We start from the raw sequence: 126,743 nt of genomic DNA, 5'->3' as shown, positions 1-126,743 counted from the left end.
ACTGCTGGTATGATGTTCTTTTAGTGACATGCTGTGTTAGTTTTACACCAGATGTAACGGGATGCACATCTTCCAAAGAGTTCAACGTTTGTCTCATCAGTCAACAGAATATTAGCTTAAAAGTCTTGGGGATAATCAAGATATTTTTTGGCAAATGTGAGACAAGCATTTGTGTTCTTTTTGGTCGGCAGTTGCTTTTCCCTTGGAACTCTCCCATGGATGCTAATTTTACCCAGTCTCTTTCTTATTGTTGAATTATGAACACTGACTTTAACTGAGGCAAGTGAGGCCTGCAGTTCTTCAGATGTTGTTCTGGGTTCTTTTATGACCTACTGGATGAGTTGTCGTTGTGCTCTTGGAGTAATTTTGGTAGGCTGAGCACTCCTGGGAGGGTTACCACTGTTCCAAGTTTTCTTCATTTGTGGATATTGGCTCTCACCATGGTTCACTGGAATCTCAAAGCCATAGAAATGGCTTTGTAATCCTTTCCAGACTGATACATTTCAATTACTTTCTTTCACATCTGCTCTTGAATTTATTTAGGTTGTGCCATGATGTGTTGCTTTTTTAGATCTTCTAGCATACTTCGCTTTGTCAGACAGCTTCTGTTTAAGTGACCTCTTGATTCAACAAGTCTGGCAGTAATCAGGCCTAGTTGTGGCAAGTGAAATTTAACTCCGCTTTCCAAAAAATGTGGTTAATCACAGTTTATTCATTATTTAGCAAGTGGGGTGGGGAATTACTTTTTCATATAGTGCCAGGCAGGTTTAGACAGAATGCTGAGAACTCACTACTTCAAATTTTACCTCCAGATTACAGCTGTGATTCTTCAACAAGAGTCAATCTAGTGAGTGTGTAGGCAAGGCCTAAATTGCTTACTGTGTATTGGAAGGAAATACTCAAATGGAAAATGAAAGTGCAGCGCTAAGATGAATGGTAACAATATTATAACGTCTTATGCAAGAATGACTAAAAGGTGTAGAGTCCGATATGGTATAATAGATGAACAGTCCAAAATGATAAATTGTGACTTGAATCAATACGAGCACTGCTCCAGCATCCCGATGTGAAAGTATGGAAAGATTGCCCACTCACCGGAAGCGCAATCTTAATGCGCATATGCGCATATAGAGATCCCAACTAGCCGGAGGTCCTATTCAGGTACTGCCTGGTAATAGAATGATCCTCAGGTGGTCCCTCAGTTTGGGTGGTAGGCGACAGGAATACTGGTCTGGTCTTAGCGCTTGCTTCCTAGGCCTGGAGAGGTCATCTGGAATACTGGGCTGAGGTGTAGGAGCTCAGTGCAAAGCAATAAAGATAAATGTGCTCATAGTGTAGTATTCCAAAGGATTTATTAAATATAGATTAGTAATGTATCAAACGTAAGCATACATGAATAAAATAGACGCACAAGGGGACTGTGAGTAGTAGTAGCATGAATAGCTGAATACACTGACCAGTGTGAACCATTAGGTGGCCGCCGGACCTCCTGATCCGGCGGCGTGACGTCAAGGCGTGCAAGGGCTCCTCCTAGTCGCGTTTCGTGTAAAGACACGTCTGCTGTAGGGGTGATGCCATGCCTGCTGGACGTCACTCTGTTCTATATATAGGGAAAATGCACGCGCAATCTTGACGAAGTTCGGCTAACTGCGCATGCTCGGGCGCCATATTCTTGTAGATTTCGGATATGGCAGACACGCATAGAACCGCACATGCGTGAATGTTCCGGTCACCATTTTATTGGTGACACGGGGTTTCGCACCCGAATGCGCATGCGCGAGTGGCGTGGTTGCGATCTTCCTGGTGATTGAATCACAGGCAGGGAGGTGCTTTTCCAGACACTATGATTGTATGTAGGATAAAAGTGCTGGGATAAAAAATATTTTGAATAAACTATCAAACTGACAGAAGTGAAAGTTAAAATATGTTTGTTAATAACGTGAGAACACTTAAAAACACTTAAAAACGTTGCTCATTACCGTGCATGCGCGGGTATTGTGATCGCCATTTTACTGGTGGTCAAACCAAAGCAAAAAATGATATGGTACAAAAAATTGAACTCTGATATTGTGTACATAAGAAATATACACAAATTGTACTACGGATATGTCTAATTGTTAAATGGCATAAGAATTATATAACAAGAAGGGGTATAATGTATCCCCACCAGATGTGTCCAAGTGGCGAAGGTGTATGAATGATATAATCTAACATATTCTCAGTCAACGATAAATCGTTAATTTAACCTGTGTATGTTAAAAATACATTATGAACATAAATTGATATCCAATAAAATTGTAATAAGGTATAATGATAACACATAGAATATAAAATTTAGGATATATGAAGGTATAAAAAATGCAAATATATAAAAATATAATATAAGATGGATATACATAAAATGGACTGATAAGACCTTATGTCAGCACTGACTATACGTATACATATTCATATTCTAATATACATAATAACAAACAGTCGGGTAAGGAGAAAAGAGAGAATATTAAATCTCAACTGTTATCAATGAAACAATTTATATCTACTTTCACGTTGTGGCCTAAAGGGGTCAAAGTCTTCATCTCAAAGATCCACTTGGTTTCTAAGCGTGAGACCTGCCTACATCTATTGGAGCCGCGCCAATGGTGCTGTGCAATATCAATCCCTATAAATTTAAGGGATGATGGATCTCTTTGGTGAAATTCCCTGTAATGTTTACACAGTGAGTGTTCACAGAAACCTCTTTTGATATTATATACATGGTCACGGAATCAGTCACGGAGTCTCCTGGTGGTCCGGCCGACATATTGTTTCCGGCACGGGCACTCCAGAAGATACACCGCATATCGGGAGTTGCAAGAAATGAAAGTAGATATATTGTAAGACTTTCCAGTTGTGGTTGAGGTAAATGACTCAATTTTCTTTTTTGCCATCCTGCTATGTTGACAAATTTGACATTTTTTGCAGGGGAAGAACCCTTTGAGATTAGTGAATAGACTGGGGCAAGGAGGAGGATCTGTAATGTTGGGGGCAATGGTGTTACGCAGTGATTGGACTTTTCTAAAGACAATTTCTGGGTTTGCCGGTAGGGCCTGAGAAAGGATAGGATCTGCCCTAAGTACGTCCCAATTTTTCTTGATTATTTGACGTATGGTTTTATGTTGGATAGAAAAAGGAGTAATGAACGGACAGAACATGCTCTTTTTCTGTGTTGGTGGTCCGGAGATCATGTTATTCCTGTTCATATTAGCCACCCTATCCATCTCCATATCTAACGTGTCAGCTGCATATCCCTTATCAATGAATATTTGTCTTAGGATAGTTGCCTTATCATAGTAGGTTTCAATTTCTGTACAATTACGCCTCACCCTCATGAACTGACTTTTTGTAATACTGGCCAGCCATCTTGGGTGGTGGCAGCTCTCGGTGGGGATATAGCCATTTCTATCTGATTGCTTGAAAAAGGCTTCCGTAGTGCAATATCCACCTTTGTTAATTATTGTGACATCTAGGAAGTTAACTTTATCAGTACTATATTCATAGGTGAACTGATATTTAAATTGTTGTTGTTGAGTGTTCCGAAGAAGTTAATAAGAGCTACTTCCTCCCCTTGCCACAATATGAGGACGTTATCTATATACCTCTTGTAGAAAAGAAGCTCGGGCCAATCTCTGGAATAGATGACGTCCTCCTCTCACCTGGCCATGAAGAGGTTGGCCAGGCTGAGAGCAAACTTGGCCCCCATCGCGACGCCTCTGGTTTGTACATAGAAAGTGTTGTTGAACCAGAAGTAGTTATTTCTCATCGCGAAATTCAATGGGTCCAGAATAAATGTTTTGTGAGTTGTGGAAATGTTGTCAGCTGAATCAAGATAATAATTTGCCGCTGTCATACCATTGTTATGATTAATATTACTATACAACGAGGTGACATCTGCGGTGACCAGGAAAGTAGTGAGTTCAGGGTTCCAATTAAGTGCTCTTACCTCATCAAGCACCTGTTTGGTGTCTTTGATGTACAATGGGGTAGATAGAACTAGGGGCTGTAAGAAATAATCTATGTATTCCCCAACTTTAGAGCAGAGGGAACCGTTACCACTGATAATTGGTCTACCAGGGGGGTGTGTGGGATCTTTATATACTTTTGGGAGGTAGTAGAAAACCGGAAGCCTAGGGGCCTTAGGACAGAGATATTCTCTCTCTTTATTATTAATTACATTGAGGTCATGTCCCTGTTTAATCAGGTTCTTTAAGGAGCGTTTGAATGTAACCACTGGGTTTTTGGATAGTATGGTATATGTATCTTTATCTCCAAGGATTTTTTGGGCTTCAGTTATATAGTCGGTCTTATTCAAAACAACTACCCCTCCTCCCTTATCCGCAGGTCTTATTTCCAAATCTTTATTGTTAAGTAAGGATTTGAGGCCTATATCTAGGTCTTTGGAATTGTATGGACGCTTGGGAGGAAATACTTGCACTCAGTATATAGGGCAGTAAGGTCATTTATATAACTCTTATACAATTTGTTTACAGCAAAACAGACAAACTGATATCAATAGTACTCTCAGACTTTCAGCATTTACAGTATATATTACCAGAGGACAGCTTCTGTTATCAAACATAGCGTCCCTTCTGGTCTTAGGAAACAATTGTTCCTGTGGTCTACACTGGCTCCACTTCTCTGCATCATTTACTGGAGTGTGCATAGTGAAGAAGAAGTCTTCCTTGAGCAATCCCTCCTTGCCAGGAGTCTGATCCTGAGCTACTGTTCCTCACAAGCAGGTTCCTCTCCCTGCCATTCACTCACCAGAAGCTCACAAAAATCACATAGAGCCTCTTTTTAAAATGTTTTCAAACACAAGATGGCTGCCGAAAGTCACCAGGAGTTGCAGCATCCAATCAGATGGCTGCTCCTATTCCATTGAGTCCATGAGGGAACAATTTCCCCAAACAAACTGCATTCCATTTGCATGATGGCACAGCACTACCTACTGGATGGAAGAAAATCTGCACCTTCCTACAAGTGCACACTAGGAGCCAAAAGAGAAGCAGTATTTTAGGTTACCTCACTGGCTAAAGTTGGAGATTTCAGGAATTTCCAGGGGGACGTAATGTTGATCTTGCACTTAAATAACAAGGTCCTCTTATTTAATGGTAACCCTCTCCAATAAATTGCAAAAAGAATTAAAAATCTGTGGTACAAAAAATGTAGATAATATAATTACCTTTCTCCCAGATTGCTCTTGTGGTGTCTTACGTGAGGGTGATATCATCATCCTTCAGGGGAAATCCAAGAAAGTGTTAAGCAGCCCTAATCTCTGAAGAAGGCAATCCTGCACTGTGCTTCAGTGGCTTCTCACGAGATTTCAAATAAAAAACATTCCCTGGGATCCCCCCCTTTATCAGATGGACTGTGAAAGCCCATAGGAAAAGTAAATATATTTTCGAAATTTACTTCCATGAGTGTTTTTGTAATTTTCATGTGGTGCCTTAGCAATGGTGGGTGGCCACACTAAATAAGGAGACATTGCCTGTAGTGCAAGGTTCACTTTAATGGGTTCCTCAAGCACTGTAATGTAGCTGCAAGCAGTTAAATTGCCTGCTTTTCAGCTCAGCTGTGTAGAATTGACTCCCTAGGGAGCTGCTGAGATGTTGGGTCCTTCTGCTGTCACCCTGAACCCAAACTCACCGACACACCAGAAGTGTACAGTGGGCTTGATGTAGAAAGAATGCATAAAAGAAAAATCTTTCTTATGGCAGTATGGTAATACCAAACAACTTCATAACAATCTCAAGAAATAGACACAGTATATAAATTACAACTGTGGGCTAACCGTGATTTTAAATGCGACTGGCCAGTATAGCCTAAGCTCAGTCTGGTGAAAGTGTGTCCCAAGGACTGTTGTTGAAGTGCTCCTGGGAGGGGAAGGTGCTCAAAAAAACAGGGCTGTCTCCTCGTGTGACAGCAAAGTCTTTAAATAACAGGTAGAAAAGTGAAAAGAAACACAGGTGACCAAAAGGCCACTCAGCACTACAGTATCTCAGTATCTCCCAGGCCAGACGAGAGGTTACCCCCCACATGAGGCTCCCCTGTCAAGTCAGTGCCACTTGGATTCGTAGGCTTCTCCTACTTGGGAGCTCTCAATCCCCTCTACAGCACAGCACAACAGATTTGTACAATCTCCAAACCAAATTAGGCGATATAAGACATGAAGTATAGACAATCAGGCAAGTTGTTCTGAAACAAACATGGAAAATAATTTAAAATTATTTTCTGTAGTAGGCAGTGGAATAGGTTGGTATGTTTTGTTTGTAAAAACAAAATTCAGTATATAACTCTTGTTAAAGTAAATAACTTTTAGAAAGTAGGAGGCTTAGGGAATTAAAGTCTGCAGGCCTCAAAAAAATTATTTGAGTAGGTGCTGACCATGAAGGGAGTAATGTCTATTAATGCTGCAAATGATCAGAGCTTCAACTTCAGTTACTGGAACATGTTCTGATTAACTTCCAAGCAATAGTGAGTGCTTGTGTTCCTATATCTCCATTGCACATCATACATTATAATATTGGTAAAGATACCAATTTTCCAGATGCACTTAGTGTAGCCGTGACTCAAATTTATTTTTTGTTTACAAACTATTTCATTATTTTTTTATGAAATAGGCTGCAAAGACAACATTACAGCTTCAAGTAAAATATAAAACAGAAACAAGGCACATCTGTAATATACATTCCAAAAAGGTAGAATCATGTAAGGCAGTGGTTCTCAACCTTTCTAACGCCGCGACCCCTTAATACAGTTCCTCATGTTGTGGTGACCCCCAACCATAAAATTATTTTCGTTGCTACTTCAGAACTGTAATTTTGCAGTGGGAGGAATAGTGCCCCATCATTGGTATCAGTGGGAGGACTAGCGCCCCATCGTTGGTATCAGTGGGAGGACTAGCGCCCCATCACTGATGTCAGTGGGAGGAATAGCGTCCCATCGTTGGTATCAGTGGGAGGAATAGTGCCCCATCGTTGGTGTCAGTGGGAGGAATAGTGCCCCATCGTTGGTGTCAGTGGGAGGAATAGTGCCCCATCATTGGTGTCAGTGGGAGGAATAGTGCCCCATCATTGGTGTCAGTGGGGGGAATAGTGCCCCATCATTGGTGTCAGTGGGAGGAATAGTGTCCCATCATTGGTGTCAGTGGGAGGAATAGTGCCCCATCATTGGTGTCAATGGGAGGAATAGTGTCCCATCATTGGTGTCAGTGGGAGGAATAGTGTCCCATCATTGGTGTCAGTGGGAGGAATAGTGCCCATCATTGGTGTCAGTGGGAGGAATAGTGCCCCATCATTGGTGTCAGTGGGAGGAATAGTGCCCCATCATTGGTGTCAGTGGGAGGAATAGTGCCCCATCGTTGGTATCAGTGGGAGGAATAGTGCCCCATCGTTGGTGTCAGTGGGAGGAATAGTGCCCCATCGTTGGTATCAGTGGGAGGAATAGTGCCTCATCGTTGGTATCAGTGGGAGGAATAGTGCCCATCGTTGGTGTCAGTGGGGGGAGGAATAGTGCCCCATCGTTGGTGTCAGTGGGGGGAGGAATAGTGCCCCATCGTTGGTGTCAGTGGGGGGAGGAATAGTGCCCCATCGTTGGTGTCAGTGGAGGGAGGAATAGTGCCCCATCGTTGGTGTCAGTGGGGGGAGGAATAGTGCCCCATCGTTGGTGTCAGTGGGGGGAGGAATAGTGCCCCATCGTTGGTGTCAGTGGGGGGAGGAATAGTGCCCCATCGTTGGTGTCAGTGGGGGGAGGAATAGTGCCCCATCGTTGGTGTCAGTGGGGGGAGGAATAGTGCCCCATCGTTGGTGTCAGTGGGGGGAGGAATAGTGCCCCATCGTTGGTGTCAGTGGGGGGAGGAATAGTGCCCCATCGTTGGTGTCAGTGGGGGGAGGAATAGTGCCCCATCGTTGGTGTCAGTGGGGGGAGGAATAGTGCCCCATCGTTGGTGTCAGTGGGGGGAGGAATAGTGCCCCATCGTTGGTGTCAGTGGGGGGAGGAATAGTGCCCCATCGTTGGTGTCAGTGGGGGGAGGAATAGTGCCCCATCGTTGGTGTCAGTGGGGGGAGGAATAGTGCCCCATCGTTGGTGTCAGTGGGGGGAGGAATAGTGCCCCATCGTTGGTGTCAGTGGGGGGAGGAATAGTGCCCCATCGTTGGTGTCAGTGGGGGGAGGAATAGTGCCCCATCGTTGGTGTCAGTGGGGGGAGGAATAGTGCCCCATCGTTGGTGTCAGTGGGGGGAGGAATAGTGCCCCATCGTTGGTATTAGTGACACAAATGATGGGGCACTATTCCTCCCACTGACACCAATGATACTTACCTTGCTGATCCCTGCTCCAGCCTGGGCTCGCTCTCTCCCTCTCCCATCTACAGCCTGCAGAAGCAAAATTTTCACTTACCTGTCAGCTGTCTTCCTTCTCTGGCCTCTCTCCTCTTCTCTCGGTCCAGCAGCTCCCTCGATCTTCTTCGATCTGCGCGCTCTGCCGCTCGGCTCCTCCTCTCCAAGCTCCACCTCCTCGCCGGTGATTGGCCGCCTGTGTGCCTCTCCTGAGCTACAGTTCCGGTGGCCAATCAGCGGCGAGGAGGCGGAGCTGTTGAGTGATCCCGGAGGTGTGGCCAGGTTACAGGGGCAGCATATCATCCCGCCCACAGATCGCGAGACCGAGCAGCGGTGTCTTGGTTCCTAAGACCATCGGAAATATGTTTTCCGATGGTCTTAGGCGACCCCTGGGAAATGGTCGTTCGACCCCCAAAGGGGTCGCGACCCCCGCTGATGTAAGGCATAAAAATTAAGTGTATGAGCAAGATTAGAGATGAGCGAATCGAACTTGGCGAAGTGGAATTCGTTTCGAATATTAGGAAAAATTTGATTCGCGTCGAATCCGAAAATTATCAAACTTCGGATGCACGAATCGAATTTTTCCCGATCGGCCGATTTAAATCCCTTCTACAGCCGGCAAAAAGTGTCCCTGCAGAGAGCTCCGCTATTTCTGACAGTTCCCTGACAGTTCCTTCACATTTACAGCGGTTGAAACATTGTATCTATTTGTTTCCATTTAGGATACAGATGTTTTTATTCGGAAACAAATAGATACAATGTTTCAACCGCTGTAAATGTGAAGGAACTGTCAGAGAAATGTCAGAAATAGCAGAGCTCTCTGCAGATACACTTTTTGCTGTAATGGAATTCTTCTTATTTTCATCCTACTTCTTCTTCTTCTTCTTCTTCTTCTTCATCCTCATCCTCATCCTCTTCTTCTTCTTCTTCTTCTTCTTCTTCTTCCTCACCATCATCCTCTTCTTCTTCTTCATCCTCATCCTCTTCTTCATCCTCATCTTCTTCTTCTTCTTCCTCATCTTCTTATTCTTCTTCTTCTTCTTCATCCTCATCCTCATCCTCATCCTCTTCTTCTTCTTCTTCCTCACCATCATCCTCTTCTTCTTCTTCATCCTCATCCTCTTCTTCATCCTCATCTTCTTCTTCTTCTTCCTCATCTTCTTCTTCTTCTTCTTCTTCTTCTTCTTCTTCTTCATCATCATCATCCTCTTCTTCTTCATCATCATCATCTTCTTCTTCTTCTTCATCATCTTCTTCTTCTTCTTCATCATCATCTTCTTCTTCTTCATCATCTTCTTCTTCTTCATCATCTTCTTCTTCTTCTTCATCATCTTCTTCTTCTTCTTCTTCATCATCTTCTTCTTCTTCTTCTTCATCATCTTCTTCTTCTTCTTCTTCATCATCATCTTCTTCTTCTTCTTCTTCTTCTTCTTCTTCTTCTTCATCATCTTCTTCTTCTTCTTCTTCTTCTTCTTCATCATCTTCTTCTTCTTCTTCTTCATCATCATATTCTTCTTCTTCTTCTTCATCATCTTCTTCTTCTTCTTCTTCTTCATCTTCTTCTTCTTCTTCATCTTCATCATCTTCTTCTTCATCTTCTTCTTCTTCTTTTTTTTCTTCTTCTTCTTCTTCATCATCATCATCATCTTCTTCTTCTTCTTCTTCATCATCTTCTTCTTCATCTTCTTCTTCTTCTTCATCTTCTTCTTCATCATCATCTTCTTCTTCATCTTCATCATCTTCTTCTTCTTCATCATCTTCTTCTTCTTCTTCATCATCTTCTTCTTCATCATCTTCTTCTTCTTCATCTTCTTCATCTTCTTCTTCTTCTTCTTCATCTTCTTCTACTTCTTCATCTTCATCTTCATCTTCATCGTGCCCCGTGACTGCCCAAATGAGTGAAGTGTGCGGTGATTCTAAGATCGACGGCACTCATCTGCATGTCATACTGACTGACAGTATTATTTCTCTTCCCCAGCAGACTCCAAGGGCATTTAAATTAAAGGTACAGTGTTCTGCACTAATATAAAGGCTCTCTGAAGCCTAGAAACCCTTTTAATAAGTTAAATTCGCATCGAATCGAATTTATTCCGCAAATTCGGTGAATCAGCCGAATCGAATTTTTGAATAATTCGCTCATCTCTAAGCAAGATAGATAAGAGGGTAGGCAGAGCAATAATGGCACCAACAGAAAAACATGATCAATTGTGCTAAAGCGCTGAGCAAACTGTTGGTGCTATATAAATCCTGTATAATAATAATAATAATTGAATCATAAATATTCATTATTCAGATAGTAAATGTCTACGAGTTTTCCAAACCTCCCACTTTCTATCGAATAATTGCATCCTATCCAGTAACATATAATGAATTCTCTCCATGAGCAACACTGCATCGACTCTCCGCAAAACCGAGGGCAATGGCACAGTGGGCGACCTCCAATGCAGGGCAATGGCCCACAGGACAGAAACACAGACGGTATGGATTAGCCTCATAGCCCCCGTCTGTATTCCCAAGATGCGGGCTCCCAGCCGTGACTCAAATTTAAACAGGAAGGTCTCTCTCCTCCCATCGTACTTATTGAAGTGGTGAAAATCCTGATACATCTAGAGATGAGGCACTTACTCGTGCTTGGTGATGAGTGATATAGAATGCTGGGTGGGTGAAGTACAAGTAACAAACATTAGGTATAGTCTGCAGTTCAAATGATCTTTAAAGGGGTGGTGTAGAGGAGTGGAAGAAAGGAAGTAAAGGCACTTGAGTCTGCCTTCTACACAGTGGAAGGCTTAGGCTGATCATAGATGGATAGAATTTCGAACCAAAATTCTTAGAAAAAGGCTTGGGAAAATTTGTACAAAAATTCTCTGAACATTTGAATGTCATTTGAAAGACTTTGTTTTTAACATTTGATTTTGGAATGAATGGACTTTACCAAAAGAAAACCAGATCCACTGTTATAAATTAATTATTTTGAAAAAAATTATCCATCCTGTTCCTTTGAATTTTCTCATCACTGTGGTCAAAAATGAATGTTGATTTAACCCACTAATGATTAGAAAGGCAAACAAACTATCTTAGAACATTCTTTTTTTAAGAATTTTTGTTTGAGACTCTACCCATCTATGGCCAGCAAAAGGTCACTTCAAAGAAGCATCAGAAGAATCAAACTGTATGATGTAAGATATCATTTTTATGAACATATTGGTTTTTCACAGATCGTATGAAGATGAGTTGGGAAGTGAACTGCATCATCATGCATCAATAAACTGGATGGCAAAAGATGAAAGCGGTGACTTAAACAACATGGAGCCGCTTTTGTCATTGACAGTCGATTCAGTAAGCTCTCATAATCAAAGTGAACTATCCAACTTTTCTGGTAAGTGAACAGAGCGGAAGTTTAATGTGGATTGTACACAACCTTATATCTAAAGGCTTAGGAATAATAGTAAACCATTGGTAAACCCCATTAACTTGAGCAGGACCATCATAACTTTTATTTGCATTCATGCAGTGTTATTTTCAACTTAATTTTTAAATATTCCCAATGGGAATAATCATCATTAAAATTAAAAAACATGACATTAGAAGTACATGCACCTGCATATATATTATACTGAAAAAATAAGTGGATCTTACCTTAACGGAGCTTTAACCCAGCTATTGGCCACTCAGGCACCAATAGCTACATTGTAGGAAAACAAGAGGGTTGTCACATGTTCTCTTATACCAGAAGTACCCAGTATTTCTCAGGGCTCTAGTAGCAGATCTGGGGAATAGGGAAGTGAAGGAAAGGTAAAAAAAAAGTGCCTCTTAGGTAATAATTTCCCAATATATATGTGTGCGTCTGCTGGCCTACCTTCAAATTCTAAAACTTTTTTTACTGGCTTAAAATCAACAAATATATAAATCAATTAAAACTACAGGGCTGATCAGGTACCTGGCAGATTCTTAGTATTCATCTAGAATATGTAGGATGTGTACAGGTATATACACATATACAGTTGTGTTCAAAATAATAGCAGTGTGTTGAAAAAAGTGAATAAAGCTCAAAATCCTTCTAATAGCTTTTATTTCCATACACACAAATGCATTGGGAACACTACAAATTCTATTCCAAATCAAAACATGACGAAAAATATATTAAATTTGTGTTGTTCCTCTAACAAAAATTGAAGAAAAGTAAATATTAGACTGTTCAAAAAAATAGCAGTGTTTGTATTCTTCTTTACAAACTCAAACATTCACTATATAAACTGGAAAATGTTTGAAGATTTTGCTTTCCTTTGAATCAATTAATATTTAGTTGTATAAACACTGTTTCTGAGAGCTGCTGTACATCTGTGTTGCATGGAGTCAACCAACTTCTGGCACCTGTGAACAGGTATTCCAGCCCAGGATGATTGGACTACATTCCACAGTTCTTCTCTATTTCTAGGTTTTGCCTCAGAAACTGCATTTTTGATGTCACCCCACAAGTTTTCTATTGGATTAAGATCCGGGGATTGGGCTGGCCACTCCATAACGTCAATCTTATTGGTCTGGAACCAAGATGTTGCACGTTTACTGGTGTGTTTGGGGTCGTTGTCTTGTTGGAACACCCATTTCAAGGGTATTTCCTCTTCAGCATAAGGCAGCATGACCTCTTCAAGTATTCTGATGTATTCAAACTGATCCATGATCCCTGGTATGCGATAAATAGGCCCAACACCGTAGTATGAGAAACATCCCCATATCATGATGCTTGCACAACCATGCTTCACTGTCTTCACAGTGTACTGTGGCTTGAATTCAGTGTTTGGCGGTCGTCTGACAAACTGTGATTGGACACAGCTGATCACATGACAGAGCCGACATCATCAGCTCTTTACTCTGATTAAGGATCTGCTGTGTCCCAGAGACACAGTGCACCACCAATCACTGCGTCAGGGGGCCCGGGGGTGCACATGTGCAGTTAGAGTGGGAGGACATCATATGACGTCCTCCCAGAACAAGAGAACCGCCACCCGCCCGTCATTTCCTTATATGGCAGGCAGGAGGCAGTTAAACAGCATTTTTTTGTAAATGTCAGTTTTGCTTAGTAGGTTGAATACATTTTACAAATGAGCCACTTCACAGGCAGGTTAAATGTTTTACTTGAACCATTATTATATCTAGTGTAGTGGTACCCCCACAGGAGCCATTACTTAGATAGGTCCCTGAGGTATTTTCCTGTAGTTTTGCCCCGCAGCCAGGCACACAAACACAGTCACCATTTGGCTCAGTAAATAGTCCAGGGGTTTTCTTTTTGGTGTTTTGATTTTTAGGGGTAACTTGGATAGGGATTAGTGATGATTGGGATACTCCAAAAAGAACTATGTACAATATAAAGACGCTAACTTTCTTCAACAGCAATTTAAGCACAGTCCCTGTAGGGGCCAGTAATGGACTTAGTTTAGTTGAAGCAGGCAAAGGCACAAACTTCTTTCTTTGAGCAATTTAGAGTCTCTAACACAGAACGAGATGGACTAAGTTCTTCAGGACACCAGCTGGTATCCTTTTTTCCTGCACTCTCAGCTGACTCTCAAACACCAGGGGTTGCAGCAGCCCACAGTCTCTCAGATCTCTCATACAGTCTGTACTCACAAATGTCTTCAGAAGAATGAATGCCTCCCTCCATTATCCTCCAGACACCTCTACCAGTGATCCCAGACCAGATCCATGAAGAAACAGTCCCTCAGTCAGCTTCCAGGGCTCTTAGCTAGCCTAGCTGAGGCCTCATGAACAGCAAGCACATGGCAGAACTGCCCAGAGGGCAGCAGACCCTTTCGGCTGGAATCTTCCTCTCCAAGATAGGGAGATGATAGATCTCAGATTATTTATACCCATTTCCCAGCAGCCACCTGTGCAGGGTCCACAAACATTGGCTGGGACTGTATAAATATTCATGCTGCCCATTTACATTATTCACACCTATGTTCCAGAACATAAAGCTCTGGACATGCAGTGAGAGTAATTAAATCTGCAGCCGATGAGACACAGAGCAAACCCTAAACAATCTTAGGCAGCTACACTGAGTACAGTGTGCTGGAATTAAACTTGCCTAACCCAAATAACCCAGAATTGCAGCCATATGGAGTACAGTGAGACACACTAAATTTACCTAACAACAAAATGCACCCTTAACTGAATACAATGAGCCAGCACCAAATCTATCTACTCCTAGCAGCTATCTAGAAGGGTGCTACACTAGTAAAATGTAACTTTTTAAACACATCTTTTTTTTTTTTTGCTTTGGCACATTTCCCAGGGCAGTGCCCAGTCCCCCATACAATTTGTTTGACAATCCTTTCCCTCCTTACCTACAAAAAATAGACATTACTGATTTCTAAGATTCAACTCTTGTTGACTTCAAATGGGATTTGGAGTTGGCGCCTGAAAAAAACAAATTTTTGGCCAGCCGTCCCAAGCAGAACCCAGGTAGGTTCGGCTCATCACCAGTTATAAACTCTGTATTGTACATATTATAATTAACAACATTCACTCACTTAAGCACAGTTTACAGATTCCAACAGTTTGACAGTCGAGATAACTGTAGGATTGCTTCAGTACTACTCAGCTTGATAATATGAGAAGCTACAGTGAATGCTGTTGTTTTATAGGTGTATTCCTCAAGCAGCAAATATGGTATGCCGGCTGGATCTTTTGTCATGGTTATAGAGTGTGTTTCCTGGGGAAAAAAGAGACTGAATCGAGTCTCTTTTACAACTGCTCACTAGTGATGGGCCGATCACCTCCCCCCCCCCCCCCCTCCCGTTCAGCTCAAACATTCCAACATACTGAAAGTGCGACCGTGAACTTCGAACAGAGAGGATAATTCACTTACTGCATCTGAGTATGTGGTATAATACCACACGGCTACTAAACACATTCTTTATTGTTTCAGCTTTCAGCTGGGTTCCCTGCTGACAGCTGAATGTAAAAGGAATTGCTGGCATCGTGTAGCAAGTAAAATATAAATGTGTGGGGGTCCCCCCTATCCATATCAAGCCCTTTGGGTCTGGTATGGGTTTTAAGGGGCCCCCCACGGCATTTTTTTTACATTTTGGATTGGGGGGTCCCCCCTATCCATATAAAGCCCTTAGGGTCTGGTATGGATTTTGAGGGGAACCCCCAAGCCAAAGTATAATTAAAAAAATGGCATGGCCCCCCCAACAATCCATACCAGACCCTTATCTGAGCATGCAGCCTGACAGGTGAGGTCAGAAAGGGGGGGGGGAGCACCCCCCGATCTATACCATTCCACATGCCCTCAACATAGGGGGGTGCTTTGAGGCAGACCCCTCCCCCCAAAGCACCCTGTCCCCATGTTGATGGGGACAAGGGCCTCTTTCCCACAACCATGGCTGGGGGTTGTGAAGGTCTGCGAGCAGGGGGCTTATCAGAATCTGGAAGCCCCCTTTAACAGAGCCCGGCCCCTCCCCTATGTGAATGAGTATGGGGTACATGGCAGCATTACCTATTCACAAAAAAGTGTAGTGTAAAAATAAAGTGTAAAAACAAAAATTTTAAAAAATGTCCCTGCAGTACATCCAATGTCAATCACGATATCCGCCACCACCGCCTACCCAAAAAAAGAAGAAAAAAAAACGTTCCGCTCTCGACGATGGCTCCCACCGTCTGACAGCTGCGCCGCGATGACAGCTCTTAAATTGTGTGACGATGTCACAAGGGGGTGGGGTCATCCCCACCCCCTTGTTGACCTCATGATGCGCTGTGATTGGCCAAAACATTGCACCTGAATGCTTTGACCAATCACAATACACTGTCAGGACGCAGTGCATTGTGGGGCGCGGCATGCGATCCGCCCACCGAACACCCTTGCCGTTCATGTGTTCGCCAAACACATGAACGACTGATGTTCAAGTCGAACTAATGTACGTCTCAAACATACAGTCCATCCTTACTACTCACATCATACATGGATTTTCTATTTTTCCTCATTAAATACTTTAGGAAAGATTACAGGCCATAATCAGTTTAGAACGCGGTTCACATGCATACCAGGATCCCTACATAATTGTTGAGGCACTTACTTCATAAAGTATGTCAATTGTACACTACTTTTGCTTTCTGAAAAAATATATAGGGATTCTTGTATCTATTCAAATCTCGCTTGAATCCCAAGTTGATATCTCTCTGCTCTCTGTTCCTAATTTCTTCTACAGGTTCTTAGTCTTTTGATGGAAGAAGGTCAACTAGTGGCTGTTCCAGAGATAGGTCAAATGATGAATCATTGATTTTAGCAGTGATCTACCATTAAATGCAATGCTTTGAAAGACCTGCAGTAATTTATCCCACTTGATTGTTACCACATATGTGACCTTCATGAAATGAGGATTCATATCAAATCTGTCTGTTACTTATGCAGGAAAAAAGTTACAGGTTTTAGATGCCCCCCTTCCAAACAACACATACTTATCTTTAATTCTCCCCCCCCCCCCCCCGGGGAGCTAAGAAAAAAACAGTACTTGCAGATATGGAGGGATGAGTACGTAACTCCATGTGCTGGACCAATCTTTAAAAAACTGTTTATCATAATGAGAAATGTGAATTCAATGGTATACATCTGTATTATTAGTTATCTATTATTCCATTAGTCATATAAATGTAGAATACTTTGGTACAGCTCATTAATATAACTAGGGTAAACTTGTTTTCAGGTAATGAAGACGAAAGGTGAATATCCACTGGAAATTGCACAATACGGATTATGAAGAAACAAAACAGGTTAAGTCCCAAGACATCACGGAGCAGATTTCAATTTCACCAAAATATATTTTTAAAAGTTTTTTTACAGCAGCGCTGGACAGATTACAGTACCCAGGTGTCAAATGTTCCAATGACCTTTTTGAGCCTTTTGCCTTCTGACTCCTAAACTAGGTTGACCATACCATGAGTTCTGCATTTATCTGTCTACCCCAGCTTTAAAAATCTATGACTTAAAGAAAACAAAATGTTCTGATACAAACATTTTTTAGGGTGCTGTATAAATGTGTTTTTGTTTTTCAAACCTATTTTATTTCCATATTTTTGTGCTTACAAGTTTTAGAAGTGAAGGTAAAATGCTGTCGGCAGTCTCGTTCCCACCACTGCTGTCAGTGGAAACACACAGTGCTCCGGTATGAAATGTTAACTTTTGAGAATGGATCTTATCATGTAATGTGATTTACATGTGCTATAACGTACATAGAGAGTATTAACAGGTTCAAGTGCCATCAATGTGAAGAGACCCTGATACAAAAGTCTATTAAATAGGCTACAAGTTTACATGCATCTGAAAAAGTCTGTATTGGTGAATAGCTGTGACAATTATTTGCATATAGATAACTGGCAAAATGATAATTTTCTATACTCAGCCCTAAGCAATACAGGTTCAGTACAGCTGATATGGCTGAGATTTCAGAAACAGGTGTTGTCTGCTTTTATATCTGATGACTGTACAAGAATCCTAAAATATAAGTCCTAGTACTATAATATCAGATATAAAAATACAAGCACATGCTGATTTTCATAGATAACACTAGATATAATTCCAAACAACAGTACTGTAAAACCATTACCAGGTTATACATACAATGTAATCATTTGCACCACAATATTTCAGATGGAGGTGGAGTGTGCTTTTGTATGCTATTTGCTTTTATATCTTTATATCAATAAGATTGCATTTTTATGATGCATTTGAAAGGTATTACAGGTTCTTTTTTTTTTTGGTATCTGCCCTTAGAGTGTGTTCTTTCACAGCCTAGCTGTTTGCTGAGATGCATGTCCTCCACATGTACAACCATGTGGGGAGGGGGGGGGACCGAACTGCCTGGCTTTAACTCATTCGTGCCTACTGAATTAATATGGGTGCGGGATCCTATAATGAGTGAATATACTGATGCACGCTTGGGAGGCCCCCAGCTTTGCTTAACTAGCATCATCAGTAGCCAGTTCCATACCTTCCTTGGCTCTTATGTCAATAGACCCTTTCCATAAGAGGTTGCCATTCTAAGAATAAAAAAAGGAAATGTCCAAACAATGACAGTCTTTTAACACGTTACAGAACATATATAGTGTACATACATCCAATTATTCACGTGCTTTAATTGCAAAGAACTGAAGAACAGCATAGATGGGAGCAGAGTCAAGGAGCAGCCCATACATTAAGAGTATGCCAGAGCTGTAGATTCCAAAGGAATGTGAGTAGTTCCATGATTCCTGTATCTCTCTTTGTTGCTTCACCCCTAAAGAGAAGCTAGAGCCTCAAAGATTACACTTTTGCATGCTTTGGTCCTTACACTGCTTTCCATGGCCTTGAGCAGAGTTCTATCAGACTATATACACAGAGACCTCTTACCCAAGATGTCCTACACTGGTAGGGGTAGGGCTGGTATATCCTATCTATGGTAAACCCTATTTACTACACTGGGGACCTTCAGCAGCTACTTAGGCATTTGTACTGCCTACTCTTTACAGGGTTCCCAACTCTAACAATGACATCATGTCGTGGCTAATTTGGGAAACTACACTGGATACCTCTGTGCCCCTACCCTACAAGTAAAACTTTAACCAAAATAGTTTATGTTATCCTACCTTTTCTTTCTGAACTCTATCATCACAAACCCAGGCTACTGTAAACGTTTCTTTGGCAGGAGGCTAAATGTGTACAGTGGTTGAATTCTCTAGCAGTTTATTATTTATTATTATTACATCGAGTTTATATAGAGCCAAAGGGTTTACTCGGCGCTGTACAATAGAGGGGGGGACAATACAAGAAACAGAACAGCAACAACAACAGTACACGAGAGGTTACAGGGCCCTACTCTTTTGAGCTTACAATCTAGGAGGGAGGGGATATGGTACAGGAGGAAGTGGCTGTGGGGGATGGAGTGGTAGGAGGAATGAAGGAGAACAGCTGTTAGGTGAGGGAGCGGTAGGCTTCCCTGAAGAGATGGGTTTTCAGGGAGCGCCTGAAGGTAAGGAGGGAAGGTGATAATCTGATGGATTGGGGTAGTGAGTTCCAGAGGATGGGGGAGGACCTGGAGAAGTCTTGCAGTCGTGCGTGAAAGGAGGAGACCAGAGAGCAAGATAGAAGGCGGTCCTGTGAGGAGCGAAGGGTACGGGTAGGGTGGTACTTGGGAATCACGTTGGTGAGGTAGTTAGGGGCAGTGTTGTGAATGGCTTTGTAGGTCAGGGTTAGTAGTTTATGCTCTGTTTTTCCAGTGAATATCTGAGTGCAGTTCAGAGGTCATGATTTATTACTCCTGGAAATAAAGCCATCCATTCAAACAAGAGTGCAGATTCCTTCCAAGCTGTTCCCATGATCACTGGTCACCAAAACTTCACATCTAATCTATTGATCTAATTGAAGTCAAACCTGTAGGTTTAGTCATAGCAAGCACAAGCATTCTAACAGATTTTAATTACCTTTAAAACTGTCAGGCAGGAGCTGGGAAACGGACAGGCAGGCCTAATAACAATCTAACGCACAGGCTGCCGACAACCACCACCCACAGACCGAAGTCCCTTAGGGCGAGGAGTCTAAGTCCCAGGCTGCCCTTCACCAGGGCCCCTGATGGTGGGGATGGACTTGACACAGCCAGGAACCAGGTCGCGGCCCCCGGGCACCCCAGCTGCGGTAATGGCCGCCGCCAATGGCGTGTAGCTAGTGGTAAAGACAATAGAGTGGTCAGGCAGGCCGGGTCAACAACAACGAGACAAAACAGTACAGGACAGCAGACGAGAATCACAGGCCACGAGCCGGGTTCAGCAACGGAGGGTCAGATCAAAGGAGAACACAAAGAATGGTCAGGTCACAAGCCGAGTCAGATTCCAGGAGAGTCACGAGAGTCAGAACAGAGTAACAGCAACACAAAGACACAAGTGCAAAGAGCATGTGCGGAACACAGGCTTATATGTCATCAGCCACACCCCTCTGGGGGATGGACCTCAGAGACCTGAAGGCATAAAAGATTCCCACCATGCTCTGCAGAAATCCAAGATGGATGCCAGCACATGGAGTAACATAACCTCTGGTAAAAAGGTAGGACCTTGACAAAAACATACATTTATACACATACACATTGATGTGTACCTGTGTACCTGGAAGCTATACATTTATGAAGGGCATTCAGAAAACTAACAAGTGCCTAAAACAAATTTTTGGCTTAATTAAATTTTTGCTAATTCATTACCTAACAAAATAGAACATCAATGTATGTTATGAAAAAAAATGTACATAACACTATTTTCCAATGTGCAGACCTTTTAGCTTGTAATGATAGAAAGTGTAGCTAAACTAAGTACAAACTCTTATATTATGCAGCTTACCAGTCTTTAGAATTAGTGCATGCATTAATTTTCTTTTCTTTCAGGCTTTTTTTCCTTTATTTTCACCTGGTGATCCTAACACAATCCCTATCCTTGGGTGACAACAGTTGCTCAATATACTGTATGAAGGAGCAGCATTGTCACCCTCAGAAAGGACTACAGAAACCTCCCCTTCTCCTCTTATAACATAGCAAAGAAGGGTTGTGTAGTTCTCAGAGATAATTGGGAACAATGTACCTGATAAGCCTGCAGAATAGACAGAAAACACACAAAGTTATCATTCGATATGATTCCCGGCAAAAGCAAGAGGTATTTTTTGCACTTATCCAACAGATATAACAAAACACTTTCAATAGTATATTTACCAGACTGAAGAGAACAAAAAAAGGTCATTGTTAATGTTTACAGGTCATTTATTAAATGTTTTCCAATAAAAGAAACAGTTGGAAGCTCAAATTAATTCAGCCAATAAGTTCAATAGGAAATAATGATATCACTGTAGTAGAAGTGCTTAAAATACAGTAGCTCGTGCCACCTTAGCTCCATACTTCCACTTAGTTTTTTCGCCTCTTCCTCTCTCCCAAACTAACCTCCCCATTATCCTGAACTCTTTTATTTATTCTTTCTCACCTAATACCTTGGAGGCTACAATAATTACACAATGCCATTGCATGTTCAGTGCCATGATATACTCTCAGGATTGTCCAAATTCCTCATACTTTAATTAATGAGTTTTCTGATTTATAACATTGACTGCAAATGTCTGATTGCAAATTTCTAATATACATTATTTCTAATATATATCAAGTTGTACAAACTGCTGCAGACACTCCATATTATGTGTTATACTTTCAGTAAACAAATGACTGAATCTGAAATATTGATCAATGCAACAAAAAGGCACTTTACATTGTATGTATATGCATTTAAGGTACATTTTGCCTGTAGCCATATTCGAGGATTTCGGTTTGTCACCCCAGTTTGTTCAATCCATTGCTAAAACATGGTCAACACTTTAATTTTGGTTTATTTGTTATTGCCAAAGATGCAGACCTTGTGCTGGCACACAAAAAAAAAAATCTATTTTTGTACTTGGACAAAACAACTATCACGAAGAAATATGGTATGATGGAACGTTTTGTACGACTGCTGATAGCACATCCACGTACGATCTATAAATCATGAAAAAAACATTTTTTTTTTAATAGATGAATGAGTTGATCTCATGGAACAGATGTTACTCTTACACATATCACTAAATATAAAAAATTGGCAAATGTTCAGTTTTAAAATATTGTATGTGCCAAGGTCGTTGTTGTGAAAAAGCACAATGTGATGTTTGAAATAAAGCCGGAAAAGAATGATGATTCCTGTTTATTTAAAATTTTTATTGGTTATGAGAGGTGGGTGCAAAGTGAACAAGATGTATCACCATGTCTCAAGTAAATACCTGTATGCAAGCCACTGTTTTGCCCAGCATATGGTTTAAAATAAACTCTCCTACAGCAATCACGACAAGTGACTTTTTGGATGCAACTGAATCAGTTAGTAAAGTCAAATTCTATTGCAACATGCCAGTTACTCTAGTAGTAGAGATGAGCGAATTATTCAAAAATTTGATTCGGCTGATTCGGCGAATTCGCGGAATAAATTCGATTCGAGTCGAATATATTCGCTGCGAATTTAACTTATAAAAAGGGTGTTTCTAGGCTTCAGAGAGCCTTTATATTAGTGCAGAACACTGTACCTTTAATTTAAATGCCCTTGGAGTCTGCTGGGGAAGAGAAATAATACTGTCAGTCAGGATGACATGCAGATGAGTGCCGTCGATCTTAGAATCACCGCACACTTCACTCATTTGGGCAGTCACGGGGCCAAAACCAGAGTGTGGAGCCACAGTGTGGCGGTGGAGGCAACAGCAATGGGAGGCCATACAGCACCCTATGAAAAAATGGAACCCACCAGCAGTGTGAGGAGACCTGAAAGTGGCACATGGCAGAGTGTGGCGATGGAGACAGCAGCAATGGGAGGCCGTACAGGGACCCATGACACACTCTGGACCTGGCAGCAGCATGAGGAGGCGGTACAGGGGCCCATGACAGATTACGGGCCTGGCAGCAGCATGAGGAGTCGGTACGGGGGCCCATGGCAGATTACGGGCCTGGCAGCAGCAATGGGAGGCCCGTAATCTGCCAGCACCCTATGACAAAATGGAACCCACCAGCAGTGTGAGGAGACCTGAAAGTGGCACATGGCAGAGTGTGGCGATGGAGACAACAGCAATGGGAGGCCGTACAGGGACCCATGACACACTCTGGACCTGGCAGCAGCATGAGGAGGCGGTACAGGGGCCCATGACAGATTACGGGCCTGGCAGCAGCATGAGGAGTCTGTACGGGGGCCCATGGCAGATTACGGGCCTGGCAGCAGCAATGGGAGGCCCGTAATCTGCCAGCACCCTATGACAAAATGGAACCCACCAGCAGTGTGAGGAGACCTGAAAGTGGCACATGGCAGAGTGTGGTGATGGAGACAGCAGCAATGGGAGGCCGTACAGGGACCCATGACACACTCTGGACCTGACAGCAGCAAGAGGAGGCGGTACAGGGGCCCATGGCAGAGTGGCGAAGCGTAAGCAGCTTAAATTGAAGGCCATACAGAGGCCTATGTTAAAAATAATAACATGTTTGGGGCATGATTCATGGCGGATTTAGTCAGCTAGTTGGGGCCAAAGGTCAAGTTTCGTTGCCCAGTAGTCAAGGGGATTGTCTACCTCGGTTGGCAGGGTGCTGTCCAAGTAGGCCCAAGCCTGTTGTTTGAGGTCCTGCTCCAGGTCCACCTGATGCTGCTGCTGCTGCGGCTGGTTAGTAGTTTCCTCACTGCGCTGGTGAAGAAAGCTACTCATCATCGACTGCAGACTGAGGCAGCCGCTGCTGGTGGAGCTGCCACTGCTCCTACCACCCCACCCCTCCCCTGCTGCCATGGCAGTGGAACGCGAGCGCACAGGGCCCACAGTGTCTGAGGATGGACGTTGGCGCAGAAAGGCAGAGGCCAACTGACTACATAGGTGGTTTTTATTGTACGTTATTTTGGCCTCCCTCTCAGCAGGTGTGAAAAAGGCCACCATTTTTGAACGGTAGCGAGGGTCCAACAAGGTGGACAGCCAAAAGTCATCCCTCTGTCTGATGGTTATTATTCGGCTGTCGCTACGCAAGCAACCAAGCATGCTATGGGCCATTTGTGCCAAGGAATGCGAGGGACTCCCTGCCTCCATCTCCACAGCATACTGCCACGGTGCGTCTGGGTCCTCTGTCTCCTCCTCCTCTACCAGATGCTCCTGCTCCTCCACTCCCGTCCGCTGAGTGGAAAAACCACCCATTTCACTCAATAATTCCTGAGCACCAATGTCCTCCTCTACCTCCTCCTCTTCTTCATGTCCTGCCCCCACAGGGGTTATGTGGCGTTGAGATCTGTGCGCCACGTCTACCGCACCCTGACCAGCCATTGTTAACAGCATATGTTCCAGGACGTGCAACAGAGGAATGACGTCGTTCATCCCATTGTCCTGCCGACTCACGAATAGCGTGGCCTCCTCAAAGGGCCTGAGCAAGCGGCAGGTGTCACGCATGAGCTGCCAATGGCTGACATCTAAGTTACACAGGGGAGTACCTTTATCCGCTTGTAACATCAGGAAATCGGTGATGGCCTTTCGCTGTTCGTAAAGGCGGTCTAACATATGTAGGGTTGAATTCCACCTTGTTGCAACGTCGCAGATCAGGCGATGCTGTGGAATTCCGTTCTGCTGCTGCAGCTCAAGGAGGGTGTGCTTTGCGGTGTAGGAATGGCTGAAATGCATGCAAAGTTTACGTGACATTTTAAGGATGTCTTGCAGTGGGATGGTGGATTTTAGGAACCGCTTGACAACCAGATTGAACACGTGAGCCATGCATGGCGCATGGCACAACCTTCCTTGACGCAGAGCAGACACCATGTTCTTTCCGTTGTCGGTCAACATGGTTCCGATTTTCAGTTTGCGCGGAGACAGCCATCTGTCGATTTCTCTGTTCATTACACTCAGAAGTTCCTCCCCTGTGTGACTACGTTCGCCAAGGCATACCAGGTGCAGCACAGCGTGACACCGTTGCGCCCTGCACATGTGATATGCCGGTCGGGTAATGGGACTTGGCACGGGGGTGGCGGCTGAGGACACGGCGGAAGAAGAAGTGGTAGAGGCGGACATCTTTGCTGGACCAAGGACGTGCAAACGTGGAGGCAAAAGCGGCGTGACCTGTTCAAGTTGCTGGTGCGGCTGTGCCGGCACCACGTTCACCCAGTGGGCCGTAAATGACATGTACTGTCCCTGACCGTAGTTACAGCTCCACACGTCGGCGCTGCCGTGCACTTTGGCAGAGACCGACGTGCTCAAAGACTGGCCCACCATCTCTTCTACATGTGAATGCAGGGCTGGCACTGCCTTTTTGGCGAAGAAATGCCGGCTTGGCACTCTCCACCGCGGCTCGGCACAAGCCATCATTTCTCGGAAAGGTGCTGAGTCCACCACTTGGAAAGGGAGGGACTGCAGCACCAGCAACTTGGACAGGAGGACGTTCAGCTTTTGCACCGTCGGGTGCGTGCTCGCAAACTGTTGTCTCTTGGAAACGGATTCCAAGAAAGACTGCTGACGGAATCCGTGAAGAGGAGTAGCAGGAGAAGGAGCATCTGAACGAGCGGAAGATGCCAACGAGCGACAACTCCCCTCAGCAGAGGTGTTGGAGCCTTGACTGGCTGATAGAGGGCGATTGACGTCGGGTGACGGAGCAAGTAACGGAGCGGGTGATGGAGCGGGGGCTGGGGCAGGCAGAACCGCCGTATCTTTATCACGGTTTTCCCAGGCCACCGAATGGCGACGCTGCATATGCTGACGCAACGCTGTAGTCCCAACATGGGCCCCCTGGCCACGCTTGACTTTCTGGCCACATAGTCGACATAAGGCTACGTTTACTTCCTCGGGCGGCTTGACGAAAAATTGCCACACCGCCGAGTAGGAAACTTTGCCCCCGCTACTCCTCACTGGCTGACTGCTACTTCCTCTGTGCACACCGGCACCACTGCTGGCCGTGGTGGTAGGCTGCAGTGGAGCTGGTGCTCTACTCCGTGGCCATTTGCCTCCACTGACACTGCTGCGACCCTGCTGCCTCCTGGGCAACCCACCGACTGTTTTGCTCGCTGCCAAGCTGGCACCCTCTTCTCCTGATGATGCGGAAGCAATAGCCTGATGACGACGAGGCTGCCAAGTGCGATCAGCCTCATCATCATCAATTAGGGTCTCCGCCTCACTACTAGCCCCCTCGGCTGCGTGTGGGTCAGGAGACAGACCTGTCTCTAGACCGGCTACCGAGCCACTCTCCTCGCCAGTACTTCTTCGCCTAGCTGCTAAAGAGGCGGATGTCTCCCCCCGTTCCTGACCGCCCTCTGTTAGCTCTTCCTCACTGTACAGTGGGGCTGAGCCCACAGCATGCGATACTTCGCTTGGTGAGGGAACACCAAAGGACAGGGGCAGGTAGAGGACACGTGATTTCAGTGGGCTTGCTCCCGGGTCATGCCAACTAACGGTTGTGTCTGACGTACCCACCGACCGTTGGCTGTAGGTGTCAGAGGTGACCTGGGAAGAGGAAGACGACCGAGCCAACCAATCGATGACGGCAGGGTTGTCGGTGGAGACAAGACCGCTGGATGACACCGGGAGCACTGGCCTCTGGCTGCGACTAGTGCTGCCTCGACCCCTTCCTCTGCTGCCACGTCTGCTCGCTCCTGAAACATTGCCTCCTCTGCCACTCCTCTGCGTGTTGTCTGACATACTCTTTAATTCAACGATTCTGTGTCCCTGAGTAACGATTCTGTGTCCCTGAGTAACAATTCTGTGTCCCTCAGTAACGATTCTGTGTCCCTCAGTAACGATTCTGTGTCCCTCAGTAACGATTCTGTGTCCCTCAGTAACGATTCTGTGTCCCTGAGTAACGATTCTGTGTCCCTGAGTAACGATTCTGTGTCCCTCAGTAACGATTCTGTGTCCCTCAGTAACAATTCTGTGTCCCTGAGTAACAATTCTGTGTCCCTGAGTAACAATTCTGTGTCTGTCCCTGAGTAACAATTCTGTCTCCCTGAGTAACAATTCTGTGTCCCTGAGTAACAATTCTGTGTCCCTGAGTAACAATACTGTGTCCCTCAGTAACGATTCTGTGTCCCTGAGTAACAATTCTGTGTCCCTGAGTAACAATTCTGTGTCCCTGAGTAACGATTCTGTGTCCCTCAGTAACGATTCTGTGTCCCTGAGTAACAATTCTGTGTCCCTGAGTAACAATTCTGTGTCCCTCAGTAACAATTCTGTGTCTGTCCCTGAGTAACAATTCTGTGTCCCTGAGTAATAATTCTGTGTCCCCGAGTAACAATTCTGTGTCCCCGAGTAACAATTCTGTGTCCCCGAGTAACAATTCTGTGTCCCCGAGTAACGATTCTGTGTCCCTGAGTAACGATTCTGTGTCCCTTAGTAACGATTCTGTGTCCCTCAGTAACGATTCTGTGTCCCTGAGTAACGATTCTGTGTCCCTGAGTAACGATTCTGTGTCCCTGAGTAACGATTCTGTGTCCCTGAGTAACGATTCTGTGTCCCTCAGTAACGATTCTGTGTCCCTCAGTAACAATTCTGTGTCCCTGAGTAACGATTCTGTGTCCCTGAGTAACAATTCTGTGTCTGTCCCTGAGTAACAATTCTGTGTCCCTGAGTAACAATTCTGTGTCCCTTAGTAACGATTCTGTGTCCCTGAGTAACAATTCTGTGTCCCTGAGTAACAATTCTGTGTCTGTCCCTGAGTAACAATTCTGTGTCCATGAGTAACAATTCTGTGTCCCTGGGTAACGATTCTGTGTCCTTCAGTAACAATTCTGTGTCCCTGAGTAACAATTCTGTGTCTGTCCCTGAGTAACGATTGTGTCCCTGAGTAACAATTCTGTGTCCCTGAGTAACGATTCTGTGTCCCTGAGTAACGATTCTGTGTCCCTAAGTAACGATTCTGTGTCCCTAAGTAACGATTCTGTGTCCCTAAGTAACGATTCTGTGGCCCTAACTCTGTCCCTAATACACAGAGAGGTCTGTCTCTCTTGAATGACCGGAGGCTAATGGAGAATTCTAAGATGGCCGCAATTTATAGCTCCACCATTACACAGTGCTGGCTGGCTGGCTGCTGATTGGCTAATGCGATCACATGTCATGAATGAATGCATTATGGGTCAGCGCGCCTTGTCTGCGCGCCTTCCCAGAGATCCCCGCTCCGTCGCCACACATGTCGCCGCCATTTTTGAGAAAATTCGATTCGTGCATCCGAAGTTTGCTAATTTTCGGATTCGGCGCGAATCGAATTTTTCCTGAACTTCGAAACGAATTCCACTTCGCCATGTTCGATTCGCTCATCTCTATCTAGTAGACGTCTAAACTTGTCCCCTGGCTGGACACTTACCACAGTCATTACATCATTGTATGTTTAACAATATGGATAATGCAGGAATGCATGGAAAATATCCCACTTCTGAAGACTTAAAGGAAGGTAAGAAGCTTCAAACCACCAGTGTCCACTTAAAGCAATACTCCAAGCAAAATGTGTAAAGATAAAAAAGTCCATTTAAATATAAAATAACAAAACCCAGCTTTTGCTGCATTATTAAACTAACTTCCCTTGAGCTAAGGTCAACTTTAACCCTCTCCAGTTTTTGAATGGACAGTGAAACCAGAAGCACGTCTCTTTTTCACTCAAACACACATTACAGCAATTTACATAGATTTGAAAAAAATCCTGGCCCCTTTTTGATGTGTTTTGAGAGAAAGGGGTACTTTCTTTTTAGGTCGTCTCCTACTATTGATAAGAAAAAAATATGTACCATATTTTCTGGCGTATAAGACGATCGGGCGTATAAGACGACCCCCTACGTTTCCTGTTAAAATATAGGGTTTGGGCTATACTCGCCGTATAAAACTACCCCATGTCACTGCCCCCCCCCCAAATGTCACTGTCCTCCCCATGTCAGGCCCCCCCATGTCACTGTCCTCTCCATGTCAGTGGCCTCCCCTCATGTCACTGTCCTCCCCCATGTCACTGTCCTCCCCCACATGTCACTGTCCTCCCCATAGCAGCCCCCCCCCACTGTCCTCACCCCACATGTCACTGTCCTCCCATGTCACAGCCCCCCGTGTCACCGACCCCACCACATGTCACTTTCCTCCCCATGTCAGGCCCTCCCCCCACTGTCCTCCCCCCACGTCACTGTCCTCCCCATGTCAGCCCCCCCACTGTCCTCCCCCCACATGTCACCGTCCTCCCCATGTCATTTCCCCCCCCCACGTCACTGTCCTCCCATGTCAGTCCCCCCCCTCATGTCACTGGCTCCCCACATGGCACTGTCCTCCGCATGTCATGCCCCCCCATATGTCACTGCCCCCCTCACATGTTATGGCCACCCATGTCACTGACCCCCCCCACGTTACTGTCCTCCCCATGTCACAACCCCCCATGTCACTGTACTCTCTATGTCACTGTCCTCCCCATGTCACAATCCCCCCCATGTAACTGTCCTCTCTCCGATCGATGATGCTCCCCAATACGCATCTTTGATCCATCTTGCTGGAGCATCGGCGGCGGCTAGTGATCCGCGGGATCAGCGGTGTGTTTAAGTGTGATCAGCGGTGCAGCAGAAAAGGGGTTAACTGTGTCAGCTTGATGATGTTGTTGATCGGCGATCGGCTTCTTATGCCTAAAACTGTGACATGCGCAGTTGCTTCAAGCGGGACAGATCTTCACGGGAGACAGATCTTGCCGCTGCACCGGCTCGGAAGTACCGGTAAGTTTAGCCAATCAAAGTGCTCTGTTACGGGGGCGCTCAGGGTTGGTCGTGGGGGAATGGTCGGCATCTCCAGATCCTCATGCTGTAGAGGGGCAGATGGAAGGTCCTGATGGTGCAGCTGATGAGACATCGGTCATCTCATCTTCCAGCTCGGCGTCGTCCGTCTCTTCCAGTTCAGCGTCCTCGTCTTCCACCTCCGATACCGGCTTATAAGACGACACCCGGCGTATAAGACGACCCCCGACTTTTGAGAAGATTTTCATGGGTTAAAAAGTCATCTTATATGCCGGAAAATACGGTACATTTTGACTTACCTGTAAATTCCTCATCTTGGAGTAAAATACTGGACACAGGAATGGTATTATAGACCATGGGTTATACTGTATATTGTTACCTTCATGTAATTGAACGCTGGCAAAAATTTTTGCAAAGGTTGACCCTAGAGCATTCCCATATAACCTTGCCCACTGCAGATTTTAGCAAGCATAATGAGTGATCCAGGAGGGACTGACCTGTCATGTACTGTACAGATAAGAAAATTGCAGGTAAGTCAAGATTCCTATTATCTTAACCATACAGTACTTGTAAGCTACAAGGAGCAGGGTCCTCCTAACCCTCTTGTATTGAACTGTATTGTTGCTGTATTGTCTCCCGTTATATTGTAAAGCAAACTGTTGGCGCTATATAAATCCTGTATAATAATAATACAGTACAGACACAGCATCTGAGAACTGCCAACTGGCGCACAAGAAAAAACAGGGCTTTAAGAAACCCAAACAATACTCAGATAATAGGTTGAAGCACCTTTAGGCCTAAGCTTGCATCAGCTAGGGCCTGATTATCCACCTGAGAGAACATGGGAAACCTGTGAACAGAGGACAAGGTGGTGGCCTTAAAAATCTAGGATACAGAAGCTTGATGCTGAAAAGACCAGGAGACACCGAAAGTTTTGGTGGACTGAGCTCCGATGGGAAAGGGAAGAATATTTTCCTTAAAGTGATATTAAAAGGCAAGTTATAAAATTACTAAAAAGTTATGCTTTCCTTCTCTGTGCAGTGGTTTTGCGCAGAGCAGCCCCGATCTTCCTCTTCTCAGGTCCCCCGTCAGCATTCCTGGCCCCATAGCAAACAGCTAGATATAGAGGTACCCAAGAAAGCTTGCTTCTGAGCTGCTGCTCTGCGTGTCCATTCACACACAGAACCGTGGTTTGGCCCCACCCTCTGTCTCTCCTCATTGGCTGTGATTGATAGCAGCAGGAGCCAATGGACTCATTTGAAAAGATAATGTAGCCAGTGGCATCCCGAGGCAGGTGCGGGGGGTGCGGTCTGCACTGGGTGACACCGGACCTGTTCCACAAAAAGGTAAGTTGTAAAGCATGCCGACGATCGTCGGCTTTCTTTACAACTTACCTTTTCTTGGAGTGGGTCTAGTGTCACCCCATATAGGTTGCATGCGGACGATCCTGCAGGATGACACCGGTGTATCGGCAAGATGTGTCTCCCATGTAGATATGTCCCCCTGAAGCAACTGCGCATGTCCTGGTTTCAGGCGCGATCAATCGATGATAGAACTACTGCTATCATTGATTGATCGTGCCTGAAACCGGGACATGCGCAGTTGTCCTGGACCCGCTCCAAGACAAGGTAAGTTGTAAAGAAAGCAGACGATCCCCACAGGATGGATCGGATCTACAGATTGAGCTTAATGGATCGGAGTCTGATGCATTATGCTCAATCTGCAGATCCGATCCATTGCGGGGATCGTCGGAGGGGGTGTCACCAAGTGTTACCGCACCGGGTGACACCAACCCTAGGGACGCCTCTGAATGTAGCTTACCGGTAAACCCTGACCACATCCAGCCAATGTAGGGCAATCTTCTTGTAATGTTTTGGGCAGGGACAGAGAGAAGGGAGGGCAATATCCTCACTGAGGTAAAAGGAGACCACCTTAGGCAAAAAAAAAAGGAAGGTTTTAGTCTCATAACCACTTTGTCCAAAACAAGAGAAGTATCTTTACAAGAGATAGCTACTAACTCAGAAACACATCTACAGTAACAGATGTGATGGTGACCAAGGAGAAAAACTTACAGGTGAAGTCTTCCAAGGGAATGTCTCTAATCAGTTTAAAGGGGGGCCTCTGAAGAGCAAAGAACAGCAGGTTGAGATCCCGAGGTGACATACTGTAGGAGGTCAAATTGGGAGAATGATATGAGCAACGCCCTGTCGTGATAAGGGATTGCAAGGCAAAAGATATCTGCAAGAGGATGGATAAGGTAGAAACATGTCCCTTGAGAATACCAAGGGCCACAAAATGGTCAAGACCAGACTGAAGAAAAGACAGAATATGAGTGACCGAGTATTTCCAAGGGTTAAGCCTTCTATCATTGCACCATCCAAAAAGACCTTCAATGTGTGATGATAAATCTTGCGGAAGTTGGATTTCTTTGATCTGGGCAAAGTAGGAATTATTGGGCGAAAAATGTATTCGATCTGGAGAGAACCCAGAGTATAAAGTAAGAATTATTAAGTTAATATGCGGTTAAAGCCACTGACTTAGAAGCAGGACAAATACGAGGCCTGTTTGGAAGATTAAATTTGAGTATGTCTGTGTACCACGTTCGTCTGGGCCTATTTGATGCGATGAGAATCACCGGAACGCTTTCCTCCTCTATCATGCACAGCAGTCGAAGAAGTGTCTTCATCAGAGAGAAAGCATAAGCTAGTTGGAATTGAGTCCAAAGAAATCACCAGAGCATCTACTGCAATGGCTAGGGGATCCATGGCTTTGACTACAATTTTGTTCAGGTTGTTGTTGATCCAGGAGGCCAACACATCCACATCTGGTTTTCCTCACCTTTGATAGACGTTTTTAAAGATCTGTAGTGGTGCAGAGAACACTCCCCCAGGTCTAGGCATTAATGTTTTAGAAAATCCACCTGATTCATTCCTGAACTCCTGGAATGTGAACTACTGAGATAGAATGTAAGATTCTGCCCAAGCGAGTATTAGACTTATTTTGCTTTAGAGCTGCTAGGCTTCTGTTTCCTCCTTAAGAATTTACATCTGCCACTGTAGCATTGACAGATTGTACTTTGACTGAGAGATACAATGTTGTAGGGTCAGTCTGAATGCTCTCAGTTGCAGAATGTTGCTAGGTAGTTGTGATTCCTGTGACCATTTGCACAGAGAGTAGAGAGTGTTGAGACTTGTTGAATGACATTTTCAAGAGCATCAACACAAAATAATAGGCCTGAAGGCATCAGCTGTAGTTGTTCTAAGAGAGCAGTGTCTTCAAAAACAGGTTCTTTGTCTCTGTTAATGCGTCTTGTCCAGTCAGCAATAGTCTGGTAAATAGACATGGCAGCAGTTGCCGGCTGCAGGGCCATAACTGTAAGAGCAAATAATGGATGAGCTCAGCTATAAGAAAAGATTAGCGGAACTGAATTTATTCTCTCTTGAGAAGAGATTAAGGGGGGGATATGATCAACAAGTATAAATGCATAAGTTATTCATTTTAAGGTCATTACAGAGGACAAGGGGGTACTCTAAGCCTGGAGGAAAATACGGAAAGGCTTCTTCACAGTAACAGCAGTGAACATGTGCAATAGACTCCCTCAAGAGCTTATTCTGGCCAACTCAGTAGATTAGATTGTTTTAAAAAAGGCCTGGATTCTTTCCTAAACGTACATCATATTGCTGGATACTAGTATTGATAGGTAAAGTTGATCCAGGGAATATCTGGTTGCCTCTTGGGGAATCAGGAAGGAATTTTTTCCCCCACTGGAGCAAATTGGATCAAGCTTTCTGTTTTTTTTTTTCCTTCCTCTGGATTAACTGTGGGCATAGTATGGTGTATATAGGATTGTGTGTATATATATATTTTTTCCTTTTAATGATTTAACTAGATGGACGTGTGCCTTTTTTTTTTTCAATCGGACTAACGATGTAACTACAGGTGAAACCTGAAAAATTAGAATATCGTGCAAAAGTTCATTTATTTCAGTGCAGCAACTTAAAAGGTGAAACTAATATATGAGATAGACTCATTACATGCAAAGCAAGATAGTTCAAGCCGTGATTTGTCATAATTGTGATGATTATGGCTTACAGCTCAAGAAAATCCCAAATCCACAATCTCAGAAAATTAGAATATTACATGCAATCAATAAAACAAGGATTGTACATAGAACAATATCGGACCTCTGAAAAGTATAAGCATGCATATATAATATATGAACCTCCTGCGCTACTAAGCCTAAACTAAGCAAATCTGAATAAGCTGCCAACATCCAATCATATACCTGATGATAGATGGAAATATAATAAAAGAAATGATGTGGCGCTACTGTGAAAAATACCCTAAACGTGCAAAAAAAATCTCATGAACACATAGATAAATCCATAAATATAACATATAAACTAACTAAAGCATAAAAAATCACCAGGTGATAATAAAGTGCATGTGATAAATGCCAAATCAATATGAGTGACCAAATAACCATGCATCGACTGCTATGTCAAAAATATGCCTAAACACAGTGTGTGTACTGAATGCACCAAACTAAAAAAACCCACCAATCTGGATCAAATGTCCAATGTACAGGTGATCGTGAATTGTCCAATTAAACCAAATAGGACAACAATGGGTTCTACCTATCAAACGGATAGTGAAACAGCACATAAAGTGTCAAAAACAAATATATAATCACATAACACTTATACAAATCCCCTGTACTGCATATACAGTATAAAAAAGATGATAATAAAATGAATCAAACAAATATTCCAATATGTGAAAAGTGAAAAAACAAACACACATGCCGTGCAAATATATACACAATATAATGATGAAACACACTAATATCAAACAGATATATCAGTATGCATATAGTGCAAATAATATATCACAGGCCGTGCACATAAAATAAATCACTCTAATATAAACACGTGTAATCACACAAAAAAATGTCCAAGCTGGGTGTAATCCATCATATATATGAAATGTAAATTCCCGTGAACTTGAGTAATATGTGTGCAAAGTGACAAGAGGGCATCCACTGATGGTAAAAATGCGCGCTCACCTCCCAGTGTCGACCCACACAGGGTCACAACGCTTTTAGGATCACCAGTTATGGATCCTTCATGTAAAGAACTCTTCCATAACTGCGTCACTTTCTCCTTGGTGGCATCCCTCTTTCAAACAGGTATGTATAATGGCAGACCTCCTTCCCCGTGGTACCGTAAGTATGGCCAGTAATTCGTATAAAATATAAGCAGAAGCTCCACTAGTATAATACTGTTTTATTATCGTTGTGACCCTGTGTGGGTTGATGCGGGGAGGTGAGCACGCATTTTTACCATCAGTGGATGCCCTCTTGTCACTTTCCACACATATCACATATCACTCTCTATGGGGTTCAGGTTAGGCGAGTTTGCTGGCCAATCAAGCACAGTAATTCCACGGTCATTGAACCAGGTTTTGGTGCTTTTGGCAGTGTGGGCAGGTGCCACGTCCTGCTGGAAAACGAAGTCAGCATCCCCGTAAAGCTTGTCTGCGGAAGGAAGCATGAAGTGCTCCAAAATCTCCTGGTAGATGGCTGCGTTGACCCTGGACTTAATGAAGCAAAACCAGCAGATGACATGGCTCCTCAAATCAACACAGACTGTGGAAACTTCACACGGGACTTCAAGCATCTTGCAGTGTGTGCCTCTCCATTCTTCCTCCATACTCTGGGTCCTTGGTTTCCAAATGAGATGCAAAAGTTGCTCTCATCAGAAAAGAGGTCTTTGGACCACTGAGCAACAGACCAGGTCTGTTTTTCTTTAGCTCAGGTAAGACGCTTCTGGCGTTGTTTGTTCAGAAGCGGCTTGAAAAGAGGAATACGACATTTGAAGCCCATGTCCAGGATCCGTCTGTGTGTGGTGGCTCTTGATGCACTGACTCCAGCCTCAGTCCACTCCTTGTGAAAGTCCCCAACACTTTTGAATGGCCTTTTCCTGACAATCCTCTCCAGGCTGCAGTCATCCCTGCTGCTTGTGCACCTTTTTCTTCCACACTTCCCTTCTACATTACTTTCTATTAATGTGCTTTGATACATCACTTTGGGAACATCCAACTTCTTTTGCAATTACCTTTTGAGGCTTTCCCTCCTAATGGAGGGTGTCAATGATGGTTTTCTGCACAACTGTCAGGTCAGCAGTCTTTCCCATGATTGTGATTCCTACTGAACCAGACTGAGAGACCATCTAAAGGCTCAGGAACCCTTTGCAGGTGTTATGGCTTAATTAGCTGATTAGAGTGGGACACTTTGAGCCTAGAATATTGCACCTTTTCACAATATTCTAATTTTCTGAGATTGTGGATTTGGGGTTTTCATGAGCTGTAAGCCATAATCATCACAATTATGACAAATCACAGCTTGAACTATCTTTCTTTGCATGTAATGAGTCTATCTCATATATTTGTTTCACCTTTTAAGTTGCATTACCGAAATAAATTAACTTTTTCACGATATTCTAATTTTTCGAGTTTCACCTGTATATGTAACCTTTTACATTATACCCTTGTAGCCCAGCACTAGATCTTGACTCCACTTTAAGTATAATTCCAATGGGTTACAATGATTACACTGAAAAAAGTGATGATTCCACCAATTCTGGCACCAATAAGGCCACAAGTGCAATGGAGGTGGAACTGTCCAGTGACACCAGCGCCTCTCCGCCCATAAGTGCTGAGTGATAACATAACTGTAATCAGTCATGATTCAGTAGTTCTATCTAATGAGTGTTTTCCAGAGTAAATTTCCTCCTAGTGTCACTATCACCAGTTTAGGCCTCTGCAGCTGATTTTACAATACAATATTATGCTCGGTAAAACAACAAATGGTGTGTGATAAAAGAGTGCCAACCAACACGAATTTATAATAAGTGCAACTGCCCCTTTAAGTTTAAACTATACAAAAAATTTTATATAATTATTCTAAAGATAGCACAGACTCCTCATGTATTACTTTCGTAAAATTTTATCAAATACCAAAAGACAAACACATGAACACAGCAGGCGCATATGTACAGCCTTAAAAGGCTTGTCCCATCTCAGAGCCATCTGGTAGGAAAGCTAACACGTTTCAGAAGTCAAGCTCCCTTCCTCAGAGCTGAACCTGACAGGTATCCTGTTTACTCATAAATAACCAAGAGACACGCTGGCCCTCCCCCCCTCCCAAAGCAAGGGTCTGTGTGTGGGAACCGAGCAGGTACACCTCTATGAGTCAGGGATTCAGGACACCATGGCATGCATAGAACATGAAAGATAAAAAAACAAGATAAATATATGTGACCATATATGATATGATAAAATAAAATGATCATATCATATATGGTCACATATTTTGTTTTTTATCCTTCATGTTCTATGCATGCCATGGTATCCTGCATCCCAGTCTTTTGGTATTTGATTAAATTTTAGAAAAGTAATGCACGAGGAGTCTGCGCCCTCTTGTATGTGATTTTACAGTTCTCAATTTCCCGATTCGTGGAGGGCTGCACCCGAGAAAGCATTACATACTGTTTGAAGTAACCGGAACTGGAGTGTTTTTTAGAATATATTCTAAAGATAGGCGCTACTCCTTTAAAAGTTAATGAACAAACAAAAAAAGCAAACAATATCGTGAGTAAAAGTCCACTTTAAGGACTACTCCCCATTAAGGATTGGCACCTTTGGGGGGTGGGGGGAGTGGGTACCCGAATTTGACAAGTACCCGCTCCCAAGTCTGGTCCAATCGCCTAGGCCAGTGGTGGGCAACCTTTTTTTTCAACTGAGCCAAATCTCGCCAAAACCATGATTGAAATTTATTTTGAGAGCCACATTTTTAAAACTGAAAATACATCTCCCATATAGTAATTCATCCCCCATAGTAATTCATCCCCCATATAGTAATTCACCCCCCATAGTGTAATTCATCCCCCATAGTAATTCATCCCCCATATAGTAATTCATCCCCCATCGTAATTCATCCCCCATAGTAATTCATCCCCCATATAGTAATTCATCCTCCATATAGTAATTCATCCCCCATAGTAATTCATCCCCCATATAGTAATTCATCCCCCATAGTAATTCATCCCCCATATAGTAATTCATCCCCCATAGTAATTCATCCCCCATATAGTAATTCATCCCCCATAGCAATTCATCCCCCGTATAGTATTTCATCCCTCGTATAGTATTTCATCCCCCGTATAGTATTTCATCCCTCGTATAGTATTTCATCCCTCATATAGTATTTCATCCCCCATATAGTAATTCATCCCTCATATAGTATTTCATCCCTCATATAGTATTTCATCCCCCCATATAGTATTTCATCCCCCCATATAGTATTTCATCCCTCATATAGTAATTCATCCCTCATATAGTATTTCATCCCTCATATAGTATTTCATCCCCCTATATAGTATTTCATCCCTCATATAGTATTTCATCCCTCATATAGTATTTCATCCCTCATATAGTAATTCATCCCTCATATAGTATTTCATCCCTCATATAGTATTTCATCCCTCATATAGTAATTCATCCCTCATATAGTATTTCATCCCTCATATAGTATTTCATCCCCCCATATAGTAATTCATCCCTCATATAGTAATTCATCCCTCATATAGTAATTCATCCCCCATATAGTAATTCATCCCTCATATAGTAATTCATCCCTCATATAGTATTTCATCCCCCCATATAGTATTTCATCCCCCCATATAGTATTTCATCCCCCATATAGTAATTCATCCCTCATAAAGTAATTCATCCCTCATATAGTATTTCATCCCCCCATATAGTATTTCATCCCTCATATAGTAATTCATCCCTCATATAGTATTTCATCCCTCATATAGTATTTCATCCCCCCATATAGTAATTCATCCCCCCATATAGTAATTCATCCCTCATAAAGTAATTCATCCCTCATATAGTATTTCATCCCCCTATATAGTATTTCATCCCTCATATAGTAATTCATCCCTCATATAGTATTTCATCCCTCATATAGTAATTCATCCCTCATATAGTATTTCATCCCTCATATAGTAATTCATCCCTCATATAGTATTTCATCCCTCATATAGTATTTCATCCCCCCATATAGTAATTCATCCCTCATATAGTATTTCATCCCTCATATAGTAATTCATCCCCCATATAGTAATTCATCCCCCATATAGTAATTCATCCCTCATATAGTATTTCATCCCCCCATATAGTATTTCATCCCCCCATATAGTATTTCATCCCCCCATATAGTATTTCATCCCCCATATAGTAATTCATCCCTCATAAAGTAATTCATCCCTCATATAGTATTTCATCCCCCCATATAGTATTTCATCCCTCATATAGTAATTCATCCCTCATATAGTAATTCATCCCTCATATAGTATTTCATCCCTCATATAGTATTTCATCCCCCCATATAGTAATTCATCCCTCATAAAGTAATTCATCCCTCATATAGTATTTCATCCCCCCATATAGTATTTCATCCCTCATATAGTAATTCATCCCTCATATAGTATTTCATCCCTCATATAGTATTTCATCCCCCCATATAGTAATTCATCCCTCATAAAGTAATTCATCCCTCATATAGTATTTCATCCCCCACAGTACTATCCCCCCCCCCCTTCTAGTAAGCCAAGTCCCCCGTGTCAATTCACTTACCTTTTGCGTTCCTCTCGCTGTCTTCCCGCGCCGTTCGGGTCTTCAGGGCGGACTGTGAGAGGAGCCTAGCTCCCCTCCCCTCACGTTCGGCACGCTGCCCCGCCTACACACATCCTGACAGCCACATCCGCGGGCCGGATTAAAAGGTCCGCGCGGACTTTTGGGGCTGCCAACCGAGAGGAGGCAGGGGAGCGGCCGACCGAGAGGAGGGAGGGGAGCAGGCGCCCGGCACACAGAAGAGCCGCATTAGAGTGGGTAAAGAGCCGCATGTGGCTCGCGAGCCGCGGCTTGCCGACCACTGGCCTAGGCGATCAGAAACAGAAGGTGTCCTCCCTCCCTGTAGTCTTTTAGGACACGTGACAGGTCCCAGAAGACTACAGGACCATTCATGAAGCGCAGAGGGTACCCGGCTGTGAAGCCGCAAACTATCACAGCCGGGTGCCCACACTGACGTTACTGGCCTCCTGGAATCCAGGATGGCCGGTGAAATTGGCTGTGGGGGGACACACCACGGGACCGAGGGACAGGTAAGTGGCTGTTTTTTAAAAGCCAGGTTTTTGTAGCTGCTGACTTTTATTTTTTGACAGGTGAGTGGAACTCCACTTTAAACATACAATATGAAAAGTATACACAATAATAAACAAATAATGTCCATATATAATGTGTATATATTTTCCCAAAAACCGTGCCTTTAAAGTAACAGTGGAAAAAAATTACTCTTCTTCGATCCAAAGTGATCTGTCCTTCGGATGGTTGGGCTTTTGTCCAATGGAATCACACCATGGGGTATTTAAAGACTTCAGCAAAATAGTGGTGGCGAAGCTTCCTGAAGATGCACGTTTTATAAAATACACTAAGGCTTAGCTGCTGTCACTGCTGTTCGTGGAACTCACGCCGGCTTTGTGGATGCAAGCAGTGGAGCTTGGATATTGTCTCTTAGTAAGCCATTTGTGTTGGTGCCTTTCAGGTATTATTACATGTGAGTTCATACAATTTTTATCCTGTAATTTTCTTATTTAATAAATATACTACACTATGAATTTATTTTATTGGGCTTGTGGCTTCTGTCATTCATGAGAGAGAATCTGTATTGTAGTTTATGGTGATACTGGATCCAACTACTCTCCACATCCAGTTTGGCAGGTCTTTATGACCACAAATGTCTGGTGAGTGAGCCTTTTTTTCTACATATGGTGGATCACTTTGTCTGGATTGAAGAATAGTTATTTTTCCCCACTGTTACTTAACCAGTTCTGCACCACCCACTAGCAGAAATACTGCTGCAGGGCAGCACTGGTGTGCAAAATCATGTATATGCCGGCTGTCAATCACTGGGTCGCGGCCGGTGATCGCCGAGTATCTCCGACAGGTGAGAGACCTGTACGTAAACATTACAGATCTCTCCCCTATCAGTTTCTGCACACTGCCACCCCCCTCTGTCATTCCCTCCACTGGCTTCCGATTACCCAACATATAAAATTCAAACTACTAACATTGACATACAAAGCCATTCATAACGCTGCCCCAAACTACCTCACCGACCTGATACCCAAATACCACCCAACCCATGCTCTTCGCTCCTCACAAGACCTCCTACTTTCTAGCTCCCTGGTCTCCTCCTCCCACGCCCAACTGCAGGACTTCCCCCCCCCCCCCATCCTCTGGAACTCACTACCCCAATCCATCAGACTGTCACCCACCCTAAAAAATTAGAATATATATATATAAAAAAACGCCATTTATAGATGCTATAACTTTCACATAAACTAATTACTTTACACGTATTGGGATTTTTTTTTTTAATTTTTTTTAGCAAAGACATGTAAAAGAATACATTTTGACCTAAATTTATGATGAAATTTGATGTTTTACTGTTTAAAAGTAAAAAGACAAAATATTGTTTTTTTTTCACTCCAAATTGTCGGTTTTTTCATTTATAGCACAAAAAATAAAAAATGCACAGGCGATCAAATAACACCAAAAGAAAGCTATTTGTGGGGGGGGGGGGGTCTGTAATTTGATGCCTTTTGGAGATTTTTCCATCTTTCCTTGGCTTCTTTATGCACATTAATACAAATTTTTAGCTGGGGTGCCCAAACTTTCGATCCCCACTGTATATCATTTTATTATTATTTTTTTTTTTTTTTTCTCTTGATTGTCATTTGAAATTGTGAATATTGTAATTATTTATACACAGGAGCGCGGCACAATTTATATATTTAATATTGCTCCAGGTACCTCCTTGTTTACTAGATTGAAGTAAAGTCCCTGTGAAGCAGCACAAATGCCCAAAAAATGTAATTGAATGGCTCTTCCCAATTTGGATACACTGACTCCTAGATTCATGCTTATATAAATGGAAGGCACACTAACGTGTTTGAGTTACCGTATTTGCCGGCGTATAAGACGACTTTTTGACCCTTGAAAATCTTCTCAAAAGTCGGGGGTCGTCTTATACGCCGGTACACATGTTTAGGGGGGCTGCGGCATTAAGTACAGGGGTTTGCAGGGGCTGATGTCTCTTACCTGGATCCAGTCCCACGACGATCCGGTCCAGGAAGCGTGGCGTCTCCTTCAGTTCGGCCACTGGATGTTCGTGCGGCTGCTCGGCTCCGCCTCCTCACCGGTGATTGGCCGCCAGAACTGTAGCTCAGGAAAGGCACACAGGCGGCCAATCACCGGCGAGGGGGCGGAGCCGAGCGGCCCCGCAAAAATTGAGTGCCGGAGCAGCAGGTAAGTGTTCTGTGTAGAGGTGCTGCTGCAACCACATATGCTGGCTGCAGCAGCACCATACGAGAACAGGGTCAGCAAGTCTCAGTGGGAGGAATAGTGCCCCATCATTGGTGTCACTGATACCAATGATGGGGCACTATTCCTCCCACTGACACCAACGATGGGGCACTATTCCTCCCCCCCACTGACACCAATGATGGGGCACTATTCCACCCCCCACTGACACCAATGATGGGGCACTATTCCACCCCTCACTGACACCAATGATGGGACACCATTCCTCCCACTGACATCAATGATGGGGCACTATTCCTCCCACTGACACCAATGATGGGGCACTATTCCTGCCACTGATACCAATGATGGGGCACTATTCCTCCCACTGATACCAATGATGGGGCACTATTCCTCCCACTGATACCAATGATGGGGCACTATTCCTCCCACTGATACCAATGATGGGGCACTATTCCTCCCACTGACACCAATGATGGGGCAGTATTCCTCCCACTGATACCAATGATGGGGCACTATTCCTCCCACTGATACCAATGATGGGGCACCATTCCTGCCACTGATACCAATGATGGGGCACCTATTCCCCCCACTGATACCAATGATGGGGCACTATTCCTCCCACTGATACCAATGATGGGGCACTATTCCTCCCACTGACACCAATGATGGGGCAGTATTCCTCCCACTGATACCAATGATGGGGCACTATTCCTCCCACTGATACCAATGATGGGGCACCATTCCTGCCACTGATACCAATGATGGGGCACCTATTCCCCCCACTGATACCAATGATGGGGCACTATTCCTCTCACTGATACCAATGATGGGGCACTATTCCTGCCACTGATACCAATGATGGGGCACTATTCCTCCCACTGATACCAATGATGGGGCACTATTCCTCCCACTGATACCAATGATGGGGCACTATTCCTCCCACTGATACCAATGATGGGGCACTATTCCTCCCACTGATACCAATGATGGAGCACTATTCCTCCACTGATACTAATGATAGGGCACTATTCCTGCCACTAATACCAATGATGGGGCACTATTCCTCCCACTGACATCAATGATGGGGCACTATTCCTCCCACTGGTGTGCATTGGAAGAGGGGTAGTCTTATACGGCGAGTATAGCCCAAACACTACATTTTAGCAGGAAAAGTAGGTGGGTCGTCTTATACGCCCAGTCGTCTTATACGCCGGCAAATACGGTATTGTTTAATGGCTTGGGCAGCAGGGTTTATTGAAAACTTCTGTAACATACTAAAATTTTCATAACTCAGAAAAGTACAAAGCACAGAACTATCTTCTCTGCGCCTTCCCCCTTTGTTTGCAACATACAGTTCCAAAGACATGTAGCAGAATACATTTTGGCCTAATTTATGAAGAAATTGTATTTATTTTTTTGTATTTGATATGTTTTATAGCAGAAAGTAAAACAAATATTGTTTTCAAAATTTTTGGGTTTTTTTTTATTTACGTAATAAAAATCCCAGGAAGTGATCAAATACCACTAAAAGAAAGCTATTTGTGTGAAAAAAATTATACAAATTTTTTGGGTACAGCCTTGCATGACCGCGCAATTACCAGTTAAAAGTAGCACAGTGCTAACTAGCAAAAAAAATGAAGAGGGTAAAACCTTCCGGAGCTCAGGTGGTTAAAGTGACCTTTATTTTCAAATTATTTGAAAATTGTAATTACATGACTTAAAGCGGAGCTCCACCCAAAAGGGGAAGTTCTGCTTTAAGGACAGCTCCCACGCTCCTCATTAAGGATTGGCACCTTTGGGGGGCGGGTACCCAAATTTGACAGGTACCCGCTCCCACTTGCGGTCCGATCGCCTAGGCGATCCTCCCTCCCCGTAGTCTTTTGGGACACGTGAAAGGTCCCAGAAGACTACAGGAAAATTCAGGAAGCGCATCGCTATTCGCGCATGCGCAGTGAGCACCCGGCTGTGAAGCTGCAAGCTATCACAGCCGGGTGCCCACACTGAAGATGCCGGCCTCCTGGAATACAGGACGGCCGGTGAAACGGGCTGCGGGGGGACACACAGTGGGACAGAGGGACAGGTAAGTGGCTGTTTTTTTTAAAAGTCAGCAGCTACAGATTTTGTAGCTGCTGACTTTTAGTTTTTGACAGGGTGAGTGGAACTCCACTTTGAATTAATATTCTTGTGTTAATGCAGCCCAATATTCTCTGTGAATTCTTCTCCTGAGAAAGATAAAAACATAGAAGAGTGACGGCAGAAAAAACAAGTGATCTATCATGTCTTCCCCATTTTTTACATTTCTGATATATAGAAATATTTTTTTTTTCATTCCTCTCAAGCATTTTTGAATCCGCTTACTGTTGACTGGCTCATTACCTCTGCTGGAAGTCTATTCCCAGCATCAACTACTCTTGATAAAATAATACTTTCCAAGATTAGTTTTGGACTTTCCTCCTGCTAGTTTGAGGTCATAACAACTTACAAAGCCATCCACAACTCTGCCCCCAGCTACATCACCAACCTGGTCTCGAAATATCAACCAAACCGCTGTCTTTGATCCTCCAAAGACCTTCTGCTCTCTAGTTCCCGTGTCACCTCCAGGACTTCTCCCATCCTATGGAACTCCCTACCCCAATCTGTCTAGCTGTCTCCTAATCTATCCACCTTTAGACGATCCCTGAAAACCTCTTTAAAAGACGTCTATCCTGCTTCTACCTAGTAAACCGCCATTTATTTCCTCCATCAGCTCATCCCCCCACAGTTATTACCTTTTGTATGACTCAACCCTCCCTCCTAGATTGTAAGCTCTAACGAGCAGGGTCATGTGTTTCCTCTTGTACCAAATTGTATTGTAACTGTAATATCTACCTTCATTATGTAAAGCACTACGCAAATGCGCAAACTGTTGGCGCTATATAAATCCTGTATAATAATAAAAAAAAAAAAATGTCCCAATGTTCTTGATTTTAGCCTCATTTCACCCCCTTGATGTCTCGGCTTTCCTTCACGCCATACAATCCGCTCAAATAATTTGCACAAATTTAGTATACAGGTAGTTTTTTTTCTTTAATATCAGTATGAGAACATTAGTGCAAAATGAATAGTTTCATTCATACTCGTTTAAACAAGCATTCAAAGTATAAACTAACAAACAATTTAAATATCATGTATCCACCGTTTACAGCATGTATACACGCAGGAATGAGAAAGCAGTTTTTATATGCAGGGATCATAAAGGGGAAGAGAACATTTTCCAAAAGCTGTAATAAGCTCATAGATGTTCTGAATAATACTATGGACAGTTGGTATTCAGAAGGCTCAATGCAGAGTCATTATGTCACTGGCTGACTTATTCTAGACCGGCAGCCCTGCTCAAGAGGCCTACAACTCAAGCCATGCATAGCAGGACTCAGCAGTTGTCACTGGCAACTAAATAGTACTTTAACTGGCTCCAGCTTCATTACATTTTACTTCCACACTTTCACAATGCCATCCCTAGAGGCTGTTACTATAAAGCCTTGTGTGGTTTGGAAGGTGGCCATGTCTGTAATAATGTCATGATGTCCTGCTGGCAGGGATTCAGGTCCTCTTCGAGGGGCATCTTCACTGGGCCCCATTGTATGCTTACTCTGAATTTCCTACAAGTAAAAGTGAGAAACACAGAGGGTAATATATGTGAATATTTTGCAAATATATAAATTTAAAAAAACATAAGTAAAGGTTATCAAGTAGAAGGAACAACAGAATCTGAATTTAACATGTGCAGATTAGAAATATACTGTATGTTATAGGCTGCTGCCAAGGATGGATTGGCAAGAAGTGATATATAAAATCTATTGTTTGAAGGTAAAATAGCCGCATTGACAAAGACTGGACTCTGCTGCACCCCTGTGGAAACATTTTTAATACCAGTTACTGAAATTGCTGCTAAATATATACATACACAAACATTAATGAAATCCAGATCAACTGAAAACCAGACAACTTTTGCATACGGAGAATGGAATTTAATAGGAATAAGAAAGCAGAATCTACAGCTGCTTGGAATGGCAACCAATCAGCTTCTAGCTTTCATTTTGAAAGCTTAAAGTGTTACTAAACCCGCAACAGTAAAATCAGTCAGTATAACTAGCATGTTTTACTGCATATACACACTGTGGAACCTAAGGGGTTAATCCTCCGCATTATGTAAAAAGGATGTTTGATCCTCTCCTCGGATCCTCCCCTTTGCGGGGCGTTAATACCATTAACTTCATTATAGGCTTTTGTGGTGCGGTTTTAACGTTTGGAAAATGCCTCAAAAAAGCGCATAGGGCATTTGGGGAGCATTTGAGGAGTGTTAAAACCGCTTTCCAAATGCCTGTCAAACGCTATAGGGGCGTTAGGGCTCGTTCACACTTGACTAATTTCTAACTCTTCCCAAAGTTCCTTCTACCCTGATTTCCAAGAGCTGGTTGCTCGGCCAAACTAAGCAGAGTCCTGGTTGTGCCAATCTTCTTCCATTTGAGAATTATGAGGCCACTGTGCTCTTGGGAACCTTCAGTGCAGCAGATTTTTTTATTGTAGCCTTCCCCAGATCTGTGCCTAGCAAAAATAATTTCTCTGAGCTCTGCAGGCACTTCCTTTGACCTCATGGCTTTTGCTCTGATACACTATGCATTGTCAGCTGTGAGACCTTTCATATAAAAAGGTCTGTGCCTTACCAAATCATGTCCGATCAGTTTAAATTTACCACAGGTGGACTCCAATCAAGGGGTAGAAACATATCAGCAATAATCGAGAAATGGGGGGCACTTGAGCTAAATTTTAAGTGTTGTTGCAAAACGTGTTGATTTTAACACGAAACATGTCGTCACTTTCACACCGGCAAATTCTATAGTGTTACCATTTTTTACAGTGGGTAAAATAACTATTGAACATGTCACCATTTTTCTAGGTAAATACCGTATTTTTCGCTCCATAAGACGCACTTTTTTCCCCCCAAAAAAGGGGGGAAAATGTCAGTGTGTCTTATGGAGCGAATATAAAGCGGCCAGTCCGGTATTTCTGCCGCCACCATGTCAGAATACTGGGCCGGCCGCTCAGCTGTTCTCTCTTGCAGGGCCTTACCTGTTCCTCGCTCCAGCGCTGTACAGTCTTCCCGCGCTGGCTTCTGTGACAGCCTGATGCCCACTGCGCATGCGCTTCGCTTTGTGAATGGTCCGGTGTCTTCTGTGACACATGACAGGTCCCAGAAGGCGCCGGGCCATTCACAAAGCGCAGCGCTTCTCGCACATGCGCAGTGGGCACCCAGCTGTCACAGAAGCCGGCGCGGGAAGAAGAGAGAAGGACAACTCCGTGGAAGTGGGAGCGGGTACCTGTCAAATTCAGGTACCCGCTCCCCCTCCCCAAAGGTCAGCAGTCTCTGGTCATCTCCTTTACTGTACGCAGTCTCTGGTCATCTGTACTGTGTCCCTGGTATTTTCCCTCTACTGTGTCCGCAGTCTCTGGTCATCCCCTGTACTGTGTCCGCAGTCTCTGGTCATCCCCTGTACTGTGTCCGCAGCCTCTGGTCATCCCCTGTACTGTGTCCGCAGCCTCTGGTCATCCCCTGTACTGTGTCCGCAGCCTCTGGTCATCCCCTGTACTGTCCGCAGCCTCTGGTCATCTCCTGTACTGTGTCCGCAGTCTCTGGTCATCTCCTGTACTAAGTACAGGAGATGACCAGAGACTACAGACATAGTACAGGAGATGACCAGAGACTGTGGACATAGTACAGGAGATGACCAGAGACTACAGACAATGTCCACAGTCTCTGGTCATCTCCTGTACTATGTCTGCAGTCCATTGGTTCAGAATTTTTTTTTTCCTGTTTTTTGCCTCTAAAACCTAGGTGCGTGTTATGGTCAGGTGCGAAAAATACGGTATATTTCTAAAGTTGCTATTGACATTAAATTTTCAACAGGTCGGTAATGACCCATACAATCCATACATACAAAGAAACCATAACAAATAAATTCAGAAACTAAGTTATGTGTATCAAAATGGAATGGCACAGGGAAAAAGTATTGAACGCATGCAGAGAGGGAGATGCAAAAAGGCACTGAAAGTCAAGACACCAGCTGAAATCTATCAGTAATTAGAAAGCAATCCTGCCCCTTGTCAGTGCAAATTAATATCAGCTGGTTCAGTCTGAACTGATGGCCCATAAAAAGGTGTCTCATTATCAAGGTGTCACACAAGAAACATCTTACGATGAGTAAAAGCAAAGAGCTTGGCATTGGTTACAGGAGGATTTCTGAACTTCTGAATGTTCCAGTAAGCACCGTTATGGCCATAATCAGTAAGTGGAACGATCGTTGCGATCTGCCGATTGCTGGTGCAATGCTTTACAGGCTCCTGCAGCCAAAAATAATAATGCACATTTTTTGCAGGTAAAAAAAAAAATGTGCATCATTATTTTTGGGCAAAAGGTGAACTTATTCTTTAAAAATATGAAAAAATAGGGGGTTAATAACTTTTCCTTTTCCAGAAATTATTGTATTTGGCTTGTTTTGGGATTAGAACTCCCAAGCAGGTGTTTAAATGTGTGCCAAAGTATGCATCTTTTACTCAAGCTGTGACTGAAATAAAAACCAAACAGACATTATGGAAAAGAGAGCAGACTATAATTCTTAAAGGGCCATAATTAAAAACCATTTCAATCCTTCTCCTGGGACTTGAACCCAGGGACTTCAACAGTCAATGTATCATTAACATTCAATATTATAGCAAGCATGCAGTAATAAAAAAAAAAAAAAACCCCTCCAAAACCAAACAAATTAATGGATAAATTAACCTTTCAACAAAAAACAAATGGTTGCAGGTAAAAAGTGTGCATTTAATATTTTTCCTTGTAGGAGCTTGTAAAACATGGCACCAGTGGCCAGTAGATTGCTGATGCTATGCAGGTCTCCTGCAGACATGTCTGTATCTGCTTGTTCGTACCTTGTACGGGCAAGCCGACATTTACTGACAGGAAGAATCAATGAACTACCACGGCACTCACAGCTGCCAACGCTGAATATGGGTGTAGCACGTAACATGTTATGAAAGGTGAACTTACCCTTTAAAGGATTGGGAAACAAGACACCAGGGTTGATTTACTAAAAGATCTGCATAGAAACCAATTAGCTTCCAGGTGTTAATGTCTTATGCAGGCCATAGACAGGTCGTTTATCGGCCGAATTTTTGTCCACACAAAAAACTCAGCCGATATTCACGCCATTAGTGGGGCCAGCTCGTCGGCTGTTTTTTGCGGATCTTCTCGTTTAGTTTTATCGGTCACGCTGAAAAATCCACTAAAAACAGCCGTTTTCTGTGGACATGGGTGGCAGCATAGGCAACGGGGCCGACCGATATTTCGTTTATCGGATGAAAATTCAGCCAATAAATGGCCCATCTATGGCCTGCCTTAATGGCCTAACTGTTGTGTTATTGGCTTAACACCCCACTCACATCAAATAGTATGCCAAGTCCCACCCTAGTGTCCGCAATTAGAGCGGTCAAGTCGGAGCTGCACCAATTTCTAAAGTAGTACATGTACTACTTTTGGTGCAGTTTGCATAGACATCTGTGTCCTGCAAATCGCACCTGAAATCGGCATCTCACCCGACTTTGATATTGCGCAACTTCACTGTAAGTCGCACAATTTCAAAGTCAGGCTTGATGTGACCAGGGAGTTATTGAACAAGCTGAAGTTAGAAACTGATTGGCTACCATGCAAAGCTTCACCAGATTGTGCACTCTCCAGTTTTAGCAAATCAACCCCCATTTCTTTTTTGGGAGCTAAAATTCAAGGCAGACAGTGTTCTCCTAAGTTAATGAATTAGTGAAGACATCACATTTTTTTAAACAATTTTTATTTATATGCACTTAAAAAAAAATAAAAAAATAAACAGAGAAAACTGAAATAGCAGTAACTATTAAAGTGGACCTCCCATCAAATACACGGACCTCTACTTAGTAATTGAATAGCACAAGAGCACAATCTCTGCAGATTTAGGATTGTCAGCTCTTACAGGATCCTATGATGAGCTTGAGAGACATCACTGAGCCTAAATGAGTAGGCGCGGGTTCAAGGTAAGAAACCTTTTTATTTCAGTTTTAAATAGCATTTTCATATTAACCCCACTATGTCATGCTAACAACACTAATCCTGCACAGGCAGACACCCACAGTAAGTACAGTGTAGGAAAGGAGGGCAGAGGTATCTTTTTGTCATGTGTAGATACAGGAATCAGTCCTTTTTCACTTTTTTGGAGGATGAAGCAGTCTGATAACATTTCCCCCTACTCTAGAGAGTTACACATCTTGGAAGCAGAGTGGAGTTGTGGAACTTCCTGTTCACATGACCATGATATTTTCACAGTAACAAATAAAACACCTCTACTTATTTTTTTCCTTGGAACCTCCGTGGGCTGTGAATGGTCAAGCAACATTGGACTCCTCAACTCTTTCGCGAAGTGTACAAAGTTAGTTTGTCATTCTTTACACTTGTGCTATGATGCTCCTGCTCAGTCTCTCGTCTCCAAGGTCTCTGCAGCCTGTAAGTATTGCCTCTCCTGCCTGACTGCTGCTTCTCTGTGCATTTTACATGAGGACACCAGTCTGCTCTGCTGTATTACCATATACTATCATGTTATATCATATTATGGGCAGTACAGTGGCTAAATGGTTAGCACTTCCACCTGGCAGTACTAGAGTTGTTGGTTCGAATCCAAACCACAGCACCACCTACCTGGAGTTTGCATGTTCTCCCTGTGCCTGCATGGTTTTCCTCCAGGTACTCCCGTTTCCTCCCACACTCCAAAGACATGCTGGGAGGTTAACTGGCTCCTGTCTAAATAGTCCCTAGTATGTGTATGTATGAATGTGAGTTAGGGACCTTAGATTGTATGCCCCTTGAGGGTTAGAGACTGATGTGAATGTACAATATACAAGCAAAGCGCTGCGTAAGTTGACGGCACTATATAAGTACCTAAAAAAAAACATTATAATGAAAAATACTGTATTGTATTTATAAAACATTTCCAGAGCTGTCCATCCTGTGAAATTGCATTACTGGGCTATTTTCTATCCAGGTCAAATGATATCCATTAACAAACAAAAAAAAAATTGGTTCAGGAAAATAGTAAATTATGGCAACTAGATGGAGCTGCCAATTATAGTAAATAAGTATTTGCAGTATTTCCTATGATTATCAGCATCATCTAGTGCACATAATGCAGTATTTTCTTGATTCACTCTATTTTGCATGAATAAATACCTTTCAAACTGGCGAGAAAATAGCATAGTAACATTTGATTTTGCCCCCATTCCAACAGGGCAATTTTTAAAATAAACATACCCCTATGTATTCACCAAAGATATCACAAGTAATTTTATGTAACACTTTGGGATAACATGCTCAACTAGCAGATTGACAGCCGAACAGGTCGTTCCTCTTTCTGAGTGGGCGCCATATGACGTCCGGTACAATTTGCCACTGGCTGTGTCCAGCCAATGATTGATCACCACGCTAGCCCATTGCCAGTGTCATGTGATTGCTGTGACCAATCACAGCAGATCACGGCAATCGCGGTCTCCGCCTCTGAAGTGCGTGCGCACGAAACGCGTTAGGCGGAGCCTAGGACGTTGTGACGTCACGCCGCTGTTCTTGGACGGTCAGTCTGACATACCTGACGCTGTTGTTTATGCTGCTCACGCTGTCATTTGCCTAGTTGCTGTATACCTCACCTTGCTATGATTTAATAAATTGTGGCTTAAAACTACTACACTATGGGCACTCTCCTTGATCTCCTTTGAGGAGCTCTATCATTTTAGAGCCTTGCTGTGATCCAGTATCCGGTCCACTGCATCCAGGGAGGGAGCACCTGTAAGCAGGCATCTCTACCCAACCATCCCTTAAAGGGGTCTCTGGCCATCTGGATCCACCTACATCCTTTGAGAGCTCATATCCTTGCCACATGGAGAGAGAACCATCTTATGTTCCAGTCCTGTCCTTTACCTGTGAAGGGATTCTCCGTTGATATACACACTGCGTAATTTTATTACTCTTCTGGTGAGTGTGTAATTCTTACTTTACCACAAGGAGCACCACCATTGGATTGAAGTTATATCTCACGATAACATATAGACTGTCACTTTTTTTATAGTTTTATGCTATTTGAGACTTTTAAATATTTTATTTTGCTTTGTTGATTAGCGCTGCACATGTTTACAATTGTTGTGATCTATATAAAATAACAGATGGCTTCCTTTCATGCCATCCGATGTATACAATTGTGTTAGCTGAAAACTGGCCTGGAAGGGGGTAAAAGTGCCCGTATTGAAGTGGTTAATACAATTTTCGCATTCTTCAGACCTTGAAAATTCACATCTACAGCACACATTTGCTAGTCAAATGCTCACTTTTAATGACCATTAATTATTTAGCAAATTTTCATATGATCAACACACAAATAGCAGCGAATAAATACCGCCATATTTTATAATTATCATTTATAAAATCAAGAAACACATGATTGTGACCTGTAGCAAATATGTTGAGAGCTCACATTTAATTTTCTCATTTCCACTGCAATGATCACAGAAGCAAAAAGGTTCTGATTTACCCATCTGTTCTCTACTCACCCAACATCCACCCTGTAGGCCTCTTCCTTGGAATTGAGTTCTTTAAAATAGTATTATGACCACTTCGGCTTCATGTACACAGGACGTTTTTAAATCTCTGCTCCACTTGGCAGCAACATTTTGGCAGAAAAAAGGCCTGACGCTTGTAAAAGTTGTCTAATGCTTTTACAAGTGCTTGGGAGCATTTACAGGCCTCAAGTGCTCGAGCGTTAATTTAATTGGCCAGAAGAATAATTTATGGTGGCCATTAAAATTAATTAACGCTCAAGCACTAAAATGCGCCTAGCATTAACATGCATTTAGACACAGACGTTTTTTTCTGCCATAACGTTGCTACTCTTGGACGAACTGTTTTTTTTTACAACTCCTAAAAGCCCTTGCCACTAAAAGCTTCTAAAATTCTCCATGTGCATGGTCACATAGGATAACATGGAGGGTCATTTGAAAGCTGTAAAAAACAAAAAAACAAAAATACAAAAAGAAAAAAAAAAGAAAAAAAAAAACAAAAAAAAAAACGCCTGCTACCCCTAAAAGTTGCTGCAAAAACGCCCTGTATGCATGGGGCCTTAAAGACAGAAAACTGGATTTTCTATATTGTGATTTAAATTTCGTATCTTAATAAAACTATTACCTGAACAACTTCTGTGCCCTCAATTATCTTGCTGAAATATGATACAGGTGGCAGATTGTTGGTGCTTCCTGCAATTATATAAGATCTCTTTGGACAGGCTAGATTCCAAAATCTGAGGATCAAAATAAAAAACGGAAATCAGTTACAATTATACAATACTCACTCAAAATGCGTGACACAAAATTCCCTACTAACATAAAACAGTTTTCCAGAGAAGAATCGTCTGAGCTTGCAGTGAGTGGGTCCTAGAGGCATGAGAGCATCATCTTACAAACCAAGGAGAGCAAGAGGGAAAATGTTATCATTGGCATAAAATAATGCATACACTTTACCTCCTCTTTGACAGAGACGAACCACAAGAACATGGTCAGCTGCTGTGTTAAATCAGCTCTTAGATATGGACACACAACTCTATCCATTCTGCACGCAATAGCTGCGGATCCCCGCACTTAAAAATGGCACATCACAGGCACAAAAGAACTGGGACAAAAAGACCAAATAGGCTGATAGCTGCTCCCTTGTCCCAGAGCAATGTCCTATCAAGACGCCAATCCCATTATCTGACTGTGGCTTTATCCCCCTGGCATGAAACGTGACCTGTCTGAGAAAAGCAGGTTTCCCTGCGACTCTCTCTGAAGTCTTATATTATGGAGCAAAGCACTGAGGACTCCCATTTTGTAGCAGAGCGTATAGAGGATTTTGCCTCTCCAGCATTTTATGAGGTACAAGTTGTGGCTTTAGAACAAATGCCTTCTACCATGGACACACTAAATTGACGCAGTACACACTAGCATTTGACTAGCAGCACTTAACTCTCCACAGCCTAAAAAAGTCACTATGGGCACTTAAGCCACAATACATGGATCAAAATTCGACTGGTTCACTGTATGGGCTAGCTGGTGGTACACAAGTTGATCTGTCGATCAAATTGTGTACCACCAGCCTGTCTGTTATAGTCAGCAACACTGATAAATGCATTCTGCTAACAAGGAAGGCTCCCTGCTGTCAGAATATAATGGGTCAGCAGGAGTGATTCCCCAATCCCCATCGAATGTGTGGATGAGGAAATAGATTAATTTTCTTTTCTTTCAACCCGCTGGTTGACCAAAAAAAAAAAAAAAAAATCATCAATCATATATAGCCAGCCTATGAGACTGGCTAAATTAAAAGACTTTTCTCCATACAAGCTCAGACTGAGTTGAGACATTTCTTCTGAAATCCACAGTCAGAGGATATACACTCCTAAGCTTTTTGCTGAAATTTCTCCTATGGAAAAGGATAAGAAGAAATTGGCTATTCCGGTAGTGGATACTGCCATTATAGTTCTCAATAAACACCTCATAGTTCCTGTGGAGGATATTCACTCTTTCAAGGGTTTATTTTCATCATCAAGCACACAGATCGTATTGGAGACTACTTCCCAGGTTAACAGACTGGCATTCATTGTGACAACCTTCCAGACCATCGGGAAGGTTTTTCCTAGCTCTAGTACTGGATTTGTTATCCACCAGGTCAAAGCAAGGCCTGGTTTTGGATGTCAGGTGGATGTAATGGTCCAGAGAATTAGCCTGCCTTTCCCATGCGGTCATAATTTTGAGTTGCAAGGGTGTGCAGTAATATTGGGCATAAGGAACAGATTTGATGGCGGTCACCATCAAGCCTAGAACCCCATTAAAAAACGTAGGGTTGGCTGGCCCCAGGACTGTGTCAAAGGCAGAAATAGTGTCGACAAGGCACCATCCTTCTCTTCTACTGCTGATTTGAGTAACAGCAGCTGCTGCTATGGCACTATCAGGGACAGACTCAAGGCAAGAGGTAGAGGTGCCTACTTGTGGTGCCTGCAGGTTGAGGATTTCAGCTGGCCAATAAATACAGACAAAGCAGCATAAAACTCCTCCCCAGACAAACAAGAGGAATGGGCCACCTCAGAAGGGATTAAGGAGGAGGATGGAAGATCAGATTTGCATCCCCCAGGGCCTATATGGTAAATGCTACAGACCTCCTAACCCCCTTCACCTCCAGAGTTATTCATAACACGAGGGTCAATGCCACCTATGACCTTCTCTAAAGTCAACAGGAAGCCCATATGAAAACATACCAGAGGATCGCTGTAGTGGGTAAGGAGGAGGCAGGAGAGGCTGAGCTGAGTAAATGAATGTGTCCCAAAATGGAGAGCACATGTGCAGTGAACCCAATCCAGAAAGTTTGAGCAAGCTCAGTAAAACTGGCCCTACATTTTACAATCTGATTGTACAAACAATCTTCTTTAGCTCTACCAACAAATATGTACTGCAAGGGTCTGCCCGATTGGATACAAATTTATTGGGATTAGGTAGGTCTTCATATTGCATAGTTTTGGTAAATCTAAAGTTAATTTTACAGGAGGTTTTATTGTCAGAATGTAAAGTGCATGGTGACCTTAAGGACAACAATGTTCTGCAGAAATTTACTGGCCCTGGTAGTGTGAAGTGCTGTTGGCCTAAAAAAAACAAAAACAAAAAAACAAAACAAAAACAAGAAACTATTGTGTATTATTATTATACTGATATTTTAATTAAAGTCCTAATAAAAAGTACAATAACACCTTAAGGTGCCCACAGATGAGACGGTTGTTGCTTGATCTGGCTTTATATAATTGTATCAAAAGACTATTATATCTCTATAGGCACTCTGCAACATGTGCAGACACTTTCTTGTTGGCTATTCTGATGGGAAGGATAGAACATTCAGATAGGGTTTTCCCCAGACAGCTTATACTGTTCTTTCCACTTTATGCCAACTAGCGTTTCTTTTCTGCAAGTATCCTTGGCTGAGAGAAAAATACATGTTTATGCACTGATTACACTGCCATTTCATCAAGGCAACAACTCAGCCAATCAATGTATCATATTAAGAGGCACCTAAATTAGCCCTTCTGCACAAACCAAGTTATCATTCCACTTAGCTTGCTTTCCATTTTATATTTTATTGTACTTTGTTTTTATTTTACATGTACTTGATGTCATAAGTTTAAATCCATTTAATAAATGATTCTGATATGAAGAGAGTAATGCTTACCTAATTTTCATGTCCGATCCTGCAGTCAATAATATGGGGTTTCCATCTGCTGGACTGCAATAAATCCCATGAACACTGTGAGGTGAAGGCTGTGAATATAAAAACAATTATCACTGCAACACCAGTCTGCATCACAAAATCACAAATGATGGTCCTAAATTCTTTCATGATGGTATGTATTGCTGTACAGTGGAATCTGATACACAGTTCTGTCAGAAATTAATATCTCAGCAGGAGAGATCCCTGCATCAACATCACTTGTGTTGATGTGGGAATCTGTCCGTATTTTTGGTTGGCTGAGCAAAAAAAAAAAAAAATTGTATGCGTGTAAAGTCTGAAGGTTTTTACCTTCATGCATTCATGTGAAAAACCTTCTGTGTGCTGATTTTTTATACTCACCTAAGCCCACTCTGGATCCAGCAATGTGCACAGGAGCCTCGGCTGTCCTTGGACTCCCTCTTCTCATTGGCTGAGACAGCAGCGGGAGTCATTGGCCGAACCGCGGCTCTATGGGTCTTATGGACACACACAGCTGGGCTCGGGAGCGAGCATGCACTAGTGTCCCCATAGCAAGCTTGGGGGCACTGGTCTAGGGGGAAGGAACCAGGAGCACCGGTGGGGTCCTGAGAAGAAGTGGATCGGGGCTGCTCTGTGCCAAACCAGTATTACCAAGATTTATATGCAATTTCTTTTAAGAAAGGAACTGGCCTTCTGTCCTGTGTTAAACTAAATTATAGTAATAACTAACAGGTTGTTATAATACAACACAGGCCATGGTGAATTATATCAAATAAAAAAATTTGCTATGCTTCCTGGTCCAGCTCAACATTAACAGCAGCTAATCGCAGACTGTTTTCTTAATTGTAAAGTACAGATTGTGCTCCAATGTATAAAACTTGGTCTATTTGGAAATTGTAATTGATTAATAAAATATTCCTATGCAGTGCAAAGGACAAAACAAACTAGATGGCAGAAAGAAAAAAAAACTCTTGACCTGACGCTTACTGCCAAGGTGCAGTTTAGAACAAACTTTGGAAACTCATCCTGTTTGGGTAGGTCAGACTTGTCGTTAAGTTAAGGCTTGGGGTAAGTTTTACACTTGGATGAACAATGGAACATCACATGTATACTGTGAAAAATAGCTTGAATAGCCCTGTGGTTGGCTAAGATGGGGCATATCTGCAGCTCAGCTAAACGTGGTGATTTGTTCATTCATTATGGTATTATATGAATGTGGAGATGACCTTTCTGTTCACCTCCATTTTGTGCTACACCCTGATTTTACAAGCACATAGTATGAAAATGTAGCTCACATCACATGCATAATTAGCACAAATATGTAGAGATCATGCACACAGGACATAATACATACCTGCATTTCTGAGAGTGGGGGAGCATTGCTAGCCCACAGAGTGAACCGTCTGTCTCCAGTCTCCATGTCCCACATAGAGACTTCATTATTGCCTTGAACAGCTAGATTAGGACATCAAAACCTATCATTACTAGACTGTTTTTTACAAGAATAATAATCACTGTACTAAAAAGTCTACATGCATATCACAAACGTTACTTTCAACTATTACCAAAATTATGCATAAAATTTTTTTTTATTTTTAATACTTGGTCTGATGGCCAGAATCATTCAGCCCACTTCCTCTTGGCACAGTTTATTCTGGACTGGGAACCCCCAGCCTGTGATTGGATTACAAAACCAGATGCAGCACAGAGATAATCTCAACTCTGTCACTCTGCTTTCACTTCCTGTCAGCATGTTCCTTGCCAGCACATGAACTGTACTGCTTCTTCATCTAATACTCCAGCCATGCTGTAAAGGGACTGCAAGAGGCTGATACTAGATTTATGTAATGACAGTGCTTGAAATAAAGAAAAAAAAAAAAATACATTCAACAGTATATTATTGATTACAGAGCTACATTAATTTGTGTCTATTATATCCGTTTATAGTTCAGCTTTACAAAAATGAATAGCTCATTAACCACTTGCCGAACGCAGATAACTGAATGACGGCTTAATTGCAGCCGGCCAGTTCTGGAAGGGCGTCATCTCAGAACGCGCTCTCCTGCATGCCCCCAATGGCGTGCACCCGGCAGTCTCCATGATCGCTGCGTGCTACGGACACAGCTGATCATGTGATATGGTAAAAGGCCAATCACAGCGACCTTTTACCACGTGATCAGCCATGTCCAATGACACACTGATCACCTGGAAATGCAATTGCTGGTTATCGGTAGCACTTTCCTCACGCTGTCACAGCATGAGGAAAGTACTGCCGAGAACCGACAGTTGTCAGAGGAGGGATCAATGCCCTGATAATTGGTGCCCAGCAGTGTCACTCATCCATGCCGCCTATCCGTGCCGCCCATCAGCGCCGCCTATCAGTGCAGCCTGATCAACGCATATTAGTGAAAGGAGAAAAATTACCCGTTTGCAAAATGTTATAATAGAAACAAAGAAAAAATTTTTTTTTAAATTTGTTGCTCTTTTTTTGTTTATAGCGCAAAAAAAAAAAAAACCCAGCGGCGAGTAAATACCACCAAAAGAAAGCTCTCTGTGTGAAAAAAAATGATAAAAATTTCATATGGGTACAATGTTGCATGACCGCCCAATTGTCATTCAAAGTGCGACAGCACTGAAAGCTGAAAATTGGCCTGGTACGGAAGGGGGTATAAGTGTCAGGTAGGCAAGTGGTTAAAGTAGGATATTCTAAAAAGGAGTTTACAACTATGAAATAGGAACCACTTCTTATCCTACTTTCTTTGGTAAAAGAAGACATGCTGTGTTTCTATTAACTAGGCACACTAAAGACTGGCTTTTCCGATATTTCATGGCTTCTTAAATGGTAGCCATTTCACAAGTAGCTAGCACAGTAGGTGAAACCATTAATTAGCATATTAAATGTTTTTGACAGCCATATGATGTTCTTGCTCGTTTTAGTAATTTTAAGAGACTTTAACCTGAATAAGGCCTCAGGCTTTACTGTTAGTTAAGACCACCCATATTTAAAAAGAAAATGTATTTTGTAAACTGTAATTGAAGTTTTATTAAATATTATGTAGAGATTGAATGCTGCGATGAACACTGAAATAACAGTCTGTTTTACTGCTGTAGGTTACTACACCCTGTTCCAAATTATTATGCAAATTATATTTTTCTAATTTACCTAAATAATTGATGTAAATAACAGTCAGCATAAGATAAAAAACTTCCAATGCACTGTTCCAAATTATTACACACAGTAAGTTTCAAAACACTTTATAGGTTGTAAAGAACTGAAAATTGTCATTTGTTGTGTTTGCAGCATATTTACTGAAATCAAAAGCTATTTCAATCAAACTTTTAACAACATTTTAACTTTTATAACATTTTAACAGGTCACGTTCATTTTAACATAGGACCCCTTATTTGATAGCAGCTTCACAAGTCTTCCATCCATTGAACTTGTGATTTTTTGGACAGTTTCTGCTTGAATTTGTTTGCAACATGTCAGCATAGCCTCCAAGAGCTGCTGTTTGGATGTAAACTGCCTCCCACCCTCATAGATCTTTTGCTTGAGGATGCTCCAAAGGTTCTCAATAGGATTGAGGTCAGGGGAGGATGGAGGCCACACCATGACTTTCTCTCTTTTTATCCCCATAACAGCCATTGATGCAGAGGTATTCTTTGCAGCATGAGATGGTGCATTGTCATGCATGAAGATGATTTTATTACGGAAAGCATAGTTCTTCCTTCTGTACCAGCGAAGAAAGTGGTCAGTCATAAACTCCACATACTTTGCAGAGGTCATCTTTACCCCTTCGGGGACCCTAAAGGGGCCGACCAGCTCTGTTCCCATGATTCAGGCCCAAAACATGACTCCACCACCGCCTTGCCGACGTTGCAGCCTTGTTGGAACAGGGTGGCCGTCCACCAACCATCCACTACTCCATCCATCTGGACCATCCAGGGTTGCACGGCACTCATCAGTGAACAGGACTGTTTGAAAATTAGTCTTCATGTATTTTTCTGCCCAATGCAGCCGTTTCTGCTTGTGAGCATTGGTTAGTGGTGGCCGAATAGAAGGTTTATGCACAGTTGCAAGACTCTGGAGGACTCTACATCTTGATGTCCATGGGACTCCAGAAGCACCAGCAGCTTTAAATATCTGTTTGCTGCTATGTAATGGTATTTTAGGAGCTGCTCTCTTGATCTGATGCATGGATCTGGCAGAAATCTTCCTCAATGTGCCTTCAGAGCACGAACCCGTCTGTGCTCTGAAACAGCCACAAATCTCTTAATAGTGCAATGATCACGCTTAAGTTTTCATGAAATATCTAATGTTTTCATACCTCGTCCAAGGCATTGAACTATTTCACTTTTTTCGGCAGCAGAGAGATCCTTTCTTCCCCATATTTCTTGAAAATGGTGCTCTGCTTAATAATGTGGAACACCCTCCTTTAGTATTTTTCCTTAAATTGGGCTCACCTGCCAAATCTAATTATCACAGGTGTCCGAGATTGTTTTCAGTGATCAAAAGAGCCCTGAGACACAATGCCATCCATGAGTTAAACTGAAAAACTAAATATGTCATCTTTGTGACGCTTAAATAGAATTTGCATAAAAATTTGGAACATGGTGTAAAGGGCTCTCTCCCCCAGTCATAGTACATCCCTATGGCATTCAGCTGCAGAAAGTACCGCTGCTTTCCAGATGCAGTGGGCTTTCTGAAAGAGTAAGACATATCCTACCCCAAGGGCTCCTTTACAATTGACTTTATTTCTAACGCTTGCCAAACGCCCCTATAGTGTTCGACAGGCATTTGGGAAGTATTTTTAACGCTCCTCAAACGCCCTATGCAAGGTTTTGAGGTATTTGTGGTACAATTTTAACACTTGGCAAATGCCTATAATCAAGTTAAATGGTATTAACGTTCCCCAAATGCCTGCCAGGCATTTGAGGAGTGGCACCATAGCCTTGAATAGGAGGCTTCAACACCTCCTGACTCAACATGAGGCGCCAGTTTTGCCGTGACGCAATGCTAACGCTTCAGTGTAAACAACCCTGTGTGCTGCTATGTGCAGAATTTTCATAGGCGTTTGAGAAGCATTAAAAACGCTTCCCAAAGGCCTGTCTGACGCCTGCTGAAAAAGCTAGTGTGAATGTAGTCTAATGCAGGCCATAGATGGGTCGAAAATCGGCCGATTTTTCTTTTAAAAAAAACGAAAAAAATTGGTCGTTCAAGAGGCCGACGTTACCAGCAACGGTAAAAAAAAAAAAAAAAAAAATTGCCCGATTTTCATCCAGTCTACAGCCGGCAAAAAGTGTCCCTGCAGAGAGCTCCGCTATTTCTTTGACAGTTCATTGACATTTAAAGCGGTTGCAACAATGTATCTATTTGTATCCATTTAGGATACAGATGTTTTTATTCGGAAACAAATAGATACAATGTTGCAGCCGCTATAAATGTCAAGGAACTGTCAAAGAAATAGTGGAGCTCTCTGCAGAAACACTTTTTGCTGGACTGGAATTCCTCTTTTTTCTTCCTCTTCTTCTTCTTCCTCCTCTTCTTCTTCTTCATCCTCCTCTTCTTCTTCATCCTCTTCTTCATCCTCTTTTTGTCTTCCTCTTGCAGGTCACTGCTCATGCGCAGATTTTTTTTATCGGTAAAAAAAAAAAAAAAAAACAAAACAAAATCGGCCGATTTGCCCATCATTGCCACGAAAATCGGCCGATTTTTTTTCCAACTTTACCGATAAAAAAAATCTGCCAAAATACCAATAAACGGCCGAACAATTAGCCCACTAACGATCCGAAAATCGGCCAATTTTATTTTCGGCCGAAAAATCGTCCGATTTTCAACCCATCTATGGCCTGCATAAGTCAGCTAGAGTCCAGAATTCAGCAGAAGGCATGAGCTTTACTGATTGCTGGGCTCTAGCTGTGACTATCTGCAAACTAATAAAGTAAAAGTTAGAACACAAATTAATAGTAATGCCTGCTGTGGATAAAAAAATAAATGTCTTTAAACTTCAGTGAACTTGTCAATGTCAGTAATGGAACTGTGCTATTATACAGTACAGTAAATGCGATTAGACATTTAATTCCCAGCAGAGTGCAAGGAGGACAACATATGTTCCCTTAACTCCAGCACAATGTTATGCTTGACCTTCTGATTGTATAAATGCCAAATTACATTCAGGAAATTAAAATCAAAAAGCATGAATGCCAGAGCATTTATTTGAAATTCACAGGAACTATTTAGACAGTTGATTTTCAAACATGACCTTGAAAAATCCACAGAGGTTTACTGGTTTTCTTAAAATGAAAGACAAGCAATTTAATCCTTTTTGCATTCATGGCTAGACTTTTTTCAGAGCCTTGTGCTGGAACACTTTCCAAGCAAATGACTTTATATTCCAAATAACTGGTTTCTTCACAATAACCAGGGCTGGATTCAATTTAAGTAAGTCAGACAAGTTTCATTGTGTTGCCTCCATGACAACAAATCTTTACCCCACCTCCCGTCCAGCCATTGCATATAAATGGCCAGACGGTGGCAGTGCAGGGTCAGGTGGCTGTTTATAAACAGCCTCCCAAACCTGTTTGCGCTCCCTGGGAGCGCGCAGCACCGCAATCCGGTGCCCGCTGTGTCCTCAGTGTTTCACAGTGGAACACCAATTGTCGTACGGGACCTCTGTGCAAGGTCCCGATCATGTGATCACTGATTGGCCAATCAGTGATCACATGCAGAGTAGTAAGCAAGATGTCACTTCTGACATCATTGCTTACTACATGTGAAATCTGTGAATGATCACAGAGGTTACATGGTACAAGGCTATTCACAACAGCCTTGTACCATGTGACAAGCTGTGACCAATCACAGCTCACACAGTAGTTCTCAATGACTGCAAGAATGCAGCCAGAGAGAAGGAGCAATGATTGCTTTTACAGCCTTTATAGGTGTAAAAGCAATCAGTGTAAAAAGAAAAAAAATCTTCATCACCCCCCACAAGTAGTAGTTTCACCATGGTGACACTGTACTGCTAGGGTGACCGTATGTAAAAAAAATAAATAAATAAAATAAAAATGTAAAAAAAAAAAATTAAAAAATTATAATTTTTGGTTATAAACTAATTTGGGTTATTTTTTTTTTTTACTAAAAAGATAACTAAATAAATTTTGGCCAAGATTTATGATGAAATATTTGCAAAATTTTATAAGAAACACTTTTCAAAATTTTTGGACTTTCATTTACATAGCAAAAAAAAAAAGAAAACCAAGTGGTGAATAAATACCACCAAAATAAAAGCATGACCGCGCAATTGTCATTCAAAGTTTGATAGCACTGAAAGCTGAAAATTGGCCTGGACAGGAAGGGGGTAAAAGTGTCTGGACTTGAAATGGTTAAAAAGTACAGATTTTTGTACATCTTTTATAATAAAATCTGAGTATTTTAAACACAGTGAAAGCTGAACCCCACACAGATTAAAAATAAAAAAAAGTCTGTTAAATGTAGTTGAGCATTCTAAGTGTATTTCAATGTACTGTATTTTTACATAGGCACTTAAATCCGTCTTAATATCAGCCTCCTGTCATCCCCTGTAGAGTAGCAATTTAGTGTGGGAGAGAGAGGTACAGGACTAGTATCTATTCAGACCCTGTTGGATAGAGTAAACTAAATTTAAAGAATAGCATCCATCACCTATACCCTTTAACAAGGTTGTCCCTGAACAGACAGGGCCCCAAATGTCAGTACCTTTCGGTACAGGGTTCAGCTCAGTCCAGTCGTAGCCTGCCATAGACTTTAAAGCACCATGGAGTGATGCTGGACACTGCACTGGTCCCTCCTGAGTGCACTAAAGCTCTGAAAGGATCACACTGCTGAACAGCCCCATGTGTAAAAGGCCTAACAGAGAAAAGTTGTGTCATTCACCTGGCTATGCCGTCTAACAAACGATTATGAATGACAAAGAATCACGTAAGTGTATTTCAGATGGGAATTTGTTTGGCTGGAGTTCAAATTAAGTGGAAAAAAAAATAAATAAATATCAGCACAATATTTACAGTCACTAGGTTATGTCCCTTGTGTGGATATCTCTTCCGAATCGCATACTATCCTGAAATCTTCCTCCAACACCTAACCCAGGAGCCAGGTCGCCATGGCAACTAGAAATTGCGTCCTGGCGCCTAGGTTCACACACTGCCTCCCACTGACTTCACTGCAAAAGTCGAGTTTATTGACGCTACTGCAAAAATTGCGTCTATTGACTCCAATGCCAAATCGCCTCTCATTCACTTCAATGCAAAAACTGTCAATAGCAATCTTATGTGAGAAATTATCTCCACATGCCACGATCACTTGCGAGTCAGGAACTCACCGCTACAAACTCCCACAGAACCCTTTTCGTAATAGCATTCAAAACACAATGTGTGTGGATCACATCCGTTTGATCAACCTCAATAGAAACAAAATATCTAGCCTGTCATGTGAATCTGAGTTTGAAAAAGCATCCAGAATCGCACATATGTGAACCAGGGCAGCTCCAGTCACACCTGGGCATTTTGGTTGGGAAATCACATCGTGTAAACATTGTCGCCCAAAAGCTGCCTTGCCCCAGGCGCTGACAACCCACGCTACACTAAATAAAAAAAAACACAAAACAAAAAAAAAAAAAAAAAAAACTGGCTCCTAACTTTTTTTAGCTGATGCCTAAATTCAAAGCAAATTTCTCAAGTCCAGACCTAGCCCCACCCTCGTAATCTTGCAGTTTGGCGGGGTTAATAGGACTCAGGGGAGCAGTGACAGGCACTCATCAAGACTGCCTAATATGCCAGCCCTTTCCACCCAGCTCCACAATTCGTTGAAGCCGTAAGTACATCTATGACTGAAAAAAGTGATCTAAGAATAGAGGATGGGCTGATAACTGAAAGGTTTGCCAGCTCCATTCATAAATCCTGTTTTATTGACAGAAGCTGTAGTATGGCTCCTATGAATGACGGAGTTTGGGCAGAAAGGATGGGCATAATCAGACTCACTTGAGTAACTGCCCTCTCAGTTTTATTAACCCTGCCACATTCGAAAACTATCGTGAGATGGGGAGATGGAGTATTTCAATTAAGAGAAATGAAATTAGTACTACTGACTATAAGTAATGTCCCCTGTGCTGACTTTTTGTCCCATTGGGGAGATTTTTCTTCATTTCCTGTTCCATAGTCAAAACAGGAAGCAATAGGAAATCCCTGCAAATTAAGGGAATCCCCTGGGGCCCCACAGGTCACAAGAACTAATGTCCTCATTGGAAGATTTCCCCTCTATTACTTTTCTGAGGACAACCTTTCATTGGTAATGGTAAACAGGACAAATAGAGAGGATGAATCGCCCTAACATGGGGGGGGGGGCACAGACAGTAATAAAAACTCTATAGGTGTTCTAAGCCATCTCCACTCTAACTAAAATAAAAACGTTTTTTGTTTTGGATATACTTATATTTTAAAAACCACCCTGATAACTTGCAACAAAAAAATGACAACCGCAACATAGAAAAAAAAAAAAAGACAGACTTTCATTACACAGATGTTTTTTGTATTTAGATCAGTGATTTTAAAACTCTTCAGGACTTACAAACCTGTTACAAATGACACCAGAGCCTCACATTTTAATCAATTAAAAACAAAACAAATGCAATGACTTTATAAATACATTCTACACCCATTTTGCATTTTATATCTGAACAGAACATTTTGCATCAATTCTAATCAATTTCTGAGGAAAACAAAACCTTAGTTTGTTATAGTGTATTTGCCCAGTGAGATAATCACTGGCTAGAAGTTTTGGCATTCTGTTCTTAGCCTAAGCATCATGACCGCAAGAGGACTTATTATTCAAAGCGTCTGCAATAAGCTTCTCAATAGCACTCATCACTATAAATAAAAGATCTATATGTCTATGAACAGTTTTACATTCAAGCTTTTGTTTGATAGCTGCCACGATCAAAGAAACGGCTATTGTTCAGGTTTTTGTACGGCCTGCAGGTCACTAAAAATAAAAACAAAAGTCCACACTTTTTGCAGATATATGCCACAACAGCATCATTGACCCACAATAGAGTGAAGTGGGCAGGAATTCAAGGCATTATATTTTTAAAAATGGTAGAATTGCAAAATGTGTAAAAACGGTCATTTTAGGTTGAATATATTTTTATTTGCCTTTTTGTTTTACATTTTCGAGATCTAGGTAAACAATGTCATACATTCCAGGAGTCATCAGAAGGGGAGGAGGGGATTTCTTATCCAAGCACACCCTCCTGCCTGCATGCCTGAGCTAAGGAAAGATGGAATCTAGGAAGTAAATGCTACTCCTCAAGATGGCCACGCCTAGAAAAGTGAGGGGGTGATGTAAAGTAATTTCTCAGCAAATACAGCATGCAGACACGAACAGATGGGCGAGTTTGCTTTGAATATTAAAAATGAATTCGAGTTTTTGATTTGTGGTGCCCAGATGCAGTGTAGTTGCGCTTTAATAAAGGGAGATAGGAGCTCACTGGATTTCTGGAAAAGTATTCAGGTATTTTTTTGTACATGCAGTGCATTTAAAGAGACAGCGCATAGAAGACAGCGTATGTATAAAACATGCACTGCAGAAATGTGCTTTTTATTTTCTCCAGAGATATGATATAAGAGAAAAACAAAGGGCCGTGTAAACCTAGTTTTAGGACAGCGCTCTGAAAACCTTTTGTTCTGAATGCAGATGTCGGTGACTTGTCGATTAAGGTCTGACAAACAACTGCTCAGTCTGCTTTCAGCACATTGAAGCTGAATGCAATTAGTTCTTCTGAGTGATGTCACCTCCCTGGATCAACCCTGACCAATAGACAGTTCAACCACCAAAAGTCCCTTACATGTTTGTTGAACACATGACTTTTTCAAGTTCCATTCCAAGCAGATGGAGGTGCAGAAGAGCACATAATTTTGGGCCAAATATACATCATACTAGGAAATGTTTAGAAAAACAGGAAATTATTAAGCTAACCAAACTGAAAAATTAGCTCATTGTGGTAAAGGAATATACTGCAGAATTTGAAGTATTATTCTGTCCAAATACACAGTATAACAATTGTTTTGCTAGAAATAAAGGAAACTATTTACACTTGCAACAATATAAACTAACTTAATGCAACCCCACAACTGTAGAAAGACTTGTCAGTGAGCACCCTGTTTGAGTAGAGAGCAATATAGCCATGCAGAGTAAAAATACTGCTTGGCTGCATTTTAAAAATATTGAATACGGACACAGAAAATTACTGGTGAAATTGTATACAAATGTAATGGCAAACAGCACATACCTGCTATCACCCAGGACTGGTACATTGTGTGCATGCTCAAAGGATGCATCAGTAGTCGTCGAATCCTTGCCCGTGCTGGATGAGTATGGCTAGAGATTGGTAACTGGAACCTCATATCCCAGCATGCCATGGTTCCACTGCTAGTGCCTTACATAAGAAAACAAAATTTTGTATCTATGAAATTGGAACCTTTTACTACAGGTACAAATAACCATGGTGTATCTCACAAGAATACAGATTTTGATATTTAAAAATCTACACTTACACATATCATGAAATAATGAATAGAAGCAGACAGAGCTAAACAAACCTGAAAACAATGCTAAAACAAACTGCACTAATTTGTATGCGTATTCACTGGTGACTGAAATCCATGAAGTACAAATTGAAGCCAGTCTAACTAGAAAAATGTATTTTACAGTATACATGAAATATTTATGTTAAACTAAGAAGACATTGCAAAAAACGTAATGTCCCCCCCCCCCCTTCTTATCCTTTGCAACAAAATTTTTTTTTTTCGAGCACTTTATCCAATATTGTGGCTACTTAAGAATATTGCAGTAGTAAACTCTTCCATAAAAAAAAAAAAAACAAAAAAAACCACACACTCTCTACAAGGTAAATGTCATGATGGGCTACTATGCATTGCATTCTAGCACATTATGATAACTTACCTTTACACAAAGCCCTCCAGCGGCATGCTGGAACCGCTGACAGGGCTTTCATCTTCCACCGGTCTTCTTTCTAGGTTTGAGGTCTCTGGCCATTTGAATGGCCAAGCCATGGCCGCAGCACAGAGCCCTGAAGGGACGGTATGATTATGTCATCCCTTCAGAGTACATGTGCCTGTGACGACACCGGCTGCAGAAACAGTGAATATCTTGTAAACTCGTAAGAGATATTACTTGTACCTAGAGGCAAGCTTTATTATAAGCTCTCCTGTAGGTACAAGTGTCCAAGCAGTGTTTACTACCACATTAAACAAAGTGTAGTATGTGGCTAATTTTGTAAGAGTAACCCTGGCGTTCACGCCTTCATCCTCCTCGGATATTAAGCTCTCTTCTACAGGGTCACAGATAGAAGGAAAAGCCTAAACAAATTGTAACTCTTCCCTCAGCTATCCAAAAAGTATACTGATAGTATTTAGGCTTTATACCAATTTGAAATAGAAACAAAAGAAAAGTAGTTTTACCAATGCACAGCCAGCACTGATGGATATCTACTGCAAATGAAGTTATGAGTCCTAAGCGCAGGTCATGTTTCAATGTCCAAGCATTAGTGTTAGATCTCAGATCCCAGCCTACCAATGACCCATTAACTGTGGCATAGGCAAGCACAGACTGTGAGCCTGAATTGAACTGATGCATATCCACCACACAGCCATCCTCTTGTAGATCCAATGACCTAGACAATGAAAGAAAATATGAGTTTTTTCCAAAATCAAAGAAAACACCCAACAATGGGCCACAGGAAGATATGGTAACATAAGATAAGTCGTACCCCAATAAAGAAAACTTGTGGAAATATGAAAGCTGGAATGTAGCGGTCATGGGTAATTAACAACTTAGTACTTAGCTTTAGTTTTCATTTATGAGGTTCAATTCAGAAAGCTAATACACCAGTAGAAGACTACTCATTTTAAAAAAAGTGTTATTTTCCTGGTAAACCAGCCAAACACTTGCTTCACAGGTGGCCCTATCATCACAACTTTTGAATGAAAAATCAAAAGGAGCTGGGCAAAAATACAATCGCCAGCACTGCTGATTCCTTCATCTGCACTGTATAGCATGGATAGAGGAATCTGTTATATCTTTTCCATTTAGTCTGCAGGCTGAAAGAAAAAAAAAAGATCATTGTAGAGCCAGCTTTAGAGTGCCTGAAGGCACCTGCTCTTCTCACCCACTAAAAGGATTCCAATTTGTACTCCTCATTTTCTTATAAGCAGAAATGTGAGAGAACTGGCATGGCTGCTATGGGAAACAAGAACAGTTCTACTGTTGCGTGTTGGATAAATAAAACCCAGACATAAGGAAGCAGTCAAGGTTGAATCTGAAGCGAATGTTTTGACCACTCCAACAGCATTAAAGTAAAATTCCAGGTTTAATTTTACTTTAAATAGTCCTTTTGGGCCAAGCTTGCCCAAACAAACCATTTTCATTACAAAGCAATACAACTGCTGTGTAAGCTGTAATGAACTGTAGTAGCATTAGCTACATACAGTAAGCAGTGATGTGTTCCGGTGACTGCTGCCAGAATTAAAGGAGAGTTGAGCTTAATGCTAAAAAAAAAAAAAACTGACAGTTTTAACCATTTTCTAATCCATCCAATCCTAAACTAAAAGAAAAATTGGGATTCAAATATGCTTTTACCATATATCAGTGTTCATCAAGTGTCATAGCTGGAGAATATGATAAGCAGGGTACTTAGTATACTGTAAGTGTAAATCATTTGTAACACATAGGAGAACAACATCAGTTATAACTACAGTCATATAAAATGGTAAGAGAACTGGATAAAAATAGGCGCTATGGAAAATGCTCTCAGACAAGCACCTTAGTGAAGGTGCATCTTTAATGGGTGAGACAAAGTAGCAAATATAATAAAATTGACCAGCCTGAAGTGGACAATGTGACTCCAATAGACGGCCCGTCCGCTCTGAGGGGAGCTGAGATCAGAGAATTCTCCTGTTGACTTCAAATCACGTGGTGTCAGCGTACCGGCGTCCCGGGTGGTGTCACCATGGCAAGCGAAGGCAGTGTCTGGCATTGGCTTCAGCTGGGAGCATATGTAGGGTTACCAAGACGACATGTTTCGCGCAGTTGCGCTTTGTCAAGTCTCTGGCAACCCTGGCTGGCGGCCATTATATAGAAGACCATTAAAGGGAAGGCTGGCTGAGTGTATGTGGTGGGGGATTGATGTGTATAAGGAAGTTACATCAAGTGATATCCAATGATACCCATGTTTCCACTGGTAATGGCTGAGGATTTCTATCACATGACTGGAGTCTGATGTAGGATGGCAATTGTACAACTAATGGTTGGAGGAAATGGTCAATGTACTTGGAGAGGCCATTAGTAAAACTATTGGTGCTTGCAATTATAGGGCGGCCAGGGGGATGAGTAGCAGATTTGTGTATTTTTGGCAAATTATAAAAATACGGAGTACTACAAATGGGGGGGGGGGGGGGGGGGGGGGAAGGAGGAAAGACTTTTCTCTCATTAATTACACTATCATTATATGCTTCGTCAATGAGTAATTTGAGGGCTATTTGATACTCTGGTAAGGGATCTGCCTTTAGTAACTGATATGTGTCGATATCAGAAAGGAGACGAATGGACTCATTGATGTAATCACTGGTGTGTTGTACAACAAGACTTCCTCCTTTATTAGCTTGCTTAATGACAATGTTTTTATTATTCTCTAAGTTTTTTTAAGGCTTGTGCTTCGGAATTGCTCATGTTATAACTAATAGGTGGATTATTGCACAAGCTAAGAAGATCTTTATAAGCTGCCTGGTAGAAGGTCTCAATGTATGGTCCCTTGGACTGTACTGGAAAGAAACTGTATTTGGATTTAAAATTGGTGTGAATGATATCTGGGTCTAAGGAAATCTTGGGTGTTTGCGTGTTAGAAGGATGGCTGCGTGTTATTTAACAAGTATGACTTATAGTCCCTGGAACTGGGATCCTCCAGTGTGTTTTTTTTTTTTTTTTACATACAGTATTGTCTTCTTTTAACACTTGTTTTTTAATCCTCACTGTTACCATGTATATATTCTGTTTACTCAATTACGAATACATGTTATTACGCATCTATTGCGTTTATTTGATTACGAACACATGAGCTACCTAATTTGATAGCTGTATTGATTTTACTATATTCCTTTTAGCCATACCTTTTATTCAGTCATTTTTATTTTCTTATGCCAAGCTTTCACTTCTCCCCACCCCCTTCTTTGTCCATATACCCATAATTACCTCACTATAAACGCAATTTTTGACATAGCTTCCATGAACCAGCGATGTCATTTTTAACTTAGAGTTCTTCCACAAGAATAGTTTTTTTTTTTTTTTTATTGTTGTATTACCTTTATTCTGCCAAAGATAAAAGTATATCATGCTTTCCAATAGTGTTCTTATACATATCACTTTTTATAATTTGCAATTTGTACCTTTAAATTTGTATTCAACATTGCTTCAGGACGAGCCGCCCGCTCTGACTGACACCCCATCCCCTGCTAATTACACTCAGCCAGCCTTCCCTTTAATGGTCTTCTATATAATGGCCGCCAGCCAGGGTTGCCAGAGACTTGACAAAGCGCAACTGCGCAAAACATGTCGTCTTGGTAACCCTACATATGCTCCCAGCTGAAGCCAATGCCGGACACTGCCTTCGCTTGCCATGGTGACACCACCCGGGACGCTGACACCACGTGATTTGAAGTCGACAGGAGCATTCTCTGATCTCAGCTCCCCTCAGAGCGGACGGGCCATCTATTGGAGTCACATTGTCCACTTCAGGCTGGTCAATTTTATTATATTTGCTACTTTGTCTCACCCATTAAAAGATGCACCTTCACTAAGGTGCTTGTCTGAGAGCATTTTCCACAGCGCCTATTTTTTCTAGTTCTCTTCTCATGCAAATGATTAACAAGGCAGCAGTGGTGAGCTCATGATTAACTGTTCACATGTTTCCACCTGGAGTGGCCTCTCTGCGCTCATTTGTATGAGTTTCCCATATAAAATGGTAATCAATTCTAAAGACATTTATACCTGCTCTGCAGTGGATGAATTTTTGGAGACTTTGGTGGTTTTGAGGTTTCAATCCCAAGAAGTTGAACGTTGCCATTATCAGATGCCACAGCTAAGTAATGCGATCCCTGGCAAAATGTCAGTGTCTTAACATGCCCACCGATGCGAGAATAAGTCAATATTGACCTAAGTCAGAAAATAGAGATTTCAATATTCATAGCAGTCAGGTCAGCAGGCATGAACAACACAAAGCACACAATTAGTAGAAGCAAAAACATAATACAACTATAAAGCATGCAAGATTGCGATTTGCTTTGTTTAAACTATTTCAATGCAGCATTTACTAATATACAGATGCACAATAAATGCAGGAGGTTAAAGTGGAAATCCAATAACTTCTTTATTTTTATTTTAAGGTCAGACCCAAGAAGTGAGATGTGAGTTTTGACAAACTCAGGGAATAATAAAGCAGTATTAAACTCAAAAACAAAAATGTAATATATTGCAGCTTGCAAATTCTTAGATGTGGTGGCTGCATTATACTGAATTTTTTTGAGACTTTTTTTTTTTGACCTGGTGACTCAGCCAGAAAAATTACTTCCAGTCTTGGGGTGGCTCCTCCATCCATGAAAGAGCAACAAAGTCATCCTTGGACAGCAGCACTGTCTGGAGAGGGTAGAGTTATGGCGGTCATACATAGTTTGATTTTTTTTCACCAACCGATGTGTAATTTAATTAAAACTATCAAATCCAAAATCGAATAGCTATAACTTCCTTTCCAATCAATTTTGGCTCAGTTTTGATCGGACTTGATAAAACGGAGTCGATTGGCCAGGGAAGAACATTTCCAATCCTTTTGCATAATTCCACAGCACTGAGATGCTTTAGTATGATCGAACTTCAAACGATCAGAATATTAGATTACATGGTGGAAACGGATGCAATTGCTAACTTATAAATGTGAATATAGACTGTGCTACCAAAAATGTGAATCAAGATTAGTATACAGTTTGCCACAGGTAAAAGTGCAAAAGATAAAACACCAGAAAATATAACTTATGTCCAACGGTGCAATAAATACCATTCAAATAATAGTTGCTTAAAAAAAAACAAAAAAACAAACAAAAAAAAAGGTAGGTAGAACCCGGCTGATTGGTTACATCTAGGGATGCACCAATACCATTTTTTTTTTTAAATCGGCGAGTAAGAGTACTGATAGTTTTAGTCAAGTACTCACCGATACTTTGCGGTGCGATTTGCTTTAATGGACGCAAATTGCACCGCAAAGAATCATGTGATGGTGCACGCCAATCAGATGCCATCTTGCCCAAACTATCATCGCTGCAAGGAGAGGAAAGAAAGCGGCAGGGATGTCAAATCCCTGTCACTTTCTCTCCTCTCCTATCACTGAGACTCAGCATGGCTCCCACACTGCTCCCATGTGAACTCGAGCTATGATAAAGTTCACACAGAAGAAGTGGGGAAACCGCATGCGGTTAGAACAGAAAACACAAAAACTACAAAAACACACTGAAAAACGCATCATAATGCAGCAACACTAGTGTGAATCTGTGCAAAAAGAGTGCACAGAACGAAGTGTTCAGGTGTGTGAACTATTAAAGGTGCATTTTATCATGAAGGATTAATTAATTAACGAGGTCGGGAGGAAGTAGAGAGGAGACATTGATGGAAGAGGCAGCAGAGGAGGTGCTTCTTCATATCTGATCTATGCATATTTGCATGATCCCCCCCGATGGTTGAGACCGGTATTGCTGGAGACTGCTAACCTGTCCTGATGGCTGTGATTAACACTGCTGGAGACTGGTAACCTGTCCTAGATGGATGACCCCTGGTGGCTGATCCTGCCTTGACGACTTCATCCGTGTTAAAGGTTCCATTCCGAGTACCAAGGAGTAGGTCTTATATACTCCAATGCACAATCATTTGTGCTATCCGTTTAGTGCATTGTACACCTATTTTCACAGCCACAGCAATCACGGTTATTTGCTTTATCTACTATATGGACTAGAGCACTATTGTCACCATTTGCACCTAAGAGATGATATCCTAGACTGGTCTTTCACCTCGTAGCGTTGCTAAACGCCATTTCTCTGATTATTACTGCATTTGTGTCCACTCTCATATATGTGCATATATAAGGACTAGAGTATGATTGTCATTATCTGCTCCTGTGAGATTATACCTCAAACTGGTCTTCTTATCTTTTAACAGTGTTATATGCCAGTTTTGAGCATCTTTTGCCTACTTTTATACATGTACATTTACTCATCAATGCTATTCTAGCGCTGCATATTTTTACTTGTTTACATATTTTCTTTGGAGGATTTTGAGGTTTCACTCTTTATGCTGGCAGCTCTCCACTCTTACCTTAACCCAGCGCTTATATATTTTGTGTTTTATATATGTTAAAACAATGTGCTGATTTGTAAATGTTCAGCATCAATAGATTGATTTTGTGATTTAAATTTGCACAGTGGATTATTTTTGGTGATCTGCACTTTATCTAATGCACGTTGATTAAAAAGATGAATGGTTAACGAAATACTGGCATTTCTATTATATTTGCACTTGAACAAGGGGAATTATTTATAGAGTAGAGAGCACTACAGAAATATACTTTTTGAGATGATTACGGTTTGATCTGGTCAATTTCAGCAGTTCAGATAAAAACATTCATACTTACCGTATTTTTCGCTCCATAAGACGCACTTCCCCCCCCCCCCCCAAAAAAGGGGGGGGGGGGGAAACTGTCAGTGTGTCTTATGGAGCGAAAATAAAGCGGCCGGTCCGGTATTTCCGCCGCCACCATGGCAGAATACCGGGCCGGCCGCTCAGCTGTTCTCTGCGGCAGGAACTCACCTGTTCCTCGGTCCAGCGCTGTAGTCTTCCAGCGCTGGCTTCTTCCCGCCCCGGCATCTGTAACAGCCGGGCGCCCACTGCGCATGCGCGAGAAGCGCTGCGCTTTGTGAATGGTCCAGTGTCTTCTAAGACACATGACAGGTCCCAAAAGACACCGGGCCATTAACAAAGCTGTCAAAGTCGGGTGCCCACAGTATAGGAAGGAGAACTCTGCAGAAGTGGGAGCAGGTACCTGTCAAACTCAGGTACCTGCTCCCCCTCCCTCCCTCAAGGTCCGCAGTGTCTGGTCCACCTCCTGCACTGTGTCCGCAGTGTCTGGTCCACCTCCTGCACTGTGTCCGCAGTGTCTGGTCCACCTCCTGCACTGTGTCCGCAGTGTCTGGTCCACCTCCTGCACTGTGTCCGCAGTGTCTGGTCCACCTCCTGCACTGTGTCCGCAGTGTCTGGTCCACCTCCTGCACTGTGTCCGCAGTGTCTGGTCCACCTCCTGCACTGTGTCCGCAGTGTCTGGTCCACCTCCTGCACTGTGTCCGCAGTGTCTGGTCCATCTCCTGCACTGTGTCCGCAGTCTCTGGTCCATCTCCTGTACTGTGTCCGCAGTGTCTGGTCCATCTCCTGTACTGTGTCCGCAGTGTCTGGTCCATCTCCTGTACTGTGTCCGCAGTGTCTGGTCCATCTCCTGTACTGTGTCCGCAGTGTCTGGTCCATCTCCTGTACTGTGTCCGCAGTGTCTGGTCCATCTCCTGTACTGTGTCCGCAGTGTCTGGTCCACCTCCTGTACTGTGTCCGCAGTGTCTGGTCCACCTCCTGTACTGTGTCCGCAGTGTCTGGTCCATCTCCTGTACTGTGTCCGCAGTGTCTGGTCCATCTCCTGTACTGTGTCCGCAGTGTCTGGTCACTTCCTGTACTATGTCTGCAGTCCATTGGTTCAGAATATTTTTTTTCTTGTTTTTCTCCTCTAAAACCTAGGCGCGTCTTATGGTCAGGTGCGTATTATGGAGCGAAAAATACGGTAATTCATACACATTATGAGAATGAAACATTCTATTTTCCTCATGACTTAAGAGGAGTTAGCTGATTATTATACCTTGTGGTTGTGGTTTTTCCCTCCATCTTCTGACTGTTCCAGATTTTCACTGTTCCATCGTTTGAGCAAGTGGCAAAAATGGAATGTTCATCAGAGACCCGAATTCTGTTTACTGGGCCCTTGTGTTCATGTAAGTGTGCCACCAACAAGCCTTTAGGATGCCACCCTGAAAAGACAACAAGCACATATCACAGTTTTGCAGTACTCAAACTCTAGTGAACATACCTGTTAATCAGAAACCCTTCATCGGGCCTAATTATTTTAGCAGTGTTACTGAAAAATGTTTATTTAATTAACTATGAAATGTCAGACTGATACCATATGAACTTTTAAAAATGCTCGCACTTTGCAACAAGTTCCAAGGTATGGTAACATATTTTCACTGATATCTGATGCCAGCTAACAGTTAATGTAGCAGTCTGCTTATATATGAGTGATGGCAATATATTGGTCAGTATTAAGAACCTGACAAGAGTCTAGCCTTAAATTGTTATCCAAAACTGGAAAAAATGTCTTGGCTTACATAGATCCAGCATACCGTATACCTGGTGTGTTCTCTGCATACCTGTTGGTGGTGGTTTACTCTCCCACTCAGCACTCTCCATCATATACTTGGCTAATCTCTCAGCATTGCTCTGCTCCCGCTTCTGCTGGACCAGCTGTTGAAGTTCAATTTTACAAGTTGTCATCCTGATTTGAAAAGCTGATGGTTGAGATGTGCTTGTGTAGATCTGCAAGGTGGGACGTCTCGACTGGATTCCTGTTCCTTCTGACGACTGATTAATGTAAAAATTGTGATATGTTTGGTTAGTTGCTGGAAATCAAAGACTTCCTTCACACACAGTGCAGACTCTGTTGAGATAACCAGGGAATCTGTCCTCTGCTGATCAGAGCAGAGAGGGTGGATGAGCCATTCATATCTGCTTACTTTATGCAGAGTGGACATAGACAAGGCCCACTCTGCTCTATCGGTGACCGACCAGGAGTGAACGGACTCTACTGTTAGTTTACACCTGGCTACCCTCCGGTTTTATCCCTAGACAGAAGGGGACAAAATTCCCTTTTTTTTTTTTAATCAAACCAGATCAAACCAGGGGTAGGGAGGTGTAAACACACAACTCCATTTCCACCCACTGGTCCACAAGGGTGAATGAACCATCCGATCAGGTCTACCTGAAAAACTGACAGGTGGACCTGATCAACCCCTCGTGTGAAAGGAGCCTAATTCTTTGAACATTTCTAATGTGGGATGTCAGCTAAGGAATGCTATTAAAAAAGGAAGGAAATTCCAGAATTCTTGTGGAAACACCATTTGTGGCTTCAACTCTGCAACAGCACTGCTATCTTGACTAATTCAGGTCAACCTTTCCTTTAACTCTTAAAAGACCAGTTTTACAAAAAAAAATAAAAAAAATCTATGCAGTCTGCTGTCTAAAATTGGCTGTTACAAAAGGCCATAGAAGGCAAAAAAAGATCAAACAATTTTTCTGTGGGCATACCGGACAAGAAGGTATTTGTCAGAAAACATCTCCACTATACAAACATCTCCACTATACTATTCACTGTAAAGAGTAAGTGTGGTTCCACAAAAAATCCCATATCCCAATATTCTTGTCTTTCTCACAACGACAGCAAAACGTATACAGTATACACAGACTTCAGACAAAGCAACAGTTTCCAGAGTTGGTGGACTGTTCACTGTTGCTTCAGGACATCTCCAGAGATGGAAATTGTAATTTACTGAAGGCTCAATGCATGTACGGTATTTCACAGCAAAGCCATAACACTTGTTAGATCTACAATAAGCACTGCCTAGTCAGTGGAATAATCATTATTTTACATCTGAGATTTGTAAATACATTTGTTAACTATATTAAACTTTCTAAATTTATAAAACATTCCTTTAAATTCCTGATACTGACATTTGAATTTTATTAAAAAATGTTCACATGAACGAGTCTGTTTTTTTATATTTGATGGCCAATTTTATACAAAATGTTCTTATGATCACTACCTGCGGAGAGGAAGACAATGGAGCATTAATCGCTGCAGAAGATTCTGAGCGAAGAGGTTTTTGGGTTTCCTGGTCAGCTGGAGGCAGAGGTCGTGTTGCAGCCTGACTCATGTTTGCTGGCTCCATGGCACCAAACATGCTCTTCCATTCTTCATTCACATTAGAATCTGGCTTCACATGCTTTCGAGCTGCTGACAGATCACAATTGGTAATAATTATCATAATGCACTAGTTAAATGAAAATGAGAAAGTAACTGTTTATAGTGGCTACTGCAAAAAAATATTTCTTAAAAAAACATTACAAAATAAGTACCAAAATGTCCCTTTAAAAAGTCAATTGGGTAACCTCCCATTTGAAACCCAAACTGTATTGCTTGGCTTAAACAAAAAATGTAATTCCTTTAAGTCTGTCCTGTACTCCAGGCTTCTCTGACAACATAGTAAATTTCTTGACTTTACTCTTCTCTAATGCAGTTAAAGAAATAAAGCTTGGTCAAGGACCTCCACAGCCTGTGACTGGATAGTGAAGAAGCCACAGCTCACTGATAAGGTCAGCCGTGTGCTCACTGCTCCGGGCAGAAAGTTCCCTGTATTGGAATCCACTTAATATGTGAAGAAGAGCCTGATAGTCTTACAGGATTGCTGATCCTTCTGTGATTGGAGTACTGCATGTGCATGGAAAACGAAGTTAATTTAAAGGGGTAAACTAAGGTAATATTTAAAACACAACTCCAGCTGCCTGTGCATTACTTGAATTTTGGTGTGATTTGTGTTTTATTCCAAATCTGTGCATTAATCTAGTCTGAAACTCTGTTTCTGTGCATGGGCTTCCTGTGATCAAGAACAGTCATTGCTGCACTCTCTCCCCATGTACAGGGTAACTGGTCTTATCTACCACCACTCCCCATGGCACTGTTATCTACACAGACTATGTACAGGGATGATGTTACCGCTATTTTTAAAAGATAATACCTTGATTTACAAAAGGCATTTGGTGAATGGAAAATTGGCTGCACATACACTATATTGCCAAAAGTATTAGGAACGCCTGCCTTTACACTAAAATTAACTTTAATGGCATCCCAGTTTTAGTCCATAGGGGTTCAATATTGAGTTGGCCCACCCTTTGCAGCTATAACAGCTTCAACTCTTCTGGGAAGGCTGTCCACAAGGTTTAGGAGTGTATCTATGGGAATGTTTGACCATTCTGCCAGAAGCTCATTTGTGAGGTCAGGCACTGATGTCAGATGAGAAAACCTGGCTGGCAGTCTCTGCTCTAATTCATCCCAAAGGTGTTCTATCGGGTTGAGGTTAGGACTAGTTCCTACACCCCAAACTCACTCATTCATGTCTTTATGGACCTTACTTTGTGCACTGCTGTGCAGTCATGTTGGGATAGGAAGGAACCATCCCCAAATTGTTTCCACAAAGTTGGGAGCATGAAATAGTCCAAAATGTTTTGGTATGCTGACGACTTAAGAGTTCCGTTCACTGGAACTAAAGGGCCAAGCCCAACCCATGAAAAAAAAAAACAAAAACAAACACAAAAACAACCCCACACCATAATCCCCCCTCCACTAAACTTTACACAATGCAGTCAGGCAAGGACCGTTCTCCTAGCAACCGCTAAATCCAGACACCTCCATCAGATTGTCAGACAGAGAAGCTTGGATTCGTCACTCCAGAGAACATGAAATTTCACAAAAGGATTATCACGATACCACGCCTGAATGCATTAAGCTCCTGGGAGCGATCCATTCTTTCACAAATGTTTGTAGAAGCAGTCTGCATGCCTAGGTGCTTTATTTTATACACCCGTGGCCATGGAGGTTATTGGAACACCTAAATCCAATGATTTGGAGGGGTGTCCCAATACCTTTGAGCACAAAACCCTCATTTAAATTTACACTTTATTGCCAGATATATTAATTTGAGTAAACATTTAAAGCCCATTTCCAGGTGTATCTTATCCACTTCAAAAAGTTTTTATAATAAACATAAACCTGGATTTTTTATTTTTTTTCAACAATTCTGCTTTCAAGACAGCCAGTGCACTGTCTTGGGGACACTAACCTGCATGCCTGTCAAAATAGGACTAGAGGCTGTAAACAAATGGCCCTTCTCCATGTTTGGGGCTCGCGGTCCATGTGAATGAGGACTAAGTGTCTCTAGCTTCCCCAGCTGACAAAATAATCTACGTAATGAATTTAAAATTACCCTTTCCCCTTGTTTTCCCCCTTCATTTCTTGTTGTGGTGTAAAAATCTGAGTACAAATTGTCAAATGTAACCACTTTTGCCCTTACCTGTAACTACCTAGTATTCTTATAAAAGGATCTCAACTTAACTGAAAACCCCATTTTATCTTTCACTGACCACTTGTGGAACATGAGCGGATTTAATTACTTACTGCGTTTATCTTCAGTGTCTAACTTGGTTTTCCCAAGGTCAGCATGTCTTCCACTGATGCCCAGAAGTTGTAAATCAATCACCCCTTTTACAGCATTCTCATGCAAGTGGCTCTGATCAGCCACGTTCGCCTTGGCTTTATTTGATTTTAACATAAAATCTTTCAAAGCTAAAAGTTTATCTTCCTCTTCTTCTGTCATCCCCTGAAATTAAGATAATAAAGTGCATAAGAAAATTTATAAGCCAAGAGTAGCTTTAGGCCTGGTGCACAAGAAGGACACAAGGCCTATAAATTCCTATAGCATAAAATCCTGGGGTTTTTCCATGCCAGGGGAGCCACAGGTGGTTTGAACATCCAGTCACATAAGTAAATAAGTGTACATGCTTGCTCTCAGAATTTACACACAGACATTTCGAGGTAATACCTCATAATGCCAATGTACTAAAGCATTGGCGTACATCCAATTACAAGCGCATAACATCATTCATTCATTGGCTGTATGAGCAGTCTGACTTCCCAGGTGTAAAACTGCCAGGATTTAATGCTACAGCGATCTTTATGCCTCAAATTGTCCCAGTGTATGAGGCTCGTTTTTTACAAAGATATCTAGTTACAATTTGTTGAAAAAAAAATTTGGCCAAAGTCCCCCTAAATTTTATAATAATTTTTTTGATCATAAAAGGACGAAAAAAAAAAAAAATCTAAATTGTGGGACTGGGCTTTGGAGAGAGAGAAAAATTAGGGGACAGGAATACTGGACATTGGAGAGACAAAAGAATGAGAAGGGGTACTGGAATTTGTATTTATAGAGGTAGAAGAGTGAGGGTCTGGACTGGAGAGACAGAAAAATGGCGAGGGGGGCCTGTTGGACAGAAAAAGAAGAGGAAAGAGATTTTGTGGGGATAGAAATATGGAGGCTGGAGTTTGGAGAGACAGAAAAACAGGGAGAATGGGGACACGATTTTGAGGAGACAGGAAAGTGGTGGTGGTGGGGGGGCTGGAGAGACATAAAATGGGGGGAGCTGGATTTTAGGGAGATAGAAAAATGGTGGATTGGACTTTGTAGAGACAGAAAAAAAAAAAAAAAGGGTAGGGGGACTGGACTTAGAAAAAACAGATAAAAGGGGGTGGGGGGGGCTGGACTTTGAAAGGAGTTACCTAGTTCATGGTCTTTGTAAGATTACGTTAGAAGTATCTTTTTTTTTTTTTAGAAGCAAGCACTGCTGCCCCAGACCCAGATGCTAATACATTGCTCAGAGGCTGTCAGCCAGGGAGAATGCACTGGAGCTCCCATGAACCAGTTGGCAGTATGCCCCCCTGGTTTTTACTGCACCCCCAGATCAGACAGGCTAGATCCCACCCTGGTTCACTATGAAATCTAAGATGGGAAACATATATTTCCTTGATACTGAAATTTTTGCTCAGGAAGACAGATGCCTAGCAACTAACCTTTACCGCAAACCTACAGCGGGCAATACCCTGCTGTACATTTGCAACGCACATTTCGCACCACTGGTTAGAAGTATTTCATTTGCCCAGTACAGAAATTACACTGAAAATGAGGACTTTTTAGCTCAGGAATCCTTGCTTCAGTGACACCTTATTAGCATACACATACAACAAAACTAACTTGAAAAAGGCCTATCAAAAAGGGCTTAATTGTTTCCATGCATGGGTTTACACTGAAAAAGGAACAAAATACTGTAAAGTTTACTACCAAATTTTATGCACAACATTTTACTATACGTGAAATTTTGTCTCAACAGTCTCACACAGTTTCCAGATGTGTTAGAGAGACACCTGAACTCCATAAGAGACAAAATCAATTCTAGTCACTTTACACCTGGGTGTCGTGGCTGTCATGAGCACAGGGGCACTTTCTGAAGTGGCCTTTGTCCACAGTGCCTGGATGATGCTGCCAAATGGCGAGACTTTTTTGCCCAATTGTAATGCGGACTGCTCAACACAGAGAGTTATCTACTTGATAGAGTGTAAGTGTGGGGCTATGTGGGAAAAATTTTCCACGAGCTGCATCAATGGATCAACTAACCCCAATTACCCATCATACAGGCTTGCACCATAAATCTGACATCTCATATGTTTCCTTTGTAATACTTGAAGTTATGAGGATCTGAAAGGAGGTAACTGAGACAACAGGGTCCTCCAGCGTAAAACAATGTGGATCAAGAGGCTCAATGCCACTGCCTCCCGAACTAAACAAAATGATCACGTATAAACCTTTTCTGTAAAGCATACTATATCTGATGGTGATATACTAATTATTTGTCGATACTTATGGGTTTTGGACCTGGGAGTAAACCTGGGTTTACTCTCTGAAATTTAAGACACTTTTCGCATAGTGCTGTGAGGGTTGTGTAATTCCACCCATTCCCATTGCGGCCTTGGTTCTGGTACGCACGCACCGGGTTTCCCGCACATGCGAGGTTCCGGGGGCCAGACCTTGTGATGTCACCCACCAGCCAGGATTACCAGCTTGGGTACACCTGGCAGGAGCTATATTGATTGGATGAGTACCAAGGGAATTTACTTAACGGCCCTTGCAGAAATTTTATGGAGTGCTTTTTCCCTTATGAGATTTGTGATATGTTATATAACATTGGAAAGGTTTTAAAGTGTTTGTCTCCTCACATACTATACATATACTTTTTCTTCTTTCCTCAGTATAGCTGTAGAGCTGACTATTTGGTTTAGGATCACAGGATGTCTCTTCCTATTTTAGTCTTTCACTTCTTTTCACATCTCTAGCTGGCTACACTGCAATGTTGGGCTAGTTATGAGGCAAGATTTAGTTTTTGAAGCTTGGGTGGTATTCAATTGGCAGCAAGACCTTATTGAAGCCTCTCTAAGTGCGTGTGTATTTAGACTGACAGCTTGGCAACAGGTTCTCTCTTTTTTACTCGATTTATTACGGTTGTATTTGTTTATTTTTCTTTTCTCCAACCACAGTTTTTTTTCTTTTTCCTGTAACTGGATTGGAAGTGGAAATTTTGTAGATTTGTTTACCACAAAACTTTCCTTCTTTTTTCTTTGTATACATTTTGCTGAATTCTGGATGTAAAAGTGTTAAATGGGTAAATGGGTTGGTTTAAATGCTTAGGGCCAGAGTTATTTAAAATCATATTTATGAGACTGAAATCTGGCTCTGATAGGAGAGACTATTGACCAACGCGTGCCCCCCCCCCCCTTTGGTGTTTTTTTTTATATCTGACATAAGGATAGCTAACACACTTGTTTGGCCTCTTCTCAATAGATATATGCTCCCAGGCTTGCCCCAATGATGTTGGTGAGTTTCGGAACAGAACACTTGATTAGTTTTGGATGCTATAAAGATATACTGTATATATAATCCCAAAGATAATATGCTTGTTAATATGTTCACCTATATGTCTTTTCCATTTAAAACTAATATAAATAACTCCCCCTCCTCCTGAAGAAGCAGACATTATCTGCGAAACATGCTAAAGATCTGAGAGACAGCAGGATTTCCCCCAACTATGATGTACACTTTTTTGGAACTATGGTCTTTCGTATTTATTGCTCTATGTATTTGTATTGGTGGTTCTTCCCCTTTTGATGGTGGGGCACATTTCTTTTTTAAAAACTACATGTTTGCCAAGCTTTTTAACAGAAATTGTCTATGTAATAAAGCTTGTAAATTTTATTCCCTTGTTTGGAAAGTCTGTATCCTTCCACACTTCTCTACATTTAACTTAGCAAGCAAACCTTTCAGGTGCTGGAAAAATTTCTTGCACTGTAAAAAAAAAAAAAAAAAAAAAAAAGTCTGCACTATAAGACTCAGCCCCGCCCACGCTCTTTCCTCATTGGCTCACTGGCTGTGATTGACAGTAGTGCTGCTGTCTCAGCCAATTAGGAGGGAAAGATCCCAGAGAGCAACTGCTCTCGTGCATATCGCTTTATTGAGATGGGGTTCAGGTAAGTACTAGGGGGGCTGCTGCACACAAATTTTTTTTACCTTCATGCATAGAATGCATGAAGGTAAAAAAAAACTCAAGACTTTACAACCACTTAAATTCAATCCACTGCAAGCGCAGATATTTTTGCAAACCAGTCTTTAAGGCTCATCACCAGGTATGGTTTTCATTATATAGTGACATGGATCCAGCTTGAATCAATAAAAAGTATGCATATTTCATACCTGTGGGATTGATGTGGAAGCAGAGAATCACTGTAGTATTCACTGCTATTAAAGTGATTGATGCAGTCTTCTGGGTTCTGAGCAGCTGCCCTGCTGCATAGTAGCCACATGCCTACTTGCTTGGCACAACTGCCTTTAGAGAGCATCCTGCATTTTTCTCAGTCAGTGCAAAGCCTTCTATGATTGGGTGAGGTGCAGATAGTGACATCACAGCCCACCTCTCCAAATCAGCAGAGGACCTGGAAGACTACAGCGTCTGGAGATGAACTTTAATTTTACTAACTACATATCACACCATCTTTATGTGAGGACAGCAAAAATCTTGAGAACACTGGGAGTAAATATCTTACAATTATATATTTTTAGAGAAATTCTTATATCTCAGATGAAAAATGACATGTGCACAAATCTTTAGATGCCTTTAAGTTATCTCTTCAATGTCAGGCCTTCTTAGATTGTAAGCTCCAAGGAGCAGGGCCCTCCTAACCCTCTTGTATTGAACTGTATTGTCTCCCGTTACATTGTAAAGCACTGAGCAAACTGTTGGCGCTATATAAATCCTGAATAATAATAATAAAAAGCCTAAATATTGATACAAAAGACAAAAAAACAACATCCAATTTACATTATATATATCTGTAAACAGAAAATGGTGAATTTTCTAGGAGGGACCCCCAGTCAAGACCAACAAAGAAAAAAAAAAAAAAGAAAGGCGTTTAGAGAAATTAGTATGTAGAACACTGAAAATGTCTTGTAGAAAAATTAGCACTAAACATGGTCATACCTGTGACAAAAGCTTCTTCAGGAGCTGAGCAATAGCTGGATCTTCAGGAGGAGGACACTCTGGAAGAGTGCCGTTCCTCTTTTTCTGACGCATCTGAAGATGTCTAAAGAGGCTTGCAATGTCCTTTGATCGCAGGGCATAGTCAAAAATTGAGCGGCTTACAGGCTCTTTCAGCACACTCAACAGAACAATTTCTTTGTCTATCTGTTAGGAATAGGGAGAATTACAAAAGATAAAAACAAGATTTAAAAAATAAAAAGGAAAGGACATAAGTTAGGTCAATTCTGATATCTGTGTTGTAGGGCAGTAGGCTTGTACTTTCTTAAAGTGTATCTAATGTCAAAACTTCTTTTTTTTTTGTATAGCATAGAGAATAATTCAAACCATGTTGAAGAAAGGAACCCTAAGTGACCGCAAAACGTTGGACATTTCATGAATAAGTGTTCATCTCCATTCTTCAACAGAATGCTTGTGACACTCCTTTTTTGCTACAGGAGAAATGCCTGAAATTATTTTTTTTTAAATGTATTGCTGTTCCTGTCTCACTGGATATTTTCTTTTAATTCCTGTTTCAATACACAATTGGATGTGAGAGGAGATCTTTCCAAAGCAAGAAAAATCCCATCAGAAAGTTGAATTGACCAAGTGTCCCCATTGGAAAATCACTGGTCTCCCAAAACAGCTAATTGCAAGGGATGCCTTTAGTGATAACTTGTACAGTTACCAGTGAAATGTTAGGGCATCAAATGGCTGGTGTCATAGATTATCACATGTGCAACACCATGGAGACAGCAGATCTAAATAAAGGCTAAAAGCTTTTCAGCTGTAATAGTATGAAGGTTTAGTTCTGCTTTATGTCAAAATGTAAAAATGCCCCTTTTCATGAGAATGTTAAAGTAGAACTAAAGGCAAACCTTTTTTCATTTTGAATAGAGGATAGGGTTATAACCCCTGCCGAGCAGACAGAGGTGACTGACAGAAACCACTCTCTGCTCGGAGCGGCTGTGAGAACTCAGCGGTCATGTGATTGCGGAGTTTTCACACTTAGAGCCAGCGAGGGATAGATGCAGCATTGGACCAATGCTGCATCCACCTAGGCAAGTATGATTTGCCAAAAAACAACAAAAAAAAAAAAAAAACACCCCCCCCAAAAAGAAGAAAAAACCAAAGCCATACTTTTTCAACTGTTCAACTGCAGAAGGTACATAGCTTGTCTATTCTAGAAGTAAAACTGTCTAATCACAACTTTTTTTAAATGTAGATTTAGTTCCGCTTTAACACCAGGTGCATTCCAGCATGTCCAGATTGCTGACGTAAAAGGGGGTGATGGGCTGTGCAAAATAATGCCTAGATGAAAAAACAACTACAGAATAGGTGGGTTATGCTCCCTGTACACATCTCATGGTTTCATTTTCATAATTGACTGGAGTGTAACTTTCAGTAAGGGACAACACAACTTCTTAGTCTATCTGTAAACAGAAAGGTGCATTGCAAATGATTCAACAGAAAACAGGCAAGGAACTGAAAGTAAAGCAACTGATTTTTATACTTTTACTTTGATTTTTAAATGCATTTAATAATCTCTGCTAGCAGTCCTCAAACACCCACACACAAACATGGTATTACGCTACAGTAGACATACCTGAATTATAGGTTGAGTAATGAAAGGATGAAGGTAGGGCATCAACTTACAATAAACATCAGCAATATTTAACTGTTGAGCTACTGTAGTAATAAACCCCACAGCTCCATAACGTATCCACAAGTTTGGATGGCACAAAAAAGGAGCTGCAAAAAAGAGAATCACACAATGTTTATTTAACATACTTTTATGCAAATAAAGAACATCAAAATTGTGTCTGAGAGCAAGCATATTTGTATAGTCTCTGATGAGATCTCATTTCTGAAATCTTAGTTTTGATGCATTAGTTAGTTGAATCTCACATTAGCATCTTTCATTTTAGAGAGAATCCATCCCTCAGTAAGGTAACGTCGTCCTCATTTACATTTTCTAAACTATAAAGTAAAAAGAAAATGCCAAGCAGAGCATTTGATCTCCGTGTCATGGTTGAAGCAACTCAAAATTAAAAAGGCCAGTCAACCCAAAAGTGACCAGTTACAGGTTGAGTCTAAGTTAGCGCCATATTGGCACACTGTTTTCTATTTTAAAGCGTTAGTAAACGCCCATGTTTATCTTGTATCTACAGGCAACCCTTTAATAAGGCTTACCTGTAGGTACAGTAAAATATCTTCTAAACGTACACAGATATTTACATGTGCAGCAGCCAGTGAGATCACCAGCACATGAGCACTGATCTAATCCACTCAGCCATCCATTGAGAGATCTGTGTTGCGGCCGTGACCTCATCGCAGCTCAGCCATTCAAACAGCTGGAGCCCAGGAACTCGGAAGGAAAACTGGGTGAAGATGGATTTCCTGTCAGTGGTGATTGCGTGTCACTGGAGGGATCTGCTTTTTTAGGCAAGTCTGTCATAATGTGCTAGTATACAATGCATGCTACCACATCATGACACGAGCCTGCGGGGAACCATTTTTTTTTTTTTTGTTTTTTTTAAGCGTTTCACTACTGCTTTAAAACAACCCAAACTTAGGCATTACTACTTTTTTAAAAGGAGAATTCCAGTAACTAGGTGTCAATGAAATATCCCTTATTTACAGAAACTTTGACTGACATCAGGCTCCCACTGAGATAAAGCTTCACAACTCACCAAATGTTCAGTCTCAAAATCCAATAAATAAGGTACTCCTAAACCAATAATCATGAAAACAGCATAAGGCAGTCTATCAGAAGCACAAGATTTGATTTCTTGATCTACTGACACTACTGGCTCTTGCGGTTTCCAGTAAAATGCCAAGGACATATATTACAATGACCTTCCACAAGCAGATATCTGACGGAGAATGAAAAGATTCTCAGTCAGATATCATTGCTCTCCAATGGCATGGATTACCTGCATATTCAGAAAGCTGCAATTGTCTCAAAAGGGCAAGGAACAAATAAAAGCAGAAAAAACACAATATACAGTCAGGTCCATAAATATTGGGACATCGACACAATTCTAACATTTTTGGCTCTATACACCACCACAATGGATTTGAAATGAAACGAACAAGATGTAATTTAACTGCAGACTGTCAGCTTTAATTTGAGGGTATTTACATCCAAATCAGGTGAACGGTGTAGGAATTACAACAGTTTGCATATGTGCCTCCCACTTTTTAAGGGACCAAAAGTAATGGGACAATTGGCTTCTTAGCTGTTCCATAGCCAGGTGTGTGTTATTCCCTCATTATCCCAATTATAATGAGCAGATAAAAGGTCCAGAGTTCATTTCAAGTGTGCTATTTGCGTTTGGAATCTGTTGCTGTCAACTCTCAAGATGAGATCCAAAGTGCTGTCACCATCAGTGAAGCAAGCCATCATTAGGCTGAAAAAACAAAACAAACCCATCAGAGAGATAGCAAAAACATTAGGCGTGGCCAAAACAACTGTTTGGAACATTCTTAAAAAGAAGGAACGTACCGGTGAGCTCAGCAACACCAAAAGACCCGGAAGACCACGGAAAACAACTGTGGTGGATGACCGAAGAATTCTTTCCCTGGTGAAGAAAACACCCTTCACAACAGTTGGCCAGATCAGGAACACTCTCCAGGAGGTAGGTGTATGCGTGTCAAAGTCAACAATCAAGAGAAGACTTCACCAGAGTGAATACAGAGGGTTCACCACAAGATGTAAACCATTGGTGAGCCTCAAAAACAGGAAGGCCAGATTAGAGTTTGCCAAACGACATCTAAAAAAGCCTTCACAGTTCTGGAATAACATCCTATGGACAGATGAGACCAAGATCAACTTGTACCAGAGTGATGGGAAGAGAAGAGTATGGAGAAGGAAAGGAACTGCTCATGATCCTAAGCATACCACCTCATCAGTGAAGCATGGTGGTGGTAGTGTCATGGTATGGGCATGTATGGCTGCCAATGGAACTGGTTCTCTTGTATTTATTGATGATGTGACTGCTGACAAAAGCAGCAGGATGAATTCTGAAGTGTTCCGGGCAATATTATCTGCTCATATTCAGCCAAATGCTTCAGAACTCATTGGACACCACTTCACAGTGCAGATGGACAATGACCCAAAGCATACTGCAAAGGCAACCAAAGAGTTTTTTTAAGGGAAAGAAGTGGAATGTTATGCAATGGCCAAGTCAATCACCTGACCTGAATCTGATTGAGCATGCATTTCACTTGCTGAAGACAAAACTGAAGGGAAAATGCCCCAAGAACAAGCAGGAACTGAAGACAGTTGCAGTATAGGCCTGTCAGAGCATCACCAGGGATGAAACCCAGCGTCTGGTGATGTCTATGCGTTCCAGACTTCAGGCTGTAATTGACTGGAAAGGATTTGCAACCAAGTATTAAAAAGTGAAAGTTTGATTTATGATTATTATTCTGTCCCATTACTTTTGGTCCCTTAAGAAGTGGGAGGCACATATGCAAAGTGTTGTAATTCCAACACTGTTCACCTGATTTAGATGTAAATACCCTCAAATTAAAGCGGACAGTCTGCAGTTAAAGCACATCTTGTTTGTTTCATTTCAAATCCATTGTGGTGGTGTATAGAGCCAAAAATGTTAGAATTGTGTCGATGTCCCAATATTTATGGACCTGACTGTATAACTGTATACAGGGCACAACAAATTTGCTTTAAATTTAGGAGCCAGCTAAAAAAGTTAGGAGGCATTTTTTTTTTTCCAGCATAGTGTGGGTTGTCAGCACCCAAAGCAAGGCAACTTTTGAGTGACAAGCTTCACGCACTGTGAATTTCCACGATCATGACAAATCCACACCACGTTTTAGGCATCACTGGAAAAAAGAAAAAAAAAAATGGCACTTGATCCTGCATTTTGCGATCACAGCAATTCTGCCGCAATCCAAAAATTCCAAGGTGAGAATGGAGCCACTCTGGTTCACACATATGCAAGTCTGGATGCATTTTCAAAATCACAGATTCGCATGACAGGCTAGATATTATGTGTTCCTATTGAGGTGGTTCACACAGATGTGATCCATACGCATTGCGTTTTGAGAGCCATTCTAAAAAGAGTCCTCTGCAAGTTTGTAGCAGTGTGTTCCAGACTCGCAAGTGAAAGAGTAGAGTGCGGAGATAAGTGTCCACATAGGATTGCTATTACAGGAGTTTTTGCATTGAAGTCAGTGGGAAGCAGTTTTGGCATTGAAGTCAGTGGTGCCAGCATGCAATTTCTAGTCGCAATGGTGACCTGGCGTGTGTATTTTTTTTTTTTTTTACATCAGCGAACTTAATCAATGCTCACTAACATGTTATACACAAATGTAAACTATACCAAGAGAAACATTTCCAAGTTAAAAAAATAAATATTTTCAGGAGCATACCAATGTCACAAGAGAATTCATAGATGTGGGGTTTCTGAAGGAGGCCCAGTTGGCACATACATGTGAGAGCATTGAGGGCCTTAAATATCACAAACTCTTCCACATCGCTCAGCCCTTGCTGGAGAAGTGGCTTTAGGATGGAAGAACTCTGCCACCCTACATAAGCTGCAACACCTGTAAAAATAATAAATTGAGAGAAACACAAGATCAACAAGGTTGTGCAATCCAGCTACAGATCATTGTACAAATCATTCCACTGAACTATAGGTAGACAATTACACAACATCAAATATTGACAGTTCTGAAGCAAAGACCTGGAGGGCATGTGCAGAAGAGAATGTATTTCAATGGACTTCCAAAAGGCAGATATGACTATACATGATGGGCAGTGAAATGTTTCCACCCTATCATATATCTGCTCCTCCTCTTCAATGTCTGCCCCCATAACAAGTGCATGCTATGGAGACAGATGTATGGGCCTGCTACCAGGCTTGGCTTTGTGAGTCTATAGAAACACATAGTGTGGCTCAGTCTGGACCCCACTCCCTCCTCACTGGATTTAATTGGCAGCAGCAGCAGGAACCGATGGCTCCTGATGCTACTTCAATGTCCAGTGAGGAGGGAGAGAGCAGCAATTCTGCTTTCGGACACAGAGCTGGATCGATTTCAAACTCATAAGTTTTTAGGGGGGCTAGGGGGGAAGCAAATCTTGAAAGATTTTTTACAATAATGCATACTCATGCCATTCCTTTAGAGCTCTGTGCCAAGGCCGGGATACGCCATGTGCAGGAGTGATGCCATTGTGGCTTTGCCATTCAGGCAGCCACAACCCGAGAACCCGGGAGGAAGACCAGGCAAAGATGGAAGCCTCTGCAGTGGTGACAGCGCACCACTGGAAGACTTTGTTTGAAGGTAAGCCTTTCATAATGTGCTAGTATGCAATGCATACTAGGACATTATGCCTTTAGCTTGAAGGGAAATTTTTTGCTTTTGTATTGCTCCATGTTTACTACCACTTTAATACAAAAAATATGAAGTCAACCTACAAAAACCAAAAACGTTCCTTAAACCAACAGAAATCCAAAACAAAGGCCAAGCTTGCTTGTAAAGGCTTCGTGCATTAGAAAAAGCCACAGAAATCTTTAATTCAGTTTTTTTTAAATACTTGTATAGGACTACTTGATTGATTTCTTTTTTTTTTTTTTTAGCATTTACATACCTACAATGCTGTCAAAAAATGCTCCTCTAAGGTGCCAGTCATTTTTATCATTGAGAAAAGTGATCATATGAGAGAGAAGAACATCATTGGCTTTTTGTCGCCCAAAAAACACACAAAGCCTGGTGATTCCATTTTCCATTAATGTCTGTTTTACTATGTTCTCTGGGTCACTGAGCAAAGTCACCACCTTTTGCTGGACCATCTCATGTAAAGCCTGCAATTCTAAGCACAAAAAATAATAGTAAGTGTTAATGCCAACACCTTTGTAGTTAAGTACCTTGGTACAGTTAAAAAAATTAATGTTAACACGGTATATATTGCACTAAAATGATAAAAAAAAAAGCCACAAACAAAAACACCTAAGAACTTCAAATCAAACATCTTTGTAGAATGCTTGATAATAACAGTCTAAAGCTGGCTATAGACTCTAGAGGGTAGTGGAATATGAAAAACATAATACAGCTATCCTCATGAGTTTATATTTGTGGCCCTAATCATGCCTTGCGCAACCAAATGTGTTTAGACTAGAGAATAAGACGGGGAAACACAGCTGAAACACCGGGCACCAGCTTATTAGAAAAACAGCAGCCAATAAACAAGATTTGTTGTTAACGTACCCAATTGTATTTTCTCCCCAATTCAGCCGGATTCACATACTATGTGTATTGGCACCCACCATTTATGTTCTCCACATGTCAGTGTAGAAGGAATATCCAATGTAACCATTGGTATGGATTAGTACCTATAGAGGGGCCTCATTCATGGAAATCATGTGGTTCAGTTACATATGTTGGAAATCAAGCGAGCATGTAGATTGTACATGGATAACCTTTTGCTCAACCAGCAAAAAGGTGGATGGACCAATTTCGCCCCCCCCGCACTGGTACAATGTATTCTGACAGTGACTCCCACTGCTGCCAGAATACACGGATTAGCAGCTGCAGCCACTGACTGATGTAAAATTTACCAACACTCTTTTTGACTGAAGTTGAATCGATTTCTGTCAAGTGGTGGAGCTCATACACTGATTGAAATTCCGCTGGTCGCTGCTGCGCTAGCCAAATATTGATCAGCTTTATGGCCAACTTTAGGCCTAAAAGCCCTATCCCTTGACAAAATGTGTTGGGGGGGACCCTGTGCACACAAGTAAATTTCAGAGGTGTAAATACAGATCGATGATAATTGCAGTGTATGCTGGAGGCAGCAATACAACTAAGCCTTTTAGGGGATGCTCATTTAGCACTTTCCAATGTGAATAGATGTAATACATTATTTTAATAAAGATTTTAAAACAGTAATACACCATTTTAATTTTTTTGTTTTCCTGGCACGGAAGAAAATTTATGAAGTTGTTTACCAGGAGATTCAGGTTGTTCCTGATTTCAAGTGTACTTGGACCTCGGATTGTGTCACTATTCTTTCACAATAATCTAAATGAAGTTGTTCAGGGTTTTGTAATCACACTATTTGCATTATTATATAACTGTAAATGTCAATAGTGAGTCAGCAGTTACAATTTCAGGCACCATGACAGCTAATGAAACTGCCTTTTGTGCTACAAGATATTTCACATACCAGACAGTTAGTCTTCAGGCAATTTCAAGAATATACAAGTGGGAGGATTAAAAAGCAAATAACGATTTAAAGCATTTCCCAAAAAGTATCTTAGCTGATGATGATACCCCTCCTTTAGATATACATCAACTTTTCTTTTTTATATTCAGATTCTTTCCAGGGCTGTTCCCTGATGGCTCTAACGAGAGCATATGGTGGGACTATTCAACCATCACATTTTTTGAGCAAATGTAGACAGCTCCCACAGCATGGTTCTTACTTGTCAAAAAATATTATCTCCTTGGTCTACCCCAGGGCTCAAAAAAAAAAAAAAAAAAAAAAAAATCCCAGGCACCAGGTCACCATGGAGACTAGAAATTGTGTCCTGGTGCCTAGGCTTTTCTCAGGCACCAGGACACCGCCTCACTGCTCCAAGGATTTGAAGTTACCGCGACTTAATCCATCTGGGTTTTTTTTTGCCTTCCTCTGGATCAACTGTGGGTGTAGGATTATAACATTTTTTTTTTTTTTTTTAATGGTTGAACTGGATGGGCTTTTGTCTTTTTTCAGCCAGACAAACTATGTAACATACATCTCAGTGTATTGACAAGAGGCATTCTAATTGGTCTACACCGTCACACGAATGGTGCTGACCAATCAGAACCGTCCGCCATTTCTCCACTGTCCTTCTGTCAGTCCTCCTTACTGCTGTCACCCGGTATACATCTGTCAGATATCAGGTAATAATGCCAGGCCCGAGGCAGAGCAGTGTGTGAGACGGCGGAATGGTGCGCCAGGCCTGGGCTCACAGATTTCCATGTGTCAGCAGCTCCCTGTCCCACTGCTTCAGCCAGCCTGCCATGGTGTCACTGCTTCCTCTGGCCCTGGGGGAGGGGTGGAGCATGGACTGGGCCCATCCTGCCTCAGCTAAGAGAAGGGCACCACCGAGTAGATGGGGGGCACAGTGTACCTACTACCGGCCAGGTGTTGGCACCTCAGCCCCCCCTCCTATAGACACGTGTATGGGGAAGCAGAGCAGGCCCTGTTCTGTGTGTGTGTATGTGAGGAAGGTGGAGGTGGGAGAGCGCCACTTTTCTGGAGGATTCCTCTGTACACACTATAGAGGTGAAGGGACCTCATTGTACATATAAAGGACTAAGTTTCTTTCTTTACTTTTTCCTCTCTTTCATTTCCGGGGGCACCGGACAGCCGATTTAAAAAACTGACTCCTAACTTTTTTTTTAGTTGGCTAGATTCAAAGCAAATTTGTCAATCCCTGGTTCACCCTGTGCAGTGATGTTCTAGGTGCAATTTCAAAGCCTGTTCAAAAGCTGTATGTCCTAAATATATCACGCTCCTGTTGACATCATATGACGAAACACGTAGGGTGGAGGAGTACTGTGGATGTTATGAGGGAGTTTTCAGTGAATGATCTGAAGGTGCTTTCACATATGGAGTCCGTAACCAGCAGATAGAGGCATCAAGATCATATAGACTGCTAACTCACTACAGGAGAGGGCTGTAACATCGACTGCGCTATCTGACCTACCACTGAAGGTGGTCAATTATTTGTGGTGAGTGGGGCTCTGGTGGGGGAGCACTAATTGGAGCACTTAAAGGATTTTCATGGATAAGAAGATTAACCATTATATCACATAGTTTTTACGTTGGATGCAGATATTTTTTCATATTGGAACTTTCAAATGTTTGCACGTTGACTGGGACTTATTTTTTGCATACAAATTCACTGTATTCTTAGTTTGATGGTACATTGTCACGTTTGTATTTATTTATTCCTTAGCACATGTGCTGTTTGAATATTGTTTTCCCAATCTAGGGATGTATTAAGTCATTGGGCAAGAGGGATACATTTTTGTTGGCCCATAGGGCATTGAGGGACACACACATTTGTGGGGCACCCACATGTAAGTAGGGTACTATATTCACTTAGTAGAGGCAGCACAGCAACTATTTATGTTTCTTAAATAGAGTATCTGCTAAATGGAACATTGTTAAAGCTGTAGTAAACTCTGCTTTTTGACTTATACTTCGATTTGACAAAATTTGCTATGAATCTAGGAGCCAGCTAAAGAAGAGAAAAAAAAAAAAAAAAAAGAAGGTTAGGGGCCAGTTTTTTTATAACCACTTGCCTACTGGTTACTTTCTCTCCTTTCCTGTCCAGGCCAATTTTCAACTCTCAACTGTCATAATTTAAGCCCTGGTGTGTGGTCATGCAGGCTGTAATTTGGGCGGGCATAGGTGCCCATTCATTTGATTGGACTCCCGTGCCCTGGGACATGCAGGGAAGAAGTCCTTGCACTACTTTGGAAATCGCAGCCCGCACGGGAACCGAGGTTCCACGTATGGTTGCGATTTCCAGTGCGGGCAGCGTGCCATTAGAATTATTAGCACCCGCACGTCGGTCCCGCATTCCTCTGTGCAGGTGGTGCTGCTGCAGGTATTTGTTCGGGTCCTCGCACAAATGTGAACCAAGGGTAAAAGGACAATTGCGCGGTCATCCAACACTGTACCCTAATTAAATTTTTATCTTTTTGAGACAGAGCTTTTTTTGTCGTATTTAATCACCACTGGGGTTTTATTTGTTCCTAAATTCACGAAGAAAAGATTGAAAATTAAAAAAAATAATAATAAAATAGGTGGCCACACTGGCAGTTATGCCGCCAGTTCCTGCTCCGAGCTGAGGCCGAGAGTCTCCCCGAAGCAGCAGGTGTCACCGAGAGCCGCACAGGGGACACGGCCTGCCAGCTACGCTCCTCTTTTGACCCGCCCCTCCTACTAATGTGCAGCCCCGCATCTCCCTTAACCCACCCTTCACAATCCCACCGCTCTCCGGCCTCACAGCACCGCTCCTCTCTACACTTCAGCCTCACAAACGTGGCAGTGACACCTGCAGGCTGCCCGGCAATGTTGTGCTTGTCTGCAATCCCCTATGCTACACCACTGGGGACGACAACAGCCCAGGCGCCAGGTCGTATTTTCTAGTCACCATGGCGACCTGGTGCCCGGAATTTGTTTAGCCCTGATTTATACCTACAAATCTATACTAAGGATTACCTGTAGGAACAGTAAATATCTCCTAAATGTGCACGGTTTAGGAGATATTTACTTTAGTAGCAGCCGGTGACATCACTGGCACATGGGTACTTCACGCTGACAGGACTGTGCCATCCATTCAGAGATCTGTGCTGTGGCTGTGACTTCTGTGTGCATGCACAGGAGTGAAGTCATCATGGCTGGACAATTTAAACGTCCAAAGTCCGCAAACCTGGAAGAAAGAAACTCTGAAAGCAGCGACAGAATGCCGCTGGAGGGCTTCCTTTTAAAGTAGAATTATAGGCAAAACTTTTTTTCCCCATTTTAGATAAAGGGAGAGTTATAACTCCTGTCAGATTTTTTCTCTTTTTTGCCATCTTTGTTCCATTGTGGAGATTTCCCTTCACTTCCTGTCCTATAGCCAAACAGAAGTGAGAGGAAATCCCTGCAAATTAAGGTAATTCCTCGGGCCCCTAGAACTAGTGTCCCAGTTGGAAGATTTCTTGTCCATTACTTTTCTGGGAACAACCCAAAATTAGGGATTTTCTTTTACTTTAACTTTCAATGATAATGGTAAATAGGAAAAATAGAGGGTGAATTTTTCAGACACAGTAAGCCATGGGGCACTCGACCAGGCTCACTCCCGAGCCGCGTGCTGTGTATTCACACACTTAGCTTGGCCCGGCCTCACTCTATGTTCTCTCTACTCATTGGCTCACTGGCTGTGATTGACATCAGCAGGAGCCGATGGCTCTTGCTACTGTGTGAGCCAATGATGAGTTTTTAGAATCACTTTAATGTTCCCTTCACCTGCAGCAAAAATCAGTTTATTACTGGATAGGTTTGGCCTCGTTTTATACAGCTTTCTTTTAAAAAGCAACAATTAATAGAAAACACTCCTAAATAGTTTCCAGTGCCAGAGCAGTTAATAGATATAACGAATTATTATTATTATACAGGATTTATATAGCGCCAACAGTTTGCGCAGCGCTTTACAATATAAGGGAGACAGTACAATTACAATACATTTCAGTACAGAAGGAATAGGAGGGCCCTGCTCGTGCAGCTTACAATCTAAAGGAAGGGGGAGATGATACAAAAGGCGATAGCTGTGGGTGATGATCTGGTGGAGGCGATTCAAGTACAGTTCTTAGGTGGAGGTGGGGTAGGCTTCCCTGAAGAAGTGCGTTTTCAAAGATCGCCTAAAGGCAGACAGGGTGGGGGCTGACTGGACATGCTGTGGTAAGGAGTTCCAGAGGATGGGAGAGGCTCTGGAGAAGTCCTGGAGGTGAGCGTGGGAGGAGGCGATGAGGGAGATAGAGAGGAGGATATCATGGGAGGAGCGGAGTGGGCAATATCTGCGGATGAGGTTAGTGATGTAGCTAGGAGCAGTGTTGTGGATGGCTTTGTAAGCTGTGGTTAGTATTTTGAATTTTATACATTGGGTTAGTGCAGTGTTTCTCAACTCCAGTCCTCATGGACCCCCAACAGGTCATGTTTTCAGGATTTCCCTCAGATGAAACAGCTGTGGTAATTACTAAGGCAGTGAAACTGATCAAATCACCTGTGCAAAATAATGGAAATCCTGAAAACATGACCTGTTGGGGGTCCATGAGGACTGGAGTTGAGAAACACTGGGTTAGTGGAAGCCAGTGGAGGGATTGGCAGAGAGGGGTAGCAGACACTGATCGGTTGGTAAGGTGTATGAGTCTAGCAGCAGCATTCATAATAGACTGAAGGGGGGATAGCCTGTGTAACGGTAGACCAGTGAGGAGGGAGTTGCAGTAATCAAGGTGGGATATAACAAAGGCGTGGATAAGTTGTTTTATGGTGTCATTGGTCAGAAAGGGGCTGATTTTTGAAATGTTCCGGAGGTTGAGGTGGCAGGATTTAGCCAGTGAGGGGATGTGGGGCCCAAAGGAGAGGTCAGAGTCTAGGATAACGCCTAGCACCCTGGCATGAGGGAAAGGACCAACAATTTTGTCTCAGATTATGAATCTTGAATCTGTGAGATCTGCTAACTTGCAAACTAGCTGAAATTGTAAACAAAGAAAAATGTTGAGAGTATCCGCCCTGCTTTAACCCCTTGCCTACAGGGCACTTATACCCCCTTCCTGCCCAGGACAGTTTTCAGCGCTGTCGCACTCTGAATGACAATTGTGCTGTCATGCAACACTGTACCCATATGAAATTTTTATCATTTTTTGAGACAGATAGAGCTTTCTTTTGTTGGTATTTAATCACCTCTGGGTTTTTTAATTTTTTGCTAAACAAACCAAAAACAACTGAAAATATTGAGAAAAAAAAAAAAAAAAAAAAAGTTCTTCGTTTTTGTTGCAAAATTTTGTAAATAAGTGATTTTTCTCCTTCACTGATGTGTGCTAATGAGGCTGCAGTGATGGACACTGATGAGCATCTTTCCATTGATCGATGATCTGCTGTGTCCGAGGGACACAGCGCACTGCCGCGCGCTCCCAGAGGAGACTTCACATGACATCCTCCCTGAACGAGAGAACCGCCTTGCGCCCGTCATTACCTTATATGGCGGGCGGGAGACGGTTAAAGCATAACTCAACCAAAAAAAAAAAAAAAGTGTTTCTCTTTTGGTTTCAGGTACACTGGTGTTCTTGGTGATGCCATACAAAGAGCAGTGAAGCACGCGTTATTTGGGATAGGAAAACCATTGTCAGAGCTTATATTTCCCATGTGCTTCTGTCCATGCATCTGAAATTTCGCTTTGCTTTCTGGCAAAAAAAAAAAACAAACACACACACCAGGGATAGGGACACCCACCAGAGGCTCTTATCCTTCTGTACTTTAAAGCCCAACTTTTTTTATTTTTACTTTTGCGTAAAGTCACTGGAAGCCACTTCTTTTGTCTGCAATCCCCATTGCATCATGAATGACACAACAGCACAAGAAAGAAAGATCCTGTTGGTTCATGTAAGCCAGATAACTTTCAGATCTTGAAAAACCCCTGCTAAAGAGGATTATACCTACAGCATACTTAGCATATTTATCAGTCAGGGCAGATCATATTTATACATCTTTCAGCTCTACACAACAGTTTTCAGTAATAATCTTGAAATTAAATAATAAAAACAAAATTTAAAAAAAAAGACAGTCAAAATTGTGGTGTCTGCTCACGTGTCCTCAGTGTAGACATTCCCTCCTGTATTGGTGGTCAGTGTAGGTAGATGTTCAGTTTGCCACTGCTCAAGGAACCCCTAGCAACCTCAGGTTTGAGAAGGGCTGATGTAAACATCGCTTTTTATACCGTCTCTTTAACCACTTGACCTCCGGAACTGACAATTGCACGGCCAGTTCACAGCATATTTGAGTGGTCAGCAGGTGGTTATAACCCAACCTCTGACCCACTTATATTTACTTCCTAGTGCTCCCTTCCTCAATTGCAGTAAAATACCAGTACCCGTGCTTCCAGTTTTGGGGGAGCATTTGATCCTCTTCCTTGAAACCAATTCTTGGCCCAGTTCCACCCACCCCCATTTGGGGGCTAGAATTTTTTCTATATTCTTGTTCAAATATTTTTATAGATAAACAATAACAAGAAGAATAAATAAATAAAAAAGGGGGAACAAGTAGAGTGTTGAATTTTTTCAATTTTCAACTCAGCTGGACTATTTGCCCGGCCTGAATACTTTCACATGGTAGAAAGGGTAACATCATCACCCCCAGAGTATTTCAAGGCAGCAACTGAGTGTGATAAAGATTTAAAGATACACTTTGCTCTGCATGACAGAATCTCTATAAAGACTGATTGAATAAGCTGCACCTTATTGGTTCCTTTTTTTCCCACTGCATCCCTTAGATTGCCATAGCAACAATCATAATGAAAAACCATAGATAATCCTTAATGTATTCCATTATGTTGTGTCTGAGACAGATAAAGCCATAATGCAGACTTACCTGTGTCATAGCTCTCATTGGGGTGGGACGTCTCATCCAGCTCCTCACTGCTGGGATCATTCTCCATGTTTAGGTTCTTCAGCTGCACCAACTCCAAAAACCTTAGGGCAGTTTCTGCTAGTAAAGCTATGTTCTCTTTAGTAAAGTCCCATGTAAAGAAAGAACAGTCATAAAATATATTGAAATTAACACATGAAGACACAAAGAATACAATAGAGATAAAAGTAAAATGAGAATAAAATGTTAAAACAAATACAATATACTTCTAGAACTCCAATTTCTGTACTATTTATGGACATACAGTGTACAATGAAAATAAGAGGTGTTGAACCTTGCCTACCTTTCATACTGTGTAACTTCTTTATTTTACCAACCCAAGCACTAAATAAATCTGACTAGGCATAATAAGCAACACATCCCCCATTTAATTGCCTTCAAATGTATGAAGCAGTCTTGTAATTACGGTTTGCTGCTTCAGGGGCCACTACACACATTTTTCCTGCAGTGATCAGAGTTGTGTTAGGGCAGCTTGTTCCATTTTGAATGGGCTGTTATAACACCATGGTTTGCAAAAAAAATTCACCTGCATTATTTTTTGCAACACTGCAACACACAGGAGCATTCACAGACCATGGAAAGTCAGAGAAAGCTCCAAAATGTATCTGCACACTTGTTCTGAGTCAGTGAATCAAGGTACTGATGCAAAAGGGTCAGCAGTGCAGCCAGGCAACTAGCATTAGAATGACAGATCAGCAACGATAAACTACATGGTTTTCCAATGACAGGTTAACTTTAACTAGATGAATTTAGAGGAAGGATTGTGTTGATTGCATAATGAACAATATATAGCATACGGTTTTTCCTTCTGACCTGATACAGAGTAATTTTCATATTGGAAAGCTTTGTGGTTTTCTAGTTTCCTTATTTGCTCACAAAAGGCAACTATTTCCTCTGTATTTAGCCGACTTTGGAGAGGATTTTGTTTGTTTGCACTGATGTAACAGACTGTGGTTACACATGCTATGTTCCTGGTGTCTAATGAGGTCATCTTAGAGCAGTGTTTAGAAGTCTATCTTCACATCCCAGCAATACTGCATGTTATACAGGTCATCTCACATATATAAAACCTTAACCCCCAAAGGAGAAAAAAAAAAAAAAGTTTGCTGTGACTGCTTATAAAAAGTATTAGCTGGATTTTGCCTTCAATTTGTTAGTGTATTTCAATCTGCTAATACATCTAAACACTCTCCTACCCCCAGACTGACAATGCTGCTGTCTAAAAGGTGCTCCTTCATCTAGAATGGGGGCACTCTAATACAGTAGGTGTTACTGGTCACATTACCAGGTAAAGAGGGGGAAAAGCCAAAAAAGAAAAAACTAATGCAGCCACCACATCTGATTGGTAAGCTGAAATATATTATATTTTTTGGTTTGGGGTTTAATACTGCTTTAATCACAAGAAGTACATTAAAAAACACATAAGTATAGCATTGCACTCCCAATTTTGGAAGTTATCAAGGCCAACTGATTCTTTGAAATACAGCCCACAGTATGTCTAAGGCATGTGCGGTTTGGTTTGAGAAGCACAACTATCCAAGTTGTGATATAATTTTTCTTAAATCTGCTCAGACAGCAGGAAAATGTAGTATTTTCAGTGACTATTTTCAGTTATTTTTGCTACATTTACATAAATTTATGCAGCACACTTCACATGCTTACTCATCCTAAATCTCACCTGCTCTGGGTCAGTGAATCACATTATTGCAAGAGAGTCAGTGCTACAGATAGGTGACTAGAATTCAAATGACAGGTTTACTTTATAGGAGAAGTTCACCTTTGGGAACATGTTACATGTTCCACCCGTTTTTAGAGTAGAACATGAAACATGTTCCCAATGCTGTAGCCGCCACCTGCTGCTCCCCCCTCCCTCTGACAGAAGTATGGGGAGAAGTTACCCCGTATTAACTGTCAGATTTGAGAAAAACACGGACGTGAGGGGCTCAGCCCACACAGCCAGCTTGTAGTTTTCAATGAACTACCATGGCACTGTGGAGCTATGGTAGTTCATCTCATCTTCTTGTCAGTATATCAACATGCTGATACAGTTGTGACCAAAATTATTCAACCCCCACTGAAATTGAGTGTTTTGGCCAGTTTGACATTGCTTTTGATCATTCAGTCATCTTGCTTACATTTACATTAAAGAGGCACTTGTAGGTCAGACAAATATAACATAACAGTTATAATGAAATAACCACAAATGTCTTTTCTGTGCTCACAGCATTATCAGTTTTATTCAACCCCCAAGTGACATTCAATCTTAGTACTTAGTACAGCATCCTTTTACAGTTATAACAGCTTTTAAACGTGAAGCATAGCTTGACACAAGTGTCTTGCAGCGATCTACGGGTATCTTCGCCCATTCTTCATGGGCAAAGGCCTCCAGTTCAGTCACATTCTTAGGCTTGCGCACTGCAACTGCTTTCTTTAAGTCCCACCAGAGGTTCTCAATCGGATTTAAGTCTGGTGACTGCGATGGCCACTCCAAAATGTTCCAGCCTTTCCTCTGCAACCATGCTCTAGTGGACTTGGAGGTATGCTTGGGATCATTGTCCTGTTGAAAGGTCCAACGTCTCCCAAGCCTCAGGTGTGTGACGGACTGCATCACGTTTCCATCCAATATCTCCTGGTACTGAAGAGAATTCATGGTACCTTGCACACGCTGAAGCTTCCCTGTACCTGCAGAAGCAAAACAGCCCCAAAGCATGATTGACCCTCCACCATGCTTCACAGTAGGCAAGGTGTTCTTTTCATCATAGGCCTTGTTCTTCCTCCTCCAAACATAGCGTTGATCCATGGGCCCAAACAGTTCTAATTTTGTTTCATCAGTCCACAGAACACTATCCCACAACTTTTGTGGTTTGTCCACATGGCTTTTGGCATACTGCAGTCGACTCTTCTTATTCTTTGGAGACAGCAAGGGGGTACGCCTGGGAGTTCTGGCACGGAGGCCTTCATTACGCAGTGTGCGTCTTATTGTCTGGGCTGAAACTTCTGTACCCACATCTGACAAATCTTTTCTCAGTTCCTCAGCAGTCACACGGGGACTTCTCTCCACTCTACGCTTCAGGTAGCGCACAGCAGTCGAAGTCAGCATCTTCTTTCTGCCACGACCAGGTAGCGTTTCAACAGTGCCCTTTGCCTTGAATTTGCGAATGATGCTTCCTAAGGTGTCTCTTGGTATGTTTAACATCTTTGCAATCTTCTTATAGCCATTGCCCTTCCTGTGAAGAGAAATCACCTCTTCTCTTGTCTTCCTGGACCATTCTCTTGCCTTCACCATGTTTGTAACCACACCAGTAAATGTCTAGAAGGAGCTGAGTATCACAGTCATTTTAAAGCTGCCTAATTGGTGCTTATTATGCTTGATTGCTGCTCGGTGACATCCACAGGTGTTTTCAATACCTGATGGAAAGCACCTGTATGAACCTCTGTTCTTCAGAGTGGTAGTCTTTAAGGGGTTGAATAATTGTGGCAATGAAGAAACCACATAAGAACCATTTACTACTGTATTACATAAACAATTGATGTCATTTTAGTTGCATTTGGGTAGTTACAACGTCCTTGTAGGATTTGATTCTGAATACAATTCCAAATGTACACTATAGTCCCTAAACCCCTTTACAGCATTGGGGGTTGAATAATTTTGGTCACAACTGTACATCCCGTACAGTGAAGCAGATATACTGACAGATCTGCAGGAGACCTGCATGGCACCAGCGATCTACTGATCACTGGTGCAATGCTTTACAGGCTCCTGCAGACATTAATAAATGCACATTTTTTTTACCTGCAAAAAAAATGTGCATTTATTATTTTTGTGAAAATGGTGACCTTACTGTTTAACTATATTCATCAGAAGGAATTTGTGGATAGTGTATATATATATATATATATATATATATATACATATATATACACACACACACACACACACATACATACACATATATATATATATATATACATACATACACACATACACACACACATATATATATATATATATATATATATATATATATATATATATATACACACATACATATACACACATACACACATACATACTCTTTCTGACCAGATGCAAAGTAATTTTCATATAGGAAAGCTTTGTGGTTTTCTAGTTTCCGTATTTGCTCAAAAAAGGTGAATATTTCCCTCTGTATTTAGCCGACTTTGGAGAGGATTTTGTTTGTTTGCACTGACATAACAGACTGTTATACATGCTATGTTCCTGGTATCTATTGGAGGTCATCCTGGATTGTGCTCATAAGCACGTCTTCACATCCCAGCAACACCACGTGTTATGCAGGTCATCTCATATATGCAAAGATGGAGTAATTAGTATCTTATCAATGTAATTTAGTTACCTGTGTGGATAACTGTTGACTGAACGTGAGGAAAAGCTGTCTTAAAGGGTCATGTGATGACTGCACTAATGCAAGTCAACTCACATACAGTATGCAGAGTAATTTGTGTCTCAGCAATGTGATTTAGTAACCTGTGTGAATATTCACGAAAAAAAAGAAAAAAGAAAAAGAACCGCTTAGGGATGCACCAATACTGATACTGAGAATTTTCATGAGTATTCGTACTCAGGAAAATACTACCGATATCTTAACCGGTACTTTGCCGTGCGATTTGTGTTAAGGGACATATATACATTTTTTTAAAAACTGTCCAGTTTTCGGCCAAGTGCATCCTGAAATTTCGGTTTTGGCACCAGAATTTACATTTCTGTGCACCACTATGCAAAATTATTGTACACAGCAGGTAAGTACGATATGTTTTTCTTTTGTTTTTTCAATCGGAACCTTTAGTACCACTTTAAGAAGTGGACTACATGTATAATCATAGGAAATGTGGAGACATAATGAGCTTTTACTCACCTGCATATGCTAGTCTTACAATAGTGGCTTCATCCTGAGCAAGATGGGCTATGCCAGGTAAGATGTACTCTGGGTAAATATTGATATCATTCCTAGGCACCTCCTTTACCAAGGCTAATACTTTGGTCAGTGTCCTCACAGCCTCGGCTTTTACCCTGGGAACAGAGTCATTACTAAAGTGAAGCAGATATGGAGTAATGCGATCCAGTAGAATCTCAACACTTAAACGTGGAGCAAGGTGGAGAATAAGTTCTAGGGCAGCCAGTTTAGAGTCACAGTACTTTAGTGTCTGCAAACAGGAGGTAATTACTGAGACCAAGATAAGGAGGCCATTTTCTTTGGTCTCCCCCTCTGCTTTTTCACTCTGGTCATCTCCACACAAGTTATGGACGATATTATCCAAATCCTTACGGATAACCAGGATGCGTTCATCAGCAGAGTTAAAGGTTTCTTTCGCAAACTGGGCCATGTATGGCTGCAGAAAGGAGTAGAATATCTCAGGGAATGCATTGCCCTTTTGTTGTTTGAGGTAATCTTCTGCTGCCAATCGCTTTTCAGGCTCACGGCGGATCATCTGTGTGACCTTTCAAAGACAATAAAAAAGGATACATTACTCTGTACAATTATATATAGTATACTACTGGGCAGGTTGACACTTTTGCTTGTATCTTTGCTCTAATTCTACAGAAAATACAGTGAAGAAAAAAAAAAAAAAAAGTCACCTGGATGTAATCTAGGACTAGGTCCAACAAAAACATTAGATTTTGTTGCACTGTGTAGGAGTGATTTGTCACATAATGTAAATGAAGCTGTTCAGTGACAGACTGGATGGTAGGTATCCTACTCGAAAACAACCATCTGCAATCTCACTGATCAGTGGTCTGTGCCAGGTCATCACTTCGTTTTCGACGCATACACTATGAGGATAAAGTGATCATCTCAAAAGAGGTTACTTAACGTTAGTGATTCCTTTAGGAATTAGTTTGCCTACCTAGATTGCAAGCTCTAACGAGCAGGGCCCTCTGTTTCCTCTTGTACCAAATTGTATTGTAACTGTCATGTCTACCTTTATATTGTAAAGCGCTGAGCAAACTATTGGCGCTATATAAATCCTGTATATTAATAATAAACTGTTGGAGTCAGGTTAAGAGACTTTGTAGAATGACACCAAGAGGCACCTCTGCTATAGCCAAATACTGGCTCTTCTGAATGGACAAATATACTAAGGTGAATAAGAGCTTCTACATCCCTGTGCTTTATACTTGTGAGCAGCTCTTTTTATTTTTAACCCCTTAGTAATGGAGGGTAAAAAAATCTTAATGCCTAGGACACAATTTTGCAATTTTGACATGTGTTAGCAAAACTGTACAAATCAACGCAGCTAGTTTGTGTATCCAGAAGGATTATACTTTGTTTTTTGAAGGACAAATTGGGCTTTCTTGGGTGGGTCGTAAATGGTTACAGATATATCCTAATTTTTTTTTTTAATCATCAAGGGAAAACTTTTTTTTTTTTTATTTAGCTATATATTTATTGCTATTGCCATAACTTACCAAAGATCAAGCCGAAATAAGTTCTGCTCCCAATGATTGCGGGGATACTACATTTGACGTTTGTACCCATAGTAGGGCCCAGAAACAATAGTGCACATTTGGCTTTTTTTATCCTACGTAAAACACGGATACTAATTAAAAAAAAAAAAAGTTTTTATATAAGAAAAAAATCCTACCAAAAAAAACCCCAACACTAAGTGCCTGTTCACATATATGCGGATTGGATGCGGTTTGAATCACATTAAATCCTCATGACATGTGAAATACCACTGCTTCCTATGGTGCCTGTTCACATATGTCCGGCGCAGATTCAGTGCGGTTTTAAAAAGAGTCATATCCAATTTCTGAGCAGTGCCTTCAGGGTCAGATTACAGGCTATTGACTTCTATGGGAACCATTTCTAAACTGCATATGTGTGAACAGGATAAGATCCTGAGGTAATCCTGTCCTGAACCTGACGTGAACCTGTGTACAGATACTGTATCAACTAGCTGTGAAACCTGAGCCTCAAACCGCAGCGCATGTGTGTGAATCAGCTCTAATCCTGATGGTGACCTAGATCAAACTTTGATCAAGCTACTTATTTCTTTATTTCAGGGTTTTTTTTTTTCCCCACACACGTTTGTTTACACCTTTCTCTCTTGGGAAAGAGAGAAAGATACAATGAATCTTTCTCTCCATTCAGAGGAGGAATAAAACACATTAGCAGGCTGCACAGTGACTGATTGCTGTGATAGCCTCTGATTGGTTATCACAGTGATCAGGTGACCAGGAACACTTAGTATGAGTCCCTGGACTCTCGGTGAAACGGCACACTGTGCCGCACACTCCCAGCATAAACACCGATACTCATTTAAGCGGTCTCACAGGAAAACCCACATCAGTGAGGACGGACACACTATATATAGCTGGCAGGAAGGGGTTAAATTGACAGAATTACTTTAGGGAAGCCAATAGTGTGAAAGACAATGGAGGCTGGTTGGCCACAGAGCTGAACAAAGCCGACCTGTTAAATAGTAAATTGAAAGCGATGACCTGACATCACTTCTGGTTTACTCAGACCTCAGTTTAAAAAAAAAAAAAAAAAAAAAAAGTTTATAACTAAAATTTCTAGCAAAAAAATACACAAAAACCTGATTACATGTAAATAATGAGAACCAAAAAAAACCTAGGCCTTAAGGGGCTATTCTCCAAAGTTCCTGATCTGCATGCTTGTTTTTGGTAAGTGATTCAGCCAGTCAACTTGTATGTTCAGAACAAGGTCAGAAATGGTAGCCTCCATATTTTTCTCATGATAGGTTAAGAGTTGGATATTTAGGAATAGTACAACAGATAAATTTTGGGGAGAGGTTAAGAGTCACTGATTTATTTTAGGGATTAGAGTGAAGGGTTCAGGAAGACAAAAGGGTAAAATGATGGGTGTGCTTAAAACCAAAGGGTTTCCAAAGTTCGGCTTTGTCTCCCTGAAGAAAACCAGTCTGCTGGTAAACAGCTGGTCCAAGTGCAGGACACCTTGAATGAGCAGTAGCAGAAGGGTAAGCATAGAGGATTGTAGCTTAGTTTAAAAAGTACAAAATTAAAGTGGTTCTAAGGGCTCAGGGTTTTTTACCTTCATGCATGAAGGTAAAAAACCTTCTGTGTACAGCAGCTGCCCCTAACAATTACCAGAGCCCCATCGCGATCCAGCGATGTGCACCGGAGCCTTGGCTTTCCATCCTCACTGGTTCCCGCTGCTGTCAATCATGGCCAGTGAGCCAATGAGAGGGGGAGGAGCTGAGCAGCGGCTCTGTATGTAAATGGACACGCAGAGCAGGGAGTCTGCTTGGGTGCCACCATAGCAAGCTGCTTGCTCTGGGGTCACTAGGTAGCTGAGAGGGGCTAGCGGGGGAGCCAAGAAGGGAGGACTGAGGCTGCAAAACCACTTCGCAGAGCAGGTAAGCATGACTTTTTTTAACCTCTTCCTGTCCGGTGCATGCTGATAAACGGCCGGATGGTAGAGCTGTCGATGTGGGAGGGACATTTCTAAACGTCTCCTCTCATCCATTGCCTGTGCGCACTCCCTGGGAGCGCGCAGCACCGCGATCTGTGCCCGCTGTCTCCACCAGACACAGCAGAACACAGATCGCTGTACGGGACCTCTGTTCACTACTTGTGAAATCTATGAATGATCACCATGTGACAAGCTGTGACCAATCACGTCTCACAGTATTTCTCAATGGCTGCAGGAATGCAGCCAGAGAGAAAGAGAAATGATTGCTTTTACAGCCTTTATGGGTGTAAAAGCAATCAGAGTTAAAAAAAAAAAAAAAAAAATAATAATTCTTTATCACCCCCCACAAGTAATACAGTGTCACTATGGTGGGACTGTACTGCTAGGGTGACAGTATGTAAAAAAAATACATAATATTAAAAAAAAGTGTAAATAACTTTTTTTTTTTTATAAACTAATTTGGGTTCTTTTTTTCCCTAACAGAAAGATAGCTAAATACATTTTGGCCAAGATTTATAAATAAAGATTATTTATCTGCAAAATTTTATAAGAAAAACGGTTTAAAAGATTTTTTGGTCTTTCATTTATATAGCAAAAAAATAAAAATCCCAGTGGTGAATAAGTACCACCAAAAGAAAGGTTTTATCGGTCTCAAAAAAATGCTAAAAATTTCATATGGGTACAGTGTTGCATGACCACGCAAATTAGCATTCAAAATGTGATAGCGCTGAAAGCTGAAAATTGGCTTGGACTGGAAAGGGGGTGAAAATGCCCGGACTTGAAGTGGTTAAATATTGCCTTTAATATATCACTTCAACATGACCCTGTGCTTTGCTCATACTAGTACATAGTTCCTTAGTATATACTCTTTTATTTCAGTACTTATTGGAGCTTACAAAAGGGATTCCTCTCTTCATTCCCAGCAGTTGAATAGACATGGGATGGGGCAGTCAAACCAGGCTGAGTGAGGGGAAAGAGGAGTATGTGATAAGAAGTTAAGAGAACCTGTTGCTTTGCTCTGCAAAACACGTGTTCTTTTTAATATTGTTTAAGCTTGCACTTTTAAGATACTATGAGGCAGATTTACTAAAACTGGACCACTCAATCTGGTGTAGCTGTGCATGGCAGCCAATCAGCTTGTTCCATTAACAACTTGACCTCCAGAGGATTTACCCCCCTTAATGACCAGGCCTCTTTTTGCTACTCGGCGCTGCACTAATTTAACTGATAATTGCGCGGTCATGCAATGCTGCACCCAAACAAAATTTACGTCCTTTTTTTCACACAAATAGAGCTTTCTTTCAGTGGTATTTGATCACCTGTGCGCTTTTTATTTTTCACGCTATAAACAAAAAAAGGCCAAAAATTTAGTCATAAATTTCTGCCAAAATGCATTCTGCGACATGTCTTTGCTACAAAAAACTCCAATACGTGTAAATTAATTGGTTTACGTGAAAGTTATAGCGTTTACAAATGGCGGGAAAGATACTGGGATTTTTAGGTTTTTTTTATACTAATAATGGCGGCGATCAGCGACTTATGGCGGGACTGTGGCGGACATTCTGACATTGGAGGGTACTGACTTGGGGTCACTGACATCCCCAGTGACACCAATACAGTGATCAGTGCAAAAAAAAACAAAACACTGACACTGTGCTAATAGCACTGGGGAGGAAGGGGTTAACTTTATTTTTCAGGGAAGGGTTCTGTGTGAGGGGGGAGTGTTTTACTAGGGGGCGTGTACTGGATGGGGACAGGCTGATCGGGAGAGAGAAACTCTTCTGTCCCGATCAGCTTATCCTCGAGCTGTCAGGGAAGTGACAGAAAGCACAGTGCTCTCTGTCACTGATTGCCGCCGATCGCCAGGAGATAGCCGGTAAGGACCGGCTGTGACCCGGCGACTGACATCTGCGGCTATGATTGGCGGGACAGGTAGGGCGGCGCGCCTCGCGCGCACCCTCTACCTGTTTACAAAAAACACACGTTTTAAACGTGGTTTTGCCTGCCCATGCCGCCCTGCCAACGTATTTATTCAATAGGAAACAACAATATAAACTGATTAGTAAGGACCCAGTCACACTATTGTGCTGCATTAAACGGTGTGTCATTAAAGCAACCTACTCGTACTTTATTTGAATAGGTTGCTTAAACACATCAAAACGTACTGAAACAATGTCAATTGGTCCGTACAGATTCCTTGCACCGGACTTACCAGATGTCTGATAGAGCCATCTTCAATCTTGCTCAACACTTGATCTGGTGAAAACTGTCCTTTTTTGTAAGCTAAAAGCTGTGACAAATCAAATAAGGGTACTCCTTCTGTGAACAGTTCTGCTATCACACACCCTGCCAAAAAAACACAAACACAATCTGTCAGTATACAAAAAGCACTGTATCTTATTGCTGTAATTCATGAACGTCACAGAAGCCCAAGTTTTTGAAGGTCTGTGTCAAAAGGCCAGACATTTTTATATGTGAAGTTATATCTTCAGCCTCATACGGCTGATTTTCATCTGCCTGTGGATCGTTCCATGTGAGGTCATGCTTATCCCTCTTGCATGTTGACATGGACTATTTGCACATTGCTAAAATTAGAACATTCATACTACATAGCTTCACTATTTTACCAGTGTGTTGCCTTTGTCTTTAATTGCCGTAAAGTGATACTAAACAGAAGTATTCATTGTCATAATTCATACGCATCATGCCAGTGTATTTTGTTTTGTTTTTTTAAATCCTCTCAGTACTTTATTCCTGCAGCACTGTTGTGTGGTCACATGCTCTTTTCCTGTTCTTTGGCATCTGCAGGGGAAGATCCTTGGGTGGGGGCTTCTATTACTCTGCTTAAGTATGTTCTCTACAATTAGCAGAGCGCATCTGCAGTATGACAGTAAACAGTTTCAGAAGAGCAATTCAGACTAAATTAGAAAAAAAAACCTTTGATTTTTATTACTGTAAAATCCAATTCTCCGAGTTAATCTGCAGGCACAGCTCTCCTATTCTTGACCATAGGATTCTACAGCCACCTACAGGAGGACACTAGGCAGAAAAAGAACATAACACCACCTATGGGCAGTCCTAGCTGGTATATAAACCCCCTCCCTGCTATAGACAAGCCAATTAGTCAAAAAAAAAAAAAAAAAAAAAAAAAAGGGGGGGGGGGATGAATGAGAAGAGGGCTTTCCTATGAGCTACCACAAAATTCAAATGAACAAAGCTGCTGCAAACCCTTATGTGTTCCCACACAAATCTAACAGTACTGTAAAAATGGTGCTGCTCACTTCACACAATCAATAAATCAGTAATATAATGTATATAATATAGTAATATAATGTATCAGTAATATAATGTGATCAAAAAAATAAACAAAATTTATAAATCAATAAACACCCACCAAAGGGTCTAACATACATATGATAATATATGTGAAGTCATCAATTTATGATTAGTAGAAATCAGATTACATAGGCATAAATCATCAGCTATCCCTAATGAAGTCATGTGGTACATGACGTAACTAGTAAGACAGAAGCCTGGTGAAGTCACTTCGGAAGCTGCTACCTTGGTACACCTTTATCCCTGTATATGGGTTCTGTGAGTAACCAGATCTCTGCTCACAGATAACTGAGTGATTAACAGTCTTTGATCACTCAGTTTTCAGTCTACGAGCCAGCAGGGAACCAATCCACCTAGGTAAGTTGGTTTCTAAAGAATGACACTTTTCTATTAATGACACTTTAAATGTATACCGCTATTGAGGTGTTGGAAAGTCTGGGAATGACAATGTTATCACAATATTTTAATAACAGCTGGATATTTTTAGGTTGTGGTTTACATTTAAGTTTATTGTACTGTGCAATTCAATAAAATTTGTTGCGATACCCTTCCCTTATAACATTTCCAGTTCTGTTTCATATGCTGCTTGGTTTGGGACAGTGGTATATACACGAGACATTTTATTAAACTTACAGGATCTTTGTGCAGGAAAGGGTCTTTTTTTTTGTATTTACACATACAGTACCTGCACCAGCCTTTCAAACTTTCCTGTCAGAGTCAAACGCCAGACCTTTCTGACAAGCGTGCTTCAACACTTTTATGCGGTATCTGTGTTTCTTCCTAAGCTCTGCCTCAAACCTTCCTTTGGCCCACCACGATAGGCAGCCTCACTGGGCAAAAGGAACGCACAGGAGGTAGGAAAATGTAGCAAAGCTTTGGCATGATCATAAAGTGCTGAATTTTAGCCTGCCAGAACAAACTGACATTTGGAAATGTTAGGAAAGTTTTGGAGACTACTACAGTAACATTCCTGCTCTTCACACCTTCAATGTTGCCCCCTCTTTTATTTTTTACGGTTATATAGATTGGCCTACTATTGTCTGTCCATCTCTGACTTTACACATATATCCAACAATAGAACCACCATATATGCAATGTGACAGTTTGTGCACGCTTCAATACAAGTACCTGACTCAAACCTCTCCTTCCAACCTCATGTCCAATCCCTATCAAAGTCATGCAGGCTCCACCTCCGCAACATCTCCAAGATACGTACGTTCCTCACCCCAGACGCTACTAAACAACTCGTACACTCCCTCATTATCTCACGCCTGGACTACTGCAACTCCCTTCTCACTGGCCTACCCAAACAAATGCTATCCCCACTCCAGTCTATCCTGAACTCAGCGGCTAGACTCATCCACCTCACCAACCGCTCCACATCTGCCACCCCCCTCTGCCAATCCCTTCACTGGCTCCCGATTGCCCAGCGCATTAAATTCAAACTACTAACTCTGACATACAAAGCCATTCACAACGCTGCCCCAAACTACCTAACCGACCCGATACCCAAATACCACCCTACCTGTGCCCTTCGCTCCTCACAGGACATCCTACTCTCCAGCTCCCTTGTCTCCTCCTCCCACGCTTGACTGCAGGACTTCTCCAGGACTTCCCCCATCCTCTGGAACTCCCTACCCCAATCCATCAGACTATCACCTACCCTCCTCACCTTCAGGCGCACCCTGAAAACCCACCTCTTCAGGGAAGCCTACCCCACCCTCACCTAACAACCGATCTCCTCCACTCCTCCTACCACTCCATCCCCCACAGCCACTTCCTCCTGTACCACTATTGCCTCCCTCCTAGATTGTAAGCTCGAAAGAGCAGGGCCCTCGAACTCCTCATGTATTGTATTGTATGGTCTCATGTTCTGTCCCCCTCGCTAATGTACAGGGCTGAGCAAACCCTTTGGCGCTATATAATTACTGTATGATAATAATAATAATACCTGCAGAGAAGATATCCATAGCTCGCTTAAGGTCTCCCCGAGTTCGTTGGTTGTTGTTTGTCAGGTCAACCAGAGGTGTAGAAGGGTCCTCTGTGGAAAAAGTACTTCCATCCACAAACCTCTCTGGGGCTATATAACAAGTTCTTCTACGGGAAGTATCAAAGAAGTAATTGAAATCTGCAGGGTTATCTTCTGGAAGATACGTTGGCTTGAAACTTGCAAAGTCTGTGAGAAGCACCCAGTTCCAACTGGTAACCATTACATTTTCTGTCTTGATATCTCCATGACACACACCAGATTTGTGTGCCTGGTCCACAGCCGTTAGGATCTGGAATGCAATCCATCGCTTCTCAATGTTGTTTAGAAAAGGCCGGGTGCTTATACGGTCATACAGGTTGTCTCTAACATATTGTCTAAAAAGTAGAGCAGCTTTCTCATTCAGGGTAAACTTCTGAAAAGGAAGGCAGTTCTGGGACGAACAAAGACGAATTTTTAACTCCTCAAGTTCCTGCTTATAATTGGTGAGTGGAAGAGATGGGTCTTGGATAGCAAATACTTTGACCACGACCAAACCCTCACGGTGCTTGGCCCGAGCAACCTTAAAGAACCGTGTACTTCCCAGGCTCTTGTCATACTCAAAATCATGGATATCTGAAAAATAGCTATCCACAGACAAGATCTGAGATGGGGCAATTCCTGCTAACTGGTTGCCCATGATGCATTCACTTTTCTCATCTGTAACCTGGTGAATTTACAAGGCAACTGAAATACAAAAAAAAAAAAAAAAAAAAAAAAAAAAAAAGAAGAAGAAAGATAAAATCAGTTTTAAAAAATGGAATTATAAGAGATTTAAAATTTTAAACAAGAACATAAAACAGTAAAGCAAGAACTACTTAAAGCAAATTTCTGTAACATGTGCCATTCAAAATGTACAGCGGGTAAAATAACTAATGAACACGCCACCATTTTTCCAGGTAAATATATTTGTAAAAGGGAAGCACAGAAATTTCAGCGGCCGAAACATATCAGCCGATAATAGCCCTATCGGCATTTTGCTGTTATAGGTGCCAATAGGGGGCTGTATTTACTGCAGATGTTGGGGGGGGCATTGGAGAAAGGCAGGAGAGGAGCAGTGTATACAGTGAGCTACCTCTAAATGTCACTGCTGTCTTTTTAAATGTAATTACCGGCTTCCCCCCCCCCCCCCTTCAGTATAGCTCCAAGAATGAGCTGTCATTCTCCACTCCACTAAAGGAAACCTAGGGGCGGGGTCACTGGGTGACCCCACCCTTTAGTGGAGGGGAGAATGACAGCTCATTCTCGGAGCTATAGTGAAGAAAAAAATCCTTAGTTAGACTTACCAGTGACTATTTCTAGGAGCCTTTCAGGACAGCACCTGGAAAGAGCACAGCTCCACCCATAACACAGGAAACAACGTAACTTAAAAGTTCGCCTCTTTCACCATGCCCTCAGTTATAGCAGAATAACCTCTGACAGGAGAAGGAGAAAAGAAGAAAGAAGAAGTATAAAATGTGGAAAAACTGGACCACGCAGCTGCATTGCAAATCTGTTCTGGAGATGCACCAGCCTTTTCACCCCAAGAGGCCGCCACTGATCTTGTAGAGTGTGCTGCAACCCCCTCCGGAGGAACTTTTTCTAATGCCCCATAGGCTTCTTTGATGGCCTGTGAGCCATCTGCTTAGAGTACTCTTGGAGGATTTCTCCCCTTTGCAGTTTCCCGTAAAGAGTATAAACAAGGAGTTAGACTTTCTGAACCCCTTGGACACTTCCAAAAATCTCAGACGACATCTCCTCACGTCTAGCGTATGAAATGCCTCTTCCCCTGGATTAGCTGGAGCTGTACAGAAGGTAGCCAATACCATTTCCTGCATACAATGAAAGGACGAGGAGATTTTTGGAAGAAAACCCGGATTCATTCTGAGGGCCACTCAGTCCAGAAAAAAAAAAAAAAAAAAAGGGGTTCGGAAATTGACAGCACATGAATCTCACTTATACTTCGAACTGATGTAATGGCAGTCAGAAAAATGGTTTTTAGAACTAAAATTTCACACTGACAAAATCCCATTTCAGAAAAAATAACTGAAACTGGATTGGTTCTGGCCAAAGCTTACAAAGAAAAAAAAAAAAAAAAAACACACCCACACTAAATTAGCACCTCCTGGGATAACCTTTTCTCCAGTAATGCAGGTAAAGCTGCTACTTGAGATTTAAGGGTGCTTGCAGCTAGGCCCTTCATTCTTTTATGGAGAAATTCCAGGACTGACATGACTGTTCACCTGGAAACCCTTCTCTGAACACCAGGAGTTATACCTTCTCCATACTTTCAGATATATCGCTCTAGTCACTTCTTTCCTGCTTGAGCGTAAGGTGGCAATAAGCTTATCCAATAGCAAATTCTTCTAAGGAGTTCTTAAAGAACCACGCTGTTAGGTTGAACCGCTCCACTTCTGGATGTAGCACTAGCCCTTGGACTAGCAAATCTTTTCTGATCGGCAGCTTCCAGGGGGGTCTGGAGGATAGATTCCAATAGCATCAAGAACCAAGGCCAGTAGGGTGCTATCAGGATTAGATTTGTGATTCCCAGTTTGAACTTTTGAAGCTCTAGAGGAATGAACTGAAATGGGGGGGGGGGGGGGGGGGAAATGAAACACGTAGGACAAAGGGTAATTCCAGGGATGAGCTAGCACGTCCAGGCCCGCTATAGTATTGTCCCATAGGACCTGAATGTACTGCCCTTTCGCCGACTGCTGAAAGGAAAGAAGACTCAGCTGGATGGCTTTCAATTACCTCCAGTTTGAGGACTTCCTGGCCTTCGCTTTGGACCACGGGCCTTGTGCCTGACTGATCTCCGGAGTGGGCTCCCCACCCCCATGCACTTGCGGCTGTTGTAAAGTGTTCGGCCTTTGGAAAGGACCATGGCAGGCCCCTCCCTAAATTGGTTGGATCTCGCCACCAAGAAGCCCTCTTCACCTTTGGAGCAAGTCTTATAGGAGTGTCCAGAGGATCTTGATATGTCCACTTTCTCAGAATGTCAACCTGGAGGGGGCAGTAATGGAATCTGGCCCACTGAACTGCTGAGATGGCAGCGTTAAGCAGTCCCAGAATGGACATGGCCACTCTGACTGACACCAGCAGGTTGCACTGAAACTGCCTCAGGGCAGACTGGATCCTTTCTATTTTCTCCTCCGGAAAAAATATCCTCTGTTGAACGGAATCTATGACATATCCCAGGAACCTTATTCTCTGGGCCAGAATCAAGTTGGACTTTCCCAGATTTAACAGCCATACCAAGCTTCTCAGATGAGCTAGAGTTGTCTGAAGATCTAACAGCACCTGCGTCCTGGTTTCTGCAAACACGAGTAGGCCGTCTAAGTATGGCATCACCGAAATTCCTGTCAACCTCAGAGGCTCTAGTGCTTCTGCCATGACCTTGGTGAACAAGCTTGGAGAAGATGAGAGGCCGAAGGGTAGTGCCCTGAACTGCAGGTGCCAGATGGACGATCCCAGATTGACCGCCAGTTGAAGGAACTTGAGAAGACTATGCTATCGGAATATGAAAGTAAGCATCCCGCAGATTGATAGTCGCCATAAAGCAACCCAGGAACTGCAATTTCCTCACTGAAAAAAAATTGCATCCATGCAGAAGTGCTTGTACCAAAATAGATTTGTTCAGCAACTTCAGATTCAAGATTATATGGAACTTCCCTGAAGGCTTTTGGACTAAGAAGAAGATATGCAAGTCAAACCTCCGGCCTTCTTGTTCCCTTGGCACCTGAATGAGGACCTCCTGCTGCATCAGTTCCTTCAAAAGGGATGTCATTGCTGAGGCCATCTCCTGACTCCTTGAGAGACTGGTCACAAAATCTGATTGGTGGGGTCGAAAGGCACTTGATGTTTTTTTTCCCAGTGAGGAGAAGGCCCGAAGCCTCCCTCTCACCAGAAGAGATGTAATTGGCTCTTGGACAACCGCTTTGGGGGTCTTAAGAGTACCCCCCCCCTTTACCCCTGTTTCTCTGGAAACTCCCATTTCTTTTCTGAGTCTGTTCCTCATTTCTTTGGGTTTGTGAAAAGGACGAAAATGCTTTATGACCGATTGCTTGTTATTTTTCAACGGGAAAGCCTTTTTCTTATCCGCCGTTCTATCCAGCACCGATTACAGATCTGCGCCAAAGAGCAGGTCCCCAAAACGGGGGATTCCGCATAACTCCACCTTAGAAGCAGTGTCTTCCAACCAGGCCTTGAGCCAGATGGCTCTCCTTGCCAAGTTGACCAATGCCAAAGACCTGGTTGTCATTCTGATAGATTCTGCAAAAGCGTCAACCATATACTTTACGGCTTTTAGAAAGACCGGGAATGACTACAAAAGCTCCCTCCTGGAGGTCCCTGCCTTGACATGATCCCTCAGCTGTTCTAACCAGTACGCCACATTTCTCGCCACTACCGTGGAGGTTATAGCCGACTTGAGGTTGATCAGGGAAGAGTCCCACGCTTTAAGGAGTGAGTCTGCCCTCTTATCCATTGCATCCTTCAGAATGCCCATATCCTCAAAAGCCAAGCCAGTGTACCTTGAAACTTGAGAGAAAAGGCTGCATCCAACATCGGTTTCTTATTCCACACCAAGGACTCATCTTCCTCGAAGGGAAACCTTCTTAGGGATTTGGTAAAGAAAGGGCCCCTTTCTGGATCCTTCCATTCTCTCTTTACTGAGTCTGATAATACCTGATGGACTGGGAAGACTGTTTAGGACACTAGCTCGCTCTTCCTCTGAGTCACCGATTTCCTTCTGGCCTGAAAAGGATTGCCGTGGACTAGACAAGGTGCTCTGCTGCAAAGCTGGGTGAAGCATCCACAGTTTATCCAAAAAGGATCAGAACGACCCCAGAATCTTCAACAACTCCTTCATGACAAATGCAAACATGTCACTGCATTGCTGAAAAGATTCTTCTTTTACTAAATCTGCCACACATGCTTTACTTTTTGGCCATGAATCTCTCAGGTTATTCCTACAAGATGGACACTTCCTTTTAACTGACGTGATCCCCTTTGTCTTGACCGTGGCCTTGTTTTGAAATATAGGAAAAGGGGCAGGACAACAGGAAAAATCCACGTCAGGCTCCTGTCCAGCCGGAACCTCCTCAGCCCAACCTCCTAACCCGCTGTGCAAAGGGGAGAGGGAAGACTTAGTCCACAATACCCCCAAGTCATCCCCCTGAGCCGTGGAACAGAGCGGAGTCACCTCTGTGCCACAGCACCAGGCTTCCCAGGGAAGGCAATAAAAAAACAAAAAAAGGAGCCCCACAATAAGGATAGAATGCACCACTGTAACCCCCCCCCCCCGCTACTTGGGCTAGGCTGGTGCATGATGCGCCTGCTCCTGCCACCGCTGCTGGACCCTCTGTCTCCTCTATCCTGCAGAGAACACAGTTTGCCAAGACCTGTGGTCCTTTAACGTTCCCACCAGTGTCTGCTGGTGCCCTGGAAGCATCTGCCAACCTGCCTCCTCCAATTGCATTCCAGTGGCTGGAACCAATGAAGCCACACCCCTGCCAGAAGTCCAGCCCACCAGCATGGCATCCCCCACCGGCCGCACCTGCCAGGACCTTGGGAAATTTCCCGAAGGCTTCACATGGCCTGGAACTCCGGGAGACTCTCTCCCTGCGAAGGGAAAGAAAGCAGCAGGACTGCCTAGCTGGTCATTGCTCTCCTGAGCAGAAAAGGGGAGAGAAGGTGTCGGAACCCCTCCCCTCCTCAACCGGAGGAAGGAGCTAAGCTGGTCCTCAAGATTCCCCGCTGCAGAGAGCGCAGCCCCCTCATAACCTACGTTCCTGCAGCGCTTCCACCATGAGGAAACACCATAACTGAAGGCATGGAAGAGGCGGACTTTTAAGTTGCGGTGTTTCCTGTATTATGGGTGGAGCTACGATCTCTCTCCAGGTGCTGTCCTGAAAGGCGAGGAGAGAACATAAAGCCAGTAATTGGATTTAAAAACAATGCCGTTCTTTAAATAGTGGAGTCACTGGGCAATGTCACTTGGTGACCCCGCCACTTTTCTTTAGCAGAGGAGAGAAGGACAGCTCATTCTCAGAGCTATAGTGAAGGGAAAAAAAAAATCTGGTAATAAAAATTGAAAAACCAGCTATTTTTAAATCCAATTACCAGCTTTTTTTTTTTTTTTACTTCGCTATAGCTCAGAGTCATTGTCCCCTCCGCTAAAGGAAACTAAGGGGGGGGTCACCCAGTGACATTACCCAGTGACCCTGCCCCATAGCTTCCTTTGGTGGAGGGGAGAAGGACAGCTCATTCTTGGAGCTATAGTGAAGGGGAAAAAAAAGCTGTTAATTACATTTAAAAACTGGCAGTGACATATAGGGGCAGCCAGTGAGGGAGCCGGAGTGTATACACTGCTCCATCACTATATACACTGCTCCTCTCCTGCCCTCTCCTTGCACACACTACCCCCCCTCCCCCTACAAACAGGACCTGTCACTCATATGCTATCACATAGGGAACTATTGGTCCTCCATGTGATAGCAATAAAATCATACGTTACAAAAAATAAAAATACACCAAAAAAAACCCCACACACAACATTTGAGCCCACACACACACTTCAGTTTTTGGCCACATGCAATTTTCGGTATCAGTCTCGGCACCAGAATTTTCATTTTGGTGCACCACTAATTTCTAAAGGTTCTATTGACAAGAAATTTTCACCACATGTTGGTAACAATCCATATATACAAAGAAACCAGAACAAATCAGCTGTGTGTAATGAAATGGAATGACACAGGGAAAAAGTATTGAACACATTGAGAGGGAGGTGCAAAAAAAAAAAAAAAGTAAATTAATATCAGCCGGTTCAGTCTCAACTGATGGCCTATAAAAAGGTGACTCATTACCAAGGTGTCAAAAAACATCTTATGATGGGTAAAAGCAAAGAGCTCTCTCAAGACCTTCGTAACCTTTATTGTTGCAAAACATACTGATGGCATTGGTTACAGAAGGATTTCTAAACTTCTGGATGTTGCAGTGAGCACTGTTGGGGCCATAATTCGGAAGTGGAAAGAACATCATTTCACTATAAACTGGCCATGACCAGGTGCTCCTTACAAGATTTACGACAGAGGAGTGAAAAGAATTATCAGAAGAGTTGTACAAAAGCCAAGGACCACTTGTGGAGAGTTTCAAAAAGACCTGGAATTAGCAGGTACAATTGTTTCAAAGAAAACAAGTAATGCACTCAACCGCCATGGCCTGTATGCACGCTCACCACAAAAGACTCTGTTGCTGAAGAAAAATCATGTTGAAGCTTGTTTAAAGTTTGCTGCACAACATTTAGACAAACCAATGAAAGACTGGGAGAATATAGTCTGGTCAGATGAGACCAAAATGTAACTCTTTGGATGCCATAATACACACCATGTTTGGAGGTCAAATGGCACTGCACATCACCCCAAAAACAACAAACAATGAAGTTTGGAGGTGGGAACATCATGGTGTGGGGCTGTTTTTCAGCATACGGTACTGGCAAACTTCATGTCGTTAAAGGAAGGATGAATGGAAAAATGTACAGAGATTCTTGATAAAAAAATCGGATGCCACCTAGCAAGTTGGTGAAGATACAACAAGGGTGGACATTTCAGCAAGACAATGATCCCAAATACAAAGCCAAGGAAACGCAATTGGTTTCAAAGAAATAAAATAAAAGGTGCTAGATTGGCCCAGCCAATCACCTGACCTATGGAAAGAACTAAAGCTTAGACTTCATAGAAGAGGCCACGGAACCTTCAAGATTTGAAGACTGTATGTGTGGAAGAATGGGACAAAAATAACACCTGAGCAATGCATGCGACTAGTTTCTCCATACAGGAGGCGTCTTAAAGCGGTTATTACCAACAAAGGATTTTGTACAAAGAATTTAAAGTTTAGTTAGCGTGTTCAATACTTTTTCCCTGTGTCATTCCATTTTAGTACACATAACTAAATTTCTGAACGTATTTGTTTTGATTTCGTTGTATGTATGGATTGTCACTGATATGTGGTGAAAATATGTCAATAGCACCTTTAGAAATATATTTACTGAGAAAAATGGTGACATGTTCAATACTTATTTTATCTGCTGTATATCTGCACACAAGAGCACACTATAGGTGTTAAGTAGTCCTAAAAGAAATTCCTTAGGTTTTGCGGTTGGCTTTCAAAAGATAAGGGAATTACAAGTATGCAAGTGATGACCATTTAGAAATGGAAGGAAACAAAACATCACAGGCAATAGGAGTACAAGAACATTCCAACAAAGTTCAGAAGTCAAATGCAGAAAACATACAATATATATACTACGTCGCTGAACTCTATAAAATGAGAACAGTTACTTTGACTAGGATCTGTGCTTATTTTTTTGCATTATAGCTTCTCACTTGTCCCAGGCAGTGCACTGTCTCCACCAAATCCTCCTGCCTTTTGCTGAGCGAAGAGTATGTTAGGAGATTCCCCATAGCAGTCTGTGAGGAATCTTCTGACATTCACAAACTAGAGCTCAGACAGCATGTTGCAGGAAAAAAAGGAATGCTAAAGTACAGAATATTTAGGATAGTCATTTCATTATCACAACATATCTTTTCACTTGTGGACACAACCACCAGAGAATCCCTGTGTAAAAACAACTGCAAACACAGTGAATAGATAGCTAGATAGGCACTGCTCAGTTCATTAAAACTGCCCCCTGGAGTCTTTTTGAAAAAGAACATTTGTGGGAGGCTTGCTCTTCTTGGTCCTTCAAAGAGGAGGTCAGCAGGAGGAACCTGTGAGAGCTGCAGGACACCAAGAAGATCAATTACTATAGAAGTGTCAGTTTCCCAGCAGACTTCATTTTAATGAAGGGAACGGTTCTCGGAAGCTTGGTGGCAAGAGAGGTATTTACCCTCTTCTTTTACAGATATAGCTTGCCCGGAAAAATTCAGTGTAGTGTCAGCTAAGGATCGCTTAAAATGTAACTTTAGTCAGAAAATCAAGTCCCGCTAGATCACTTCAGGCTGGCCCCTTTTGCAGGCATAGCTATGTAAAATGTTCATATAAGCGTCTGTACCGTTAATAATCCAGTAATATACTGTCTCACCCTGCTCTGCACGCGCAGTTGCTGTTTTTAGGCACTGTATCAAAAATGTAGAGGCCAATCTGCTGACAGCCTAAAGCTTTAATGCTGCTCAGGGGGCTCTGGGCTTCAGCAAAATGGCAGCCTCCAGCAAGAAGAATTGGGAGCAATGCTTGAGGCAATTTACAGCACACACTAATTTTGGTAACATAGTTCTTCATGTGGAATGTATGTTCCTTTCTAAAGAACATTCTTTATAAAGTCGTTACGGGTAAGGTTCCATTTTAAAGGCAGCATGAAGAGTGCCTATTACTTCTGAGCTGTGATAAAAGCAAGCAGTGTGCAGGTGATCCCTGCCTGGTTCACATCTAGGATTAAAGATTAACACCTGAGAAAAAAAATAATAAAAACTTGAGTAGCAACGTAGCCCAACAACTACACATATTCTCCTTCCCAATGTGTTCAGCTGCTGAGAGAAAAAAAGATGAAACCCTGTGTAAGCTCCAAATTGGCAACTTGGAGCTTACCCACTTTGCAACTGTCTTATGTTTTTGAACAGCGAAGTGGTGGACTGTTATTTACCTAGTGTTGTTTATAAATGGCATTGGAGAAAGCATCCTTGGGCAGCTGTTATTGACTGAACTGAGTCGTCATTGGGCAGCTCGTTAAACAACGTACTGAGCTGATCTGAGTGGCTCTGTACACTGTTTACATTGTTGATCCCTCCCCTTCCTTCTAAATTGGAGAAAAGGCAGGAAATAACAGTAATTTACAATTGGGGATTTAATGAATTCTGCGTATCAGCTATACATTTTAATGTATCTACTGCACCATTACCAAGCTTCATATTTTAACCCACTCAATACCATCATGTTTCTTCATTTCCCAAAAAGTTGTGGTTTATAATAATAATAATAATAGCCTTGGGTGTCTACTTTTCCAAAAGGGTGTGTGAGGCTAATTTACTGCAGATATGGCACTAAATGGGTTTAATTACCACCTTAACCAGCCTCAGAACCTGTATAAATTAATATGCGGTTGGGTTTAGAGGGATGAGGTGGGTGGCATATAGTAAATTATATGGAGGAGCACTGCACCCTCCATATGGATCTGTCCATGTCCACTCTGTATAAACTAAGCAGACACGGACCTGTCATCTGCCCACTCTGATCAGCTCACAGATCACCCAGTGATCATAATGGAAGCCATCCAGGTGAAAGGACCCTAAGGGACCATTAACACCAGGTGAATTGGGCTGCACAGGGCAACATTGCCCAGCACAGCCCCAATGCAAAGACATGTCAAATTACTTTGTTTGCGATGAAGTCGGTTCACACCCCTGCCTTATGGTGCTGAATACAATACTTTCTTTTATTACAGGTACTTATACAGTGCCAATTTACACAGCGCTTTGCACACACACATTATAATTTATTGTACATTCACATCAGTCCCTAACCCTCAAGGAGCGTACAATCTAAAGTCCCTAACTTACATTCATACATACACATACTAGGGCCGATTTAGATAGGATCCAATTAACCGACCAGCATGTTTTGGAGTGTAGGAGAAAACCGGAGTACCCGGAGGAAACCCACTCAAGCACAAGGAGAACATACAAACTCCAGGCAGGTGGTGCCTTGGTTGGGACTTGAACCAGCAACCCCAGTACTACCAGGCGGAATTGCTAACCATTCAGCCACTGTGCTGCCTATGCTGTGACGCAAACTGCGGGTTTGCAACATCACTGCACTGAATGAAATGGCACTTGCGACATTTCAAAAAAGTTCTAACGTTTAAAAAAAAAAAAAGAAAAAAAAAAACCCCATTGTGATGTACCAGAACCGGCGTATCAGCACTGTTCCTCCCAGCGCACACCAGCGGCCATGCATCTAACGCAGCTGCTGGTGTGAACAAGTCCTAGGTCATGGACTCAGCTCAGTTCTGCCTTCACTGTCTGAGTACACAGACAACAAGGTGAAATGGAGAGCTGTAAGGCAGCCTTCATATAACAGATCATCCAATGTGTTCTTATGACATGAATCAGGGGAAGGGTGACCCCCCAGCTATGTATTTCTATAACCTGCTCCAGAGGAGGTGACCCCAGCACACTGCTAACAGAGGGGCACAGCTATCCCAGCATTGGCATTTCTCAGGCTGTCACGTGACCTGTGTTGTGCTTTCCGTCCGGCTCTGTCATGGACAATACACACGTCTCTCTGAGGCTGGGGAGCGCACTGAGGGCTTTACTGAGCAGGACAGTGGAAACCAGTACCGCCATACCTTAGACGCCGCTCCACATCCGGCTTTTATATCCCGTTATACCGGGTGACGTTCCTCTACTCCGGAAGCGCTTAGAAAATTTAGGCTAAATCGTCAGTATCCGCCCCGCTAGGCGTGAGTCTCCACCCATTTCCTGATTCACGGCCAATAGGCGCGCGACGAGGAAGAAACCAATAGCAGCGTGCCTCTGAATCGCAGATTATCAGCTGGTCTGGTCGTTTGAGCTGCTGGGGGCTGAACGTGATTGGTTGTTGTGTTAGGACCGGGCTGTGATTGGTTGTTGTGTGCTGAGAGGCTGTTGAAAGTACCACTCTCTATATAAGTACATTGTGAACTATGGAGTGATTATACGTCTTCTGCTGAGAGGAAATTATCACTGCACTCGTGTGTAGGTTGTCACCTCATCCCTTTAAAACCGAACACATTAATGACACAGGTTCTGTGGCTGATTAAAGTGGTCATTAAACTCACTTGGTGCCTTATCTGCATTAAATCTGCCCCAGAACCTG

At 42.2% G+C, this 126,743-nt stretch overlaps 2 protein-coding genes across 4 annotated transcripts in view; one reads left to right on the top strand and one right to left on the bottom strand.

Moving 5' to 3' along the window:
• COL6A6 (collagen type VI alpha 6 chain) overlaps positions 1-22,096 on the top strand; it is a 201,331-nt gene extending 179,235 nt beyond the window's left edge. The window contains exons 37-38 of the mRNA XM_089652052.1: positions 11,591-11,751; positions 17,075-22,096. Of these exons, the coding sequence (XP_089508178.1) occupies positions 11,591-11,751; positions 17,075-17,094 (181 nt within the window). The 3' untranslated portion in view covers positions 17,095-22,096. The remainder of the gene's footprint in view (positions 1-11,590; positions 11,752-17,074) is intronic.
• Positions 22,097-45,129: 23,033 nt separating this feature from the next.
• PIK3R4 (phosphoinositide-3-kinase regulatory subunit 4) lies at positions 45,130-126,382 on the bottom strand. 3 transcript variants are annotated; one of them, XM_089652060.1, is made up of 20 exons: positions 126,235-126,382; positions 114,840-115,601; positions 111,765-111,898; positions 106,010-106,592; positions 101,058-101,192; positions 92,523-92,744; positions 91,304-91,477; positions 87,513-87,658; positions 85,871-86,074; positions 80,910-81,111; positions 78,502-78,692; positions 77,053-77,263; positions 76,488-76,653; positions 72,542-72,706; positions 68,962-69,173; positions 67,770-67,916; positions 57,803-57,903; positions 56,431-56,519; positions 53,374-53,485; positions 45,130-45,727 (listed from the first exon to the last, which is right to left on the bottom strand). In XM_089652060.1, exons 2-20 carry the CDS (start codon positions 115,552-115,554, stop codon positions 45,557-45,559), a joined length of 4,080 nt encoding a protein of 1,359 aa, XP_089508186.1. In that variant the 5' UTR covers positions 115,555-115,601; positions 126,235-126,382; the 3' UTR covers positions 45,130-45,556. The 3 variants fall into 3 exon arrangements, with proteins under 3 accessions (XP_089508186.1, XP_089508188.1, XP_089508187.1); XM_089652062.1 differs by having other exon boundaries at positions 78,502-78,689; XM_089652061.1 differs by lacking the exon at positions 126,235-126,382 and adding an exon at positions 126,121-126,141.
• Between the last annotated feature and the right edge of the window lie 361 nt (positions 126,383-126,743).

The sequence above is a fragment of the Staurois parvus genome, unplaced genomic scaffold, assembly GCF_062004578.1.
Source record: "Staurois parvus isolate SC_StPar_1 unplaced genomic scaffold, SC_StPar_1.0 ptg000670l, whole genome shotgun sequence".
Lineage (NCBI taxonomy): Eukaryota > Metazoa > Chordata > Amphibia > Anura > Ranidae > Staurois > Staurois parvus.
Note: the sequence above shows the minus strand (reverse complement) of the source record. Positions and strands in the feature narration are given on the sequence as shown.

Excerpts from the sequence above, each read along its gene's own strand:
- PIK3R4 (XM_089652060.1), bottom strand. The coding sequence starts at position 115,554 with ATGGGCAACCAGTTAGCAGGAATTGCCCCATCTCAGATCTTGTCTGTG. Across the intron at positions 101,193-106,009 it reads TGTAAGACTAGCATATGCAG|AGAACATAGCTTTACTAGCA; the intron begins GTGAGTAAAAGC and ends ACTTTACTAAAG. Across the intron at positions 67,917-68,961 it reads TCAGTGCTGGCTGTGCATTG|GCACTAGCAGTGGAACCATG; the intron begins GTAAAACTACTT and ends TTCTTATGTAAG.